We start from the raw sequence: 117425 nt of genomic DNA, 5'->3' as shown, positions 1-117425 counted from the left end.
ATTAAAACCATGCACTAACGCGTATCGAACCTGTTACTCATGCAATATACTGAGGGATCATTAACCACTGCGCCGCTGAATTTTTTGTTATGTTTTGCATTGTGAAATGTTTTAATATGAGAACGAGAAATTTTAATATTAGCTTAAATTTAATTGATCCCAGACTTTCCAATATGCAACTCAGCCCATGTTTTGATGGAGAACTAGCGTTTTTGAAACATGAGGTCCCTCAATTTTTGCATCATTTCATTTTTTATCATAACTTCCAAATTTGCATTTTATCCCATGTGATATGCAATACACAAACAAATGCTATGTATACACTTAAATTAATTTTAAAATGATCTAAATGAACTCAAACAAGATACTCAAATGAACTGGTGTACATATATAAATGCACTCAAATCAGATATCATATTTGTGCAATATACAAACGAATCGGTGTACATGTAAATTTTTGTAAAATAGTTGTACACGTGGACAACGAAATATATGTGTACACAATAATGAAGAATATTTTGATTCTTTTTTGGTTTCAGCTTTTTAGAAATTAAAAAAAAAACAGACAAAAAGGAAAACTAGAAGGAAAACTCGTTTACATATATAAATGCACTCAAATCAGATATTATACTTGTGCAATGTACAAACGAATCGATGTACATGTAAATTTTTGTAAAACAGTTGTACACGTGGACAACGAAATATATGTGTACACAATGATAAAGAATGTTTTGACTCTTTTTTGTCAGCTTTTTTCGAAATTAAAAACAAAAACAGACAAAAAGAAAAACTAGAAGTTTGTTAGGTTAACATGAAAATGTGATTTTATGATACATTGTTTTAATAATTTAGAGTGTACACATGTGAATATGTACACATGTACACATATAGTTTTTGTACACAAATAAACTTGTACACATGTTTATCTTGATTATAATGACTCTCTAATAATTTTTTAGAGTGACATAATTTATTTCAATATTTAAATTGTAACATTTATGATTTTTACTCGAACCGGTAGCTTCATTGCCAAAAAGTCTTTTTAATTCAATTTTTTTAAAACAAAAATCTCAAATTCCTAAGCCATCTCATACTAATTATAAAATGTGATATCTTGCATCCATTTTTAGCTATGAATTAGTAGAAATTTGTGATTAATCTGAGAACACTCAGAAATTAGTTTTGAATTTTTATTAATATTTGTATGAATTGTTTCGTATATTAATAGTCCACGCTTAAGACACTAAGTAGTTAACCGTGGCCCAGTGGTTATAGCAGGGACTAGCAACCCATCTTCGAATCCCCAGACGCTCGGTTTTGTCATTTTTTGTGTATTTTTCATCAATGGCAAAATAGTAATTAACTCATCTTCTACCCTTCGTTTTAGGTTTCTGTAAGTATTAAACGGCCGTCAACCATGGTTTCTTCCTAAATCACCTAATTTTTGTGTGTTTTCATGTTGTTTTGGTTGCAATTTCGTAAATATATTTGCAAATAATCGATTTCAAACTAAAAAGTGATATTTTGATGAATCCATTTTTTCCAAATATGTCAAAATGACCACTGCGGCTCGCCGTAAACCTTCCGCCGATGCATTATCACCTTCAACTCAACTGTAGTGGTTCCGCTCGTGTCGAGACCGAAGCTCCTCTTGTGTCCAGCAACGGTTGAGTCTTTTTCATTTTTACTGTCGCGTCTCTCGTTGTTTCAAAACTGATTTTATGTTTGTGGGACCATTTAGTTAGAAAAGTAAACTTAGTTTTGGTTTTTAGTCACAAAAACTACCTCAGTAGCAAGAAGTGACTTAGAATATAATAAAAAGATGAAAAGTGTCCTAAAGTGAAAATAACTCTAATTTAAAATACATCACTACTGAGCTGAGATGGTGTGAACGTGGAAATATGGTGTGTGCACTTAGTCTTTTTTTAACGCTCGCCATTTTTCTTCTTCATTCTTTTACGAGGACAATAATTGAGAACAAAAGTGGAACTAAAATTCCATAACGGATATTATTACAAAACTTCATTTTATTTTGCTGAGGTTGATTTTTTTAATTAAAAAATAGCTTTCTGAGGGGGGGGGGGGGGGGGAGGGGGGTATTCGAATCAAAGATGGCATCCCTTAGGATCTTCACATGGCCGACTTTATATAGACCCTATATATGTTCGATATTTCCATGCTCTCTGAGACCATGATCTTGCCATTGGGCCTTCCTAATTTTTTTTTTGATAAACTCTATCGGCTGATCCGTAGATCCCGGAAAGAACGCACTTAGTGCTACAAACATTGCCATTAGGCCTTCCCGGAGGGGAGGGGGGGGGAGGGGGGTACTCGAATCAAAGATGGCATCCCTTAGGATCTTCACATGGCCGACTTTATATAGACCCTATATATGTTCTATATTTCCATGCTCTCTGAGACCATGATCTTGCCATTGGGCCTTCCTTAATTTTTTTTTTGATAAACTCTATCGGCTGATTCGTAGATCCCGGAAAGAACGCACTTAGTGCTACAAACATTGCCATTGGGCCTACCTAACGTTCACCACCTACTTTACTATGTAAGTTATGCATGTGGAAAGTTATATCTACATATCCACTCATAGTCATCGTAAGTGGAAATTTACTGTAGTATACATGATAGTAAGGTTATTTAATCCGCTATCATGCATTATCTGAGAGTGGATCAAAATAATGACACAACGAGAACATGCTCTGTTCGTTTGTTTGGAATATGCGATCTGCTACAGCGACCAAATACCAGTTGTTTTAATGTCAAGTATAATGTATTTTGCAGTCAGTTACGGTGATCATTCATAGATTGCAGCCACTGAAACTTTAATTGCTTTTTACCAAAAAAAAAAAAAAACTTTAATTGTTGTTTTTTAGTAACATGATCTAAAAATTCAATTTTTTTTATTGTAACTCAACTGCGTGATACCAAAACAAATAACTGGGCTGCAATTTGTGGTTTCAGATCTAAAACTGTAGATCACATCCAAGACTGGTTCTGAGCTTTTAGAGGATGTAAGGCGATTTAGTAAATATTAATTTAAAATTTTCTTACAAATTTAGAAACATATGTCGATGTAATTTTTTTCTATGGTAGAGAACATATTGAAAGAAACGAGACCAGAGAAGAAGTTGATGTCGATAATATCAGAGCGCATAATGTAAAGTTTCATTCCATAAATATTTCGTAGAGTTACTACTCCCTCCGTTTCAATTTAATTGTCGTTGTAAATTTAAATTTTCGTTTCAAAATAATTATCGTTTTATAATTTCAATGTAAAACTTATTGACTTTATATTTCAATCTATTTTTTATTGGCTAAAATGTGGTTAGGTGTATTTGGTAATGATGTTTTTATTTTGGAAATATGTAAAATTAAATATTTTTTTTAGTTCGTGTGTCCAACTCTAAAACGACAATTAAAATGAAACGGATAAAGTAGCATTTTGCGATTAAATTTTAAAATAAAGTATTAAATTCTGATATTTTTAAAAGATTTAAGATTCTTAATGAAAAAAGGATAAAGATATTTGTATTCGTAAATTATATACATGTACTTTATTTTATTTTATACGAGTGCATTTAGAGTCAATAAAACACGCTTATTTAAGATATGATAGGTAAATATATTATATCCTTTAACCTTTTCTTTTCTTTTTGGTAGATAAAGGATTCATGATTGTAAATGGAAATACATCATTTGAGCAAATGTTAATAAGCTATCAATCTGAAAGCACTACATTTTAGCGTTTCGAAATTTTTCTTTCTAAATTAATTATCTTAACGCAGACTTCTCAGCTTTTATAATGGAACACTATTAAATATTTGATACAATACAGTACTAAAATTAATATGTAATACTCTTTACTAGTATTCAGTTAATATTTTATGCCCACAATGAAACCGTGTTTATAAGTTTCTGACGTGTAAGTGAGTCATTTTAAACAATTCATAGGTGAGTGGATTTCTTTTCGGAGAAAGAAAATGAAAAAGTGTTGGTTCGTTGATTTACAACATCCTCAGATCTAAAATTTTACTTTTTGAGGGAAAGGCAAAATAAAATATTGAGGAACAAAATAGTTTTGATTTTGACAAATGTGACCGGCCCGAACTGATGACCCCATGACGCAACGAAAAGGTACGCCGTATGAGTCAACGTCATATAAACCAATTCTTCCAATCACAAAAGAGACCAGTTGGGCTTGGTTTTAGATTTTCGTTATTGCGTGCCAAATTTATAAATACCAATTACCAAACACTATGATTTTTTTTTTCATATAAATATTCTTTCACTTACAGAGTATATAAAGTACTATCCTTTTTGCCTTTAGAAAAACATCTAATCTATTAAACACATGACTACTGATAAAATTTAACCCTGAGTGACCAACGTTGAATTGGCCTAGTGGTAAAGGGGTTGCGGCTGTAACTTCCGCCACTTGGGTTCAACTCACGGTAGGAGAGACTATTTACAATGTTTGGGTTCCCGGCAAAGAGGTGAAAACACCTTATTTTACACCCAAAAACAAAAAAATTTAACCCTGAGTTTTCTTCAATAATTACAATCTCATATCACTGACTTAAACCATTATTAATGTCATTACCAAAACCAGAATTCATTTAAACTATTAACAATTTATTACATCTTCAAACCAATTCTAACTCTATTATAATTCTGGAAATAATTAAAAAATACAAAAGTAAGAAAAAGACGTACGGAAAACATATAATCATAAATTCATGTCAATGAAAATTTAACAAAATCATATCATTAATTATTTACTCATTGGATTAGATACTAATATAAAAACTAACAAATAACTATTTATCATGTGAATACTTTTTGTTCATGTATATCACAAAATAAAATGACAGATTATCATGTCATATTACATAAAGAAACATAGTTTATATAACCACAATTATTAATATACAATCCCCATAATGACAGGTTTCATAACAGAATACATTCAAAAAAATCAATTCCTCTTTTTAGGTATAAAATTAATCAAAAAATATCAATCTTACTAACACTATATCAAAACTCCTTTCAATTTTTCAAATGCAATCTATTCAAAACTTCATATTAACTTAACTGCTCTCCTAAGTAAACAAAAAAATAATATTTTTTATATTTAAAAACTGTGTACGTGAAGTTTGAATCAACTAACGAATATTCCTAACAACATCCTAATTTCTTGAGCTAGTTTGTAGTAACATATTTAAATCTTTTATCTTAAGAACCAATTATAATTATCTATATAGACGAAAGGAATAGAAAATTTATTGTTCAATATTCTATATTTACAACGTTTAAATAATTTTTTTTATCTGTTATATTAACTAACAAATATTTATTAACTAGAGAAATTGAAGAAATAGCTGTTAAATTTGCAAGATGCATATATTCTCTTTGAAAATGTGTAAAACAATTTTGATATTTTTATGGTAAATTTTGAAGATACGTATATTCTCATATTGTAAACTATGTATGTATGGACCAAAATTTTAATCATAACCAAATGGCCCAACTCAATAACTTAAATTATTAAATGATTAAAATTTTCAAAAAATCTATTCTTAGTTTTGAATGTTTCTACCTAAACATATATTTGTTTTTTAAAAAATCTCAATATCAAACTTGAACTTTATATACAACTTTAAATCAAAAAAAATATAATATAATTTAATAAAATTTACAAGTATACTTAAAACTCTAATATTTTATATTTTAATATTTACGTTATCAAAACAAGTCGGCAATACACAAAAAAAAATACATAATCTCATAATTTAGAAGTGGAGGCTAAACATATTAAATGAGACACGAATGTCAAAACTGAATAAAGTATCAAATCAAAAATTAAGTTTATGGCATTGTCAAAGGTTAGAAACAATTCTTAACAAAAAATAAACACCTGCACGGACGTGCGGGTCAAAATCTAGTAAATATTAAAACAAAAACGTAAATATTTACCTAATCATGGATAAAAAAAAATTTCATCAAAGCGTTCATGATAACTGTTCAACCGAAAGGTTCGCATACAGTTAAATAGTATTTCCTCCATTTTTAATTAGATGACATTTTAAAGAATTATTTTGTTTTTAAATGTGTATAAAAGGTCATGCCTTAACAAAATTCAATAAATCATGTGCTTCAGGGTCAAAGAATATATATTTCATGGGGTCAAATATAATCGGAAATATTAGATAGCTTTACTGGTAACTTTATTATTACTGTGTATAAGTAGTATTTTTACAATATTTTTTTTAAAAAATAACCAAAATATTTTTTTCGCGTATGGGCTAATGTTTTTCAGTCCGGTCTCTGTGTATAGATTTTGAATTTACAGCTAACAATTTTAACTAAATAACAATATTTTTATATCTTGTTCCGATATTATTGATATAAAATTGTTTATAATTTTATACTTAATTTACTTTATCATCTGTAACTAATAATATATTTGTATAACATTTTTCTATGCTAAAATCATCATTTGATATATTAAATTACTTTTATCAATAATTAGAATGGACTTATATTCATTAAATATGCTATAATTTACATATTTTGCTAATATATTGGTGAAAGTAAATAGGACAAGATTTTGAAAATCATTTGTGAAAGTTAATATAATTGTTTGTATTTAAAATATTTTATTTTGACTATTTGAATATATATTTTATCACCAGTTTTTGAGTAAATTTTATGTTAATATTATTTTAATATTATTCGATTTAGGAAATTATGTAAATCCAGTTTTAAAATTGTTGACTTAGTTTTGCCTATATTTTAATATTATCCGAGTTTGGAAATTATGTAAATCCAGTTTTAAAATTGTTAACACTTGACTTAGTTTTGCCTTTATTTTAATTCTTGGCTAGTTTCTGAAGATATGCTCTTATTTTTAAAAGAGTCATTTTATCATTTTTTGTTATTTAAAAAATATGTCACTCTATATTTCCAATGCAGTTTTTTCATATAAAATATCCTTTTATCCTATCAAATAAATAATAGATTTTTATTTAAATTATTTTTATTTAAATAATTATACATTAAATGCTGGTACATTAATATTTTTATCTTTTTTCTAATTCGCGTGAAATGTGTTAAAATGACACATTTTAACGAAATCAATAGAGTATATGATCGCCGGATTTAAAAGTTGGTTAATTTTGAAGAATTCTATTTATTTTGGTATTATTTGTAACACATTATGTATTTCATTTAATATTATGGGAGTAGCCTATCTGTAAAATTTTGGTATTATTTGTAACGCATTACTGTAGCCTATCTGTAAAATCTTGTCTTGGGAGTACAAGACTCCAAATTTGATTTGTCATGTACTAAAATTAAAAATATGTAATGATCTTTTTGCAGAACCACGTGATCCAACCAATTATATTTATATACGTCTATGAATATTCGCAATGTTGAATGTTTTGATATCTAATATTATATTTTACAAATAATTTTCATACTACTCTTCCAATGCCAGTAAACACTTCTCACACATATTAAGTAAATAGTAAAAATATATTATTCGATTAATTACATATATTTAACATATAATATTTTTAATAAATAAATTTATTTATTAAATCAATGCATTTTACAGTTAATATTCAGCTAGACATGTATTGAAATTCTAAAACGATGATTTTTGTGAAACAATAAAAAATATAAGATAACCCTTTTTCAAAACAAAGGGAAAATGTTTTGTTGTTGTTATAAAAGTTTTCTGTGTAAAATCCTTAAATTATTTTTGAATCAAAAGATAATTTATAAAATTATTTTTTTAATGTTATAAACAATTATCTTGTAAATCATTAACATATGTCATTCTTCGTCTATTTTGGATATAAACATTTAAAAATTTACAGTTGAAAGAATTTCTCATTATAAACTTGTAAAATAATTTATAAGAGTTAATTTGTAATATCAAACAAGGGTTTATACAATCACTAAATAGATAAAAGTTTATAAGTAATTAATAATCACTTTCTACATTGTTTTAAAATTCTTATAACCAATTTATAGCCTTTAAAATTAATTTATAATCCTTGTACATTATTATAAATTTTATAATTCATTTATAAGGTCATATATATATATATATATATTAGTAAATTTTTACAAATGATTAATAAGACTTTAGCAATGATTTTGTAAAGCTTCACAACTTCTACTAAAACATTATAACTCTTGCTGAATATTTTAGAAGCTTGTATACATGTTTAAAAGTTTTTATAAATAACATTGTAAACTTTTGAAAATTTTTATTCTTTATTTTAACTCTTACAACTGATTCTAATATATTTTATAAATGATTACTGAGGCTTTATAAATGATTTTATATGCATTTATAATCTTTTATATAATATTTATGAAATTTTATAACCAATTTTATCGCTTTTATAAATAATTTTATATATTTTATCTACTGTAGCGATTAATAAAATATTATCAAATTTTATAATATATAAATCTTTTCAAAAATGTCTAATTTTAATTTCTTGATTTTTTTTCAATATATGTGAGTAATTTTTAGTAAGATAATAAATACAAAACAATTGCTTTTTGCAATTTCATTTATTTAAGGTCTGTTCGTTTACTAAACGCGCTGAGTCAACACTAGCGGCTGAAATTTGTTCGTAATTTTCTTTTTCACTGATCGCTGGTGAAAAAAAAAGAACGCGCGTTAGAATGATCGATGGAATTCGGTGATGTTTGTGCCGCTGAAATAACTAACGTCACTGTTTATCTTTTCTTTCTGATCCCCCCGATTGAAAAAACATGGATGCACTTCCATTCTTTTTTTTCTCTCTTCGTTAAGTTCTCTCATTTTCCCTTTAAATTCAGTCGCTAGTGTTGACGCAGCGCGTTTAGTAAACGAACAGGCCTTTAGTTAGTTTTGGAAATCTACGACTGTGGAACCCATATGTACTTTTGAAATTTAATGTGTTACTATGTGCGTCATACTGAGATGAAATGAATCTAAAATAATTGCCCGACATGTACGATGTTGTTATATAGATGCGACTTTGAATTTTAAAACGTGGTTATATTAAGGAATCTATCCATTGTATTTCTTGTACAACAGATTACATACAGCTAGCTATTTTCTTTTCTTTCTTAAAACATATAGCTAGTATGTATTTAGGCCACTCTAAATTTTATAGTAATCGATATATCAAGATTATTTTTGTCAGAAATAGGTTTCAAAAATATTGGTTTCTTATTCAATAAAAATATCTATATATTATATTTTTAGCATGTATTTTGTGATTTACTTATTAGCGAGCTGGTAATTCCATCACTGGAAGCCAAGATCGCCGAACATGGTCCTTCAATAAATCGTTTGGAGACCTTTTTTTATTACTCTTTGTTTTGTTGTGGCTGATAAATTAAATACAACTTCTTGTCTCTTTTGTGATTTTATTTATTTTATATCTCTAATTATCTTACCGTCGTATTCTCGTTTCGATCAGTCGTATTCTCGTTTCGATCAGTCAATTTGCCACTCACGTCATATTTTGAAACCCTAGATACACTAACTATTATCCTCGGATAATATATAAGAATCCAACTTAACTGAAAACATGCAACGCCGGTAATCTAAGTGTTTTTCTTTATCTCTCTCATCTACTAGCATGCTTTTAAAAAATTCATGAAGCCGTATATAAAATATAAAAATATGGTGACAGCATGTCTTAAACATTTGAAGTATTGTAATTTGATAATCTTGATTAATAAAGCACAATCCAGATTCGGTCGACAGTGCGACAAAATAAGACAGATAATTCATACTCTAAGTCTATAACTTTGGTTGGCACCAATTTAATTAATATCTGTTGTTAACAGCATTGTATTGTTTCTTTAGGCAGCTATAGAATGGCTACAGTTCATGTGTTCTATTGTTACACATTTGAAAACTATACGATTTTTTTTTATAAATTTGCCTCTAGGTGTAGAGTTGGATATATTCTAGTTTTTCATTTATTTTGTTTATATCATCATTCTTTGAAAATTCTTATCATAGATAAATGACAAGTTAAAATTGCTCAATGTGGAAACCGAATTAAGATTGTATCGAGATGCATTAGCCCCTTGATCAACACATACAAATGTAGCGACTACAATCAGATGTAAGTGTTAATAAATGAAGTTTCACATCGGTAGTTGCAGAAATAATTAATTTATATATAAAAAGATATGGTCAATCTAATTATCGTTAATTGGTTTTAAGTTAGAATTCTAGTATATGTCCAAATTTAATATGATATCAAAACATTGCTTGTTAACTTAAATAGGTGGCCCAAAAGGGTATTACCTGTCCTAAAGTGAGATTTATTTTGAGATGAATCGATAAGAGTTATCTTCTCGAGGAGGCGTGTTGAGATTCCACATCGGAAGTTTAAAAAGACATCCCACATCAGAAGTTTAAAAGGAGTAACACTAATATATAGAAAGTTAAAGTTAATCTATTTATCGCCAATTGATTTTAAGTTGGAACCTCATAATAAGCTTGAATTTAAATGGTATGAGAGTCATCTATATTAAACTACTCCATGGATGTTGTTCCCATAATTGTCCATATTTGAGTGTTAATAAATAAAATCTGACGTCAATAGTTAAACCAATTAGTTTTAGGTTAAAAATTTATAATAAACATAAATTTAACAGTAAGAACTTAACTTTCACTATCTATAAATTTTCACATCTACTTTTATTTTTGGATTCAATCGTATATTTCTTGCGATCGTAACTTTTTATTAGTTTAAAAACGTTTATTTATTTTTAAATTACTCCAACGAGAATTCTAAATTTTTTTAAGCAAATGACAGAAAGTAAACATATATTAGTAATATAAATAGTCAAATTAATTCTCTTAAACATTTTGCATATATCACCATATTACAAAATTGGAATGTTACAAAAAAAACTATAATTACATATTATAAATTGGATTTGAGAATTAGTATGTCATGCATCCATCATAAAATAACCAAGGGGGCAATGACAATAAATAGAATTTAACAAGAGTGTCTTGACTATTCCATATACAGATGGGGTATGTTTATATGACATTATGTGAATTTGTTAAAAGCAAAATGAGACGGGAAGAAGAAAAGTCAGAGATGAGGAAGGGAAGATGGGTAAAGTGTCCGGCGGAATAACTAAGACGAATCCACACAACAAGTTGGCTATTTCAGATTCAGACACAAAACTTCTCATAGACATTGATGGAGTGATGGAGAGTTGCTTTGTCTCCTTCGTTGTCCTTCCTATTTAAAGTCAACCAAGTCTCCCTTTGGTCCCATATTTTCATTTTGGCAAATAAAATAATAATTTCAGAAAAAGACAATCTCATTATATTTTTTAGTTATGACAATAAAAGCAAAAATCTATACCATACATGAATCAATGGAGAAAGCAAATATTTCAAGTGATAATGTCTGGAAATATTGGTAACTTGGTATTTAAAAGATCGTAGAAAATTAAGACAATATTGAATGCCTTCAGTCAAAAACAAATTAAGACAATATTAATAGAACTAGACCAACGTAGGTCCTTCAGTCGGCTATTACCTACCGTTTTCCTTTGTTTCTACTCATGTCAATAGCAAGTTGCCTCCAAGATAGTCATGTGTGACGGTGTTTCCTTTTTGTTTTCTTCTCATTAAACTTTTTTATCCTTACTGACCATTCCATTTTTATGTAATTGTATTTGATCAAATTTTGTATTTGATCTCCAACCTGTCATGAATACCTAACTTCTTGTTTAGTTTCCCTTATCTAATATAACCATCCAATTTAAATTATTTTGCATGTAAAAAAAAATAATGGTGAAGCGCTATTTTGATGGAAGAAGAAATTCATATAAAAAATCAGAAAGAGCTGAGACAAAAAAAAAACAAAAATTAAGTGCGGTTAGTTCGGTCTAAAAGTACACTCCCTTCGTTTCTAAAATATACGTATTCCTTGAAAAATATTTTGATTCAAAATGATATCTATTTTATATTTCTAATGTATTTTTTGTCAAATAATAATGAAAAATTGTGAACTTCAAAAATATTAATTACATTTCTTGAAGTTCTATTAGTTTAGAAATATAGGAAATGTAAAATTACTAAAAATATGCATCAATAACTAAGTTTTAATATATTTTATTAATACGTGTGAAAATTTTAAAACATATATTATTTTGAAACAAATGGAGTATATAATAGCTAGTTTAATTTGCTGTACGTTCTGACTAATCCGATCTAAAAATTTGGATTCAAAAAATTTATCTTAATTAAATCATAACGCAAACCATATATCAAAAATAATATTTGTTAGAAATGAAACAAAATTGTTACAAAAAGGTTAGAAATGAAAGAAACTAAAAAGGTAAAAAATATTAAATGTGAATAATCACTTTGCTTTGGATATATATATATATCGGATAATACATACACATGCGGAAAATTATCATATGCAAAAATCTAAGAATTTAATATAACATATTCTTAATAAAATTAATAAATATTTAAAGTTTAAGTAACTAGAGTTTTAAATGAATCTTATAATTTATTTTTTATGAATTGGAATTTTTACGTTAAGCCAAAGAAATACAGTTCAACTGGTACATTTTTTCAGAGTAAACAAACCAATAATATGAGCTAACCAATAGATGCTAGAACTTAGCCACTCCCCAATTTAGATTGCTATGGCCAATATATAAAAAAGTTACGATATTTGCAGTTTATTATTTTGGGACGTCTGTAAACCCTAAGCAAGAATAGTCTCACGTTCTTTGCCAATAAAATTAACTTACGTTATCATTGATGTTTTCTGTTTAAATTAAACAGATAATAATGTTAGAAAATCAATGGAATATTATTTTGTTGATATCAGCAAAAGACTAAAGATATGGGAATCTTAGACTAAGAGTTGAAGTAGAAGTAAAGAACAAGAGGAAAACAACAGAAAACACAACTCAAGTCCAAGAGATATGTCAAACTGTCAACATATAAGTGAAGACATCAAATTTAAGACGCGTATGAATACAAATTCAACTCCAATTATGTTGGCGATATTTTGATGACTAGATTTTAAAAATCAAATTAGGTTATTTTGGAACTAATTGTACGCTACAACTCCAATAAATTGTAAGCCACAAGTCTTTTCCTATAATTAACTTTACTATTTGTACCTTATTAAGGATTTGAATGGTAAATAATTCACTATAGTTGTGCGCAAACTAAGTCGTTCTATTCGTAAGAAGGATAATATTTTATATCAGATATTTATCATAAAATTTGTAATACAAACAATGTTTTTTTTTTGTAGAAGTATTATAAACAATGTTTATGTTGCTTCCTTTTATATTCATGTTATTACGGTTCAAGATTGTGAATATGGCGTGGCGTAATCAGAATCGGGATTGGACAGAACTCCAATGTTTTTTTGTGACTATTTTGGTAGGCTTTTGTAGCGTTCATTGAAAATAAGAAACTTTACAAAATTACTCTCAGATGTAGGTGCTGGTTTTGGTAAATTCCATTTATGTGTGGACAAATATTCTTACAATAATTTTGTTAACGCCTTTTTCTACTATGATTTAGGCTGGTTCATTCATTGATTCCAGGTGAAGTGGACGCAGTGAAAGATTTTTATTTTTTTCTTCAAAATATTAAAATTGTTGAGCATTAAAACATTTTATGTGAAGCTAGGCAAAACATAGATATTGATTAGACTTATTCAACGAGATCTTACGGCATTGCAGAGTGATGTACCCAATAGTTGTGCGACGATGACAATTTTGAAATATTGCGATCTATTTCTTGAGTTGTGTAGTCTAAAGTTTATAAATCATATAGTTTGTTATAGAGTTTTCTTAGCATCAATACTCTTTTTAGAGTGAGATTTGGAACTTTTAGTTCAGCAATAGTTGATAATACAGCAGCGATCGAAAATGGATGTAACCTAGTATTTTGAAGGAACCTATATGTATATGTGTGTATCATATTTTTTTTTTGAAACACATATGTGTGTATCATATACTCCAATGTTTTTAAACTTCAAGTCTGACTTTGAAAAACAATTCGACCAGCAAATTTTCCTGACGACTATTATTTTCCCTTACTGGGAATATTTTCGTTAGTTATGGCCCTCTTTTACAGTTATAATGATCTAAATTATTGATACTGGATCTCCCCGTGATTAATATGTTGACTCGTCGCATTGAATAATGTAATAAACAGTTGAGTTTCGAAGGAACTTAAGCAAAAGACACTCATTGCCTAGTCATATTCAACTACGAGTACGAGTGCATAATGATGGAGCGAACCACGATCATTTTAGTTGCTAACAAATTATAAGCTTCTTTTGGGGTCCCGATCCCCGACCCTATAATTTAGGGGGGGAACAAATGATTTGCATTTAAAAAAACTTTTGAGTTAAGTGGTTATTCAACATTTCCTTATAGTTTTTTCATGTCCATAAAACTCAAATGAATTGCATTGATCTAGTGTCCACCTTGTTTTTGCGGGAGACAATTACTAGATTTGATTTCATTTAGTGGATGCAATTTTGATTACTCATGAGTGACTCATGAATAATTAAAAATACTTTGTACCACCAATATAAGCCTATATATACATGTTTTGAACGTTGTTTTTAAGGTCGTATAACATAAGAACTGATGAAGTTTGCTAAATAATGTCGCAAGACTGACGACGTTATGCACTCAAAAATTGATGTATAACAAGTAAGATTAGCAACATATCTAACTTACATAAGAGTGGAGACTGGTACTTGGAACCTGTAAGGGTAGAAAAGACAGCGTAAGGAGTTTAACATACATGTGATCTAATTCTACAAACATAAGTGCCAAGTGCGTCTATTTGATACTAGTTCGCAGACAACTAGAATCCAAGAGTTCAACAAGTATATTCTTCGAGTATTTTTATTTGCTCTCTTCAAGTTGCCTGGCCTGTTGAAAAGTGGAAAAAAAATTATATGGATTTCTCCGTTCTAACTTCTAAGGAAAAGTCAATTATGGACTTCTCCGATCGTAATTGTGACTGCAATACAAAGTTTTAGGGCGAATTATGTGTTCAAATTTTTTTCATTCAACAGAACTTGAACTTCTCAACTTTTGATGTGAAATATTCATATGCTAAATTTTATAAATTGGGGTTACAAACAAGTTGAAGGTGAAAACTAATCAGTGACAGGCAGAGCGGATCCTAGAATATTTAAGACCAGAAGCAAAAAAAAAACAATGTGTCCGGAACTGTAACCACTGATGGTCCCCGTGACTTGAAGAAGGTGAGATGTGTGAGCGTTGCCAGTAGACTAAAGAGAATATACGAATTATGAGGCCAAAACTTATTGATAAAATAAACTGCCTCAAGCAATTGCTTCATTCACTTGATGCCTGGGCTGGCTCTGGTGACAGGATATTAAGACATGTTTACAAACCGGAAACTAAGCATTTGGTCTAATGTCTTGGGTGCCAAGGAGAACATCCCATCTTTGGGGGCTATTTTGAGTGTATCGGTTTTGGAAAGTGTTTGGCTGATTGAATCTTGTAGTGAGATTTGATCCCAAGTATGAAATTGTCTGGAATAAGAGTTGATTGATCTGAGATATGTTCGGCAATGCTTCATCTATGACTGTTATTGGAGCCAAATGTTAAGGCTTGATCCACGACACTTTGTACATTACATAAGACAAGCCTTGATGGTGGACGATCTGAATTTGAATATGTCTTGGTGATCCAAAAAGGGCCATAAGTGAAATTCGCCTTGAACAATATATGTTGCATCATGTGCCTTAAACTCCTGATTTTCAGGTCTAAAGTTGGATATATGAGGTCTACCTCGTTAAAGTAAATACTTCATCCGTTTCAAAATAATACATTGTTTTAAAATTTCATATTTTTTGATAAAACATATTAAAATTTAGTTATAAATGCTTAGCTTTTATAATTTTTTATTTTATTTTTAAACCAATAAACTTTGAAAAATGCAATTAATATTTTTGAACTTCACAATTTCTCACTATTAGCTGATAAAAATTACTTTGAAAATATAAAATATGTATCTTTTTGAAACAAATTCTATCTAGAATATGCATATTTTTGAAACGGAGGGAGTATATTTTTACGTATTTTCAATAGTTCAGTATTGTGGATATATAATAATAAGATTAATATGTTTTTTTTGGTCAAAACAGTCATTTATTTGTTTCCAAACAAAACCATATATTGTATTTTAAGATTCTTTAGTATCTTGGTTTGGTCAATGTTTATATTTATAAATAAACCATATATTGTATTTAAGATTTTTGGTTAAATATTAAACTGGTTTGTAATTCAGAATTAATTTAAATTTCGGCTTTGACCAAGAAAACTTCTTTAACTAAATATTTAGTCAAACAGTTGACTTCATTGTTAAGAAAAAACTTAACTACATTGTTCTATTTTCAGACAATTTAACACTACACTGTTCAAAATACTGCATATACAGCATGAACGCAACTTTAGTCAAATGAAATTATTGATACTGAATCATGTCCAAGTCACTTGTAGGTAAAAACAATGAACTCCCATCAAAAAGAAAAATTATCTAATAAGTGACCCCGTGGCTCCACCTTACCATACGCTCACCATAATTGTAATTTCCTACTCTTGTCTTATCCAAAAAATTATCATCTCCAAATTTAATTTAATTAAAAATAATAAGGGAATTTGTGGTGGATATATACAACATGAAAAGTATTTAGGAGAATGGAAATCGTCCTGTTTAATTAATTAATATGGCGAGAATACCCCTATCACTCTATATGCTTCCCAATATGTAGACATCTGACAGCATAAGATCTTACGTATCCAAACATTCCTCTCCCATTTTATTTTTGAGTATTTGCGCTGTACACATAAGCTTTATATGGTAATTAGGTGTATACACAATTTATGTTCCCAACGCATATGTCGGCCGATTCAATTACCCTTTTATCCTTGTTCCCTTTTGAAACTGAACAACCGGTTACCTGTTTGAGATGTTACAGACATATATTGATTTAATTTTTCCTTTTCGAAACTTTCTCATTAGCTTAAGAAATTGCGAATCTCAAAATTCTTTCGAATCCCCCGTCTCATATTCAGCTTTCATCCACATTTACGAGAACCAATTCCAAACTCAAATCTTTCAATTACATATATTCATCTCTTTATTCTCAAGGATCAGCCAATTCACTCTATATGTATCTCTGGTTCATCCATTTTTTCTCCAGAAGAATAAAAATCAATTTTTTTTTTAGCTTTTATGATTCCATACTCTTATCTCTCTCCCTCCATCTCCGCCGATTCCATCTCTTAACTTTCCCCTTTCCCTGTAAAAGAAAGAGCCTTTCTGCTCCTCCTTCAATTCCACCATAAAACCATGGAAGCAAGCTCCATCCTTTAACTTCGTAATGTCAAAATCTCATCTTTTTTTCCTCTGTTTCCTCCTCTCCTCACTAAACTTCGCAGCTTCTCCAACCAGCGTCGACGCGGAACTATGCAAGCCCTCAAATCGAGCCTAAACCTCAGTAAAGACGTAGACTGGTCCAAACCCAAACCTTGTAAATGGCCAACCGTTCAATGCGAGACAAGCAACAGAGTCACGAGAATCCAACTCAAAACCAAAGGAATCTGAGGAACCCTCCCTCCGAAACTCCAAACCCTCACGGAGCTAATTGTCCTGGAGCTTTTCCAGAACCGAATCTCCGGTCCGAACCCCGATCTCTCCGGTTTAACCCGGTTACAGACCCTGAACCTCCACGACAACCTCTTCGACTTTGTCCACAAGAAGCTTACCTCGAGAACAACCCTTTCTCTCCCTGGGAGATGACCATGGACAAGCAGAAGACCGGGTTAGCCATCCACATTTGCCACAAGTCTAGCTAATTTTCTATTTTTTTAACTTATGTACGTATATAGCAACATACACTTGGTAAATACCTTGCTACCATTCAATTTTATCTGTCATCTACAATGTCTAGACAGACAATGACTCTGCTTGTATTGCTAATCGTTTGTTTGTACTATCAGATAAGCTTGCATCTGAATCGTATGTCAACTGGACTTAGTCTGTCAAATAGATGTATAGCCTGCCTCTTCTTTTGTTTGCTTGCTAATTGTTTTATTATCCTCTATGTTTCTATTTTACAGTGTCGTAAATGTTGGTTCTCTTAGTCTTGTTTTATTATCCTCTGTTTGATGGCAGGTACTTTTCTACAAGTTATGATTTTCTATCTACTAGTTATGAACGTATAGAAACTTTGCTTCCTCAGTTGTGCTTCAGTTGTTCTGATATATGAAAATTCTTGTTATTTTGAGAGATAGAGAAAGATCTGAACCAAAGTGAGTTTCTGACAGATTATATAATTTGTGGTTTCTTGTGGTTCTTTTATGTGAATATAAGTCTTTATGTTGGTCAGTATCTCAAAGCTTCTACTATGTTCTTTTACAGGCCAGGCCTGAAGTAATGGGGGAAAAAGGCAAAAAGGCAACGTTCATTTCAGGAACAGAGGCTGCAAAGAAGTGTTTGATTGTTTTCAATTTTCAATAGTTTTAGGAGTTTTCTATTGTTTTTACCACCATCGTCACCACCATTGTCGTCCGACACCACGACCACAACAGTTCGACCTCTCTGCCTCTCTCTCAATCTGTTTTGAACTCATTTTGTCGTGAGCAGAGTTGGTGGTCGTGAGCAGAGGATCAGTTCCTTGCCTCTCCTTGGGGTTGATCAATTCTAGATATAACCAGATACTTATAACTCTGGTTGCTACTTTTTGTTTTCTTAACCTGTTGTTTTTTTTATCGATTTCTGCATCTATGTAAACGGATCACAACTTTATCAATATACATGCTAACTTTAATTTTAATAGCTACTTTATCAATATACATGCTAACTTTAGTTTTAACACGTAAAAGTAGCATTTAACCAGACAATTAACTTGCAGTTTCACCTTAATTTTGGTTGCTACGTCGTCATCTATCATGTTTCCTATATATTGGAGACAAAAATTATTCAACCAAACAATTAGCGTGCGGTTCGTTATAAGTATTCAAGTAACACCTTAATCCCTTCTTAATATGTAAGATTTAAGATTTGGCTAAATTCGTTCTTAATATGTCAGACTAGCATTGAAACAGAATTGTGAGTTTTATTATTTAACCTGTTTTTCGCTTTAAAACAAATCTTCTACGCTCTAAATTAATATGTTTAGCGTATATTACATCATAAAACATGCTAAAATCCTAAATCAAATTCCACAACTATCTTTAGCAACATAAATTTTGTTTTAACCCAACCCGTGATTTTGTTAACTAGCTAAATACAAACCACCAAACTATTTCTAAGGTCAATCTAAAATGTCGCTAAATTTCCTTGAATACCATTTTCGGGTATAAAGGGTTATAGTATAGAGTTTGAAAGCTTTATTTGAATAAGTTACAATGGTCTGGTGGTTTAGCTTGTTACTCTCAAGCTCGTTTCCCAGGTTCGAGTGGCACTATACACTGATTTTTTTTTTCTTTTAATGAGTGGCATAAATGTAAATAGTTTATCTTCTTCCCCAAATTTTTTTTTAGGGTTTTCGACAGCTTAAGCTGTTTTCATGGCCGCCAGTTTCTGTTTTCTCTTATATCATCAAATTTTTATGCGATTTCGTATTATTTATGTTCCAATTACATAAATCTATCACTAAACACACGATTTTGATCATTCAAAACTTAGAAAAAATAAAAACAAATTGTTGGCTCCGATTTTCTTGCCGATTATGGTGAAATAGCCACGACACACCACCGCCAAGCGTCTCGCCGGCGCATAATCGTCCTCTTTTTGTTTGGTTTAGCTGTTCCAGCGAGCGTGGAGAGTGGCTCGTACTCACGATACTCGGCTCGAGCGAGGGCATATGGGTCTTATGACCTCAAATCAATTTGACCTCATTGTCGAACATGTCATATTCCCTCGATTACATTTATATTTCTTTTAACTTCTAACCTATTATCACCGGTCGTAATGTCGATCTCTCTCTTATTGACAGAAGGACAATTTTGTCATTTCGGCTCTGCTAGATCATTTTGAAGGCCCACAATTTTTGTGTTATAGGTATTTTCTTAATTAGTTACTTCTTCTAGGATATTGACCCAATTCACTCTTTATTTTTTTCTTTTCTTAAATGTTTTTTAATTTCTCAAATTCTTTTCATTTGAAGATACAGTTATGTTTTCATCTTTCTATCTTTGTCTTAACACTAGTCTCGAAACAAGTATAAATTAGTATTTCCAGAACTATATCGATCCCGCCGATAAGAATGATTCTTAAGCTCTTCTCAGAAGATTCATCTTTGAAAATTGGCATAATCGGTGTTGCAATTACAAAGCAACTATATATGGTAACCAAGACCGTTTAGACTCAGATTTGTAATCAGACTTTGGGGATTTTGTTAGTTCATATTTAAATCTCAGATTGAGACCTTTCTTTGGTGATGATCGAGATTCTAGGTCAAAGTTGAAACTTTTTCAATCGATGGTTCTTTACAAAGTATATTGATCTCCTGTGAATGTTCTTCTTAACACGCCTTGATATAAATCATTTACAAAAAGATATTGCAAGCATTTACAATAACTGAATTAATTTTGTATTATCCGGTTAAGACTTTGCCTACATATTATTTTGTCTCTTATATTAACTCAACGTGAATCCAATATGCATTATCCGGTTATCTTAAACATTTAAATTACAGTTAGAAAAATCATTTTAAAGCAATTGCAGTCATATTACCGGTTATATATATTATCCGCCTGGTTATTCTATGCATTCATAAGTATTACTGCAAGTATAGTAACACCAAACTAAACACGAATTATCAAAAATAATGTTTATACAAGATATGCTCAGGCTCACTCAACATCAATTTAATAGAAAAAGGATTTCATTATTTATTCATACTCGGTCTTATAATACATATCTTCCTCAAACCACAAACCACAACTGGTACATTAAACTAAATTATCACACATCATAACTAGTTTTTATTTTTGCTGCCCAGTAACAGCTGCCACCTTTTTTTCTTACACCTTCATCAACCGACACATCCCTTTCATATGCTAATCTTTTTAGATAGCCATTTTACATGTTGCGCGATTGTGGCCACATCCTTTGCAGCGGCTGCACATTGTCCTCTTCCGTGGTGTCTTCATCTTTGAAGCAAAAAATTAAAAGAAAAGTTATTATATATTAAGAAATTATCAAGGTGTTTTGTAATGAATTATCACTTACCCTTATCTCACCCCTTGAGAAGTACCGATTCTTTCTTGGCCTACCTGGAGGACGTCTACTTGATGGTGGAACCATGTTCATGCTTGACATGTCTGCAACATGTTCGGATATATACTCTCCGGCTGTTACTGGTGCAATACTGTTCTCATAAGCAGCAACCATACTTGCTACACTGTACTCAACAGCCACCAAAGAATCAACCCGCACGTTGTTACGGACTGCAGCAGCGACTGCATGTGAGCAAGGAATTTTTAACATTTGAAATATGAAGCAACTACAAATTTTCTTGGCAAGATCAACATGGTAGGAGCCCCCTGATTTGTCACGTACATCGTACTCTGATGCATTGATCAGGTTCACAACATAACTTCCACTACTTTCAAAGTTCACAGATAGTATCTCCAAAACTCGTGGTGTCAAACTCTCCCGACCACTCGTTCCCTCAGCCCGCCTAGTTGCAAACCAGCTCATTAGTTTTGCCCTTATGTACTCCACAAGTTTCATAATTGGATATTCCCTCGCCTCTCGCAGCACTGAATTCAAGGTTTCTGCCACATTACTAGTCATAATATTGTAGCGATTTCCTTGAAAATGAGACCTTGTCCAATGTTCAAATCCAATTCCTATAAGATATTCTGCACATGATGCATTTATCCTTTTAATCTCATTGAACACTGAGTAGAACTCTGAAACTTTGAACGCCCTTGCTGCTTTACCCACCAAGTATCCTAGATGTTTATCCTTGAAATTTGTTCGTATATTCCTCTTCAAATGCAAGATGCAAGCACAATGTCTAGCATTTGGAAACACCTGCAACATTATTACATTATGAAAAGTGTGACATTAGTTAATAAAAAATATATCTAGATTTTTAAATAATTATCGGTGTTATATATTATGAAAACCGTGAGCTAACAAAAATATCTGGTTTCTCAATTTAATAGACGGATTTAGATACGTATAATGGTTTTGTTCTAAATTATCGGTTACTTGTACAATAAGAACTATATGGTACTTTTAAGTTAAAAAAAAAATTATTAGAATAAATGATACCTTGGCCAACCCATAGTAGATAGATGCATGTCGGTCCGACACAAAAACAGTTTCTTCGCTATTTGGTACAATTGCCTTCAGCTTTTTGAAAAACCATTCCCATGCCTTATCATTCTCTCCGTCCACAATGCCAATAGCCAGTGGGAACACCCGAAAATTCCCATCCTGTGCAGAGGCTGTCAACAAGCTACCAGCATATTTTCCTCTCAAATGTGTGCCGTCAATGACAACTACTTTCCGCATGTACTGATACCCCTTGATGGAAGCCCCCATTGCCAGGAACATGTATTTGAATTGGTTTCCCAATTTCTCATTGTGATCTGTATGAATTTCAGCAATAGTACCAGGGTTAGCGCTCACCAACTTGTTAAGATAGTCAGGTAAAAGATTGTAAGAAGCCCCTGCTCCTTTCGCGTAGTCAAGTGCCACTTCTCTTGCTCGCCAAGCTTTCCAATAAGAGATATGAACATCATGGTCTCCTCGCATAACCTGGATTATTTCATTCGGTCGCGGGCCTCCTCCGGGTCCAGCATATCTAGTTCTCATCATCTCACCAATAACTGCATGTGTTGCTTGTCTTTGGTAGCCAGAACGATCATCTACCGAACAAGTGTGCACAAGCTCTCCCGTTCGTATTTCAAATAAATCTGAGTTCTTAAGACGCGCAGCATACACTCTCCACCTGCATGTCGTACTAATGCAATTGAGAACCATCCCACCAGGTGCAGACTTGCTAGTTCGAAACCGGAACTTATTGTTGATTGCATGCAAGGCCATATGTTGCTTAAAAGCCACGCGGTCTTTAAAGATCATTCCCATGTACAAATCATTCGCTTTATTCGATATATCTCCTACATTTTTACCAATTTTAGATGATTAGAAAAAAGAGATTGTGTGAAATTAAACGCATAAGCCGTAATATGTTCGATAATATAAAAAGTGGGTAAACAATATTAGACATATTCAGAAACCGGTTGAAAAATATTGTCAACTACTAAAACATCTCCGGACTCTAAATAACATAAAAATATGTTAATGATCCTTATTTAATATTAGATATATAGAAAAATAACCAGTTAATGATTATATATCCACAAACATAATTGCTTACCCAGAATATCGGTTTCCTCAATAATGTCTATATTGTCATCTTCATTAGGAGGTCGCTCAACTTCATCAGTACCAACATCGTCCACAAAATTAATAGGAAAATCAGATCTGCAAATGGATTGATGCATAGCAACTCCTTGTGGATCTGATGTCACATACAAAGTGAGTTCGGGGTTCCTCACACTCATCATCTTTTCCACATCTGGTGTGGATATGATGTTGTGTGGTGGTGTTTTGTGACCGTCGATCTCCATCAGCCATTGTGGTAGTTGACTCATCTGCAAAGAAAATAAAAAGAATTTAGAATTAATAAAGCTATAATAACATAAACGTTTGTTCTATGTAAAGTGCAACGCAAGAATGAGTTATGATATCATTAATGGCGACTGATACACTTTCTTACCTGTCTTTATGTTTCAGAAATCCAAACCAACACTTTTTGTTCTTCGGTGTGAAAGTGATGATGAAAAGTATATGCAAGTTCTCTAAATTTATAGAACTTTTTCTCTGCAATAAACTTATCTCTGCAAAAAACCAGAGATGCTTACACATGTATCTGTATACCACAAAATCTACATGATATCTCAAACATTTAATGTTCGCTGGCATACCTAGCTATAGCTATAATCACTTCTGACACCTATACCCTATATATTTCTTTTTTTCTTTTTTTGTTTAATTAATTTTACAGATTTGAAGGTTACGTTTGTCATTTTTCACCATTGTCTACATCTATTTACCTAATTAATTGCCGATTTTTCTATTCTCCTAATTTCCATTCATATTTTATATATTAAGCTAATTAAGCCAAATAATAATCACTCCTCCCGTTTCACTATAAATACAGCACCATTCTCTCATATCTCTTACATCACAAGAAAGTACAATCTTCAGTATATTAAAAACAGAGAGAAAGGAAAAAAAAAAAGAAATACAACTTTTTAAAAACATTCTTGGTTTTTTAGAGAATGGGAGCTTTTGAAACAGAAAAAACCGCAAAAGATGCGGCGGTTGTAGAGACACAGCCACCTTCGGAAGACTTCGACCAGCCATCTCCCCTCCGCAAAATCATCTCCGTCGCTTCCATCGCCGCCGGTTTACAGTTCGGGTGGGCCCTACAGCTCTCTCTCCTGACTCCTTACGTTCAGCTTCTCGGTATCCCTCACAAATGGTCCTCTCTCATCTGGCTCTGCGGTCCCGTCTCCGGCATGATTGTTCAACCAATCGTCGGTTACCACAGTGACAGATGCACCTCAAGATTCGGTCGCCGTCGTCCCTTCATCGCCGCCGGAGCCGCCCTGGTCGCCGTCGCCGTGTTTTTGATCGGATACGCCGCGGATATCGGCCACAAAATGGGAGACAAACTCGAGCAGAAATCCCCGAGGGTCCGAGCCATCGGGATCTTCGCCTTCGGGTTTTGGATCCTCGACGTCGCTAACAACACCCTCCAAGGACCTTGCCGTGCTTTCCTCGCCGACCTATCCGCCGGAGACGCTAAAAGAACGCGAGTCGCAAACGGGTTTTTCTCCTTCTTTATGGCGGTTGGAAACGTTTTGGGATACGCCGCAGGTTTGTTTTTTAAATGAATATTAATTTTACTCATTTCAAAAAAAAATTTACAATGAATGAATGCATCTCGTATGAAAGTATAATTTGGAAATATAATACTAAAATTCTTACGTGGCAGGTTCTTACACTAACCTCCACAAGATGTTCCCGTTCGCAATGACCAAAGCTTGCGATATCTACTGCGCGAATCTCAAGTCGTGTTTCTTCTTGTCCATCACACTCCTCATTATCGTCACCGTCTCGTCTCTCTGGTACGTTAAAGACAAACAATGGTCTCCGGCGGTAAACTCCGGCGACGAGAAGACATCGAGTGTTCCGTTCTTTGGAGAAATCCTTGGAGCTTTTAAAGTCATGCAACGTCCCATGTGGATGCTACTTATTGTCACGGCCCTAAACTGGATCGCATGGTTCCCGTTTCTTTTGTTTGATACTGACTGGATGGGTCGTGAAGTGTACGGTGGAGATTCAGTAGGAGACGATAGAATGTTGAAACTATACAACAGAGGAGTACACGCTGGTGCATTGGGATTGATGCTTCAATCGATAGTTCTTTTGTTTATGTCACTTGGTGTTGAGTGGATTGGTCGGAAAGTGGGAGGAGCTAAACGGCTTTGGGGGATTGTCAACTTTATCCTTGCCATAGGCTTGGCCATGACGGTTCTAATTTCGAAACAGGCGGAGGGTCACCGGAAAACTGCCGGTGATTTTGCCGGACCGTCGTCTGGAGTGAGAGCTGGAGCGTTGAGTCTCTTTGCTGTTCTTGGTATTCCATTAGCTGTGAGTATTTTCATTCTTTGTCTTCATATGAGTTTTATTACATTTTTATATTTTTAGCTAAATGTATTAAACTAAATTATTTTTTTGGCAGATTACTTTCAGTATTCCATTTGCACTAGCCTCCATATTTTCAAATAGCTCCGGCGCCGGCCAAGGTAACTTTTGTTGTAATTTAATTTACTTATAAAATCTATTATCTTCTCCTGTTAATTTAGAAATCTTATCGTCTGACAATTTGGGACCAATCAAATTACCATGTAATAAATTCAAACGTTTGATTTGAATATATTAATGAGTGAGAGATATTTGTTTCCAGTTAAATTATCAATAAGAGTTAACTTTTTCTATTTTTGTCAAGAAAGAAAGGATTAAATCTTTCCTTTGTTACTTTTTCAAAAACTCATGTGGACAATATCGATAAGTTTATCCATAGCATTTGTTGGGTGAGATTTTTTTACTAATTCGTATGTTTCATTTCATCCAGTATTATCATAAATAAAAATAGTTTCCCATTATAACATAATTTTAAATTTGACTTTTAAAGTGTGTGTTTCTTTTTGTTTTGTTTACAGGACTTTCGATAGGAGTTTTAAATTTGGCAATTGTGATACCACAAATGATAGTATCACTTGGAGGAGGATATTTTGACACCCTCTTCGGTGGTGGAAACCTACCGGTATTTGTGGTCGGAGCAATCGCAGCGGCCATTAGTGGAGTATTAGCGTTAACCGTTTTACCTTCACCGCCACCAGATGCACCTGCCTTGAAGTCGGGAGCCATGGGCTTCCATTAGTGTACTCTATGTTTAATTTTCTTGTGAAACTCATCAAATACAGTACTGTTGTGCAAATATGCAAACCTTTATAACCAAAAAGAATGTTTAAAGTGATAAATCTAATAACCTTGGGTTATCTATCTCACCCTTTCTTTTAGTTTTTATTGTTTTTGTTACCGATTATCTATTTGAAATATATTTTTTTTTGCCGTCAAAAACTATTGTGCCTGTGACTTTGATAAAAGAAAGATTCAACTTCTGAAATAATTTCCAAATTAAAAGTGAATCTTTCTGACAATCGTATAATACATGAAAAAGAGTTGACTACTTGGACTATTTTGCATGATGTAGGTAATTGGTTATCAAAAATATTATTAGTACTCTTCTCATTGAAAAGACGTCAAATACACTGAAATATGCAATAGTATTAAATAATAAACCTTAAATATTCTTATGAACAAACTAGGCAACATGACATGTTTTGTCTATTTCATGTTCACCTAACATTGACAATACCACAACAGATACAAAAGAAAAATATTGCTGGCACTCAAGCGTATGCGTGTACATCATATTCTACACAAGTTAGTAGTTGTATATATTCTTCAAGTGCATTATATATAGCTCATAGATACAACCACATCTATACAGTTTACATACCCAAAAAAAAAAAGTAAAGCCAAATGTTGAAAATTAAATTTACATATACTTGTCATTTTCCCCTCGGACTATTATGTCTGGACCCAAACAAATTTATGGATATATCTGAATAGCAAGAGCGGGAGCCCAGGAAATGCATGTAATTCTGTTAACCTGAAATACCAAATACCGAGCCAGGCCTTTAAGACCTTGCTCAATATGTGTCTAACATTAGCTTTAAGTTTGGAAAATGATGTGCTGCTTAAACAATTTCAAAATTAGAGTACTAACTTTTTGAAAAGTTATAAGCTTTGTAATTCACGACATTTAATCGCTAACTCATCAAAAACGGCGAATTTTTTTCTGCTAAGAGCGTTTATGTAGCATTCAGACATTTTGCCAGAGTAAATCACATAAACTTGACATCAAACCAAATTACAGCAAATGAAGTTAATACCAAACCATACTCTTTTTTTTTTTAGTTTTGCTATTTGTGTGCGTGTGTTGTGGACTGCAATTTATCCGATGTAGACCGAACCTTTGTTACAAGCTTATACATAATGCTATATAAAGAAGAAAAAGCTTATATATTTAGGTATAGTATTAAAATAGAATAAATCAAAATTGTAAATATTTTGTTTCTAACTAAGAGAAAAAAGAATGGCGGCGCCGGAAATATGCTCTTATCTTTACGAGCCTCTTTGGTGGATCTGCATGACAACAAGCGAGCCCTTTACTCTTTTGTTTTCTGCTACTTCCAGTGTTACTTGGTGAGATTGTCAATTTCGCTGCTTATGCATTTGCACCGGCTATACTTGTTAGGCGCACTCAGTATCATTATCAGGCAAGATAATCTACTCATGTCTCACTCTTCACCTGTTTTGCTGTTTCTTATACATTTTTTTTTTGCGTTGGATCACAGTGCTGTCTTAGCTCATATATTAAGGGAGAAACTACACATCTTTGGAGTTGTTGTCTGTGCGTTATGTGTTGTGGGTTCCACCACAATCGTCCTACATGCCCCTCAAGAACAAGAAATTGATTCTGTGCTTGAAGTTTGGAATCTTGCAACAGAACCAGGTTCATTGTTTGAATGAGACTCTGATGCTCTATTGTATGGGTGATCGTAACATGAACCATCTCATGATTTTTAATTTTTTATAGCTCTAGTTTGTTGCAGCATTCATGTGTTATGCGAGCCTGATCAATGGTGCTGCTGTGTTTAATATCATCCGTTTTTCTCCCCAATATGGCCAGACATGTAATGGCTTATATCGGTATTTGTTCGCTTGAGGGATCATTATCTGTATGTAGTTTTGGATGTTTCAAGTCTGTAAATCCTTTTTTTCTTAAGAAAACAAAATCAAGATCAACATTTTCAAACATGCAGGCAGGTAATGAGTGTAAAAGCACTTGGAATAACACTAAAGCTGACATTTTCAGGAACGAATCAGTTATTTTATCCTCAAACTTAGGTATTCACATTGGTCATACTTACCGGTGTGACAAACCAGTTGAACTACTTAAACAAGTGTTACTTAAATGAGATAGTCGTTTTGTAGTAAGATGTTTTCTTGATAACTAAACCAATTGCGGTTTCTGCTTTGCGTTTGCAGGCTCTTGATACATTCAATACATCTATGGTGTCATATATATACTATGTAATGTTCACATCACTAACTATATTGGCCAGTGTTATCATGTTTAAGGTATCCGTCCGCCTCAAATTGTACATATCTCGTTGTATGTAGATTGTTGCTTTGGTACATGAATCAAATCACTGCCTTTTGTGGGTTTTAAACAGGACTGGGATCGGCAAAATGGTATTCAAATTGTCTCACGTGGTTTTTGTTAAAATACTTTCAGGCACTTTTCTTCTCCATATAACAAAGGACATGGTCGAGGGTGCGCTACTTTATTTCATTTACGGCTATTAGGAACGATGATATACATAATGAATATAGATGTAACACTACTAGCTAGAATTGTAGGAACATAACTATTCATGATCGCCATATCTTGTGTACATATAATCTTAATACCAAGTGTCTGTATCCATATGCGGTTTCTGAGAGTTTGCAACCGATTGTTATGGCTATGTTATTGTAGGTTCACCGGTAAATTACCATTAATTGCGTATAAGCAAGCATACCGATAAGGATGGATTTGAATCAGAAGACATTCCACTTAAGACGTCAAGAGTCTCTGCGGTCACCATAAAAGCGTTATTAACTTGTTTTCTAGCCTACTCTAACAACTGCAAGCCACAAAGCCTCAACTTTTTGCCCCTTGTCTCAATCTACCAACAACATGGACCAAGGTTCTTCTGTCCTAACAAATGCAGATTGGTTCAAGAATATCGAGAAAAGTAAAAAGGAGCAAAGAGGACGAGATCTCAGTCCAGATCATGTTCTTCTAGGTAAGTATGTTGTAAGCTCATCAAACGTAGGGCATCCCACGCATAAACCCTTTTGTGACCTCTTAAGATTGTATAAACAATTCTCGGTTTTGCCTAAACTGGTTTTCTTACAAGCATATACTGAAAGTTTTCAATTCAAGATTTGCATCTCTTATGTTTGATTTTATTTAGTCTTCTACAGTATTTTTTCCTTGGTTGGTGAATACCATTTGAAAAAAAGAAGATAGAGACTCTGATAGTTATAAAGCACATGTTTAGTCAATTGTTGAAGAAAGACTAACTTGGTGAGGTGGAGTTATAACGTTGTTGATAATAGATAGAGCCAACGTTTTATAGTCATCTATTCCTCAATCCTCAATCAATCACTCCGCTGGTTGATGAGATGTCAAATTGAAACTGCGTTAAGTCACTCTCGTAACTCTTTTTATACGTTTCATAACTTAGAGAGTTAATCATCACTTTAAGCTGTAACTGGTAAATTAGAAAAAGGAATAAATGGAATAGAGAAAAATTGACTAAGATGAATGGAACTTAGATTGTTATGAAATGTGAAAATGTGAACATAGTGCAATTAATTAGATCAGAAATACTGGATTTCGAGCCCTATAAAAATGGTGTCAAATTAATAAAGAAAAAAAATATATTAAACAGTTTAAAATGGTGAAAATAAAACCGTTAGATGTAAGACGTGGATTTTCATTAAACAGCTCAAAATGGTGATAATAAAATTGTTAGATGTGAATCTTCATAAGAAATCTAATTGTCAGTTGTAAAGGGGTTTATATAATATTTTTTTATAATTTGTAATTAGATGATAAATCAGTGTACAAAAAAACTTTCAAGTTTTCACATTTATGTATATGTAATCCGATTTGGAATGACTACTGGGAATTGATGACTATACATATACACTACCTAAACTGGAAAATACAGTTGCCTATGGAGAGTTAAAATCGTTTAAACTGGAAACTTACCGTTGACTTGTTGTAGCACTTGAACTACAAAAACAAAAACAAAAAAAAGACAAAAAAAAACAGAGCAACGAATCCAACATCACCAACAAACACACAAACTGTGTGTCTTCTTGTCTTGTTCCTCTCTTCTGCCCTTTTCTTGATCCTAGAGAATGGCTCTGAACAGTGAGTCTTCGGAAGAATTTAGTTTTCCATTGCTTGCTTCCCAAGATTCTTCCCAAACTTCCGGCTCCGATTCACCTCCATTGTGGAAACACTCGCCGGAGAAAACCCGCCGGAGATATGACGACGGGAGATTAATCATTGGAAGATACGATGATGACGGTCAGAGGAAGAGCTTCTCTTGTGTGGAAACGAGAAGTCTTTGGAACGTTAATGCAGAGGAGAAAATGGATATGTTGTGGGAAGAACTCAACGAAGAACCGCCGCCGCCGCCGCCGAGAAGCCAGAGTCTTAGGATCGATCTCGGCGGAGATAAGAGATCGTCTTTGTTTCCCGACGAGAGTTCCGCCGTGGGGTGCGGTATGAAGTTAACGAAGAAGAGACCGTCAACAAAGATGAAGATGAGTACGAACGTGATGGTGTTGATGAGGGTATTGAAGAAAATTCTTGTTATTCGGAGTTCGTCTCAGAGATCACCGGCGAAAACTCATCCACGGTGATCTCACCGTGATAACTTTAGATTGAGGGGTTTTTATGTAGAATTCATAAATTACGGGGCTTTTGTTTAGAAAAAAAAAATAATAGCCTGAAAAAAAAATTACATTTGTAGTTTGATTGGTTCGCAACAAATAATTTTCGAGGCCTGAATTTTAAGAACATATATGGATTTGGGAGTTTTTTCAATGTTAGTCTTGTTTCTTCTGCTACTTGGGAGGGGGTTGATCTGAGTAAGTATGAATTTGTTTGGTGAAAAATGGAAGAAGGTTAGAATAGGAGAGTGAAATGGTTATTTATCATTTTACCCCCTTACCCTCTTACAGATCCAGAGGTTTAGATCTTGGACTAGTCAGGACCCTCTGAATCATAGAGAAGGTCTCAAGATCATTCGTCTACGTTAACCTGAAGAACCAAAAAAAAAAAAAAGCTGATTGATTTCTTTCTAAATCTGAATCCACAAAATCGAATCGTTGCAATGGATTAAGCCCGCGGTTAAACTTCCGATGTTGCATTCGGTGATGGCTCCGACACGGAACCTAATCAGAGACGAAGAGCTCGGAGCGATCTCAGACGACGACGATTCGCCATCTGGAAAACGATCTAAGCTCGATCGGTTCCCTCTCAGCCGATGGGAACTCGCGGTCTCTCTCGGCGTCTTCCTCGTCTTCTCCTCTGGTCTCTTCTGCATCTACATCACCATGCCTGCTGCTGAATTCGGCAAGCTCAAGCTCCCAAGAAGCATCTCTGATCTCCGCTCGCTCAAGTAAACTGATAAAGACTCAAACTTTGTTAATATGATAATCAATATTTTGATCAATTCTGAGCTTCTTGATAGTGTCAATGTCAAAACTTGAGAAGGGTATTGATAAAGTTTTAATCTTGTTTTGGTTTCAGAAGTGGTAAAGACTCAGACTTTGTTATAGGATAATCGATGTTTTGATTAATGTTGAGGTTCTTGATAGTGTCAATGTCAAGACTTGATTAAGGGTATCTTGAAAGTTGTAATCTTGTTTTGGTTTCAGAGACAATCTAGCAAACTACGCGAATGAGTACCCGGCGCAGTTCGTTTTAGGGTACTGTGCCACCTACATTTTCATGCAGACGTTCATGATTCCAGGGACTATCTTCATGTCGCTTCTAGCTGGAGCTCTCTTCGGGGTTATCAAAGGTGTTATCTTGGTTGTTTTCAACGCAACAGCTGGAGCTACTTGTTGTTTCTTTCTCTCTAAGTTGATCGGCAGGCCGTTGATCACTTGGCTATGGCCTGACAAATTAAGATTCTTTCAGGCTGAGGTAGAACTCTTCTTTTGCTTAATCAATAAAGAATTTTTCATTTGGTGGGTGGTTTTGATGATTGCTTGTGTGTTTGTCAGATTGGTAAGCGTAGAGATAAGCTTCTGAACTATATGTTGTTTCTGAGGATAACACCAACACTGCCAAATCTGTTCATCAATTTGGCGTCTCCGATAGTTGATGTACCTTTTCATGTCTTCTTTTTGGCGACATTGGTCGGTCTCATTCCCGCAGCTTATATAACCGTCAGGGTAAAGCTCTTTTGCTCCTTCTCCAACTCTCCTTAGCTCTCCTGTTGTTGTATCTAAGTAGAGCTTCAATATTTGGTGTTTGTATTGCAGGCTGGCCTTGCTATTGGAGATCTCAAATCGGTGAAGGATCTGTATGATTTCAAGACGTTGTCAGTGCTTTTCCTCATCGGTTTTATCTCCATACTTCCAACAATACTGAAAAGAAAGAAGATATATGAGTAAACCAAGGAGTAGTATATTTACAATACACAGGGTGGCTTAACTTTTGGATGCCATAAAAGCCTGACAGAGTCAAGAGTACATTTCTTAACTGAATACAGAACACAACAATGTTGATTCGCTTATAGTTATTTTTTGGTGAGTATAATTAAGAGAGTACAGAATCAATACATTTTTGTTGCCCATTTCACAAGATATCTTGCTGATACAGATTTGATTTTTGATTATTATCAGTTCTTGCTATATCTTTTATGAAACATGAACTAGATAGAAAATAAAACTTATCTTAGAACAATTATTGAATCAACTGGATGCTCAACAACTCACGACATTATTTTAGTTAGATACTAGTTCCCAAAGCCAGAGCAGTATAACAAGAAGCTACTACTCTCTGTAAAACACCGGATTAAGTTCAGCAGAAGTTGGATACACAAAGTCAAACTTAGGTCAACTTGAAACCACCACCAACAGGTTTGTGCAACTGGTAGGTCTGGTGGCTAGGCACAACTTGAATCACACACCTGGTTGTTCTCTGCAACACCCCCAAAATAATATCATATGAGATAAAATATAGCAAGAAAAATAAAACATCGGTAAGTATCTTGTGAGAGGCTAAAATTCTTCTTGTGCATTTATCAATTAAAAGCTTTCTAAGTTACAAGTATTGGACAAGTATGAAAAGAAAAGAAAACGTACTGGATATCTTGGCTATTTGGTCATGTGTGAGAGCTTTCTTTGCAGCTTCTTCGCTGTACTTAGCCATAAGAAACATTTATCATTTGATATATATATACACACAACCAGTGAAATGTAGTAGATGGAAATATACATTTCATTATAATCAACTAAAAGCCTTTTTGTCATTTTAGTTTCACATTTAAAAACAAAACAAAAACACCCGAAAATCGAACAAACTAAACCCCCTAGTCATTTGTTTATTTAACTTTTTTCCTCTCAGCTTATTTTAAAGTTTAATACGCCTTAAAGCCAAGTACGCTAACATTCTATAACCAACAAACATGAAAAACAAAACGGTAACGCTGGTCCACAGTTCAATATCTCCGACCACTTCCTCCTCCATAAATCGGCACCCATCAGTCCTAGCCGCTCCTTCCGTTCTCTTTAATTCGCATCCAAACATCCCCAATATCTCTTCACCATTTCCATACTGGACTGCGATCATTAGACGGTAACAATAAAACGTCGTGGAAACATATTTCATCCACACCATTCCAGATGGCACTTTGTTCACGTAGAAACCGCCGGTTAGAACAAACGCTAGCATGGTCACCGTCACGATCGTGGACGCTTTCTTAGCATCCATGATCGCTGCACCTAAGGCAAGTCCGAGTCCCTGGGAAGCTAAAACGTATAGCAATAATACAGAAAGTGTGAGGAGGAAAGGGACTAGCCCTGGGCGTAGACCGACCATCCAGTAAGTTAGTGTCAAGAACGCTGCCGGAAGAACCAGTTCCATGGAGAGTGATCCGATGACGTGAGCCATGAAGTAAGACGAGAGTGTGTACATACCAGACGCACGTTCTCGAGTGAAAATTGCTCGCTCTTGTGGAAACGTGAAAACCGCGTTAAATGACGGAAGTACCCCCCAGAAAATGGATATGAAGAAGAGTAGTCCTAGTCGGTCCTGTAATAACAACATTATCGTTAAGAAAAACGCCAAAACTAAACAACAATGTTTGTTTTCGTTGTTATATTGGGTTAATAATGTTTTATATACTTACATGTACGTCTCGAAAATCGGAATGCCACCACATGAGACCCGCCAGTAGTGAAGCCGCGACGACTTGGAAAACGCGAAGTGCGTCGAAGGATTCATGGCGTCGTTCTTTTATGAGCCTGTGGAGGAGAATGCAAAGCTGGCTAAACCATGTTGTGAAGCCAGACATTATTCCACGAACGTTTGTCTCCGTTTTCAGAAAACGCACGTTCTCTCGTGAAGGTGTCGCGTCTATGTAGGTTTTAACGTTTGGGGCTAGCAATGTATCGTAGGCAACTGCCAAGGTTTGTCTCACGTTTGGTTTTTCCCGTTCCGTTGCAGCGTCAATCTGACAAACACCTGCACATGCAAGTTATAAAATCCCAACCAGCTTTAGATAAATCGCGTATAATAATCAATATTTCTGAATAGTTTCCTGTCTAACCACTAATGCATAGCAAATATCTGATTCGCTATAGTCGGATATTTAATAAATTGGTAATTCAAAAGATTCAGGGTGGTTAATTAATTAATCAACCAATCAATGTCTAACTTTTATCTCTTAAACTATAAATTAATGAAATTGGACTGCTCAAGTTATTATCATTCAAATAGGGGAAAGTTAATTGGCCGATGGAATAATTAGTTAAATACCTAAACATGAAAAGGAGAAGACAATTCAATGTGGCATTGAACCGAATAGAGGTGAAGTGCGATTCAACCAATCGTCTTCTTTGACCGACCAAACAAATATATTTAAACAGGTTTTGAAACTATGTTGGACCCATTTGTTTATTAATCTAACTAAAGTAAATATCTTTATAAATTAATAAATTGACTCATTTATAAGTAATGGAGGTCGGATTTGCAGAAAAGCTGACCCAACCAAGGTGGAGAGGCCGAAGACTCCACCCAAGAAAAGCATAAGGTGGCCACTACGGTGATCTTACTTCTTAATGTTACCTACTTCATTGATTCCATTTTTAAGAAATGGAAAAACTTGAAAATCAAGTAAACATAGTACTTGAATTTAACTTTTAATACGATAAGCTTTTTTCAAAAAAAAAAACGACCGATAAGCTTATACTACAAAATAAGCCGAATAGGTTTTAGTTCCTAAGAGCATCTCCAATGTATTACCCCATTTTTTACTCCAAAATGGTGCAACACCAAAATGGAGTAAGGTTTTACTCCAATGTATTACTCCATTTTCTACTCCAAAAATAATATTTCTTAAATAATTTCATTTTTATTTTATTAATAATTGCAAATAAAATCTTATACTTATAAAAATTTACCTATTAACCCCAATTATTTTATGTTTACGATAATAATTAAAATATAAATTATTTGAATTAAATATTTATTATTAAAAAGTACAAGAAATCATTAAAAAAGACAACATATATATAGGTTCAACAATGAGCATTAAAATATTTTTCCCACAAATGATCAACTAATGCATTTCGTAATGAAAAATGAGCTTCTTTATTGTTGATATTCCTAAATCGAGCAAGAAAATTTTGAAATCGGACATTTTCATCTTCTGCAATTTCAATATCTGGAGGTGGAGCTTCTCTTTCAAGTTCAATTGGTGCATCAAGTTCACGCTCATTTTCATCTTCTGCAATTTCATGTTATTGTATCATTTTAAATATTATTTAAGTAAAAAATAGAAACATTAAAGATTCAAAGGATCATTTTATAAATAAAAAAAGTTCAACTCCAAAATGGAGTAATGGGTAAGATTACTCCATAAATGGAGTAACCCTAGCCATTACTCCATTTTTAACTCCAAAATGGAGTGGGGTTGGAGAAGATTTTACTCCATAATGATGTTTGGAGTTGAAAATAGAGTAGGGTTGGAGATGCCCTAACACGTGTTAAGCTTACTTTTTTTACTTATCAACAGGATTATCAGAAATATAAAATTGAATTTTGGGGAAGAAAAGTCAGGGAAAGTCAATAATAAATGAACAATGCATATTCAAGCTAGTTACTCAACAAGTGTAATCATCAAATGTCACAGCCAGCTTTTGAAAAAGAAATGATGTTGGAGCTGAAAATTTAATTTATGTTGTTATTTTCTTTCAAATTGATCAATAAGTTCGGGCAAGTGGAGTTTCTTGTTGTATTTTGACGTAGAAACCAATATCTAACATTTTCTGATGAAAATATAACAAATGCTTTTAGTAGCGAATAACTGGTCAAACGATATTTTTAGGACATCTCCAATTATACTCCATTTTCTTCTCCAAAATAGAGTAAAGTGAAAATAGAATAAAGATTTCTCCAACCCAACTCCAAATCTCATTCCATAATAAAATTTATTTCATAAATAAAATAATTTATTTTTTGTTAGTTCATCACTCCATTATATATGAAATGAAAAATGGAGTAGAGTTCAAGCATTTTTATTTCATTTTTATTTTTACTCAATTTTAAAGAAAAAAAATGAAATATTACATTGGAAATGCTTGACTATCAACTTTCCAACCATGAGTTCAAAAAAAAAAAACTTTCCAGCCATGCAAAATCACATACATGCAAAACACACACGCGCACACACACATATATATATATATATGCATATATAGATGAAATAGATCGAATGATCACGTGGACGGTTAGTCAAATAAATGGAACTTTTCACGAAGATACAATACAAAGAACGTTTGAATGTCGAGCATAAGGGTTAGTGGAGACAAAAGAAATTACTGCCCACCAAAATTAATTTCTTTTGTCTCCACTAACCTTATGCTCGAAATTACTGCACGATGGCATATTATTTAGTATTAGATCTAAATAATATGCCATCGTGCGCCACAAACTATTTCTATATGTGCCATTTTTATCCCTTATTATTATTGTGTTCTTACCCTACCTATGGCGTCACCAGAGTATTTAGACATATCATGTGCGTGCATATATATATATATAGACATACAGATGTACGTACATATGTTTCATGTTTGTCATCATTAATAACACCAGACAGAAATGAAAAGTCAATGCCGAAGACCAATACAGCCTTATGTGTTTTTGTTTGGTCTTGGGTTACACAGTTAGTTTGTTTGGCCTTGGGTTACACAGTTAGTCATTAACTCCAATGTAGCAATCATTCGTGTGTATGTGTGACGCATGTCCCTAGCTAGCTCGCTATATATATATGGACCATGTGTGAATAATTGTCACGAGTATCAATTGCTGAATTATTAAACGAACCTAGGTTCGGTCTACATTTTTGATATGCCTTGCAACGTCAAAACATTCGTACTATTTGTTGGTACTTCTTAACTTGTTTTGGATAAAGCAAAGACAAATTAGAATATACTCCTTTTGTTTCATGTTAATTATTGTTTTAAACTTCTATTAAAAAATTATTTAATTTTATATATTTATTAAATAAAAGTATCAATACTAATACAGTTTATAACCATATTGCAACCAATAAAAAATAGATTATAATATAAAATTAATAGATTTTGCATTAAAATTATAAAACAATACTATTTATTTTAAAACACAAATTTTACTTTATAACGATAAATTAACTGAAACGGACGGAGTAATAACGCGATACATGGATGTGGTTCCTTACATTAAAGACTTGTGATTTCTTTTCTTTTTTTTGATAAAAAAGACTTGTGATTTCATTTTCATTTTTCTATTTGAAAGAAAATGTAAACTACATAGTCATGACAAACTCTTGTAATCACGATAAGACTCAAAAAAATATTGTAAGAGTATGATTATCGGTGAGTGTCTTTCCAAAGGTATCTTAATTAATAAGTTGTATATAAATTAGATAAAAATTACTAAGTTTTAAACTAAAAATCAGTACAGACCAAAGTAACACCGGTAAGAAGAGTGTCCTAAGACCATCTCCAATGGGCTTACTCTATTTTTTACTCTAAAATAGAGTAACTCTATAATAGAGTTTGAGTTTGCTCCAATGATACTCTATTTTAGAGTAGAAAATAGAGTGATGAACAAAAAAAACACAAATTACTCTATATTTGGAGTAAACTTATTTTTTACTCTATTATAGAGTGAGAAATAGAGTACCATTGGAGTATTTTTTACTCTAAACTTTATTTTAGAGTAAAAAATAGAGTAGGGTTGGAGATGCTCTAAGCTTTTTTTTTTGTTGAAGTTTAGAACTAGCAACCGATGGTTTCTTTGTTTTCACTGTTTCCAACTTTTTTATTTTTTAATATCCGAAACCGGCCGGTGTAAAAAATCCCGTTGGGGTTGCCCTAAAAGGGAGTTAAGAATAAGAATTTCCAATTCCCAAGGAACTTGTATTTAATGCTTCGATGAGTACCGAGAGAGGGAAACTGAAAACCAGGGATAGATGCGAGAGTGTGATTGGGTCCTTTTAGGCGGTTAACCATTAAAGTAAAAGTTTCCTAAATCAAGGATGTATTGGAAACAAGGAACTGCAGACAATTCAAAACCATGCGCTTCAAAAACCACAGAAAATTAAAGAGAGTGAGAAGTCTACTTCGATTGAAACACTGAACATTGAACAATAAGGAAACTTTATTAGTTGTTTTAGAACATAATTAACCTCGGTTTATTAGTCAAAATTCTTAATTTATGATTTGATATATATATATATATATATATATATATATATATATATTTACATTTTTCAGTAAGAGACGATTCTTATATCTTTTATTTAAAAAACAGTTTTTAATTTTTCTTAGTTAAAATCTAAGAAAAACTAAAAGCTCATATTAAAAGACTGAAGTTAATGATGATCTTGAGAAGAAAAAGAGAATACAATACAAATTATTGGGAAAACAGAAAACGCGTATAAAATACTGTATGAATAGATGGTAAACCATAATTTAAAATAATTTTTAATATGTGCGAAAAAAACACAATAGCAAGGGTTTAAAACCATTACGTCATCTTATAAAACTCATAAGATGTTCAGATGATATAATATGCCAAAGGGTTTAAAACCATTACGTCATCTTATAAAACACAATCGTGGTGGTTCGTTTCTTAAATAAAGCATGTTCCCGAAAAAAAATAAAGAAAAAGCACCGTTTTAGTAGTGTAAATGTGTAATACGATAAGGTTTTTATATAAAAGTAAGGAATAACATTTATTCAGATGATATAATATGCCAAAGTTGAAACCCAAAAATCTGTGGCATACACGAAAAGAGAAAAAGAAAGACAACCACGTATCCCAATTTCCCATAACATCAAAAAGCCACCCTTCCATTATCGACTCTACTTTAACAATTAGTATAAACTTTAGAATAAACAATTATTAGAAAAATATGCTACATAAGTTCCCTTTACCATAAAAGAATAGGGTATGTAAATGTAAGTAATATTACTACTAATATCATTTATTACTAATGTAACGCTAGACTAATGTACTAGTAGACTAGCGTTTTGTTTAAGCTTCAAATAAATTACCAAGTATATTAGTATAAAGCCATCACGTAAGAGTCAACGAGAAAAAAAAACATCGTAGCTTAGACTTGTATAGTTCTCATCGTACGGCGGCGATGACGACAATATATATGGCATTTATTACTCTCTTGTTTTGGGGTCGAGCTGCTATTTTCACAGTAGTATTTTTCAATACAAATATGAAATATCTAAACCTCCTCACATGAGTATTTATGCATGGTTGCGGAATCAAGGAACCATATACGTATTACATACACGTATAGGACCACCCAAAACTCCAAAGGACGATTTCATATACAAAAGTTCTTTTTGTCCTATCATCAGTCAATTGATCTAATCATAATACTATTAAATCAAAGAATTAATCATGATAAATGTTAATAAGTGATTATGCGTGTTAGTGTTACACTATATACATGAAAGTCATGATGTTAACTAATTAAAAGCTGAATTAAAAAAAAAAAACGGGATCTGTTCGACCAAAAAAAAAAAAAAAAAACGGGATCTTAAATGGGAACGTACGTACCGTTAGCAAGATCGAGAAGGAAGTCAGCCGGATTCATCGGAAACGCCGGCGAGAATCCGACGGAGTCGAAGTAAGCCATGGCGTCACGTCCTTTACCGTAGAACAAACACCTCCCTTCACTCAAAAGCAGCACAGTATCAAACATCTGAAACGCACGGCTCGACGGCTGGTGAATAGACGTCACCACCGTCTTCCCTTTCCCATGAGCCATCCCGGCTAGCGTCTGAACCAACCGGAGAGCCGCCGTCGCGTCAAGCCCCGACGTGGGCTCGTCAAGAACCAAAAGGCTCGGGTTGATGAGTACCTCGTGAGCTATGCTCACACGTTTCCTCTCACCACCCGAGATCCCTCTAATGAAAGTGTTCCCCACGACTGTGTTCTCGCATTTCTCAAGCCCTAGCTCCGATATCACCGACTCTGCCGCTTTTATTTTATCTTCTCTGGTTAGACTCCGAGGGAGACGGAGCAAGGCGACGAAAATTAGGGTTTCGCGTACGGTTAAGTGAGGGTAGAGTAGATCGTCCTGGGCCACGAACCCGGTTCGTTTTAACGTCTGCTTCGTTGGTTTAGCGTCGTTGGCTAGTATACTTCCGGTGAGGCCTGGTCCATGGAGTCTCCCTGCGACGGCGTTAAGCAACGTAGATTTACCGCTTCCTGATGGTCCAAGAACGGCCATAAACTCGCCGGGTGACACCATTCCGGTGACTCCACTAAGTATCGTCCTCTCCGTCGTTCTAGTCTCATCGGACGGTTTGTGCTCTAGTCCCAATAACTTCTTGATCTTACTGGAGTCGCCATGGAGTTTCACTCGGTAACATACATCAACGAACTAAACAAAAGTAAGAGTTAAGACCAGAGTCAAAGCGCGTCAACGACATGAACTCAGTGAGTGTTTGTGTTACCTTGAGGGTGATTGGTAATAATGAGCGAGGCTCACGAGGATCTTGAGGGAGACAAGCTGTTATATCTGGAACGTTGATTAGATTTTCAACACCGCCAAAACCTGACATTATTTTTATTTACTACTTTCTGATGGCAAACTTAAACGGAATTAGAGAGAGAGGTGAGTTATGGAGAAGGCTGAAGCTCGGGGGAGAGGTGCTGAGAGCTCTATTTATGGAGAGGAGAATGGCAAGTTGGTGACACGTCAGCAAAGTGATGATTGTTGACAAACGACACGTGTCATATAGTATAATGCCAGCTGGCGACTGCTGAAAGGAATTAGGTCTTGGAAAAGAGTGGTTTTATTTTTCCTTAATTTGTCACTTCAAAATCTCTTTATTTTCATGCCTTTCTTTTTCGGGTTGTTATTGTGTTTATTTATTTCATTTCGAATATACCTCTCACTTTACAGAACAGATTTTAATTAAGTGTTTTCCACTCTAAATTGTCAAATTGAGAACCACCTGATGTTTCTTTTTGTTCTAAAAATTAAAGCAAAAGATACATTTGGACGACGATCGATTCATCATGTGTCAGGATGTTTTTTCAAGTTAATGCTTGTGTCGGCTGGCTTCTTATTTTCATTAGTAAATTGTAAAATAAAAATATATTATATTATGAAAATGCTATAATAATGAATAATATAAAATCAAATGATAAATTTAAGTGGTTACTATTAAATCTATATCTATATCTATATGATGAAATAAAATTGAAGGGAGATAAATGTATAGTACCGGTAATTAGAAAATCAGGATGGTCATTTATATAACACTGTTGGGGATGGGACTTACGTCCCCCTCGAATTGGCTCAGTCCAATTGCATAAAGACCTACTAAAGAGCGTTTTTGGCTCATCAAGAAAAAAGTCCATCAGCCGTATGAGCTAAGTCGAAAGCAGCAGACAACGCACGATGGGACAATAGGTAGAAAGAGGTCTCAGTGAATCCAGGCGCAGTGACAATAGTATCTATCGTTTAACAACTCTTCTGCAAACACGAGGTAAAAACAAATTTGAGATGTCGGAAACCATGGCCGACCATTGCTTGTTGATTAAGAATATGAAATTTAAGTTTAACTGAAAAACTGTATGTCAAGTCCACGATTAGTTTACATGTGTGGATCTTAAGTGTATAATGTATTATATGTTATAGATGTTTCAAAATGACTCTTTTTTTTGCTATTCCATTAACCTGTTAAAGAAAATAAGATTTTAATATCTGCACAGATTCAAAGGTACATAAGACTTATGTTTTGATTAAAAGGAATATTGCTGCATTAACTTTTGCGTGTAGTGTAGATGCTGTAAAATGATGTTATGAAATAAGTTTGCCTCTACAGCATGTATATGTTCCTAATGAAACTCATTTGCTATCTGTAATCCAAAGATTATTGATTGATTAAAAATATAGCACTTGACCATATATGTAAATAAACAAGTTTTGTAAAATGTGCTATAAGTGAAACAAAATTCGAATATGAACGCATCACGAAATTACACGTCAAACTTAAACAGACATCGGAAAAGTCAAAAAGTACAAAAAAAAGAAACTTATCGATGGCTTAGAGATAGCCGAATGTTCCTAAGAACCGGTAGATCGACTCAATAACGAAGACCACAACTCGATAAGAACAAAGATGTGCACCCAACATATATAGTATAGCTGCCTTAATATACTGCTGTGGCTAAATTTGATACTAATTACATTTTTTGTAATACAACTAAATCGTATGCGCTAATGGCCTAATGCGCATACTTGTAAGTTCTATCTATTCGTGTGACCATGATTTCTCTATGCATGTATCTCATGAAGAAGACGTGCGTTTACAGGGATGTATCAGAGCCATCACGACACCGTTTCCGAAGACCGTTCTCAATATTCTTTGCTATGGAAAATATCCCCGATTGAGTTTTTACAAGCGTTGACCTTGACAGTAATTGTACATAACAAAACTCTAAAGTCAAACGGCGCATAAGAAGAAAAAGGATAAGATTTCTCGGGATCGTAACAGTACTTGGGCACAGACAATCACATGATCAGTTTGTAAGAACTTCGAAGTTTCAACTTTAAACGGTGGGTCCCATTGGTAAAACTGATGACGGCGACGTGTGTTGCTCGCACGTGATGACGCACTCAATATTGTCTTCTCAACTCAGATCCATTTCTGTGTCATTCGCCACTGGTTGTGTGTGTCACTGCTATACTCCTTCCGTTTTTTAATATAAGTCGTTGTAGAAAAATGTTTTTGTTCCAAATTATATGTCGTTTTCAATTTTCTATGTAAAATTTATTAGTAATTAATGTTGTATGACCAATGGTAATATATTTTTTATTTTTCTATTGGTTGAATTGTGGTTAGGTAAATAATTAATGATGTTTTTGTTTAGAAAATATAAGAAATTGATGGTTTTTTTAATCTACGTGCATAGTTGTAAAACGACTTATATAAAAAAACGGAGGGAGTATTACTTTCCTTTCTTCGAAGATGGGTTTGTTCTTGCTCACCTTCCACGACGGCGCGTGAAACTCGCCGTGATAATGTAAATGAATGATTTATTATTTACTAGGGATTAACCCGGGCTACGCCCGGGATTTTTATTTTTTTCTAATTTAAGTTTTTAAATTATTTATATTTAAGTTATGATATATATTTTTTATAAATCTTAAGATGTATGTCATAATTAAAATTTATTTTAAATTTTAACACGTTCAATTAACATATTTTTACTATTTAAATATTTTTTTGTAATTTTGTTGGCTATCTAATTATCATATTTAGCAAAACTATCTGTTGAGTGTTGGAATAAATGTTTTAGATATTTAATTAAACTGCAGAGTATTTTTGGATCGATCACATGCTCAACAATCGATCGATCCGTAAAAAGATGGTCGATCTCCTTGGCCAGGTAAGTACAATTTTAGCAAAAATATCTTTGATTTTCAAATATTAAGTATATAAGTATTCTTTTGGATATTCTCTTTTTGAATTGTATTTTTTGATTAAATTATTGTATTATAATGTTTATGTAAATATTTTTTTGTGATGTTTGAATTTGTTTTGTTCGTATACTTAACCTAGATGATATTGATGTTTAACAATTTATTATTTTCTAGAAATAAAAAATAATGATATATCAAAACGTATCTAATACTTGTTAAATGATACTATAATGTAAATTACATCCATTATTTAAAAATAACCATTTGTTGTTTTTATTTTTTTTGAAATCAGAAATTATTTTTATTTAAAAACATTATTCATATATAATATAATAGTTTAAGTTTGGAAGATTAATATATATATATATATATATATATGAATTATGTGTATGTTTTAAAAAATAATTTAAGATGTTATATATTGAGTAACTGAATAAAATCTGAATTTCTTATCTTGAAAATCAAATAATTATATTTTTGTCTTCATGTTATACTCATCAATCCATCATTGATATTTATAACTCAGTATGCTTAAAAAAAACTTAGTTTGAAGTAATAAATGAATTTAATAAATTAAATTCATCACCTATAATGTTCTGTAAACTATATTTGAAAACTCTCTACAATTATATTTTAAGCATAATTACTATTATTTAATTTAAGTTATTTTAAGCATAATATATGCTAAATCAACTTAAATTATATTTACAATAGGACCATCCTAAACCGGTTAATAAACCAAAAACAATACTAAACCAACATGAACTAATACCTGATTCGGCGAGGAAAGAAGTGTTCCGTGATAAACGCTTGAATGGATATTAACTGTAATGGTTTGATCATGAAAGAGTTAGTATGAATATTAACAATAAAATTATGGATTAGATTAATTTAAATTTGTAAGAATACCTTTGAGTCTATGAAAAACAATTCAATTCCCATGAATAAGTTTGCCCTTTGGAAGTTGCGGGGTTCCCAACAATGAATCCACCTAATAAAAAGTTCGTTCTTATAAAAAATCTCCTTCAAGGTCGTTAAAAGTTTTTGGGACGGCAAGAGTTAATGGTGGAACCATTTTTTTGCTCGAGTGCTTTGAAGCTTTCCTTGATAGTGTGAGGTTGATGTTGATGGTATAATGAGTTTTATAGGGACTTTCTTGATGTAAAACTATATTTTTTTTTAATGTGGTATTTCCATTTTTATATAATTTATTACCATTTTAAGATAGATGTACATTTTAAGAGAGATGTTTAAATCTTAATATACTTTTTCCATTTTTTAAAATGTTTATTTCCATTTCTTTTTTTTTTTACGTAATATCTATATTTTATATTTTAAAATAGATATTTAAATCTTAATGTACTTTTTCCATTTTTTTAAATTGTGTATTTCCTTATATTATATATTTTACATTTTAAGATAAATGATTAATGCTTAATGAACTTTTTCCATTTTTTAAATTTTGTTGTGTATTTACTTATTATTATATATATAATTCATATATTATATATTTACATTATTTACTTATTATTTACTTATTATTTATTTTCCTGTATATGTATTTCTATTTCTTGTACTTTTTATTTACTTAATATCTTTATTTTACATTTTAATATAGATGTTTAAATCTTAATGTACGTTTTTCATTTTTTTTTCATTGTATATTTTCATTTGTTATACTTTCTATTTACGTAATATCTATATTTTAAATTTTAAGATATATTTTTAAAACTTAATGTAATTTTCCATTTTTTTAATTGGGTATTTACTTATATTATATATTTACTAATTTTTTTATATTGTGTATTTCTATTTCTTATACTTTCTATTTACTAATAATTTTATATTTTAAGATAGATTTACATTTTAAGATAGATGTTTAAATACTAATGTACTTTGTCCATTTTTTAAATTGTGTATTTCCTTTTATTATACTTTCTATTTGCGTAATATCTATATTTTACATTTTAAGATGGATGCTTAAATCTTAATATACTTTTTCCATTGTTTTTAAGTTGTGTATTTCTTTTTCTTATACTTTCTATTTACTTAATATCTATATTTTGCATTTTAAGATAGATGTTTAATATTTAATATACTCTTTCCATTTCTTATAAATTGTGCATTTACTTATTATTGTATATATAATTTGTATATTTATAATATTTACTTATTATTTATTTTTCTATATATTGAGTATTTCTCTTTCTTATACTTTATATTTAGTTAATTTATATATTTTATATTTTAAGATAGATGGTTAAATCTTAATGTATTTTTCCATTTTTAGTGTAAAGCGGCAATGTTCAATAGAAGAACTTGGACAAATAGTCAAATAGTTATATTTATGTTTTTTTTCTTTTTTTATATAATGGTAATGTTACATTATGGAGATAAGCCGTTTTTTTAGTGAAAATTGTAAGCTTACATATGTTTAATGTAGTTTTTCTATTTTTTTTTTATGTTGTGTGTTTACATATTATTGTTATTTTTAAATGTAAAATGGTAATCTTACATATGTTTAATGTAGTATTTCCATTTTTTATGTTGTATGTTTACATATTATTTATTATTTTCGAAATTATATATAATGTTTTTTTACAAAATAGTAATATTACATTATGGAGATAATCCGTTTTTTTAGTGAAAAATGGTAATCTTACATATGTTTAATTAATGTAGTTTTTCCATTTTTATGTTGTATGTTTACATATTATTATTTTTAAATAAAAATGTAAAATGGTAATCTTACATATGTTTAATGTAGTATTTCTATTTTTTTATGTTGTATGTTTACATATATTTATTATTTTTGAAATTATATATAATGTTTTTTGTTTTTTTTATAAAACGGTAATGTTATATTATGGAGATAATCCGTCTTTTTTTTTAAGTGAAAAATGGTAATCTTACATATGTTTAATGTAGTTTTTCTATTTTTTGTGTTGTATGTTTACATATTATTTATAATTTTCAAAAATTTGTAATATTTTATGCCACGTGTCATCTTTCGAGAGAATTTTTTTGCTGATGTGGACGCTCTATGGAGCCTCAAAAGGTCTCTTTTATTAGTAGAGATTTGAGAAGTGTACAGAGAATACGGACCACATGAACCACTTATGGCCGTGAGTCATGACGAAGGAACGAACAAGCATCCCCTTCTCACATTTTCTTTTTACACTTTATCGTATGACAATTACGTCACGGCAATATAAATTAATTTGGATTCTTCTTCTCTTTTATCATACAGTTAATTTCTTCTATGTTAGTCTTTTTAGTTAATTTCTTTCATAAATATCAATGTTCTAAAATCGGTCTAAGCTGCGCCTGCCTAAACAATAATTTTGCATAAGGCACCTAATCACCACCTAGCTATTTTTATAACATTGCTAAATATAAACCATATTTCTGAATTTAATATTCGTTGAAAAGAAGCCTCGACGTCTATCACCACCTCCATTTCTTAGTAAACTATATTTATGTGTTTTAAATTTTACAAGAAGATTTAAAATTTTAGTTATCAAATTTAATTTAACTAAGTCTTGTGATTAAACCTCGTGCACCCTCACCCATATCCTCATAGCGATAACTTGACCGATTTAAATCGTAATTAGGATTTGACAAATATAGATTTCGGTCCAGCTTACTTTACGATACGGGTGGACGTTCGGGTATCCGTTAGGATCGGGTATTTCGGATTTTTGGGTATTTCGATATAGAGGTGTAGAACCCGTTCAGGTATTTTTGTACTTAGGATCGGTTTCAGGTATTTTTAACTCGGATTCGATTATTTCGGATTGGATCCAGATATTTAGATTTTGAAAAAAAAAATTAAAAATTAAAAATTTATTTTTCAAATTTCTTGTATTTAAAATATAACTTTCACTTAACTGATTTTTTTTCTTAATAGATTAAATAATTAATAGATTTAGACATAACATTTTAAAACTAAAAAAGACACTAATTTGGTTATTATTTTTAAATTTCAGATGTAACTTTTGTCAATTCTTGAAACAAAAAACTTGACGTGCATTTTAATTAAGCAGTAAATCATTTTCTTTATAATTATATGTATATTATATGAACTTAAAGTATGCATAGTATCAATATAAATATTTTAAATAAATGAAAAATATAAACTAGAAATATAAAGTTATACATATTCAGTTATCTTCGGATATCCATTCGGGTTAGGTTTTTTGTCATAACTTTTTTGTTCAAATAATCTCAGCTACCAGCCTTTTCTTTGATGTGATCTTGTCCCAGAAGATCAAATTTAATAACCCCAGGTGTATTTCTTCCTATCCTATAATATACCGCTCAAAAGCTCAATGGTCCTTCACTTTGCTTCTAGATAATTGTAATCGACCTGAGCATTTCAGCAAAACACATTTCGGTGGTCACACTGGCTTTGCAAGAAATTTTAAACATGAAGAAGGTCTTAAAGTTACATTTGTGATGTTCAAAGTGTGGCTTCAGTCCCTTTTAGCCAGCTCTGATTATGGGCAATAAGATCTTCTTAGATGCCCATGAAACTTACATCGATCTCATTAAACCTTGGGCTGAGGATTGGTATCAACGATAGACCAGCATATTTCAATTCCTTCGACAATTATCATATTATACCAAAAGATGGAGATTATTTCTCAAACTTTTGAGACTATCTTTACTACGCACTCTGTCTCGCACTGAAGTAATGCTTATCTGAAATAGTAGTTATCTATATATAACCTCAAGAAGTGAAACAAAATTAATTGCCAGAAAACATAATGTTTCTCACCATCATTGACTCTAAACATCTGAGCAAAAGTTAGACAAAAAGCCTAGGGCAGAATTGACAAGAGTCAACATATCCTCTTCGTATATGGTGATTTATTGAGTTTGTTGGAGGACACAGATAATAATAGGCATGTTCCTTTATCCATGTCAATAGACCGTCCCGATGAAAATGAGAATTGATATTCATTCTATGTTGAAATGAGTATCATCCAAATGATCAATTCAAATGACTCATAAATCTAATTATGGTATACATATCCAAAATAACAAAAGACAAATTACCATTATCTAAATAAAATATTTAAACTCAAATTTTAGACAAACAAATAATCATTATGTGATTCACATTTTCCGCTAAAACCACATTTTTGCCAAAATAGTAAAATTATATTTTCCCAAAATTGCATAATTATATTTTCCTAAGTTGCAAAACTACATTTCCCTCCAATATATTAAAATCATAGTTTTCCATCAAAATCACACGTATTTTTCCTATTAAATCCGCAAACACACTTATTCCTACCAAAACTGCCAAATTACATTTTTCTCTTAAAACTAAAAAATCACATTTTTTTCTATCATGACCACAAAAATGCATTTTTCGACCAAATCCGTATAAACACATTTTTTCTATAAAAATCGTAAAATTGTATTTTTTGCCAAACGCAGAATTAGATTTTCTCTCCAAAACTACCAAATAATATTTTCTGCTAAAATTACAAAAACATTTTGTCTCGACAAACCTGCAAAACACATTTTTCAGTCAAAACTTCAAAATCACATTTTCCCGCCAAAGCCGTTAAATCACATTTTTCGTCAAAACCATAAAATTATATTTTTCGTTAAAACAATAACACCACATTAGGTTTTTTTGGTAAAACTGAAAATTCACATTTTTAAAATATATAAAATTATATTTTATGCCATAACACAAAATCAAATACTAATTTAAAAATTATTTAGTAATAACTATATTTTAGATAAATAATAAAAGTTAATATAGCAAAAGTCAAAAATAATATTAAATCAAAATAAGAAATATAAATTATTTGTTTATTAAACTCATCTATACTAAAATATAGATGAACAAACGAACAAAATATGATTTATCTAGATGAACTATCTGAAAATAAAAACGATTTTAAACAATATTTAGATACATCATTATTCATCTGAGATTTTAAATGGATCATTTGGATTAAACATCTAAATGGATCAGTCAAATGGAAATGACAGATGAACAAACGAAAATTACCAATATCTGTTATGGACTGATCAATACCATTTTGTAAGTTCGCAACTATCATTGTCTTATATTACTGTTTTCAGCAATGAATTACTAACATGTATTTGACCAATACGTTTTCTTCATATCAATGTAACAACTTTCTCTATTGAATACATACAGATTATTTAAAAAATGTTATATTTATGAAACTTCAAAGTTCATGTCCCTAATTAATGTCCAATGTCGTTTTCATCTATCACGCCAAAACCATCAATCCAATGGGGTCGCCACTCTCAATCCTATTTCATCGTTACTTGCAGTTTCACTACTTTAATTCTCCAAATAAAACTAGACCTTTCGCTGTTTCCACCAATTCAAGCATATCTACTAACATCATCTAGTTATATGTTTAAGTTCCAGTGCGTATTGTACTTCTCCACCTACTTTTTTTATTATTCCACAATTAATTTAAAGAAAAATTAATTTTACGAAAGAGTTATAGAACTAGTATAAACAAAACAAAAGTAATACTTAGATGTAATAATTATGTTTTGCTTTGTATTGTCATGTGAGAAAATAATTGCCAGCTACAAAAACAATACACCACAACATAATTATACATATGGAAAAAGCTAGGTGAATTATATAATCATATGACAATATTTTTGAACTAACATGTATTATGTTGTTAACCCCATAAATATAATTTTGATATTCCAAAAAAAAATATGTCGAATTTGGAATTTGATATTATCCAGTGAATTTTTCTTTTTAGAAACAAATTATAACACATATCTAAATAAAAAAAAACACATATAGATCAATTATTCAAAATGCAATAATGTACATCACAAATACGGGATAACAAATTAAACATATTAAAAGATATTAACATCATGAAAAAATTGTCGTGATACAAGTTCAATACACTTTTATGATTATCAAAATTATATTGATGGTGTTAGAAATATAACACATACTGCTTTAAAAAATGTTGTCATATGATTTATATAGTTCGTATAAGTTTTAATCATTATTTTATTTTATTTGGATGTGTGATCATGTAATGATCTATTGTTCGGTTAGATATCAATCATTTTTCCTTGCCATTATTGTAATCATATTTAGCTGACTTTTAAGAATACTTTTGACAATCCTGTCCTTTATTTTCCAACAGTTTAAATTGAGAAATCTCATCAGAGAATAAACTAACAAACAGAGTTTCTCTCTGTATCACATTGTCTATCTCTATTCTTCCTCCTAATGGATTCTTCAAGAACCCTAATAGTAACCAGACGATCTGATCCGGTGAAGAAAAACATTTCATCCCGGAGATCTTTATCTTCTTCCCCATCCTTCTCCTCTTGCTCCTCTAGCTCCCTTGTGTTTCCAGGCGACTCTCCTTTAAATTCTCCGATCACTCCTCTTCATCTCCTTGGTGTTCCATTCTCATGGGAACAGCTTCCTGGAAAACCCAAAGACTACTCTCATAGACTCAATAACCACCGCGGAAATAGAGAATCTTCACTTATACTACCTCTCCCTCCTCACCGGAGTACCACCTTTCCGGTCACCGGTAAAAACCATAAATCTAATAACTCAACTAAGAAGAATAGGTTCCCGGTGACGGAGAAAGATCCCTTTGCGGCGGCGTTGTTAGAATGTTCCAAAGGTGACGACTACGATGGAAACTCGAGTGGATCAAGAAAGGTGTTGGCAAAGGGCAGCTTCAGCAACAGGTTTGGGTTAGTGAATCTCTACGGTTCTTGTCGAAGATCTTGTTCAGTTACAGAGTCCATTGTTCAGCTACCGGGACCGGAAAAAGCTGCTTCATATGATCATCTGCTTCTTCCACGCCGTCGCCGTTGATTTGTCGTCTTTAGCCATTTACTATATAGTATACATATATTTTTCTCTTGGTCGTTGTAATACTTTCTGTATAATTTTCTCTGAATGAGACATATTATGGGTTTGTGTTTTTTTTTTTATACTTTTAGATCGCAACATTAAGTCTACATAAGCATCCTAAAATATTAATCTTATTAAGAAGATTGTTGTTATTAAGAAAGTATATAACTGTGTGCTACCTTCAAAAAACATTATTATTTTTATGAACCTTAAGCATATTGTAAGTTTCTGCAATCAATTCAGTGTACTTACATATGTGTGATAATTGTTTTTAAAAATATTATTAACTTTAAGAATATTGTATTTTTCTGCAATTATTTCAACTTGGTGGAACCAAGTTCGGAGCTTCTGTGATCTCTAGCTAATTTCCAATACCATCCCATATGAGGGCAAGCTACGCTATACGTGCAAGTAGATACAAAATATCATTCGTCATTAGTTTGTTATAGGCATGGTCGAGTTTGTACGTACTGACATTTTATTTTGTTGGTTTTTACCTTTTAAGTGGCTAGGGATGCAGCTGTATTATAACACTAAATATATTCTCTAAATACTTTATTTTTCTTCAAGTTTCTAAAGAATGGATCTTTCACTGTTTGTGTTCGCACAAGGCAATAAAAATAATAAAGTTGTTGAGCTACCATGCATGTCTTTGACCCAAGTATTTTAATACGATTTGAAATGATATAAGATTTTTTTGCTTCTTACATGGAGTCATCCTTTTTTATACGTTTTAAAACAAGTACAATAAAAAAATTTCTTAGAACAGATGTCAAATTAACTTTAAAAACCCAACTGCAAATATGAAATCAACTTCAAATATAAAATTGTACGTATTTCAAAAACAAGTACAAAACTTCACAATTTAAATTTTTTAATTTAAAGTTTCATATTTTAAAATCCTTTTGTGTATTTCAAATAATTTTATTAAGTTTTGGATAGTATTATTTTAGTTTTTGATAATCCATGATCATATGGCTCTGTAATGCAAGGTCAGTAGTTAACTAGAATAATTCCCGAACTTGCAATAATCGATTATTTTTCTTACGGTGAAAAATCTTTAGATATAATTCCATTTTTTCAACATTTGAAACAATTATACTTTCACAATTAGAAACTATATATCTTCTCTAAATCGTATATCACCACAATCGAGATTTGGTGCTATATATATCATTATATCATAAAGTGAAAATGAAAGAAATAGCGAAATATTTGTAAGGGCATTATGATATCAAAAATAATATTAAAGATCGGTGAGAATCAAGTATACGATACTATCAAATATATGAAAGTTTTCTCATAGTGAATATCCATGAATCAAAGGTTGAAAATATATCCATGAATCCAATATATATGAATGTATAAGTATATTTATTTGTATGTATAATATATGAAATATTTGAAGTGAAGTACTTATCTTGTGTCAAGTGAAAAGCAGTTTTCGTATACACCAACATAGTCTAAAAATAACTCTCATAAAATAAGAAAAGGAAGTAGTTTGATAAGTCAAGAAACCAAATTATCAATTAGTGAATTCGTTTTCCTGTTTTCGTCAAAACTAAGTTTGGTCTGGAGCACCGAAATGAATTAGTGGGGAGCCAAAGAACCTAAAAATACGTGGGATGTCAATGATGACCAACTTCTAATAATATTATTAGGCATAATTTTAATCTTTAATATGAACATTACTTTCATCATTGTCTGCTTTGCATTCGCGTGTGTGCTTTTACATTATTGACATGTCCATATATTATAACACTAGCTAGTTTAAACAACAACTACAAAATGTATCATGAGTTTAATACATTTGTGGGTTTCCTTAAAAACTTGATGAAAACTATCACATAAGTAATAACTTTTTATTTTTGTCGTTCCGAAGTAATAACTATATCGGTTTATTAAATTAAGTAGCTTAGAAGTATCGGGTTTTATATTTCTTATAAGCGGTGATTAGTTTTACTTATGCAGGCAAATATTCAGCACTTGCGTAAATGTGTTGGCGTGGGCATGTGCATAATTAAACATAATAAATGAATATTGGCAGGATGGACCGCTGTAAGTGATTGAGATGTAGCTTGAGACTAAAGACACTATTATCAGCATCCACCATCGTGTCCTCTTCGCACATGGAAAACAATATATTATATATGCAACGTAAATGAAGCATACGAACCGGAGTCCATTGATTTGTGAAGGCATCAAATCCAAAGAAAAACATAGTTTAAGCAAGAGTCGTCAGTGACAAATAAGCTGATGCTATTCAGTCACTTAAAAAAGTAGTTTCTACAAGATAAGTCAGTGATTATTTAATAATGTTACTATTTTTGTATTGCATAGAATAAGGGATCTCTCGATAGTGATGATAAAAGCTAGGTGGGCTAATTATACTTCTTCTATTAATTTTTTTTAACATTTTGTACACTATGTGCATCATAACATACAGGCCCTAATCCAGATGATAAAATGTATGGTGAATATCTAAATGCTGAAGATTATGGGCATAAGGCTCGAAATTCCACTGTTAACAGAAAAAAACTTAAATGTATGCTACATGCACTAGATAAACCACTACACTATACATGTCATATGTATCTTTTTAAGTTGTTTGTAATACTTAAATGTTCCGATCGTTGTAGCTTGGAGGAATTCAAATCCCCGTTAGTTTTATAGGCATGGACATGAATGTTAAACTGAACTGAACAATTAGAAAATATTTTTGAAAGTTGTGTTCTAACTGTGATTCGACGGAAAAATGTAATTTTTGGATTTGATGGAAAATATGATTTTTATAGTTTTGGTGGAAAAATGTGATTTTATAGTTTTGATGGAAAACATTATTTTGTAGTTTATGGAAAACATGATTTTACGATTTTGACAGAGAAATGTGATTTTTGGATTTGACGTAAAACATGATTTTGTGGTTTTGACACGAAAACACAATTTTACGATTTAGGTGAAAAACTCAAACTTTGCTATTTTTGACGAAAAACATGATTTTAGTTTTTTTAGGGAAATGTGATTTTTTAGTTTATGCGGGGAAAACATGTGATTTTGTGATTTTGACGGAAAACATAATTTTGTGATTTTAACGGAAAAACATGATTTTACGATTTTGATAGAAAAATGTGATTTTTGATTTGGCAAAAAAAGTGATTTTGTAGTTTTGGTAGAAAAACATGATTTTACGATTTTGGTAGAAAACCATATTTTTGTTTGAACAAAACATGATTTTAGATTTTTGCAGAAAACATAATTTTACAGTTTTAACCGAAAATGTGATTTTTTGAATTTGAAGTAAAATGTAATTTTATGATTTTAGCAAAAATAGGATTGTGAAGTTTTGTTAGAAAAAATAAAATTTGGAATAAATAAGTTAAACGATTTTACTCAAGTTAATTTAAAATCAGTCCAAAGCAATTACCATGTAGTCCAGTCTATCTAAATCCATATTTATCAGGAACAAAACTAGGTTTACCCATTTAAACGTACTTCAGATGAACATATCCATAACTGCTCTATTATAATTTGAAGTTACCCGTATACACATAGACAGCACAACCATTTAACATCCCTACTTGGAACTATCAAAGACTAACGAGCAGATACAATATCGATCGATTCGTATGAGACACCCAAAAATGTACATAGTGAAGAAAATGAGCATAAGAGCACCACTGTACCAGAGCCACCTGACAGAAGTTCACAGCAATGTGATCCAAATGATTACATCTCATCTGACCGAATAAACAAACTACGTACATAAGAGTCATTGTATTTGTAGCGCATGGTGGAACAAAATAAAACCAAAACGCATTCTTGGGAAGAACGAATAGGTTTACCCTTCTTGGCTTCTAGCAAGAAAGATTCCCAACCATCCCTCTGTTCATGGATCTCGAATTTAACGGTGAGTTAAGAAAAAGTGAGATTGTTTTATTTGTTTTCTAAATGGGCCATGAGGACTTAATATACTTTTGGCGGTTGAATGCTGCCATATCATTTGTGGGGTTTGTGTGTTTCCTTTATTTCATGTTAGCTTTTGGACTTGTGAATAAGTTGATCTTTCTTGGCTATTGGGAGATCTTTCTAGTATCCAAATGGATCACACTGGTACAACACATACATGGTGACACAAAAATGTATAAAGCAAACTTTTTTGCTCAAACTGAAAAAAATATTCAAACAATAACTTCCAATTCCAATCAAAGTTGGAAAAAAGAAATCATTATTCCAGCATCAAACAGCCAGCAAAAGAAGATGAATAATATACTTTTACCATAACGATAAGACTTGTGGCTAAGTTCCAAAAAGAAGCAAGAAACTCTCTCTTGCAGAGGCAGAGTTTGAAAATTCCCATACAAATTATTCAAGCTGAGAAGAAGAGAGACTCAACTCAACCAGATGCGGTCTTCCTCTGCTGGAAGACAACAGCAAAGATAGGAACTCCAACACCGATGCTGAAAGCAGTGAAGACACCGAGAGACATCTTGAGACCTTGGTACTTCATGCGGTCCAAATTGTACATGTGCTTAGCGTGGAGGTAGTATGGCTCGTCATGGCCATGCCCTCCTCCGCTCATCTTCTTAGCTCCAGTCGAGTGGAAGCTTCTGCTCACTGTTGATAATGACAAACAAAAGAAAGCTTCAGCAAGTTCTGATATCTACAGATAAGGCCAAAACAAGGTATACAACTGTAGCACTAGCTCAAGAACTGATAAAAATCATCTTAAAGAATTGATTTTCAAGAAACATATCGAAACAAGCTGATCATTGTAACCCTGACATTTGCTGCTAAGACACATATAGATACATAAATGTAAAGCACGAACCAGATCTGGACACTGATGACTCGGATGAAGCTATGATCTTTGAGATCGATCTGACTCCGCTGCTCAACGCCATTATCAGAAAATTGATCGAGTAACAGCTAATAGATTGTTACGGCGAATTCGTTTCGGAGGAAAGCTGAGACTGAAATAAGATCACACGTGCACGTGCCGGCTTCATTTTATTTTGAGCCTGGCCCATTTATTCACACATGAGGCTTTTCTTGATTAGTTTTAGTTTCTGGCCCTTTTGGAGATGCAACATAAAACTCTTTGCTAGTTTTGTGATACAAAGTGGAAACACAATTGGCATCCAATAATTGACATTCATATGTTTGATCATGCATGCATTAAGTATACTGTATACACAATTCTCATCCAACAATCAACATTCACAGAAGTTTGCCACATACAAGTTGTTATCATCTAAATTCAAAAGAATCATTAACCACTTCTGCAATTTATTTAATTTGAGTTCTAGATCATGTTTCTTCTATGTAAATAATGCAGATATCTGGATGCTGCTCCAAAGTCCAACTCTCAACGTGACATACTATGTCAACGTGGCTATTAAAACCACCTGAATTATTTTATCTTTTCTAATTAAAGAAAAAAACAAAATCTCCATAATGAATCTCAACCACACAAAAAACAAACGATGGAAGTAAGCTTATCTCATTTCTTTCATTTTTTTTGATAAAATTTAAAGAAACATGAACGTTTCATCTTTTTTTTTTTGAAAAATGCTAGAAAAATAAAGATGGCTCACTTGCCACAGAGTCTCTACTCCGCCGCTAGGCCAGAGTTTCCATATCCGGGAAAGTCCAGCCAGCCGAAGTGGAGTCGCTTCCCAGGGATCGTACGGTGCGCATCTACCGAGTCCCTAACGAGTTTGACTCAGAATGCGGCGGAGTTAGAGTTGAAGTATATGGTGAGTCAACACGGGTGGGGCGTGAGGAGGCTGAGGAGAGACGACGAAGAAGAGATTAGGAGAGTGTCTCTGGTCCAAGCCGAAGCTTTCCACATCCCTCTCGCTCTTTTCAATGATTTTTTCTTTTTGTTTTTCCAGGTTAGTCTACTCTTTTCTTGTGTTACCTTCTTGATGATCTAATGCAAAAGTCTCAGTCTGTTGGAAAAATTCAGTATATTTTTTCCATAATAAGGTTTGCATGTGTTCAATGCATATAAAAAGTTCAGTAATCTTAGAAGAATAGTTGTGTAGAGTAGATACATATATATTATGTTTAATTTGGATTCTTGGATCTAAAGTTTCTTTGCTTGTGTATACATAACAGTATTTTTATGTAAAATTTGGACCATCCTAGTGACATATGTAATGAATACACATTTTGCAGGCAGAAGTTTTGTCAGGGCTTCTCTACAAACTAAAGAATTCACCTCCTGACAGGTAAAAGCAAAGAACAAAAACATTGTTTCAAGAAGAAAATTAGTTGCTAAGTGCTTACTTATAACTATGCAACGTTAAATGCGGCAGATATGCATGTCTCGTGGCGGAGAAAGCAGGCGAAGCTGACACTAGTTCAAGCTCAAGTGTCGTTGGAGTAGTTGACATCACAGTTCAGACAGAAAAGTCAGTACTCCGCCACTTTCCCGGTGAGGAAGAATATCTTTACGTCTCGGGCTTAGCCGTCTCCAAAGCTCAAAGGTCTTCTCTCTCTTCTCTTTCTTCGTTACAAAAATTAGTGACTAATGTTGTTTATAACTAAAGGAATTTGGTTTTGTTATATCAATAGGAGGAAGAAGATGGCAAGTACATTGTTAAAGGCATGTGATGTTATATGTTACTTATGGGGATTCAAGCTTCTTGCTCTAAGAGCTTATGAAGACGACGCAGCCGCTAGAAACCTCTACTCAAACGCTGGTTATAGCGTGGTCGAGTCTGATCCACCTTGGACCTCTACTTGGATAGGAAGAAAACGTCGCGTTCTTATGACCAAACGCATTTCTTAGGCGTTTTCGGTTTTTCTATTTCTTGATGTATATTTGCTTTAGCGTTATAGGGGTTTGTTTAAATGACTTGGACCGACCAATATACAGACAGTAACTGAAAACTGAAACTCCAGACCATCAAAGTGATTTGCAAGCAACGAAAACACTTGATACAACTATCCAGACACCAGTCTTCTCTACACTAAGGGTTATATACCTAAACTATCTATACAGAGACAGTAACTGAAAACTGAAACTCAAACACCTTACCTCCATCTCGTTCATCCATTTCGCTTCATGAACTGCTCTCACAAACACCTCAGTGCAGAGTTTCATTAAGTTCCCAATCACACATTTAAAACCTATCACTCTTTCATATCTTCCAGGTTGCCATTCTGTCAATGAAGACACTCCTTCCATCAACCGAAGAGGTTTAATGATAGTCTACAAATCTGTAACTCTAAGAATCAAATGTAAAGAACCGTAATAGGTATGATAGCTTGAAGTATACGATGAGTTTACACTCTCATGGCGAGTATAAAAGCTTCAGCGATCTCATGGCGATCGAGAGATGACTCATGGCGTTAATCTACAACAGCATTCAAGCATAATCCTCGACATCATGTGAGAAAAATAAAATTATTAGTTGATTTACTATTTTTAAAAGTACAGAAAAGTAAATGAAATTATGTATATAATTTTAGAATATAAAAATTTAATATTTAAATAGTAATAAATTTTATCTAGGATTATCTAATTGATTTGATATTGTATAAAATTTTCATTTTAAAGATTCTACAGTGTAAATAACAATGATGTATGTTTTTGCCTAAAATAATTTTTTTTTTGCTTTAGCTTTAAAAATAAACTAGGAGTTCTCATGTGCAATGCGAAGAAATAATAATTTTAAATATAATATTATTTCATATAAATAAAAATATTTTACATTTTGATATTATAATTTTAATATTTTAACTTCATCAATTGGAAAAAATAAATATTTTTAATCCTGTTTCTTTTGATTGTTTGAATTTTGTACAATTAGAATTACATTTTAAAAATAAAATTTTATTTATGTTATATTATATTTAACTATAATTTTTAAAAATATGCCTCTCATCCTTAATTTTAACGATGTCTATATCTAAACATATAACATATAAATTTTAAGAAATTTTTCATTTTTGTTTTTAAGTTAAAAATACGTTACATTGGTTAAAAATAAGCTGTCAATTAACCTAATGAACCAATAATCCTAAAAAAATTTTAAAAATACAATCACCAACAGTTTTGTTTAAAAAAAATAAGTTAAACTGGTAAAAAATAATTTGTGAATTAATCTAATGAACCAATAAATGCTAATAAACATTTAAAATTTAATCATCAACAAAAAAAAAAATTCGATCAGTATTTTCTTTAGTTTTGTATTTGTTAATTTGTACTTACAAATAATTTTAATAAAATAAATATTTATGAAAATATGATATATAATTTAATGTAAAAATATAATGTAATTTTATTTAGTTTATTTTTAGTAATGTGATATATTTTATATATTTTGGGTTTAGTGTATGAGTTATTAGCTATTAATATATTTTAAAAATCTTGCCAAAAAGAAATCTGTCTACAAAAAGTTTACTTTTCATTGATGGTCTAATAGTTACTAATCATTACCCGTGTTCGAAAACGCGCCGCGTTAACCGAGTTCTTGGCCTGACAGGCGCTGCTCGCGTGGCCACCGTAGCGAAAAGGGTATGATCGGCGTGGCCAGGCGGTGACGCGACGTTTCTCCGAGTTCAACGTAGAACTGAAGAAATCAGCGCACAAATTCTCTATTCCAAACTGTTTGAATCTAATAATATTGACCCCAGATCTCCAAAATCGAAATTAATTGACTAATTTAGGCTGTAAACATCAAGAAAACTCAAAAAAAAATGAAGGACAATCTGTATTTGGAGAAGAAACACGGCTAGTCGGCTAGGGTTGCAGAAAGATTGGGGAAAGAGACAGTGGCAATAATGTAATTATCATTTAATAAAGCAAAGTCTAAAAAAAAAGACAAATGCGTTACATGTATTCGAACCGGCGACTTCACGGTCTTACAAAACGTTCTCAACCACCACACCACACGCTATATATTGGTAATCGATAACATTAAATGTATAATAGTATTAAAACTAGGCGCCGATTAATTTCCGTTTAATCCCCGTTTAATTGATTCGGCGCTAGGCCCAGGTCAACCGCACGCGTTGCACCTAGCGAAATTTCGAACATGGATCATTACTATATTTAAAAAGTCTTACCAAATAATATAATTTTTTGTAAGGAAATTTTATATGTCACAATTAGGTTGGTGACATGTCATCTTTTTTTCTTTTGTGACAATGATTGTGGTGACGACATGTATGTAAATCAATTGGGAAATAATGTTTAGGGGATGTAAATCATATGATTGGTAAAAGTTAGTAGAAATTTGATGTATGCTTTTTTTTTCAAAATTGATGTTAGCTTTAACTATAGGAAATAAATCTACATTATAATTGGTAAATTTTGATGATTTGAAAATAAACAAACCTACAAAACTGAGATAAATCTCAATCAATAACCCACATTATTAGTTAGTTAAAATATTGCATAGCAAAGAGATGGTCCAACTTAAAAATTCTGTTTTAATAAGAGAGATTAAAGTGTAAATATCTTTCTATTTGTTTTTCTATGACATTTTCTTTACAAAAAATCTAATTGATTACTAGTTGATCTACTTGTTTCTTTCTATTATTACAATTTGTGATATTAATATGCATTCAGTTTCTTATATATATATATATATATATATATATATATATATATATATATATGTGTGTGTGATATTTACAAGTACAATATAATTACATCCAATATAATTACATCCACATATCATACAAATGGCTAAAAACACCATCTTTGCTACCTTTATGATCGTTCTAGTTCTAGGTTTGTTTTACACTTTAAAATATATTAAATATTTTCATGTTTGTTTTTTTATTTGATGAGTTTTTTTATCATCACCTTTTTCATTTTTATAACGACAAGAACTAAGATGATATTTATAATTGTTTTAAAAATGTGTTATTAGGGATGGTGATGGAGGACACACAAGGAGAAGAATTGTGTCATGAACACTTTGTACAAGACCCCGTTTGTGTACCTCAAAAGTGTGCCAATCAATGTACTGCAAAGTGGGGAGCAAGACAAGGAAGAGGGGCATGTGGGGGAGGGCCAGGAATGGCCAAAGACTGTCTCTGCACTTTTAGCTGCCAAAACTGATTTTTTTTTTTTTTGTTATCTACCAACTGATCAGTCTATCATCAAATATACATTAATAAAATATTGTGTTGAAATAAATATTGCAATCTTTTTATGCCAGTTTGATTTTTCTTTTTGGGCACAAATACCAATTTGAATTTGATTTCAATTCCTAACAGGTACACCTTACATAGTGTTCTTAGGATGTGTATTTTGTCTGGTTTACTTCTGAGAAGCAGGACTGGCTCAACCTTATGTTGAATCCATGGACAAATTTATTGTATATGCAATATAATTGATTAAATATAATATTACGGATTTTTGTTGTTAAAAAAAAAATCTGAATCCTTTCTATCAATAATTTTATTTGTTTTTAAGATGGATCCCGGACGTGTATCCCTTTTGTCTATCCTTAGAGCTGGTACTGCTGAGAGGTGAACATATTCATTGTTGTATAGTAAAAATCGGGTATGATTTGGATGTTGGTGGGATTAATGTCCTTCTTACTATGTATGCACAATTCAAACACATCTCTCAAGCTGAATACCTCTTTAGGACAATGCCATGTGACTCATCACCCGAGCTCCACTCTAATACCATTTTCTTTATGTCTCAGAGATCCAAACAGCCTCTAAATCGTTCCAAGTCACTTAGGCTTATGCGGACTCTTTTCTCCTGCATAAGCCTAAGTGAGGAACACATAGTTCTGGAAGGTTATAAGCATACCTCAAAATAGAAACAAACCAGAAAACATATAATATATTGAAGTGGTCAGGTCCAACATCTGGCCACTTTATCAACTGGCTCAGAAGTCAGAAACCATCTCTCAACAAGGTCACGTAGCTCAGTGGTCTTATTAGCTATTCTTTGAAGAAAACGACTCAATGGGCTTGTGAGCCCATGATATAACCCATTATATAATCGAAAGCCCATATTTTCTAGGTTAGAAGTATATAAATAGAAACTGTTGCCACCTATCACTCGCTTCTATCGTTTGCGGCGTGTGATGAAACCCTAGTTATTGTGTAGACAACAACCAAAGAGAGATGTCGGAAGAAGCAGCTAACGTTGACGTCAATCCAACGAAGACCAAGGACATAAGGAACTATCTCTGCCAGTACTGCGGAATCAGCAGATCGAAGAAGTATCTAATCACTTCACACATCGAATCTCATCATAAGGTTTGGTTTGAATCTCTCTCTGAGGCTTACCTAAACCGATGATGGTGTGTATCGACTTAGCCTGTTTATACGTGTTTGGTTTAGATGGAAGTTGAAGAGGAAAGAAATGAGGAAGCTTGTGAGGATGAAGAAGAGATCTCTGGTAAACACACTTGTAATGAATGTGGTGCTGAGTTTAAGAAACCTGCTCACTTGAAGCAGCATATGCAAAGCCACTCTCTTGAGGTAGAGTGATGTGTTCTCTCACTCTGTTTGTGGTAGCTTCGTTATCTAATGGAGATTGAGACAAGACGCTTGTGGGTTTGCTTAGTTTTGAGTGTTGGTCTTATTACAAGCTAAAAGTTTACACCTTTGCAGGAAATGAATGGCCTTTATGGTTTAATAACAAAAAGGGTATTAACTTATTTCATTGCGTGAGGCATTGGATCCCAAAAGAGAGAACTCCAAAATGCGAGGCTACATGTTATGGACTAGTATCAGGTAGGGAGACCTCCTGAGAAGCTCCAGCAAGTACGCCTCCATCACGCTGAAGGTCTGAGATATGATGATTTACTAGCTTGCTTCTTTAGCGCTTTGGATTATGGTGTCTTTTATGGGGTATGTTACTGATGGTTAACTGTTTTCTCGTTGTGCAGAGACCTTTTACCTGCTATGTGGATGATTGTACTGCGAGTTACAGGAGAAAAGATCATCTCAATAGACATCTTCTTACCCATAAAGGGAAGCTGTTCAAGTGTCCAGTGGAGAATTGCAAGAGTGAATTCTCAATACATGGCAATATCAGTAAGCATGTTAAGAAGTTTCATACTGACGGCGATAGTAACAAGGATGATACTGGTAGTGGAGATTCTCAACCCTCGGAATGTTCTTCTGGTCAGAAGAAGCTTGTCTGCAAAGAAGTTGGTTGTGGAAAGGCCTTCAAGTATCCTTCACAGCTGCAGAAGCATGAGGATTCTCATGGTAAGTACACAATTCTACTGACACTACGTCACTATATGAATCTGCCAATTACAAAGTCTCTCAAATGTTACTTATGAATTTACATTGGCAGTGAAATTGGACTCTGTGGAGGCTTTTTGTTCAGAGATTGGGTGTATGAAGTACTTTACAAACGAGGAATGTCTAAAGGCACACATAAGATCTTCCCACCAGCACGTCAACTGTGAGATATGTGGTTCTAAGCATTTGAAGAAAAACATTAAAAGACATCTAAAGACTCATGACGAAGATTCATCATCACCAGGAGAGTTCAAGTGTGAAGTTGAGGGTTGCTCTTCCACATTCTCAAAGGTAAAGAAACATTCAGAGCTACTCAAAGTTAACTCAAAACATTTGAGCATCCCCTAATTATATATTATTGTGATTTTTGCAGCCTTCTAATCTTCAGAAACATTTGAAAGCAGTGCACGAGGATATCAGACCCTTTGTATGTGGCTTTCCAGGTTGTGGCATGAGATTTGCTTACAAACACGTCAGAAACAACCACGAGAACTCTGGGTCCCACGTATATACCTGCGTAAGTTCTGTCTGCATCTTGTTTTGGTTACAAACTCTGAAGAGGCTTGTGTCTGAAAGGAAGTTTGAATGGTGGTTTCAGGGTGATTTTGTTGAAGCCGATGAAGATTTCACCTCGAGACCAAGAGGTGGACTAAAGAGAAAGCAAGTTACAGCGGAAATGCTTGTAAGGAAGAGGGTCATGCCTCCTCAGTTTGATTCGGAAGAACACGAGACTTGCTAGTTTTTACGAGTATTGAAGTCACTAGGCATCAGATGGTTTCATTATGTGTAGAGTCTGTTTGTTTGTTTTTGTTACGGTAGAAGAAAATAGATAACAGCAGTAGTAATAGTAAAAATGTAATATTCTCTTAACCCAACCTTGAAGAGCTTATATTCTCTCATTACAATAGTTGGTACGATTTCTTCTTAACCACTTTGTTATCGATTGTCATCTCTATTGCTTAGAGATGAAACACACAACTGAGTTGAGTGTGATTGAAAATAGTAACAGGAGTAAGAGAGTGTTTGCTCTGTTGTATATACAACTTGGTAAACCACAAGTAGAAAGCTAAACCAATGAAGCTGAGAGAAGCCAGTAGAAATAATCTAGATGAGCTTTGTTCAGGTCGTTATTGAACCAGCTCGTTTGACCAGACTGGCTCGTGGCTCATCCATATGGGAACAAGCCTAAGCACTGCTTTTGTTTCTTCAATGTCAGCCAAGGCACACGAAATCGCCGCTCTGTCTAGGAAGCTGCATGGTAAAATTCAATTAAAATCTAAAGGATTGAACCCGATAAATTAAAATTCTAAAACTTCGTTTTAAAAAAATACCAATCTGTTGCTCATTATTGGAAGTAAATCTCCTTTTTTTGTTACTCTTTATGGAGAATTTTTGTCTCTAAGGATTCCTGTCTCAGATGGATCTGGTGATGTGGACTCTCGGGTGATTGGTTTTTGTTTATGGACAAGTAGCGTCAAAGTTTTCCTAACGTGTAGTGTAGGATTCTTGTCAAGAAATTATTCTGATAAGAATTTACTAATTACTTTCCTAATCAACATAATTAGACCGTCAATTTTTTTTTTCAATTTTACCACTTGATATTGTTTTTCGAATTTACGTTGAAAAATAATTATTTTCATAAATACCTAAATTTTGTAATAATAAAAATTAAATTAACTTTTTCTAAATTATTTATAAATATTTAAAAATAATATATACAATTTTTTTATAAAATCGAACCTAAATATTAAACCCTAAACAATAATCAATAAATCCTAAATTCAAACATTAACTTACTTGACTAAATATGTATTTTTAAAGTACTAGCAACTTATGAAATCTTAATTAATTTCTCAAAAAAAACAAACAAACAATGTCAACACAATTAGACAAAAAAAGTCAACAAGATTAGCTTAAGAACGAGATTAAAGATGCAACGAGACAAAACCTTTTAAATTTTTGAGAAAAAGGAGACAAAACTTGCCTTTGGTTATTTTCTCCTTTAATGAAATGGCCACAACCGTAGAAACACCTCTTCTAGAAGAACACGTGATGGACGCCGTTGACCACGACGGGCTTGTCGCCGACAGATCAAACACCGGTAGATGGACTGCCGCATGGTTCATAATCGGTGAGATCACAAGCTACTCTGTTTCTGATACTTTACCCGTGCTTCTGAATCTCTTAGTATCTTTGCAGGTGTGGAGGTTGCGGAGAGGTTCGCTTATTATGGGATCGCATCGAATCTTATCAGCTACTTGACTGGACCACTTGGTCAATCTACGGCGGTTGCCGCAGCTAATGTCAACGCGTGGTCTGGAATCTCCTCTCTTCTTCCTGTGCTGGGAGCTTTTGTCGCCGACGCTTTTCTTGGTCGGTACCGAACCATTATCATCGCGTCTCTTGTTTACGTACTGGTTGGTCTCCTTCTTGTCTCTTTGCTTTGAGTTTCGATCTTGGTTTGAGGTTAGGACATGTTATGAAGTTTAATGCTTTGTTTAACTAACTGTCTGTTATGAAAAGTTGAAAAGTAGACTATGACTTGAACTAGTGTGGATTTTATGCCAGGGGATGGTATGAAGTTTATACTTTGTTAAACTAACTGTCGTCATTCACCTTTTGCAAGGAGAGTTAATTTAATATTATTTGAGATGTACGGACCTTCAGGTTCAGCACCTTGTAATTATTCAAAGAAAAAAACTATATGTGGTAATATGTTATGAAAAGTTGAAAAGTAGAATTTGACTTGGAATAGTGTGGATTTGATGTCAGGGGATGGCACTTTTGACTTTGTCTGCTCTTTTGGTTCCTATCAGTGAGAATAAGGAAGTGGTCTCTGCTTCACCTTCTTCCTTGCTCAATGTACTCTTCTTCTTCTCTCTGTATCTGGTAGCCGTTGGACAAAGTGGGCACAAGCCTTGTGTTCAGGCCTTTGGGGCAGACCAGTTTGATGAGAAAGATACACAAGAGAAACGTGAGAGAAGCTCCTTCTTTAACTGGTGGTACCTTAGTCTGTCTGCAGGGATCTGCTTGGCCATTGTAGTTGTTGTCTACATTCAGGAAGCTGTCGGCTGGGCACTCGGGTTTGGTATACCTTGTGTGTTCATGGTGATCTCTCTTGTTCTGTTTGTGGTAGGGAGAAGGAGTTACAGGTACAGTAAAAGTAGACAAGAAAAAGAAACCAACCCTTTTACAAGGATAGGTAGAGTCTTCTTTCGAGCATTCAAGAATCGAAGATTGAGTCAAGTTCAGACTGAGCTGGAGGCAAACCCATCTCAAGGGTCTCCAGAGAAGCTGAGGTATAAGGTTTATTTAATTTTAACATAAAATTTTGTTGAATGATTTTGAGATTATTCACTATATCTTTGTGACAGGTGTCTAAGCAAAGCCTTGCTTGCCCCACATGCATCTACTGAAGAGGACAATGTGTGTAGTGTTAGTGATGTGGAAGATGCCACAGCTCTTGTCAGGCTTATCCCAGTATGGGTTACAACTCTCGGCTACGCTCTCCCCTACGCGCAATACATGACTTTCTTCACAAAGCAAGGTGCAACACTAGAAAAAAATCTTCCCTGGTGTGAAGATCCCCTCTGCTTCTCTTCAGGTCCTTATCGGCATAGCAATAGTCCTCTTTGTCCCCATCTATGACCGTGTTTTGGTCCCATTCGCCAGGTCTATAACCAAAGATCTTTGTGGCATCACAACGCTCAAAAGAATTGGATCCGGAATGGTACTAGCAACTCTCACTATGGTGATTGCAGCACTGGTTGAGTCAAAACGGATTCAGACAGCAAAAGAATACGGGCTTATAGACCAACCGGGAACAACGGTTCCAATGTCTATATGGTGGTTAGTCCCTCAGTACTTGATGCTGGGATTGGCTGACGTACTTACATTAGTGGGAATGCAAGAGTTTTTCTACAGCCAACAGAGCTGAGAAGCATCGGTCTAGCGCTTTACTTAAGTGCATTGGGTGTGGGAAGCTTATTGAGTAGCTTGCTTGTGTCTGTGATTGATTTGGTTACCGGAGGAGATGCTGGAAACAGCTGGTTTAATAGTAACCTGAACAGAGCACATCTCGATTATTTCTATTGGCTACTTGCTGTTATTAGCGCCGTGGGGTTCTCTGTGTTCTTGTTTGTTTCTAAGTCGTATGTCTATCGTCGGGTGGATGGAGTCTAGTCTTACATATTTTCTTGGCAGAAGATGACGATGTGATGTGAGATTGGTATTCTAGTGAAATATGTGGTTCACAATCTTGTGCCTTGTGTTGTTAATTTAGGTCTTTGTTGTGGCGGACTACATGTCTTACCAGAGGTGACCAGAAGCCTTTAGCTGGGACTAATAAAATATTGTCCGGTAGACTTATTTTTAAGTTGGTTACTCTCAAAACTTTTTATAATAAAATATAATTGAACCAACTATATAAATATATATATATATAAATATATATATATATATTAAATTCTCATTGGTATAATATTAAGTTATGAATTTTTTAATAAGATAATTATAATTTTACCACAAATATTAATTTCCAAATTTACTTTTAAAATATTTCTATTTCATAAATACCCTAAATTTGTGAGAAAAAGATTAAACTAGTCCTTCTAAATATTTTATAATTATTTAATAATCATTCATAAAACATTAACATAAGTTATTTTAAGCAGTTTTTCTTTTCTAGACAAATCTCTTAAAAAATTTTTTGACCAAAATATTACATAAGTAAGAAAATAATCAAAATATATTAAGCAATTCTCTCAAATAGCTTTTTTAAAAATTTTGTCACAAAATAACTCTCAAAAAAGAAAATAACCAAAATAATTTTTTTTTTTTTTGAATTTTTAATAATTTTTTATTTTTTTAAATTTGAAACCCTATCTCAAAACTCATTCCCTTAATTCTAAATTCTAAATATGGATTAGTTAACTATAGGATAAAAATATTTTTACCTTTTAATAAAATTTATTTTCGTCATTGAAGACTATTTTGTGACAAAATTTTTAAAAATGCTATACTAGAGAATTTCTCAAATATATTTCATTAAAAAGTAAAAAACACTAAAGCATCCTTAATAAATAATAGTATATTAAATATAAATAACTTTTTAAAAATTATTATTTGAAATTTGTGTTCTAATTATAAATTATAAATTCTAAATTCTAATTTCCAAATTATATATCTATTTTCTGCTAATCTAAATCATAAGTATAAATTAGTTAATCTTAGGATATATGTTCTTGTATTTTTTGATAAAAAAAATAAATATTTTTATGTGCTATTTTGTGATAATATTTTTTAAACTATTCAAGGCATTTTTCTTTTTTAATTACTCTTAACAGTCTTGATTGTTTCAAAGTTCAAACACACAAAGATATTATAACAAGTGCATAATTTCCACGTTCTCACACCTTCACCGGCGTGAAACCTGTAAGATTTTTTCCACAAAAAAAATATTTTCTGACTCATTAACTATTTTCTAACGACTCCCAAGAAATAACAATAAAGAAATGCTCACAAGGTACACGAGTTAATAGTCAACTGACAATTGATTCTCCAGTAGAAATGCTCACAAGGTACACGAGTTCATCAAACATGTTCTATCATGATCATGAATCATCAGTTACTTAATCCTCATCAGTACTGCAACAACAGTAGCAAAAGTATTACTTTCTGTATATTAGTTTCTAAACAAAAATGGCTATCAACGACGCAACCGTCAGATTCTCCTCCGGTGGATGGAAATCGGCGAGGCTCATTATTTGTAAGTAAAACCGATCGAGTTTCACCTTAACTACCTCACAAGCTTTTGCTAATTCAGCTTTGTTTTCCTGTTGATCTTCTTGTAGTTGTGGAGATGGCGGAGCGTTTCGCGTTTTTTGGTATATCGTCCAACTTGATAACGTACTTGACTGGACCCATGGGGGAGTCAACCGCTGTAGCTGCGGCCAATGTGAACGCTTGGATTGGAACCATATCGTTTCTGCCGCTTCTTTGGGCGTTTGTAGCTGACGCGTTTCTTGGTCGTTTCCGTACTATTATCATCTCATCTTCTCTCTATATCTTGGTATGTAACGTGTTCATCATTAATTGTATACACTTTTATCACTACAAGATTCGTTATTGATGGCTTGATTAAACAAAACAAGCAGGGACTTGGGTTACTGTCGTTTTCAGCCATGGTTTGGTCTCACTCTCCGAACCAACTCCATGCGACTCTCTTCTTCGTCTCTCTGTACCTTATAGCCATAGGACAAGGAGGTTACAAACCATGTATTAAGGTATTTGGAGCTGATCAATTCGATGAAAACGATGTAAATGAGAGCAAAGCCAAGAGTTCTTACTTCAACTGGTTGATGTTTGGAAACTGTGTTAGCATATCAACAACTCTTTTTATCTCTACCTACATCCAAGAGAAAGTAAGTTGGTCCTTAGGGTTTGGTATTCAATGTGTTTCCATGCTACTTGCTCTGTTTCTCTTCCTCCTTGGAACTAAGACTTACCGCTTTAGCACTACACGAGGAGGAAAGAACAACCCTTTTGCTAGAGTTGGCCGTGTTTTCATGGAGGCAGTAAAAAACAGAAGACAAGACCATTTAAGTTTAGGTAATGCAAGCGAGAGCCTCCCTCTACTCCCTCACCAGAGTTCCGAACAATTCAGGTAAGTAACATAAGTTAACCGAGTTGGAAAAAAAACTCAACCGAATTTATTTTTGTTCTTTAGAATTATTTAGGCGAATATTATTTTAAGAGCATTACGTTGCACTAGTGTGAGATTCAAACCAAGCATGTACACACTCCTAGAACCCCGTGTCTAAAATGTGGACCAGGCGCGTCTAAACGAGGTCCAATCACAATAGGGTGGCCACCGTTCTCATTTTTAGTATACCATCCGTATTTAAATAATCCGGGTCCTATCAGCCCAACCAATTAATTGCCAGTCTTGTTTGAGTAGTTTATGATTTTGGCTGTATATGCTGTTTGAGTGTTATTCAAAAATCTGATATTGTAGTGTCTAACTGTTAAATCAGATTTTAATAATTAATATTTAAAAAATTGAAATATTAGTACAGTTACATATTTAAATTATTATTATTATATTAATTATCATTTATTTTATGTATTTCAATATATTAATTTGATTTATTAGTAAAATAAATTTAAATTAATATGTTTATTTCATCTTTGCATTGTTAAACATGTCTTTTCTAATTTGAAACTATTATAACAATACGCAAAACTATATTTTTATACATAAAATTTAAAGAAATTAGACACCACATATCTAGAAAATCTATAATTAGGTAAATTTTCAAAACACTAATCATATTTTTAAAACTTACCATTGCCCTTTGTAGATCCGGTTTCGAATTTGTTTGTCGAAAATCTTCACCCTGCCGTCTCTTGTTTATTTCCTACCCTATTGTGTGAAACTTGTGTTCTTATACAATTTGGTTATTGTTAGAAATCCTCATTTATGTTTTTTTTTTTTGGAACACCACTTTCATTAAAAAACTTAAAGTCTACAAGAGTTCATAGAACTACAAACATAAAACCATACAACACAAACGATAGATTTAGAGAAACCTCTAAGATAAAGAGACAGCGAATTCATAGCAAAGCTTGAATGCGTCAAATTCACGGCAGTGCCGGAAGGTTGAAATTTAGTCACATTGAAAAGTGACGTTGATATCCAATCCGCACCTCGGAATATCGTCGAAACGAGATCCGCTGCATCTTCAGGTCCCGAACGGACCGCTCCACAAGATAGCAAGACGGTTATAGACTTGGAAATACACCTTCGCACATGGGCAGAAGGGGAAACACTTCTTCGAGAGAAGGCAGGTGATGATGAGTATGGTGATGAAGATGACAACGAGCCCAGTGAACCCACCGGTAAAAAGACAATTAGTGTTCTCAGGCCCAATCTACAAGCAAATAGGCCCATCTCACAGGCTTGAGCGATGCTGTTCCGTTGACGTTGACAGGAGCTCGGGTCGCCGGAAAGGGAGCAGCGACGGTTGAGCGGAACAGATGAGGGGGTGAGTGTTGGTGCTGATCTCCGGTCTTCTGAAATAAATCTAAGTCGCCGCGGAGAGGCTCGTCGGAGCAGATCTCCTCCTCGATGAGACAACAAACAAGCATACATCATAACTAGCGGGGACGGCGGTAGATCTGAACGGTGCTTCATAAATCTAGGGTTTTGAGACGTGACTACCTCGAAGGTTAAGGCTTTTTCGGCTGTTAAACCAGAGTTGCAGTTGCAGAGCATTGGTGAGTCACGGTGGTTGTGGCTGACAGTAACAGAAGAAAAGTGGGGAACCCCCCAGAAAATAACGACTCCGGTGGAAAGCGATCCGAAAGGCTTAACCACGTCGTCCCTGCTCACCTTGAGAGACGGTCTCAACGGAGAACCGTCGACGGCGTGAGAGACGATGAGAGCACGAACAGGAGCGATGACGATGAAACGGGAGCTGATTCTTACAGATCTGAGCCCAACAAGACACATAACGGTAAGCGTGAGGCGGTGAGCCGAAGAGGAAACCGAGAACATAGACCGGGAGCCCCCGGAAAACGAAACAGTCACAATGTTCTCCGACCAAGACAAGGAGACGGACGAAACCAGAGAGCTTGAACGGATAGAAGATAAGAGGAGAGAGAGACGTAGAGTTTTAGAGGGTCGACGCCGGCGAGCCATGACTCCACCGGCGTCGGAGAGGGGACGAGCAAATGGCGCCTCGATAACTGGGACTGGGAGAGTCTTTGCTAGGGCGTGCTTTTTAACCTCATTTATGTTTACAATGATCAAATCCATTATTGAAGAAACATGTATTACTTCATCTGATATGATCAGATACGAATTGTAGAGATAGAATTATGACCTTGTTGCAATTATCGTATATACTGTTACCATGCAGATTCCTCAATAGAGCAGCGATTTCGTGTGACTTAGCTGAAATTGAAGAAACAAAAGCAGTGCTTAGGCTTGTTCCCATATGGATGAGTTGCTTAGTCTATGCCATTGTAAATGCACAAGCTTCTACTTTCTTCATAAAGCAAGGAGCCACAATGGACAGGTCAATCTCACCAGGATTCTTAGTCCCTTCAGCTACATTCCAAAGTTTCATAAACATATCGATTGTCATCTTCATCCCAATCTATGACCGTGTACTTGTCCCAGCCGCAAGATCCTTCACGCAAATCCCATCAGGAATCACTATGCTTCAAAGGATTGGCACGGGCATTTTCCTCTCCATTATTGCTATGGTAGTAGCCGCCTTGGTCGAGACCAAAAGGCTACAAACTGCAAAGGATGACCTAACTATACCAATGAGCGTGTGGTGGCTGGTTCCGCAGTACGTTATATATGGAGTCGCGGACGTATTCACAATGGCGGGTTTGCAAGAGTTTTTCTACGACCAAGTCCCTAGTGAGCTTAGGAGCGTTGGTATGGCTCTTAACCTAAGCATATTCGGGGCCGGAAACTTCTTAAGCAGCTTCATGATATCTGTCATCGATAGAGTCACAAGCCAGTCTGGTCAAACGAGCTGGTTCGATAACAACCTGAACAAAGGTCATCTAGATTATTTCTACTGGCTACTGGCTTCTCTCAGCCTCATTGGTTTTGCTTTCTACTTGGGGTTCACCAAGTCGTATGTGTACAATAGACCAAATACCTTCTAACGCATTGTCTTCTGTGTTCTGCCTTCAAAATTGAGCTTTCTCCATTTACTAAAATGGAATTGAGAACCAACGAAATCAATATTTGTAAATTAGGATGATAATTTAATAATATGTAACATTTTTAATGTTTTTGGCATGCTATAATATTTTCTTTTTTTTTGTTTTTACAACTGAATGCGAATTTTATTTTGTTAGATATTTTCTAAATAAACAGATTTTATATATTTTGATTTTTTTTTTCTTTTAGTATAATATGATTTTCGTAGTATTTTATTAGATATCAATAACCATAGTAAACACTGTTAATATATGCTCCAATTTATTAAGTTTATATCTTATGGGACATTAAAACTTTTCATTTTCCAAATATCAATCTATTAAATATTACATGATATTCATACACACAATTGAGTGAAATAGAAGACGCTATATACTAAAAAAAGGAAGAAGAAAGCAATCTAAGGCACGCATAGGCCAACTCGTGAACGCACGCATACCCCACTTATTGTTTTTAAAATCTACAATTTTGGCTAAATCGAACATTCCAACAACACACCGATAAGAAAAATAATAGAATAAATAAATATCCAACACGAGTTAGGTACTTTTTAATCTTTTTTTTGCTTTGTCGACCTGACAGTGACAGCTGAGGCTAATTGACTGTTTTATATAGCAACAACAATACAAGATCTTTGTCTGTATTTCTAAATACTAAACATATCAAACACAATGGCTATCTCCACCGACGCTGCCGCGGCTGAGCTCGGAAACACAGCCGTCAGATCCTCCTCCGGTGGATGGAAGTCGGCGAGGCTCATCATTTGTAAGCAAATGCAATCAAGTTCCTCATTAATTGCCTTGAAACTTTGGCTAACTCGTTTTTGTTGTTGTTGTTGAGCTTTGTGTAGTTGTGGAAATGGCCGAGCGTTTTGCCTATTTCGGGGTATCGTCAAACCTGATAACGTACTTGACAGGACCATTGGGTCAGCCAACAGCTGCAGCTGCAGCGAATGTGAACGTTTGGATTGGCACAATGGCGTTTCTTCCACTTCTCTGGGCGTTTGTAGCTGACGGGTGTCTTGGTCGTTTCCGTACTATCATCATATCGTCTTCTCTCTACATCTTGGTATGTAACATTTTCATCATTTTATACATTATTTTATCACTACAAGATTCGTTATTGATGATTTGATGAAAAAAAAACAAACAGGGACTCGGGTCGCTGTCGTTTTCAGCCATGATTCCTTCTCACTCCGAAGATTCGGACCAGCTCAAAGTGACTCTGTTCTTCTGTTCTCTGTTTCTTATCGCAATAGGACAAAGCGGTTACAAACCGTGTGCTAAGGTTTTTGGAGCTGATCAGTTCGATAGTAATGATCTAAAAGAGAGAAAGGCCAAGAGTTCTTACTTCAACTGGTTGATGTTTGGAAGCTGTATCAGCATAACAACCACTCGCTTGGTCTCTACCTACATTCAAGAGAACGTAAGCTGGTCCTTAGGGTTTGGTATTCAATGTGTTTCCATGTTGCTTGCTCTGCTTCTCTTCCTCCTTGGAACTACCTCTTACCGCTTTACTGTTGAAAGAGAAGGAAAGAAAAACCCTTTTGCTAGAATTGGTCGTGTTTTTATGGAGGCAATTAAGAACAGAAGAGAACACAATTCAGATATAGCTAATTCAAACGAGACCCTCCTTCTCCTGGCAAAACAGAGCTCTGAGAAATTCAGGTAACAAAGGTTCTATTTTAAAATCATACCATCTTAGTTCTTGTTGATATGCCTTGAATCTATTGTGACCTGATAGAGCCCAGTGGCGGAGCTAGCATCACATTTTAGATGGGTCATTTACTAAACTAATTATGTAAAATTGTTAAGAAGATATTAAAGTGGGTCAAAAGAAAGAATTAGTTTGAGTTATGGGGGTCAAACTAAAGGTTTTTAACCACATATTCTGAAAACTACCTAAAATATATATGTGAAATTCATGTTTTATAAAAATCACAGGGGTCAGCTGACCCCCCTCCCACCCACATAGCTCTGCCACTGATAGAACCAACGAGTCATAAGGTCTATTGGGAGGGCGTCACCATGGTTGGGTGACGCCCCATTCTAAATAGTATAAAATCATTCCTATATGATCATAATATTCTATTTAGTTACTTTTATTATGTCTAAGCCCTGGAATCTATCATTAATAGAATTTTAGAATGGAAAACACTCTTATTTTTCTAACCTTAATTGTACACTGAAATCACCTCAAATAATAAGATTTTTGCATGTACATAACTGAATTAGTGAACCACATTAAATCTCTTTATTGTTTCGCGTTTTAATCATTTTCCGCATTTTTCGTCATAACAGTTCTTGTTACAAATTCTCATAACAATAGTTTTGTCAATTCCTCTATGATTTTTACAGATTCCTCGACAGAGCAGCCATTTCATGTGAATTGGCTGAAATTGAAGAAGCGAAATCAGTACTTAGACTTGTTCCCATATGGATTACTTGCCTAGTCTACGCCATTGTGTATGCACAGTCTCCTACTTTTTTCACGAAGCAAGGATCCAAAATGGACAGGTCAATCTCACCAGGACTCTTAGTCCCCGCAGCTGCACTCCAGTGTTTCATAAACATATCAGTTATAGTCTTCATCCCAGTCTACGACTGTCTATTTGTCCCAATCACAAGATCATTCACGCATATCCCATCAGGAATCACAATGCTTCAAAGGATTGGCACAGGAATTTTCCTCTCCGTTATTGCTATGGTTGTAGCCGCCTTGGTTGAGACCAAAAGGCTACAAACTGCTAGGGATGACCTCACCATAGCAATGAGTGTGTGGTGGTTGGTTCCGCAGTACGTTCTCTATGGAGTCGCGGACGGGTTCACAATGGCGGGTTTACAAGAGTTCTTCTATGATCAAGTCCCTACTGAGCTTAGGAGCGTTGGCATGGCTATGAACCTAAGCATATACGGGGCTGGAAACTTCCTAAGTAGCTTCATGATTTCTGTCATCGATAGAGCCACGAGCCAGTCTGGTCAAACGAGCTGGTTCGATAATGACCTGAACAAAGCTCATCTAGATTACTTCTACTGGCTACTGGCTTCTCTCAGCTTCATTGGTTTAGCTTTCTACATGTGGTTCGCCAAGTCGTATGTCTACAACAGATCAAACACCTAGTCAGCTGAGTTGAGCTTTTTACATTTCCGAAATGGACTTCAGAATCTACGAAATAGAGATTTACATTCTAGCAGTTTTGGATTGGAAAAATATTACGAATAGTAACTAAGACAAATTTTGAGTTTATTTCACATTATAACAAGTTAACAGTTATTCTTCGGAAATCGATTAAACATTTCAATTTAAAAAAAAAAAAATTTAACAAGAATTTTGGTCATTTACAAATTAGATGTTGGAAAAATATGAAAGAACTACAAAAATCTTAGCAATTTGCTCAATACCAGAGCATGACAAATTTAAATATGATCCACTTCAAACCGGCAAATGAGACAAAACATTTTATTAATATTTTATTATTATTAATTATATGGTAATGCTCTATGTTAGTCTGTTTTGCCTTATAAAAGCATATCAAAATGAAAAAAAAGTTAGCTACAAAATGACTGTATAACATGTTCACAAGATCAGCTCAAAACACGTACTACTAACTTCCTATATTTTGTGTTCAAAAAAAAAAACTTCGCCTATATTTAGATATCTATATATACATGTATATCACATGTGACATGTATGTGTCATGATAGTATTTCATAAATCTTTTGAAATCATAATGTCTAACAAATATATGTTTGCATATTCTTTTTTGTAATGTTTTCATATTTTACACACAAATAAGTTAATAATTAAATTTAAATTGTTGCTTGACTATTTTAATATTTTGTATCGGATACGAATACTAGTCAAAACATTAAGATCAAAACTATATGATTGAAGACATCTAATCCATCATTGCGATTGTGCATATGTTCTTGTGACACATAATCTTTATATATTTTACTAATGATATATTTCTAATGTGGAAATTCTATCCCATCTTTTAATTAATTAGTCAGAGAATCTTGAACCTGATCTCACTTGATCATTTATATAAAATATATCTATATATATATCAATTCAACACTCTGAAACCACGAGGATGCACATGAACTTACAAATGAATTCGAATAACACTGATTCCCAAGCAACTTTCAAGTATTTAAAATCAATAACAAATCACATAGTATCTAATAAGACTATCTGTGGGCCCTTTCCACATACACAAACAACAGAAGAATCATATAGTATCTTCAACTCGGAATCAGTAAAGTAAAAGCCAAATGCGATCACATGCGATGGTTCCATTAACTACCAAGACAAGCCAGCCATCACATTCTCCTCCGGATGGTGGATACAGGCGACGCTAATCATAAGTAAGCCCAACCAAGTTTCTCACTCTCATCCCAATGTCGACCTTCAAATTATAAAGATCATAAGCCGAAAAAGGTTGGGCCTGACAGGTAATGGGTTTTTAGAAAGTAAGAACTGAACAACAAATCTGTAGTGCTTTGATGATGATAGTCAATCCAGATTAGCTTAAACCAAGGCTGGTTATGTCAATTTTGAGCTGTCAAAATTGAAGAGGGTGGTTTATCTGGTTCAGCAAGGCGGTTAGCCCAAGGTTTACGGTGGTTTAAAATCGACTTAATGTGCCTAATAAACTCTATGATATATATAGAGCATATGTGGTGTTATCTCCTCTCTCTCTCTCTCTCTCTCTCTCTCTCTCTCTCTCTCTCTCTCTCTCTCTCTCTCTCTCTCTCTCTCTTGTGAGCTAAGTTCTACTGTGAGAAAAGAGGGATTATTCGATTTGATTCACTTGAGGAGAGCAAGATCATAGTGAATTGGCTAAGAAAGATCAACTTGACAAGTAGGGTTGTTACTCATATCGAGGGTCCAAACTCGTTAATTGTCTTGTGTCATTCTTTTGTGTTTACGTTTTTTGAAGTATTGCGTTGAGTGAGAGATTGAGAGTGATCGAGGTTTCGAGCTTGTGACCTAACAAAATGAATAAAGAAAGGACTTGATTTCATGGGATGAAAGTTTGTAATCAAGAATTTTAACTGTAGATTAAAATAAAGGCCGATAAATAAAAATATTAATGTTGGTGTGGCAAGACCAAGCGTGGTTTTACTTGGATTCAGGGCCGGTCTTACCAAATAACACACCTGACAAAATCATTGGAAAATTTAAGATCAACAATTTTCTACTTCAAGTAAGATATATTCCTAACATGTCTAATATCCATAGTCGAGAAGTGTTGAAAGACTAAATTACAATTATCTTGGTAATTGTGGGGAGAGAACTAATTAAACTATTATTTTGGTATTCTATATTATTATTTATTTTTTAAATATTAGTAATACACATTCACAAATAATGGAATGTACATAATTGGCTTATCTTTTGTGTTCTTCTGTGGTGGTCACATCAACTTTCTTTTTATGTCAAAATAGTTACATCTGCCTCTTCTTTTTCTCTTTTTCTTTCTCTTTCATAGTCACGTTCGTTGACTATTTCTACTTGGAACACCGGCTGCTCATATATAAAATAGAAACCATTTAACGCGGGCTTCTTATTAATTATTTTCGACTAATTGAACATGTTCTAATGATTGACGAAAGACAAGAACGTGTTCCAACGAGGCAACGACTTCGAACAAAAAGATAAAAGAAAGCACCATCCGCTGCACGAGAAAACTATTTAAATGTTATCTTATGCACCAATACAACCTGCCGACTACCTTCATTTAATACCATCTCACATGCATTACAAAACCATTACAAGAAGCAATTTCTATGTCTTTATAAATTTCCAAACATAAAAAAAACAACCAAACAAACAAACAAACACAATGTCTAACACCGGCGTCGCCACGGAGGAGCTGGGAAAGACAGCCGTAAGATCCTCCTCTGGTGGATGGAGATCTGCTAGGCTCATCATCTGTAAGTAAAAGTCTTAATGATAGTCTTGTTGATTCTCTTGCATGCAGTTCTGATTCGTGTTCATTAATGATTCTTGTAGGTGTAGAAATGGCTGAGCGATTCGCATACTATGGTATATCGACTAACCTGATAACGTACTTGACGGGACCATTAGGAGAGTCAACAGCTTCAGCTGCGGCTAATGTCAACGCTTGGAGTGGAACGGTCTCGTTTCTGCCGCTTATCTGGGCCTTTATAGCTGACGCGTTTCTCGGTCGTTTCCGTACTATCATCATCTCATCTTCTCTATATGTCATGGTATATAACAATTTAATCTCCTCTTAAAATGTTTTTATTACCAAAGTTCCTTAGATAACTGATGTGATGAAACAAAACAACACAGGGACTTGGGTTGCTGACGTTTTCAACCATGATTCATTCCCAAGAGCTCCAAGTGACTCTCTTCTTCTGCTCTCTCTACCTTGTAGCCATAGGACAAGGCGGTTACAAACCGTGTATTAAGGTATTTGGAGCTGATCAATTCGATGGTAACGATATAAAAGAGGCGAAAGCCAAGAGTTCTTTCTTCGACTGGTTAATGTTTGGAAACTGTATTACCATACTGACATCTCAGTTGGTCTCTAGTTACATCCAAGAGAACCTAAGCTGGTCACTAGGGTTTGGTATTCCAAGTGTTTCCATGCTACTTGCTCTGTTTTTGTTCCTCCTTGGGACTACCTCTTACCGTGTTATTACTGAAAGAGGAGGGAAGAAAAACCCTTTTGCTAGAATCAGTCGTGTTTTCGTGGAGGCATTGAAGAACAGAAAGCAAACTGATGTAGATAACCTGAAAGAGAACCTCCTTCTCCTACCTCACCAAGATTCCAAGGAATATAGGTAACATAGTTAACATAGATGTTTTTCTTGTTTAGAATCTTGGATGATCCAAGTTGGATCCCACGTTTCTATTTTTTTTATTTTACATTAAATAACATTTTATTAATCAAATTTGATTTAAAGTGACATAGAAAACTTAATCGGAATAGAATAACTAATAAAAAGTAATTATCAATTCAAAAATCTAGCACTCTTAGCCCCACGTTTGTGTTTACACTCTCTTGGTTCAGCCGGTATATATAAGAGGGATAATGATTAAATCAAACCCGCTTAAGATGAAAGTTCTTTTTGTTTGTGGTAAAAATGAAAGTTTGACAGTTTCTCTTGGAAACGATGCAGATTCCTTGACAGAGCAGCGGTTTCATGTGATTTAGACGAGATTGAAGAAGCAAAAGCGATGCTTAGGCTTGTTCCCATATGGATGACTTGCTTAGTCTTTGCCATTGTATATGCTCAATCCTACACTTTTTTCACAAAGCAAGGAGCCACAATGAACAGGTCAATCTCACCAGGACTCTTAGTCCCTGCAGCTTCACTCCATGGTGTCACAAGCCTAACAATTATCGTGTTCATCCCACTCTACGACCACCTACGCGTCCCCATGGGTAAATTATTCACTCATAACTCATCAGGAATCACAATGCTTCAAAGGATAGGCACAGGAATTTTTCTGTCCATTCTTGCTATGGTAGTAGCCGCCTTGGTCGAGATCAAAAGGCTCCAAGCCGCTAAAGATGATGTCACCGTACCAATTAGCGTGTGGTGGTTGATTCCACAGTACGTATTCATTGGACTCTCGGACGTGTTCACAAGGATTGGTTTACAAGAGCTTTTCTATGACCAAGTCCCTTGTGAGCTTAGGAGCCTTGGTATGGCCTTGAACCTAAGCATTTACGGTGTCGGCAACTTTCTAAGCAGCTTTATGATATCAGTCATTGATAAGGTCACAAGCCATTCTGGTCAAACGAGCTGGTTCGATAATGACTTGAACGAGGGTCATCTAGATTACTTTTACTGGCTTCTCGCTTGTCTCAGCTCCATTGCTTTAGCCTTTTACTTGTGGTTCGCCAAGTCGTATGTGTACAACAGACTAAACACCTTCTAAAGCATTGTCCTCTGATCTGCCTAATGTATCGAGCATTCTTCATTTACTGAAATGTACCTTAGAACCAACTAAATCATGATTACACACTAGAATGTTATGAATTAAATATTATGAGGAATTTTGTAAACGTACACTAAATTATTCTTGATTTTTTTTTTAAATACCATTTTATTATTTTAGAGACCTATTCTGTTTTTTGAAACACAGCTTACTTTCATTCAAACTCAGTTGTTTTGGTTACAATAACAAGAGGGAATGTACCATCCTCTTTGATTAAAAAGATAAACTACAATGCCAAAAGCAGATAAAATAGATAGTTCTTCATGAGAAGATGACAGCGAATTCAAGACCAAGCTTAAATGCGTCGATAAGGCTTTCACAACAAAGTTGGATAGCTGAGAGATAGTCACATGAAAAGGTGACGTTAACACCCAATCCGCACCTCGGAGTATCGTCGAAACGAAGTCCGCTGCATCTTCAGGTCCCGAACGGACCGCTCCACAAGATAGCAAGACGGTTATAGATATGGATGGACACTTCCATTTAATGTTTGGAAGGGAAACACTCTTTAACAAAGAGGTATTGGATAGCACGGTTCGCTTCTTCACGAGGACTGATGCTAGTGGTGGTGAAGGCGATCCCGGTGAGCCCACCGGTAAATGATTAGAGAGGAAACTCTTCGCACAAGAGAAATAGGGCGTTGTATGTAAATCTGCTTCGGTAAAAACTCCGTTGAACCCATCGGAAGTCTTCAGGCAATTAATCAACGAGATTAAAAACCCCCACAAGACTGTGGGCTGTGAAAGCAATGGACTGGACCATTTATAATTAAAAGCAATTGGGCTAACCAAGCCCAAATTCAATATCTGAAGGCCCAGCTTAAGAAAAGTAGAATCGTGACCTTGTTGGAAAAGTGAGGCGGAGGAAGCGCGGTGATTGGCGGTGACGGTGGTAAGGGAGATGAGGGACGGCAAGCCCATGACTCTAAACTGGAACAGTTTCGGATCTAGAAACCGCGTTTTATGTGGAATCCCACTAACACCGGTCAAGACATCAGAAGTTGTTGTCTGAGACCTATTCTGTTCACTTGATAAATTTAGTAAAATATCCTCAGTGAGACTTAATAACAACTAAAAATACGCAATATGTATCATTTTTAATGAGATGATTATTTTTGAAGAGATAACAAGAATTTTTATTTTATACAAAACTTACTTCTAATCAGCAATGATGAATAATATTTGTTTGTTAAGTTATTGATCCTAATTCTAACAATCTATTTTTTTTTTTTGTAACACGATTCTAACAATCTATTTATGGAACATTTTTCATACATGTGTCTTTTTATCTGAACCAACAAATTCCTGAATTAGCGGTTGGTAAAAGAATTTAAATAATGCTTTTATGGCAATAGCTTGTTCTATAAAAAATTATCTAAAAGTAATGATTTGAAAAAAGAAACGTATCAAATACGATAGCATGAGGACAAAAGAAAGAAATCGAAAATGATTGAATCCAACGAATTATTTATAAGTTACAGTCACATGATAGTGACAATGCTCACTCGTTCCAACAACTTCAATCAACCAGCCCAGATCTCAGTCACTGTGATTGATTCTAGAACAAAACTGTAAGAAAAAGCAATGTCTATCTCTGAGGCTGCTGACGAGGCCGGAACTACACTTTTAAACGGTATAGTTGATAGCTCTGTCGATTTCCGAGGCAAGCCATCCGTCAGATTCACCTCAGGTGGATGGAGATCCTCTGGCTACATCATAGGTAAGCACTTAACTTGTTGTCCACGCTTCCTAAATTTCCCACCATATTCTCATAAAAGGGAATATTCCGGCAGGTGCTGAAGTAGCTGAGAAGTTCGCCTACTTGGGGATAGCGTCGAACCTGATAACCTACTTCACAGGACCGTTAGAGATGTCAACTGCATCTGCAGCATCAAACGTGAACCTCTGGCTCGGAACGGCAGCGTTTTTGCCTCTAATATGGGGTTCTATCGCCGACTCGTTCCTTGGCCGTTACCGTACCATTCTCTTAACCTCTTCTCTATATATCTTGGTAAGTAACTAGTAACTCCTTCAAATTAGTATTTTTTCTTAAAATTTTAAAATGCTATTATACGTGGCATGATCCTCAAATTATAAATGTTTTTTAATTAAAATTAACCTAAAAATATTTATGACCGCATCCAACCCATAACACTATTTAAGTGTCAAAACCACACTATTTTAGTGTAATTTCAGCACTAAAAAAGTTATTCTCCAACCATAACACCAAACTTAACACTAAAAAGTAAAAACTATTTTATAATATTATATGTATTTATTTGTCATTTATTTAATTGTTTATTTTATTTATAGATTAAGTGAATAGTGTTTTAGTGGGATGAATAGTATTTTACTGAGTGAATAGTATTTTAGTGTAGTGAATAGTGTTACCCCAAATTTGATGTTAAATTATAGTGTTGCATTAAAATAGTGTGATTTTTAGTATTAGATTGAAGAAAGTTTTTGTGTCAAAATCACAATAAAATAGTATTTTGGAGTTAGGGGTTAGAGATGGCATTATATCTCAAAACAGATTTTTTGTAAGCTTTTCTATTGTGAACTAGTTTTAATATTTTTGATTTTATGCGGTCAGGGACTTGGGTTGCTTACGTTTTCAGCGACGATTCCTTCTCTCCGTAAAGATCAAGAAACACTCGTCTCGTGCGTTTCTAACCTCAAAGTAACGATCTTTTTCTCTGCTCTCTATCTAATAGCTATAGGCGAAGGAGGGTTCAAAGTATGTATTAGGGCTTTTGGAGCAGATCAGTTTGATGAACAAGATCCTAAAGAATCCAAAGCCAAGAGTGTTTACTTTAACTGGTCCTATTTCGCGAGATCAGCTGGCATATTGACAACTCGTTTGATCTCTAACTATGTTCAAGAGAATCTGAGTTGGGCTTTAGGGTTTGGGATTCCATGTCTTTCCATGATGCTTTCTCTGTTCTTGTTTTTACTTGGAACACACACTTACCGCTTCAGCACCGGAGAAGGCAGAAAGCATACTAACCCTTTCGTTAGAATTGGTCGTGTTTTCGTTGCTGCAGCTAAAAACCGACAACAAACTTCTTCAGAAACATACCTTCTAGTCCCTACAGAAAGTTCAAAGACATTCAGGTGATGCTGTGTGTTTACATGTGTTGTTAGCTTATGTCTATTTTTGTTTCAATATAATCACATTTTCTAGTTTTTGTCAATAGTTTTTATCCAAAAGTTGAAAGAAGATTTCAATAAGAAGTTTTGTTTTGGAAACTGTAGATTCCTGGACAGAGCGGCGATTTCTTGTGATTCACGTGAAGTTGAGGAAGCAAAAGCTGTGTTGAGTCTTGTTCCAATTTGGATGTGTTGCCTAGTGTTTGGCATTGTGTATGCTCAATCTCCTACTTTCTTCACAAAGCAAGGATCAACAATGGATAGATCAATCTCATCAACACTATTAGTCCCAGCAGCAACACTCCAATGTTTCATAAACCTATCAATCCTCGCCTTCATCCCAATATACGACCGTTTATTTGTCCCAATGGCAAGATCAATAACTCATAGACCAGCAGGAATCACAACGCTTCAGAGAATTTCCACCGGCATTTTCCTCTCGATTCCTTCATTGGTAATAGCTGCTTTGGTGGAGATGAAGAGGCTCAAGACGGCCCGAGATCACGGGCTAGTTGATTCGCCTGAAGCCACGGTTCCAATGAGTGTTTGTTGGTTGATTCCACAATATGTTCTCTATGGAGTCTCTGACGTTTTCACTATGGTTGGTTTACAAGAGTTCTTCTACGGACAAGTACCCGTCGAGCTTAGGAGCTTGGGACTATCTTTGTACCTTAGTGTAGTTGGCATAGGCAACTTCTTGAGTAGCTTTATGGTCGCTGTCATCGAGAAAGCCACAAGTCAGTCCGGTCAAGTGAGTTGGTTTGCTAACAACCTGAACCAAGCACATCTTGATTACTTCTATTGGCTACTTGCTTGTCTAAGCTCTGTGGCCTTCGTTTCCTTTGTCTATTTTGCCAAGTCGTATGTATACAAGAACCCAAAGTAAACTCTTTATCTATCTTGAGGAATAATATTGATTGATATGAAGAAAAAAGATCAATGAAAGTAGTTAGAGGTATAGCATCAGATTTTCATATGCTATTAGACATTATTAATCTTTGTAAGCCATTATTTTTTGCTTAAATATTTGGGCAATTCTCTCAAATAGCATTTTTTACTTTTTGTCACAAAAATAGAATTCAAGAAGAAAAATGATCAAAATAACCTCTTTTATTTTAAATTTTTTAATTTTTATTTTTTTATTTTTAAAATTTTGAAACCATATCTTCAAAACTCCACATTTAACTCTAAATCCTAAGTTTAGATTAGTTAACTTTAGGGTATAAATGTATTTTTACCATTTAATAAAATTTTCTTTTGATCATTTTTTTTCTTGAGAGTTATTTTGTGAAAATAAACTAAAAAAAAATATCTTAAGGAATTTCTCATAAATGTTTTAATGGTTAAATTCAGACACATAATATACTACATACCTTTACAGAAAAATTGTTTTCTCATTTAATTTATTTTATTTTGAATCTGTAACTAACATACTTCATTTGTTGTAAAATCAACTTCAACTCTTTACTATTTTTAGAGAGAAAAATAAAGGAAAGTTACTTTTTCATAAAGAAATACACTAGAATAGACATCATTTATCTTATTAATTTTTCTATTTTATAAAAATATAGAGAAATATATTAGAAATGGTTTAACTAATTAAATCGATTAAAAAATGACCAGAGTGTACTCTTACATGTCCCAGCGACCGTAGTAAATATATTTAAATACAACTTGTCACCTTGCCATATACAAAGGTCAAGACCAATACCAAAAACGATGATTATTTTAAATGAGCCAATGGCAAACGTCTGCGATGAGCTCGAAGACTCTCTTCATCCAGGCACCACCGAAGGTTCCATGAGATCCTCATCTGGAGGATGGAAATCGGCAAGGCTTATCATCGGTTAGTAAACCCCATATCGATCGATCTTAACGATATTAGCTTTGTTATCTCTTATTATAGATTCACAGAATCCGCTGTGTTTTCTTTGCTTGTAGGTGTAGAAATGGCCGAACATTTCGCCTTTTACGGGATTTCCTCGAACCTAATAACGTACCTGACGGGACCATTGGGAGAGTCAACGGCTGCAGCTGCTGCGAATGTCAACGCATGGAGTGGAACGGTGTCGTTTCTGCCTCTCCTCTGGGGCTTTATCGCTGACTCGTTTCTCGGTCGTTTCCGTACTATCCTAGTTGCATCTTCTCTGTATATCTTGGTATGCAACAAATTCTTCTTAAATATCTCTCTACTTTCACTTGAAAAAAATCTAGTAGATTATATTTAGTTTTTCCAATAAAAAGAAATATAATATAATATATATAATGGTGAAATACTTTGTAAAAATTATAGATTCCAGTTTTATATGCATATGTTTTTTTTTTCTTACAGAAATTTGAATTATTTGTACCATAGCTATGTTGGACTACTTTTCTTGCACATGTTAAAAGACTGTCATAATGTTGCGAATTTATTTCTAATAAGAAGAAGATCTGGTGAAACAAATAGGGACATGGGCAACTGTCGTTTTCAACCATGATTTCTTCTCACCACAAAGATCCAAGTCAACTCCAAGTGACCCTCTTCTTCTGTTCTTTGTATCTTATAGCCATAGGCCATGGCGGTTACAAACCATGTATTAGGGTATTTGGAGCTGATCAACTTGATGGGGATGCCTTAAGCTCTTACTTTAACTGGTTAATGTTTGGAAGTTGTATTAGCGTGTTGACCACTCGTTTGATCTCTATATTTATTCAAGAGAACCTAAGTTGGTCCTTGGGATTTGGTATTCCAAGTGTTTCCATGCTACTTTCTCTGCTTATATTCCTTCTTGGAACTAAGAACTATCGTTTCAGCACTGCAAGAGGAGAAAAGAAAAACCCTTTTGCTAGAATCAGTCATGTTTTTATGGAGGCTGTAAGGAACAGAGGACAACCAGGTTTAGATATATATAACCCCAACCAGACCCTCCTTATGGTACCTGTTCATGACTCAAAGCAGCTCAGGTAACATTATACAGAGATATGTTACTTTTCTTTAGAATGTTTTCAGGGCATAACTGTGCTTATACCAATTTGGTTCCTCTATGTATGTATTATGGAAGGTTCCTTGACAAGGCGGCGATCTCATGTGATTTGGCTGAAATTGAAGAAGCAAAAGCAGTGCTTAAGCTTGCTCCCATATGGATGAGTTGCTTGGTCTATGCCATTGTATGTGCTCAATCCCACACTTTCTTCACAAAGCAGGGAGCCACAATGGACAGGTCAATCTCACCAGGACTCTTAGTCCCTGCAGCTACACTTCAATGTTTCATAAACTTAACAATGATCATTTTCATCCCAATCTATGACCGTCTACTTGTCCCTATCGCAAGATCCTTCACTCAGTGCCCATCAGGAATCACAATGCTTCAGAGGATTGGATCAGGCATGGTTCTCTCCATTCTTGCTATGGTAGTAGCCGCCTTGGTCGAGACCAAAAGGCTCCAAACCGCACGGGATGATGCCACAACACTGATGTGCGTGTGGTGGTTGGTTCCACAGTACGTATTCATTGGAGTCGCGGACATGCTGACAATGGTGGGTTTGCAAGAACTCTTCTATGACCAAGTCCCTTGTGAGCTTAGGAGCATTGGTATGGCTTTGAATCTAAGCATTTATGGGGTCGGCAACTTTCTAAGCAGCTTCATGATATCCTTCATTGATAAGGTGACGAGGCAGTCTGGTCAAACGAGCTGGTTCGATAACGACCTGAACAAGGCTCATTTGGATTACTTCTACTGGCTTCTGGCTTGTCTCAGCTCCATTGGTTTAGCCTCCTACTTGTGGTTCGCCAAGTCGTATGTTTACAATAGACCAAACAAATTCTAAAAATAATCTTGTGACATTGTGGTTGTCTTTTTAACTTAATTTGATTTCTTGCATTTCTGATATGCGGCTTCATACCAAACAACTCGGCGTATATATACAAGAAATATTAGTACCTTTTTAATACGTAGTTAATTATATTTTTTGGTCATTGCTGCTAATTTCTCTTAAGATTATTTGCCTCCATCAAAAAGTATATAATAAATTTTAAATATGCGTACTGAATATTGTGATTAATCATATGTTAAAATATAAATAAAAAGCAAGTGGCTTAATTAGAAAAGAAGAGGGAGGAAAAACAGCTTCATATACAATGCAAAATGTACATGACTACCATGCCCCCTTCTCTTTCTCTTTCTCAAATGATTCCACTTTTTTCCTCACCTCAAACATTAGTAAAGCTTCATGTAGGGTAAATCTTGAAGACTAGGGGAGAAAAGCGAGGTAGAATATCTTCAAAAATCAAGGAGATCATCAAAATATGTTTCAGATTTTATTAAGGGCAAATCTCCAAAATAGCACATTTCTAAGTTTATATCACAAAAATAGCACTCAAAAACTAAAATGACCAAAATAGCATTTTATCTTTTGAAAAATTTAATTTTTTTTATTTTTCAAAATTTAAAATCTTATCCCCAAAACCTCACTTCTCAACTCTAAACCCTAAAACCTAAACTCTAAACCCTAAACCCTAAATTCTAAACCCTAACCCCACCCTTTGAGTACTATTTTTGTGATTTTTGGCATTGAGTGCTAGTTTGGGAACAAAAAGTTGATTTAATGCTATTTTGGTCTTTTTCTCTTTTATTAACATATACGATATTTTTAAAAAAGCATCGCTTATACGAGGAATATATATATTTATAAATACATTAAATAATATAATTTTTAATTAGGGAAAGAGTAGGAAAAACTAAAACTAAAAAAAAAAGTGATTTGGTTAATGATTTAAAAATAGGAAGTGTGCTAATAGCCTAATACTAATTCGTGAAGCAAAAGACGGCCGTTGGAGGAAAAAGAAACAGGACCCACTTAGAAAGCGTTCGAATGAGCTGTCGGAAAAACAGCCCCGACCAGTCTGTGTGTGTTCCCTTTTGCCTTCCGTTTTATAAAACCCCTCTCGTCCTCTCTCTTCTCTCATTCACTTTCCAAAATTCTCTCTTCCCTCCATTTCCTTTCTTGAATTTCAAAATGGCTCAAGAAGAGGCACACAAAACAGCTGATGTCGTTGTCACAGCAGCGGAGAAACCAATGACAGATAAGGAGGTGACTGTACCTCCCCCGGTGGCGGAGAAGGACGTGACTCCTACGGTTGCCTCGGGGGAGAAGGCCGAGTCCGAGAAGGAAGAAGAAGAGACAGTTGTAGCTGAGAAGGTGATTGTTCCATCCCCTGAGGAACTTGAGAAGAAGGCACTTGCGGAGTTTAAAGAGCTCGTGAGGGAGGCTTTGAACAAACGGGAATTCACTTCTCCGGCACCGGTGAAGGAAGAGAAACCAGAGGAGAAGAAGCCGGCCGAGGAAACCAAAGGAGAAGACAAAACAGAGGAAAAGAAGGAAGAAGAGAAACCGGAAGCCATTAAGTTGGAGGAGAAAACTGATGCGGTGGCTCCCGCAGAGACCAAATCAGAGGAGAAAGAAGCAGTGTCAGCCACCGAGAAAGACTCTAGTGTTGAAGAAGATGGAACCAAGACCGTGGAAGCAATCGAAGAGTCGATAGTCTCCGTCACTCCTCCAGAGAACACCGTAGTCTCCGAGGCAGAGCCTATGGAGCCGGAAGAAGTCTCCATCTACGGAGTTCCTCTCCTCCAAGACGAGAGATCCGATGTGATCCTCCTAAAGTTCCTCCGAGCAAGAGACTTCAAGGTCAAAGACGCATTGACGATGCTGAAAAACACCGTCCAATGGCGTAAGGAAAACAAAATCGACGAGCTCGTAGAAGAAGCGAGCGAGTTCGAGAAGATGGTTTTCGCTCACGGTGTCGACAAGGAAGGTCATGTAGTGATCTACAGCTCCTACGGTGAGTTCCAGAACAAGGAGCTTTTCTCCGACAAGGAGAAGCTTAACAAATTCCTCAACTGGAGGATTCAGCTACAGGAGAAGTGTGTGAGAGCTCTTGATTTCAGCAGCCCTGATGCTAAATCTTCGTTTGTGTTCGTCAGCGACTTCAGGAACGCTCCTGGACTCGGCAAGAGAGCGTTGTGGCAATTCATCAGGCGCGCCGTCAAGCAATTCGAGGACAATTATCCTGAATTCGCCTCTAGAGAGGTACGTAATAGTGTTACACATACACAACAATAACACTAGTACAAAGTACAAACCAGCTTCAGTCAATGAAGAACTTATTCTCCAAAACATAATTACAATTAAAGATATTATAAGAGAAAAATACCAAAATAGCACTAAATCAAGTTTTTGTTCCCAAACTAGCACTCAAGACCAAAAGTCACAAAAATAGCACTCAAGGGATGGGGTTTAAGGTTTAGAATTTAGGGTTTAGGGTTTAGAGTTTAGGTTTTAGGGTTTAGAGTTGAGAAGTGAGGTTTTGGGGATAAGATTTCAAATTTGAAAAATAAAAAAATTTAAATTTTTCAAAAGATAAAATGTTATTTTGGTCATTTTAGTTTTTGAGTGCTATTTTTGTGATATAAACTTAGAAATGTGCTATTTTGGAGATTTGCCCATATTATAATCCATATAGTTAACGAAAATAATATATATTTCCTTTTTTTTTGCAGCTGTTCATCAATGTTCCATGGTGGTACATTCCTTACTACAAAACATTCGGATCGATCATCACATCACCAAGGACTAGGAGCAAGATGGTTCTTGCTGGTCCATCTAAATCTACCGATGCAATTTTCAAGTATTTAACCAGTAATTAATTATGATTTTACTAATTCCTAATTCAAATATTTTTTTTTGTCACTAAGCTCTTATGTTTGTGGTTGGAAACAGATACATTTCTCCTGAACAAGTCCCGGTTAAATACGGTGGACTTAGCAAAGATATTCCTATAGCCACTGAAGATACTGTAACTGAAGCTATAGTTAAACCAGCTGCCAAATACACCATAGATTTGCCTGCCTCTGATGTATATACATTCAGAATCCGACTACTAAAATTTCATATTGTGAATTATTGCTAATTACAAAGATTAATGTGCATTGTGGTGCTTGTGGCAGGCTTGCATGCTTTCATGGGAACTAAGGGTATTGGGTGCAGATGTTAGCTATGGAGCTCAGTTTGAGCCGACCACAGAGGGAAATTATGCTGTGATTGTCTCTAAGAACCGGAGGATTGAGTCAACCGATGAACCCGTTATAACTGAATCTTTTAAGGTGGGTGAACCGGGAAAGATTGTGATCACAATCGATAACCAGACTTCCAAGAAGAAGAAAGTGCTCTACAGGTTCAAAACTCTACCAATATCTGATCTTTGAAATGAAACTTGAAACTATATGTCAGGTCACATCCAGATAAAAAAAAATTGAAACTACATGTCAATTACCACAACCCAGTTGGAAGGACGAAGAAGAAGGATTATTTTCTTATTTATTATGTGATTTGAAATGTAAAATGTTATTTTTGTACTTGTGTTTTGCTGGAATGGTTTGCTCTGTTTTGAGCATTGGGATGTTTTGTGTATGAATAATATGTGATTAAAATTCAAAAGCAAGAACAATACTTTGTTTCTTTATTTACCTTAATGTATTAATTATTTATATATGTCTTTCTCTGTCTTGTAAAGCATTGGGAAAATTCTCCTACCAAATCCCCCAATAGTTGAAAGTTAAATGCATAAATTTAGATTGTAATGTATTATCCATCAAGATAATTATAATGTTCAATGAATATATTAGATGTTTTGACCGCACGTGAGGGCATAATAATCTTAAAAATATTTATGAGTAGATATATTATCAATTCAAATACCATTAGAATAAGTTATTGTTCATGTCATACGTTTAAAATGTTTAATAATAAATTGAATAACAAATGATTTTTATATATAATTTTTTCATCATAATATAAATACTTTAATAATTAAACTAAACTTAAAAATACTCATGTGTTCGAAATATTTAGTAATAAATTAAATATCAAATTATTTAAATATGACAAAGTTATTTAGTATAATAAAATTATCGTTTATTGCATAATTTAAAAAAACTCATCTATACATACAATTATAAACAAAAAAAATTTTAAAAAATATACAAGGATCTATCTAGCTTCTAAAAATTTATGATGTATATAATTTTTAGATAACACAATATAAACTAGTGTTATATAACATAGTTATCAAATTAAGTAAATTCGTTTTTAATTTATGATTAATTATATATTAACAAATTTAATTATTAATTAAGATTAATAAAGATTTTATAACCCAATATAAATTATTTTTAGTCAATGATAATCATCAAATTAATGAATTTATTTTTAATTGATGATTAAATATATATTAAAAATCTAATTATTCATTAAAGGTATTAATGACGTTAACCGCTTTAACTTTTAACGTGATGGTTCAAAAGCGAAAATTTATTTCCAAATTAATAATACAAATATGAGGGTAAATCTCATATATAGCAATTTTTAGTTTTTTTTTTCTAAATAGACTTTAAAGATAAAGTGATCAAAATAAGTTTTATTGAACGAATAAATAATTTTCATACCTGCACTTATAATTTTACTTAATTATTTGCAAAATATATAAAATAAATAAATATTTTTTTTTAAAAAAAATATTTTTCTCAAAAAAAAGAATAATTATTTTGGGAATCCTTTTTTAAGTTTAGGAAGACATTCCATAATATATATGATATCTTTCTAAATTTGTAAAAAAAATTATAGAATTCAGTAATGCTTTCATAAATGTGTAATTAGACTTCTTGGATGTAACATATATGTATATTACAGAACTTCTTCCTTATATGTATGACATTTTTCTAAAATTAGCCTGCATATTTAAATATGTAGGATATCTTTAGAAAATTAGAGTGCAAACTCAAGAAAGGTTTTTAAAAACTTTAAGAATATATTATACATATTTAAGAATATTTTAGTAAATATATATACAAATTTAGTAAGTTATTCATAGATGTATATTGATGAAAGTCTTCCTAAATATACATTTAATAATATAAATATACTTTACAAAAGTTTTCTTAATGGATCCTATTATTGAATTATGGACTATAGTCCTTGGATAAGAGAGGAAATCAAGGGCACATCATTCATTGTATTTGACATGAAAAGAATTATATATTTAACATTAAACTTATATATTTTGGTTACAATATATTATAGTGGATTCTTTCTAAACTGCAATTTGCAAAGACAAAAGACAATATATTGGCCATGAGTGGGCAAAATATCCAGATCTAAAGAACCGAACTGAATTTGATCTAAAAGTTAATATCAAAATAAAACTGAAACTGATAAAATATCTCAATGAATTCAAAATTTTAATATCTAAAAAACTTGAATTAAATTCGATCCAAACCAAAATATTTTAGATATTTATAGATAACTTAATTACAATTATATATTTAATATATTAATTATTTTCATATTAATATCTATAAAATATTCAAAATACATGGAAGTATCTAAAGATTATCCAACATAGCCACAATATTTATCTAAAAATAGCAAAATACTAAAAATAACAGAAATATCCAGAATATCTACATGTTTTTAATCTAAATATCCAAATTAAACCAATTTTTATATTAATTTTAGATATTTAATTTTTCACTATTCAAATTTATATTTGTATATTTTTTTTTGGATTTTTAAAATTTAAAAGTATATTTTGATGTTTTGATTTTTTAACATAATTTAAACGGATATCCAAATTCGAATCGAATCCGCAACGAGATTTCCAGATATCCACACCAAATAGACATACCCGGACAGGTGTGAACTGAATCAAATGCAAACTAATAATGACTAGCTGGTATGGCCAACTCATAAATCAATTTAAGGCTAAAGTTAACATCAAGTCTAAAAAAAGAAAGAAAAAAAGTGTAATCCGCATGATTGTCAAACTAATAATTAAATACATAACTACGGCCCTCGCCATGATGATAAAAACTAATATTTTCATCTTAACTATAGTATAACAGTATGCATGTCATTGTCCTTTAGTTTTTTCTTCATCAACTTACGTCATTTATTTTGAAAACGACAGTATTATACTAATATTTGAATATGAACAGAAACCTAGAGTCTTGACTTGACTTATATTAAAATGATAGATCAAGAATATTGAAAGTTGAACGCATACAGTGTGACAACTTGACAGCAGCTAAATGCTGAGTTTATAATTAGTACAAGCCTGTATTGTAATGACTTTTACCAAAAAATGTATTGTAATGATTACAAATGAATAATGTGTAATAAATGTATGAGAGTGGTAGTGATCATAGCGTCGGGTCCGAAGACAGTTCGGAGTTTATATGAAAAATGGATAAATAACAAACAATAGAAAAGGGAGGGACATGCATGGACCGACACAAGAGTAACAGCCAGGAATGGAATTTGAACAGATTCACTACTAGCCAAAGTTGTCGCATGTGCTTCTTCATCGATTCCTCTTCATTTACTTCCTTTTTGCTTTCCCTTATTTTTAATTCACCAATGATGTAAAAGATCTCACTTTCACACAATTGAATAACACTAAATGCGCCCTAATAGATAATCGGTTCATCTCTTATCATTGGTTGGAAGATATTTAAAACTCAAGTCATACAGTGTGGTACACTTTCGAATTAGTCAACTTTATAACATTAAATGTGTTTTTCCCGAGACCGGCCGGGGATCAACCGAAAGGACATATATAAAAGAAAACAACGTGTGGTCGGTTGATCACTTTCATTTCTATAACATAAGTTTATAGGTTTACTCGTTTTACAGTTTTAGTATTTAACCATAGGCGACGATAAGGCGCTGAACAAAACGTCTTAAATTTGTTGTTGGTACTTGTTAAAATCTTTTGCTGAGAGTACTTCCTTCGTTTCAATTTATGTGTTGGTGTAGAGTAAAACTTTCCTTACAAAATAAATATTGATCTTAACTAAATTTGGAAAAACAATAAATACTATAGAATTTCAATAGTCATATAACTGTAAAATTGAACACCTAACTATTTTCTTAATTTGTGTACAAAAATTTAAACGACATTTGAAACGTAGGAAATATGAGTTTATCTCATTTTAAAAGATTTGTGGATATTATGTACATGTGTGGCAATTTTTCATTTTTCGTGAGTTAAATTCATTATAATATGGTATCAAAATCCTTGTTCTATTCAATTCCACAAACTTCACGATTCAGATGTCCAATTCTGAGGTGAGGAAAATATGATAGCTTGTCCCACGTCAAACTTGTATATATTTTGTGTTGGTTTGTCCCACATCAAAACGTTACACTCAACTTAGCTCTTACTCGGACTTGATTGGTATTGTCTAAAATATGTTTGTTCATTGTTATTTATTGACAATGATGATAATTTGTAAATATATTATTGAGTAATACCAGAATAATATCTTTATATATAATTAAGGTTTATGAAATGCTAGACATGGATAAACTACTTTTTGTTTATAGTTGAAATAACATTCATTTTTAAAGAAAACTTTTCCCAAACCATAATTGGCATTTGAATGACGTAACAGCCAACAAGTTTTGGGTAAACAAGGCACACATTGTGAAACTGAACCACTTCCACCCACTCCAGTCTCCAGACAACAATATGTCAGTGTCGAGAAGTTGTTACAACGTGTAAATCAACAGCCTTACGAATCTCTTTCATTTATTTCAACTCATGATTTATCGTTGATGTTGCACAACACCTAACTAGTCCGTATACAATTGATTTCAGTATCAACACAATCAATTAAGGGTAGAGAGATTTATTAAAGAATTTTTATTACAGAAAGTCATGTAAAACATATTCTCTCCAAATGATTACAAGAGCAAAAGATGCAGAAAGCTCCATCGTATAAACCACACAAAATGATAAATTATATGAAAAAGTAGACTCGCATATACAAAGACATAAGCATACCAGAAACCACACTGTTTGTATTTTTTTTTTTTTAAGTTTAAAAGAGTTTCATTTTTTTTGGAAATATCAGAGAGGTTTGACATTAAACCTGTAAACAAGCTTCTTCTTCTTAGAGGTTGGGTTGTCCACTGTGAGCAAAACCTTGCCAAGCTCATTCACTTTGAAGCTTTGAGTTAACACCGGTTCATCGGCCGGTTTCATCTTCCTCGGTTTCTGAACAACCACTGTATACGCATCTTTCTCTTCTGGCACAAACTCTGCCTTGTAGCTCACTTCCCATCCAATAACCCTTATCTCCCACACAATCTCACATTTCTGCATAGAGATTTAATAACTATCTAATGTTTTGAATATTGCATACTAAAATGATGAGGACTTGAAAGGTGTAGAATGCACTAACCTCATAGATTATGATCTCAACAGTCTGCTTTGTTCCGGGCTTAACAGTGACCTCAGAGGCTGGATCATCCAATGAGAAGTCTGGATTGCAGTCGCAAGGATCTACACTTAATCCTCCGTATTGTACAGGGACTTGTTCAGGTGATATGTATCTATAGTCACACATTTTTTCAAATATGTGTCAGATGAGTCTTAAGAGTTTTAAACAAACAAAACCACAAAAAAAAAACTTTTGAAATATTACTTGAAAAGGGTTTCGGCTGATCTTGAAGGACCAGCAAACACCAACTTGCTCTTTGACCTTGGTGTCATAAACGGACCAATCACAGTGTAAAACACAAGGTACCACCATGGAACATTGATGAAGGCCTGAAAATTTTATCAACAAAACATAACCAATCATGTCTGAATCTGGACAATGAAGAAGAATCTGATGTTACCTGTTTGAACACAAACTCAGGGTAGTTGTCCTGAAGCAACTGCACGGCTTGCTTGGTCGCCGATCTAAGCTCTTTCTTCCCCAGCCCCGGAGAGTTCTTCATGTCGTTAATCTGAAAAATGTGGAAACACCACCGGAGCTGAAATCCAGCTTCCTTATACTCCTCTCCAAGAACTGAATCCTCGTCCTCAAGAAATGCTTCCTCTTCTCCTCATCGGAGAACGTCTTGTTGTAAAGCTCCTTGTTCTGGAACTCGCCGTAGACATTGTAACACACCGGGTGGCCTTCACGGTCGTGTCCGTGCATGAACACGACCTTGTCAAGATCATCCACTAAGTCTTCATCGACCAGCTCGTCGATCTTGAAGTCCCTTCTCCACTTGATCGTGTTCTTGAGCATGGTCAACGAATCTTTCACCTTGAAGTCCCTAGCTCGTAGGAACTTCAGCAGAACGACGTCGCTTCTGTCGTCTTCGAGGAGCGGGACTCCCCAGATCGTGACTTCTTCCGGTGCGTTGGCGGCGTCTTCTTCCGGTTTGGGGACTGAACCGAACTGGTGGTTGTCGAGAGCGTCGCGCACGAGATGCTTTAGCTCGTTGAGAGATTTGTTCTCTGAATCTGATAGATCGGAGAGGTTGCTGCTCTCTTCCTTGAACGAGCCGAGATTCTGCGGGATCCTTGTCGTCTCATCTTCAGCAGCTTCTTCCTTCTGCGAAGTCTCCGTCGACGCCGTTTCCGTTTCCGTCACCTTCGGCTGCTGATGCTCTTCCGGCGTTACCTCAAGCTGAGCCGCGGCGGTTTCCGTTTCCGGCGTGGAGGTGGTTACCGCCGTTTCAGTAACCTTCGGCGGCGGATGCTCTTCCGGCGTCACCTCAGGATTCGCCGCCGTGGTTTGCGTTTCCGGCGTGGAGGTGGTTACCGCCGTTTCAGTCTCTCTCGCCGAGACTTCAAGAGTAGGCTTTGATTCTTCCGGCGAGGGGAGAGTGGTGGTGATTGATTCGTCCGCCATTTCTTTTTGATATGTGGTATTATTGTTTCTGTGATGTTTCTAAATCGGGAAATCGATTTTTGGTATAACAGCGAGTGAGGCGACCAGACAGAATGAGTTGAAGTGTGGAAGTACGAAGGGGGGTATATTGGTCAGACCGATCGAACTGGTTTTTTCTTTTGTCGTCACCTTCCGACATAATTTAAGATAAGCTCCGAAGACTTCAATAAAGATGGTTGTGGTTCTTTCTAAGTAAGGCCCAAATATGAGCCAACTGGGCCTGATATATTGTCAACTTTATTAGGCCCAATAGTGAGCCCACTAATGTCGTTTCTATCGAGCAACGCCGAGAAAGGAAAGCACGAAACTCGAAAGGGACCAAATCGGAAAGAGGAAAATGGGAGAGGGGAAGGAGAGTGTGCCACAGGAGCACGATGTGAATGCGAAGTGGGACGCATGTATCGATCTCACGACCCGCCGTTTCGTCTACTCCTCACTCGGCGGCGCCTTCGCCGGTCTTCTCTTCTTCAGTTCGGTGTTTTAATCACCCCCTTCACTTCTGATAACTTACTTGTATTTGTTTGTTTGTGGATACATACGTAGTGTGATTACGGATCTCGTTTCTAGGAATGAATTGGCATTTCGCTTCTCCAATTTTTTTTTTTTTTGGTTGGATAATCATTGTTTAAAGTTTTGATTTTTTTAAAAAAAGTTTGAATTTTTGATTTTTGTGTGTAGGGAGTCCTGTAACAAGATGGGCATCGATTGCTTTTGGTGCTGGACTTGGTATTGGTTCTGCATACACTGACTGCTCTCGTGCTTTTGATGCTCCGCCTTCATTCACAGAGACTTCTTCTGTATCTCAGACTGTATCTCAGGTTAGTTTTGTAATTTCATTTTGTCAAATGTATTCTTTGGTAGAAAAAATTGATAATGGGGGAGCAAATGTTAGAGAGATTGTTGAGTTGAGCTGAAACATACATAAGAAGCAACCAATCTTTGCCTGCCTATTGTTATAGTAGAATTAAGCAAACGGGTCCTCTGAATTTTGTAATTTACTTATTCAACGCTCTGAGGATTGAGTTAGTGTTGTGGTTTTGCTACTCATACGACACATTGAGTTTATTTATGTATCATTTCATATAGTGATGACTTGGATACTTACTGGGTTGAAAGCACTTCTCTCTTGCAAGTTCTACTATCAATGCCCAACATATCTGTAATGTGGGATTAAGTAGCAGAAGATATTTTTAATTGCAAATGAAAATGATGGCTAACTTGACATCCTTATTTACCAATCTCGCGTTTTACCTCTGAACAATTGATCTTCTTAAATTCATTACACAAATTATAACATGATATTGAATCTTTCTTTCTTTTTGTTTCCTTGTTGTTGCAGTCTGCAGACGAATAGACAAACGATGAAAGTAAGTGAATCCATGCGGAAACAGAGCCATCACAACAATGATTTGTTGAATTGTTTCCCAAAACCTGTAAGGACAAGTCTTTTGAGATTAACGCTGAATGTAAAATCTTGTTTTTCTTCTGTTAAATCCTTTTGAACAGCTGACTTCAGTCACGCATTCTAGTTCCAAAAATAAACAACCTCAGAAGAAGGTATACTTGAAGATTGTTCCTCTTTCTTTAGTCAAAATACCAAACGATGTCATGCTTATGACGGATGTGCTTGCCTCTGATTTTACTTTTGTCTTTGGTCGCTTCCCTTTACAAAAATACACGATCATTGTTTGACTAAGGAAACTGAAATGGGTGATATGATGATAGGGGACCATAGAACAAAAAGCCTTGAACCACAAAATCAATCATCTCTCAACGCACATCCTCATTCCTTAAACCTACAGAAAAGTATTTTTGACCATTCCACTCATGAACTTGTTGATGGGATCTTAGAATAAGAACAGGAACTTGATTTCAGTCTCCCTCGAATCAATTATCTTCCACAGCCGTCAGTTTTCGTAACTAAAGTGAAACCATTGAGATCGAGTGGTCCTCTTCTAGACACCTTGTTGGGTATACTACCTCAGTGGCTGCTGAAAAGTCTTAACAAGTTTCTACAACCATCAGTTTTCATAATTAGTTTCTGATAGAAACCCATAATCATTATTGGCTATAAAATCTGATTATTATTTTATTGAGGAAGTTCTACCTTTATGGCATGTGATCATCCATGGGCAGCTCGTGATCGAGCTCCCAAGAAATCAACATCTATTCCAAACGGAAATCGAACTAGGGATCTTAATAACCCCCAGTTTCAAGAGGGTTTAAATAAGCGCTTCTAATCCAAGATTCACTTGGTAAAACCAGGTTACTGAAAATGTACTTGTGGTTATTTTGCCTAAAACATAAAACTGGAATTTACCATTAGTCGCCAATTGTTGAACAGTTTTATCCAGTCATAGAGACAACACATCGTGTTACGGTAGATGAGTGGACCACAAGATAGAGCTACAATTTTTTTTGTCTTAACATGTCACACGTGCATAGACACAGGTCGAGGATTCTGTTCACATGTAACACAAAAAAAAACACATACGCGTGATAGACTCATCTTTGTCATGTGCATGTCCCGAAAGGGACGTTGTTACACTGAACTCACCGCTTAAAATCCATCTTCAAAACGTGTCTCCCTTCTTCTGGCCTCGATATTAAATTAACTGCACTCCTAACCAAATCATCAATATTTTTTCCCATGATTCAATTTTACTGCTACGGCAAGCCCATATTCGGAATTGCGCTGACTCCTTTAGTGCGTCTAAATTCATTTTTACTCATAGATAGAGGCCAAAAAAGGAAATTTTCCATTGTTTTTTTTTCTATACCTCATTTTTTGTGTGCGTTATAACGAGTATAACGAGTATTACATAAATAAATTTATACACATAGTAATATCAACAGTTTCCCATGAAGTTGCATAATCTTGTGTCTAGTAAATAAATGTATAGTAGTGAAGTTGTATTATCAGAGGTCTAAAGATAGATATGATCTTCTTATCAGCTTCTCCTCTGATCAATATTGTAATCATTGTTGGCCGGTCCTACTCTGCGAATTATAGACATTATACACACCATATTTACATTATTGTAAATTATTATCTAACCTCGGCCCTACTATCACTATTTGGCTAGCTATTTTCTTCTCACTGAAACCCCATCTATTCAGTGTCCTATATTTCATAGAATATCGGCAAACTTACTGAAAATTTTCCTTCCAATAATGTCTTTACTTGATGGAACATGTTTATGTATGTAAGATATTGAAAAAGAAATATAATGAAGTCAATAAGGATCACTCGACTCTTTTCTTCTTCTATATTGGAAAAATGACTAGGAGATGAAGTTGCATGAACTTTTATAAAGTATCGATCGACTTTAGTAAACTCAGACGAATATCTAATACACAAAACATAAGGTTTCTTTGGATATATTCCACTAAAGAAATGAACCAATGTGGAAATTAAGGGAAGGGGATACAGCTGGGAAAGACATCTAAGATCTTTCTTTCATTCTCATTTCTCACATAGTTTAAGCCGTTTATCTTCCCATTTAACCGAAATTAACCAGACGTCACAAGAAAAAATAATAAGTATAAAAAGTTATTATAGAATCAACAGAAAGAAAAAAAGAAAATACACTATATAAAAATATAGAGGCTAAAATGTTGCGTGATTCTTACTCTTTTTTTTGTATAAGGACAAGATAAAAGGTATATATTTTTTTCAAGTATCAAGCTGGTAACTATTTATAGTGCAATGAAGTTATTTGTAGGATATGTTAGTTGTGATTTCTGACTAGTGAACAAGAAACGAAAATGAATAATGCATTTCTTGTTATTTTTATTTTATTTTACCATTTAATATTCTTTTCATTTCATTACTGTTCATTATTTTTATTCTAGAGGAATATAAAACAAATGTGTTCCTCCCAACATTGATGAGGAATAATTTTTTTTATTCCTCTACATTTTTCCTTACTCATTTCTAATGTTCCTCTAATGGTGATCACCAGTTAGACCCTAAATTTTTTTTTTAAACATTGGAGATATTTTAAATCCATAGAGAAGCTCATACTAATCCCCAAATAGTGTTAAAGCCCACAAATAAATTCATATTCCAGATTTTTAAATAAATCTTAAAATATGATATCATATCCGTGTGGCCACATATGTTTAGTGTCGTGGGATTGTTGTGATTAAATGTTATATGATATATAATTATTCCACAATGCCAATAGGAGCCATACTCTTTAATTTTTGATTCCACAATGTCTTATTTGGCCGGCATGGAGCCGGTCCGGAGCATAGGTAAAGGAACCGATCGTTTAGGATATTATAATTTTAGCGTTCATTTTAGTTGTATATGGACACTATAAAAAATTTATATGAATAACAAGAACCCAAAATTTTAATTTAGCATATGGCATAAAAAAATTGAAAATGTTGGACAGCCACTACACTACGGCTTTGACAAGTAGCACTGTAGCAGCAGAAAGAGAATGGCCAGTTATTAGAGCCTCAACATTGATTATGTAACTTGTATCAATGTTTTAAGAGAAATACTGTATAATAGTACAAAAAATTATCATAAGAAAGCACATAAAATAATTAAAATAACATTTACTAAAAGGTTTAAAATACATTCATTTTTTGGTTAGTTAGTTAGTCTTAGTTTTTTGGGTGGGGGATTAGGGTTTTGAGGATTAGAGTTTATAGTCTAGAATTTCAAATTTAGAGTATAAAATTTAAACTAATATTATTATTCATTAAATGTATTTTAGTATTATACTTTTTAATAAATCTGTTTTGGTCATTTTCTTTATTATTTGATATACTTGTGATGAATTTTTATGTGTGTTTTAGAAGAATTGTTCGTCTTTCAGTTATAAAATAATGATAAAGATGAGATGAATTAAATTTTAAAATAAAGAAAATTGAACAATTGACAATTTGACATCTGGTTTTAGAATCTATTGTTAAAGTTAGGTCTGAGCATTTTAACATGGACCCGAAAAACCGATTCGGAACCGACTCAAAATACCCGACCCGAAACCGAAGTATTTTTTGGGTCTAAATTTATTTTACTCGAAAAACCCGGAACCGAAAAGAACCGACCCAAAAAAACTGACCCGATAAGAACTGATTTGTACCCGACTTAAAAACATGCATATCCAAAACTATGATTTTTTGTGTTCTATTTTATATATATTTTATGATTTAGTTGAAATATTTTTTGTTAACAATATTTATTATTATTTTGTAACATTTTTTAAGTAATATGAGGCTTTAAAATGTAAAATTTAGAGTTTAAAAATGTTTTATTTTAATTATTAATAGTTTCATTTAAGTTATTTTGTAAAATTTTAGATATATATGACAATATCGACTAAATTTGATGGAGTTGGGTGTTTTTTTTAGATCCTAAATATCTGAATCTGATCCGGACCCGAAAAATTACGGGTATTTTTTTGGGTATTTTAATTATAAATCCGAACCGACCCGGATCCGAAAAAACTGACCCGAACTGAAATTTTCTAAATACCTATTGAATCCAAATGTTTAGGATCCGAAAAAATCCGACCGAACGTCCATGCCTAGGCCCAGTTAAAGTCTCTCACACCAAAAAAAAAACTTATCTTGTTCTTTCTTTGACCATTTCTTGTTTTTTAAAAAATCTTCCTTTTTAATGGATACAACAAACTTAATGAGAGATTCAAGATAGATCTCCAGTAATACTACTCTTAGTTTTAATAATAAACTAGATTTTCACCCGCACAACCGTGCGGGTATATATTTTCACATTTATATATATAGATATTTGTTTTACATAATTATTATATATTTTTAATGTTACTCACATATTTAAGTGTTTGTATAATTATGCTAAATGTAATAATTTTATAGTTTTCATGCTGTAAATTAAAATCATCACATATATATGTTGCTTATTATATATTTGTCTTATTAAATTTGCTTTTTATTACTAAATTAAAATTTTTAATGCATGAAACAACATATATGAAAACAGTTTTGTATTTAATTTATTATAATCATGATCCGTAATTCAAATCGCTAGATTTTTTTAGTAATTTTTAATGTTTATTAATTTTATATAATAAATTCCTGTATATTTAAAAGTTTAAGATAAGTTAAATTTCTATACATGTATTATACAGTTTACTAATATTAACCCGTTCTACCAACATATTATATTTTTAGCATAAATATTTTATATTTATGAAAATAAAATATGTTAACTTATCAATTTAAAATAATTTTATCATATTTTGTTCAATATAACATTTTTATTTTAAAATGATAGATATTATTATAAAATTGATATAATAGGATATAATTTTATTATTTTAGTAAAATTTCATTACTAATTACAAAATTAGTTGAAAATATGTATATTCAATTTATGACAATTAAGATCTTATTATAATCTTTTTCAAGAGATTTGTTAGAATTTTAATTTTTTTTAAAAAAAATAAAAGATATAAAAGATATTATGATTAAAGTAGTTAAAAATATTATGTATATTAGCATTAGTGATATACATTTAATATAAAATTTAAATGATGGTCCAAATAAAAATATCACTCATCAAAAAATCATGATTTTTATTTTATTAGAAAACAAATTTGAAAAAAAAAATGAAAATAAATATTTATTTCTAACAAAATATTTGAAAATTATTAGTAAATTTATTTGTGAAATTAATTAATTCCATTTTATTTAAATTTTCGTTTATAAACCAAAACTATATTCAATTTTAATTTCTAATTATATTTTATGATAATTTAAATTAAAACTAACTAATTTTTGAAAGTAAATTTAAAAAGATTCTAAGAAGATTTTAAAAAGATTTTGTTAAAACATTTTAAATATATTCATTTGTATTTCAAATAAAAAGATAAAAAATATTAAAAAATATAATAATGAACTTATGTAAAATATGATATTTTTTAGGAATGGTCCAAACTAAAAAAATCACACATGAAAAGAAGTCATGACTTCTGTTTTAATATATAAGATGGGTGATACAAAATGGGAGGTAAATCATTATTAGATTCGAATCAAAGAGGGGTAACGCTAGAGAGATGGATATAGAAAGAAAAGGACTTTGAGGAGGTTAGACGATTCTTATGAAACTTCACTTAAAAGGGTAATCGACGCAACAACATTTTAATGTTCTTTACTTCTTTTAATTTATTTTTCAGACTATAAAGCACACTGTTCCTTTTATCTGCCTTAACTACTTGGGATCTAGTCGATTTGTTGTTCATTTTAATGTAACTCAAATAACTCTCGCTGGTTTCTCCAAATTTTCAACTACAGCGATTTGTTACGCATTAGTAACAATAAATAATGTGTTGCTACGTTTTAATTGAAACGCTATGTTGTTTTAGATAAATAGTATATTATATAAATTTTATTAGAGTTTAATGAAATCATCCCAAGATTAATGTCTACAGCGATGAAAAACTTTTACGAATGTCAATGTCTGTTGTTTGATATTTGTTTATATTAAAAACTATATCAGCACCGTTGGATTTTGTAATTATCTGAAAGCGACGTTAACTGTAAAATCGAAAGATCATCAAATACAATCCATCTTGCATACAATATGTCAAAACCAATGATCTTTATTACTTTTGTTTATTTTACAGTTTATTACTTTCAGAAAGATTGGAATATATGGTGAGAGAGTCGATTTAAGATAGAATTGAGACTAACCTTTTTGGCTCCATTTCTCAGCGACAAACTTCTCTCGTATCTCTCTTCTCTCCATCTTAAAAATCTCTCTCTCGTATTTCTTGAAGACATCCTTCTCTGTATTTGTTTTCGTCACAATTTTGTTTGTAAAAGAAACCCTAACAAAATTAATAATTTATAACTTCTTGTTCCACTTATATGAGAATCAGCTGATCTGGTGTATTAGAAGAACCCCCTCGAAATCAGAACTTCTTTTTGCTTTTTGTTGCTTCCCCCATAGATTTTCCTAGGAAGTAGCCAAAGAAAATCACCTTCTTTTATAATTCTTCCAGTTAACGACAAATTGAAAATCCTCTTAATAGCCTCTCCCCTGTTTTTGATTATGTTTTAACTAACATCTTTCAAGTTTAACTTCAACAGACTGAAGAAGGATTATTCTCCAACCTGAGATTCTGGTTTGTTTTGATATATTTCAGGTACCATTCTTCAATATTGTTTGTTCATTCTTAACATTTTAACCCCAAAAATATTGTTTGCTCTTCTTAGTTGTCGTTTTGAATCTTCAAGACTCTCACTCATTTTCTTCGCTCAATGGCCCTGAATCTATGCTCTGTGGTTATTTTATATATTTGTAAGAAATTGAAAGATATAAAAAGCTGGAAATCTTGTAACTACAAAGTTTATAACGTGTAAGTTACTAGCTGTAGTAATTTACAAATATTTGCTATATATCCACTAATTATGATAAGTGATCTCTTGATTTTTTTTAAGTTTTGACAATTAATCCTTAAAACATACTCAATCCTCAATCGTGGATTCTTTCTTCTCTTCTTCTTTTTCAGAAAAAGTTCAATGCGTTTTTTCTATAGTATTTTCACATATTAAGAAGAGAGTGAGAGATAAACCATTTGCTTACTTTGAAAACAAATGATTAACCTAATCATCTAGCAGATGAAAATAAACTGTATGCACTGTAATGAGTACCTTTAAAGCTCACTTATTGAGTTTGTGTATGTTTATGACACAAGCAAGCTTTATATGTCCATTTATAAAAAAAAAAACATTTGTTCATTAACTTCATTTCTTTAGTCTAGTACCCAACTAAAGAAATTCACTACAGATTTTATTTTATCAGTTACATAAAACTAGGTAAGAATCCCATGAACCCAATATTTTTAATAATCATATAATACATGTATGTATGCATGGAATATAATAACACTAATCACAATCGGAAAACCATATATATAATAACATGACCATCCACGATTCCACAGACATTAATATATTTTCCTATTTTTTTTCTCTAAATGTTCTGATATGTTTTTGGTATTCATATATGATATATGTTTGTTTGTTGATTTTTTTTATTTGTTTCTTAGGTGAATTCCAGTGCATCGACCATGATGACTACCTAACCTACGGAATTGTCAGTTTTGCCCTTAGATATCACCCTAAATGTCGAGAAGACCAGACAACCGACGTGTCATACTCGCCACCGTGGCCGTAACAATTCTCCTCTCAATTTTCCCGCCAATCACAGAATCGACAGTTGAGAAGCAAGCTCTGTTTCGCTTCAAAAACCGCCTTAACGACCCTCACAACGTTCTACAATCTTGGAAACCCTCCGGTTCACCCTGCACGTTTCATGGCGTCACGTGCGACCCACTCTCCGGTGAAGTCACTGGTATCTCTCTAGAGAACTCGAATCTCTCTGGCTCCATTTCTCCGGCTATCTCATCTCTCACAAAACTCACTACCTTGTCCCTCCCCTGCAATCTCATCTCGGGCCCAATCCCGCCGGAGATACTCAACTGCACAAACCTCAAAGTCCTCAACCTCACATCCAATCACCTCTCTGGTACCATCCCTGACTTCTTCCCTCTGAAAAACCTAGAGACTCTCGACGTCTCCGCGAACTTTTTAACCGGAGAGTTTCAGAGCTGGGTGGGGAACCTGAAGCTGTTGGTCTCACTCGGTCTCGGAAACAACAACTACGTAGAAGGCGTGATTCCCAAGAGTATCGGCGGTTTGAAGAAACTCACTTGGCTCTACTTAGCTAAATCCAACTTGACCGGACACATTCCAGACTCCATCTTTGATCTGAACGCTCTCGACACTTTCGACATCGCCAGGAACAGAATCTCGGGAGATTTTCCAGCCTCGATCACAAGGCTGGAAAATCTCTCCAAGATCGAGTTATACGACAACAAGTTAACCGGTGAAATCCCTCCGGAGATCGGAAAACTGACTCATTTACGAGAGCTTGATGTCTCTTCAAACCAGCTGAGTGGCGCATTACCTCGAGAACTCGGAAACTTGAAAGAGCTCAGAGTCTTCCACTGCCATCAAAACAACTTTACCAGCAAGTTCCCTTCTGGTTTCGGAGAATTACATTTCCTAACTTCCTTATCAATCTACCGGAACAACTTCTCCAGTGAATTCCCGCCTAACATCGGCCGGTTTTCGCCGTTGGACACGGTTGATATATCCGAAAACCGGTTTACAGGTCCATTCCCTCGTTTCTTATGCCGAAACAAGAAACTACAGTTCTTACTCGCTGTACAGAATCAATTCTCCGGAGAGATTTCGGCATCCTACGCTGGCTGCAAATCTCTCTTGAGACTCAGGATTAACCAGAATCTTCTTACTGGTCATGTTCCCGAAGGCTTCTGGGCTCTCCCTCTTGCTAAGATGATCGATCTCAGCGATAACCGTCTCACCGGAGAGATCTCTTCTCAGATAGGACTCTCAGCTGAACTTAGCCAGCTGATCTTGCAGAACAACAGATTCTCCGGCAAGATCCCTCCTGAACTCGGGAAACTGACGAATATAGAGAGGATTTATCTGAGCAACAACAGTTTTTCAGGCGAAATTCCGACAGAGCTTGGATCCTTGAAACAGTTGTCTTCTCTGCATCTTGAAAACAATTCGTTGACAGGTTACATCCCTGACGGATTGACAAAATGCGTCAGGCTTGTTGATCTGAATCTTGCCAAGAACTCTTTGACTAGAGAGATTCCAAAGAGTTTATATCAGATCGCTTCTTTAAACTCTTTGGACCTCTCAGGCAACTTGTTAACAGGAGAGATCCCTGCGACTCTAGTGAAGCTGAAGCTGAGTTTCATAGACTTGTCTGAGAATCAACTCTCGGGGAGAATACCACCGGATCTTTTGGCTGTGGGAGGTTCCACCGCGTTCTCACGCAACGAGAAGCTCTGCGTCGACAACCAAAACGCCAAAACAAGTGAAGAATCTTCTCTGAGCTTATGCAGTGGGGACCAGCACGTGCACAAGAAGCGTTCAGTCGATGGAACGCTCTTGTTCTTGGCTCTTGCTATTGCCATGGTGGTGTTGGTGGCTGGTCTGTTCGCGTTGCGTTACAGAGTTGTGAAGATACGCGAGTTCGACAGAGAAAATGGGGATATCAACAAGGCGGCGGATGCGAAGTGGAGGATCGCGTCTTTCCATCAAATGGAGCTAGACGCTGAGGAGATATGCAGGTTGGATGAAGGTCACGTGATTGGAGCTGGAAGCGCGGGAAAAGTGTACCGTGTTGATTTGAAAAAAGGCGGTGGTGGCACAGTGGCGGTTAAGTGGTTGAGGAGAGGAGGGGAAGAAGATGGTAACGGAACAGACGTCTCTGTTGCTGAAATGGAGATTCTTGGGAAGATCAGACACAGAAACGTGCTGAAGCTCTACGCTTGTCTTGTCGGAAGAGGTTCTAGATATTTAGTGTTTGAGTTCATGGAGAATGGGAACTTGTATCAAGCTCTTCACCAGACTATTAAAGGTGAATTGGATTGGCACAAGAGGTACTGTTTGTTCTCTACTCTCTAGTCTAAGTATGGATTCAAGAACTTATTATTATGTGAAAAACAGGTATAAAATCGCGGTGGGGGCAGCTAAAGGAATTGCATATCTGCATCATGATTGTTGTCCTCCAATCATTCATAGAGATATAAAGTCGAGTAACATTTTGCTTGACGGGGATTATGAGTCGAAAATCGCGGATTTTGGAGTTGCAAAAGTTGTAGACAAGGGATATGAATGGAGCTGTGTTGCAGGGACTCATGGCTATATGGCTCCGGGTGAGTGTTCATTGCAGTTTCAACTGGTTTTTACTTTTAAACTGATTTGTTTTGTGGTGTGGTGAGTGCAGAGCTGGCTTATTCCTTGAAAGCGACAGAGAAGAGTGATGTCTACAGCTTCGGTGTTGTTCTTCTAGAGCTAGCGACTGGTCTTCGGCCAGTGGAAGAGGGGTTCGGAGAGGGCAAAGACATTGTTGACTATGTCTTGTTTAAAATTCAACAAGATGGGAGGAACCTTAGAAACGTCTTGGATAAGCATGTTCTGTCGTCTTACGTAGAAGAAAGTATGATTAAGGTTCTGAAAATGGGACTTCTCTGCACTACAAAGCTCCCTAGTCTCAGACCAAACATGAGAGAGGTCGTGAGAAAGCTAGAAGACGCTGATCCATGCGTCTCCAACACTCTAGACAGAACCGGAAAGATTACAGTATAAGTTTATCGAGTCAATAGACTAGTCACAAAAGCTTCTCTGTATTCTAAACTCGAGTAAAATAAATACAGCTTATGATCTAAACATGGTTCTTGTCAAAGCTATCTCATCAGTTAACCAGTTCGATTCCGGTGAGAGGAAGTCCTTCATGCAACTGTAAGGCAACATCTCCGACCACCTGTTGTATTATAACAGTTAGTAACAAAATGAAGAAAAATGTAATAAAGTATCTTCTTTAGATAGTTTACCTTGGCCATGGACCTATATGAAAACTCAGTAACTCCAGCGACATGAGGGGTCATGATTACGTTTTTAAACTTCAAGATCGGATCGTTTGGATCAAACGGCTCAGACCACGCCACGTCAGTCCCTAGGCCTCCAAGATAACCGGACTCCAGACTCTGGTAAGCTGATTCATAGTTGATCAGACCGCCTCTAGCAATATTTACAAGAAGAGCACCCTGAAAACAACCAGAGATATCAATCACAATCCGATCAAAACTCTGTACAAATGGGAAGAGTCTACCTTTTTCATTGAAGATATGAACTTGTTGTTCACGATCTCAGCCTGAGAACACCAATGTATAAACATATCAGTTACACACACCAATGCATACATTAATGAAGAAGTTGATTTTACCGTTTCTTTGCTCAGCCTCAAGCACACAACTACTATATCTGCTTTACTCGCGAATGTGTAAATGTCTTCGTGGCTACCTTTCTCATCAACTAGACTGGCTGAAGATCATAAGTTAACAAGTTACTAGACCAACCCTCATGTCAAGGCAAACAGAGGAATAAACAGAGAGAGACCATACAGTCTGAGTTCATAACAGAAGCAGGCCAACTTCTTTTTGTAGCTATGACTCTCGACCCAAACGGCTTCAACCGTTTAGCCAGCTCTATTCCAATGTTACCATATCCCAAGATAAACACCTTAACAAAAACTTTCATAAGAGATACAAACTGAAGATAATAGAAAGCAGATGTATAATCACACCGAGACTCACAGTTTTACCGAGAAGAGTTCCACCGGTTGGCTGTCCGAGTAGTCTGCTTTGCACAGACATCTGCATTTCATTCTGCAATAAAAATTTAAAATAGATTTACTTTGGAGAGTGAGAGCTATATACTAATAGAGCCACAGAGAAGAACAGATGAAGCAAAACCTGTTTCTTAAGGAGGCCAAGCATGAGATAAATAGCCATTTCAGAACAAGAGGCTGCGTTGCCGTTACCCTCACTGGGGATTCTAGCGACCTTGATCCCATGTTTAGTAGCAGCATCAATGTCAACACCTTTTACAATCAAACCACACTAAAAACGTAAGTAAACAGCAGCTTTGGATGCTCTTTGGATGCATAGAAAAAACTAAGCAAGATACCGTCGAGACCAACACCGAACTGCATAATAAGCTTCATGTTGGTGGCACGTGAGATAACAAACGAATCCATTTGCATCAACAAAGTCACACATATATGATAATTCTTTATAACCTCAGGAACATCACGGAAATGGGCAACATCTGCCTGTATGAACAAAAACAGTAACATCTCAAACACAGCAGGAACTAATCTAGGATGAGTAAAGTTGACAACTTTAGCAACTGGTAGAAGAATCAAATAGTTTTTTTTTTGTTTTTTTTAATTAACCTGAATAAAAGGGTAAGGCTGCAAGTAATCTCTAGTGAAGTTGTAGGAATCAGGTAAGTGAGGGCCGCAGAACAGAACACGAGTTACTTTCTTGTCTTCTTCTTTCTCAGCCATTCTCTCGGGCTTAACTAGTTTACTGCTTTGCCTGATACAGATCTAGCAATTACGCGACGAGACTGAGAAGTTCAGAGATAAGAAACAGAGGATGAGTTTTGGTTTCACCTGGAGATTGAGCGAGACTGGTGAGAGCAGAGGAGCGAAGCTACAGTGGAGTTTTTGTTTCGAAACGCAGCCTTGGCGATATTATACATCGTTGTCGTCGCACGAATCACATTTGCAACCGTTGATGCGTTTTACTTGAATCGAACTTTACACCATTTCATATGTTTCTCGCAGAAATTGTTATTACCGTTTAGCCCTACCATTTCATTTTCATTTTTTTGTTATCAGCATAAAGTAAACCAATTCGATTAATACTCTGCAAAACATTTCATATTTATCCTATTAAACCTTCTATTGCAGATTTTCAAAACTAAAATGTTTTATATTTTTGTCCAAAAGGATTTGTATTCTTATTTATATTCTTTTGGTAACCAAAATAGATCTTTTAAGTTGAAATACAAACTTATACTTAGGACAACTCTAACATACTACTATATTTTGACGCTAATTCGAGATTACTCTTCTTCTTTTTTGCAACCCTGAAGTGGAAATTTCTATTTTTTTCTTTTTTATTTGTTCGAAAATATCATTTATGTTTTTAGAGTCATTAACCCAAGGTTTGTAGATTCAAGGCAAGTCCAGAAATTTTAGAGTATAGATAATTTAATAAAATTTTGTTTTAGACAATTTAGAATTTTATGTATATTAATTCTTACATTTTTAGGAGCCAAGACCAAGTTATGTTTGTAGTGTAGCGATAGTGGTGTAATCTTTATCATAACACATTGAAGAAAACCACTATACCACATACTTAACTGTGTTTTATCGCACATACTAATTGACCTACATGATCACTTTTTGGCTTATAGACCTACATGAGAAGTTCCATTCCAGCCAAACAAAAAACTAGACCACATACTAATTGTGTTTTGTATTCCAATTTCTGACGATTGTTTACTTTTAAAATATTAGACCCCCAGAAAGAAAACAAAGAACAGATTGATCAAAAAAAAAAGAACAGATAGAGACTTCGTTCCATAACATTAAAACTGAAAATGCAGAATGAGAGAATAAAAATAAAATATTTACAAGTTAAAACTTTCTCAAATAACCAATTACACAACTTGGTCTACACAGGGCTAGCATCGCCGGAGCGAAGGTGATCCGACGAACGTTCACCGATGTTGTTGCTTGATGAACGTTCACCAATATTCTTATTCTTTCCAGTAAACAACCGATCAAACGGTGATTTCATCGCTAGAAGCAAACCACCCTTGGGTGTAGCAGCACGCACCTGATCACCACTGCCACATGGAGACGTATTGATCGAACATGTCCGGTACGGAGGTGTTATGGAGAATGGTCTACGGTCTAACCGGCCATCTTGGTCATCAAACCGTTCATAGTAGAAATAGTTTCGATCAGTCTCTAGTCCACCGGTTCTGTACCCTCTAGCTGAACTCATCACCTGAGGTAACTCTACGTGGCTTTTCGAAAGGCTTGGGTTCACGAGCTTATTGTGAATGTTTTCCGGTAACCTAAGCGTGAACCGGTCAAGATTCTCTGCATGTTGACCGGGCGAGTCAGAATTGGTAAAAATACCGGCTAAATTCCATCCGGTAGACAGAGACCTACGTGGCCTACTCTGGTTACCGGTCAACGCCACCGAGTCAATTAGCCTCACATCCGGAGAACTCAAGACCATAGTGCGGTTACCGGTTAAATCAGAACCGGGAGCATTATCGGCTAAACCGGGTATCTGGACAGAAACAACAGATTCACCCGGTACAGGGACGAGATCGGCGCGGCAGAGAGGACATGTGGCGTGAGACCGGAGCCAAGCGTCTACACAACCAGGATGGAACACGTGGCAACATTTAGGAAGCAAACGCAGCGTTTCATCGTCTTCGAACTCGTTTAAGCAAACAGGACACTCAAGGGCTTCTTTGCCAATCTTGAGCGTCTTCACCGTTGAGTATCGGAACGTCGGAAATGTCTCCACGACCGACGCGTCGAGTCCACGAGCCTGTGGACGGCTCAGGGAAAGCCAGTTGCCGCCGACGTCGAGGGGGTGGTTGTTGCTGCCCATGCATCGTTCAAGACACCTACGGATATAGATGGAGAAAAACCCGAGAGCGAAGAAGACGCTGACCAGGACGATCATGAGTATTGCCATGGTTGGGTCGAATCGAGAGCTTTCTCCATACATATCCGAACCGTTGTGAGTTTCAGCTGAAACTTGGCCTGAGAAGAGCACGAGAAAGAGAAGTAGCCGTAGACTCGAACCATGGTGACCAATGATTGAACGGCTGAGGATGATTCTTCTTCGGGTGTTCATGAGGACCAAGCTTTACCCGGTTTGGCTCTCTGGTCCATGCAACGCTCTTATGTTTTTTTGGGGAAGGACAGAAATATTTATTGATGTGATGATCAAAGGAAATGGTATGATAAGATATCATAATTAAAAAGGAGAGGAACAATAAGAGAAACTGCGATTTGGGGTTGCTCAATGGCTACAAAGGGCCTTTGTGGTTGGTAGGTTGACTCTGAAGGTTTAACAATGGCTCTATTTAGAAGATGTTTGCATCATAACTAATTAATATGTTAGATGTAACATTTTCGTATAAAGTATATGTTATGATTGTGATTTTTCCATCAATAAGTTGGGATGTAATTATCAATGGAGCAACCGGTTAGTGCAAATATGACCAAGATTTGTTAACGTTCCGGTTGTCCAAATGTGTCCGGTTTGTAATTGTGTAATTTTTATTTTCCACAGTATTTCAGGCTTATTCCACTTTCAAGCAAATGTTTTTGTTTCGGATTTTATAATTTAACACGAACAATATGAGTGAAATAAACTTGTTTTAATGTCGGTAATCCATCCACATCAAATTTCAAATCATAACTTTATTTCTTACAAATATTTTGATGTATCATAGAATCTCAATGGTAACCTCTAGAAAAAACCAGTGGCCGTGTGAGATGGTGGTTCTTTGGTCAAATATGATTTTAAAACTTCAGCATATGCATTTTGCACTATGGGTTTATAACGCAATCACTCACGAAAGTTTCACGTTACTAACAAAATAAAATATGTCATCTCTAATTTGGCTTTGCATCGTGCTTCATCCCATGTGGTCATCACGTCGTTATCCAATTATAGGTTATGTATGCAATAACTCTATTGGATCCGTGCTCTTGTTGATTGTCTTAAGAAAATAGAAAGGTTGTAGAGCCTCAATCTAATCATATCGATGGATAATGATTGGATCAGAGAGGTGGTGACTTTGAATATGGGTGACATAATATTATAAGGATAAGATGAGTATAGTTTTGAGGAAAATGTGAATATATACTATTAAAATGCTCTATTTGGATTAGTTAATTAAACTACATATAATACCGTCCAAGGTCGTTTTCAGTTTTTTTTTCTATAACAAAATTGTATTACTAATTTTTAATATTATCTTCTTGACTAAATTGTTATGTATAAATCATGTGATTTCATGTGATTTTGTATTTTCTTGTTTAAGTTGTAATATAGTATATTATATATATATATATATATATATACATGTCTGCTAATCTTCTTTTGACTTAGAACTCGATTTGTTTAAAGCAGAAAGAATGGATGTGAGTGCGGCTATTAATTTTGTGAAAGATGATAGTTATTAATTTATTATAAGTGTCACCAAAAGGTTTATATGCTTCCTATACATGTGAAAGCCAAAAATGTTTCATAAAAATATTTTTGACTGGTTCATAAAAAATGATTACTAATTTCATTATCTAATTAATACATGTATTGAACATATTATAAAAACCTGTATACTAATTCCACCACCGCAAACACTATTTAGCAAGATGTTAGAGCATAAAACATTATAAAAACATGTATAAATAATTTCTGATTGATTTCATACAAATATCATCGCGAACTTGGTGGCTTTTGTTCTGATCAAACGAGAGA

The 117425-nt window shown here is 34.0% G+C and overlaps 19 protein-coding genes, 1 long non-coding RNA gene and 3 pseudogenes across 23 annotated transcripts; 16 read left to right on the top strand and 7 right to left on the bottom strand.

Annotated features, from left to right (window-relative positions):
- The first annotated feature begins 16964 nt into the window (after nt 1-16964).
- LOC106394630 lies at nt 16965-18938 on the top strand. The gene is made up of 2 exons (XM_013835201.3): nt 16965-17924; nt 18524-18938. The coding sequence occupies exons 1-2, from the start codon at nt 17638-17640 to the stop codon at nt 18537-18539; spliced, it is 303 nt and encodes a 100-aa protein (XP_013690655.1). The 5' UTR covers nt 16965-17637; the 3' UTR covers nt 18540-18938.
- A 1960-nt stretch (nt 18939-20898) lies between these two features.
- Nucleotides 20899-24115, bottom strand: LOC125576257. Its single transcript, XM_048735836.1, has 5 exons — nt 23907-24115; nt 23505-23781; nt 22394-23244; nt 21341-22150; nt 20899-21261 (listed from the first exon to the last, which is right to left on the bottom strand). The coding sequence occupies exons 2-5, from the start codon at nt 23779-23781 to the stop codon at nt 21178-21180; spliced, it is 2022 nt and encodes a 673-aa protein (XP_048591793.1). The 5' UTR covers nt 23907-24115; the 3' UTR covers nt 20899-21177.
- Nucleotides 24116-24471: 356 nt separating this feature from the next.
- On the top strand, nt 24472-26642 carry LOC106353754 (sucrose transport protein SUC1-like). The gene is given in 4 exon segments (NM_001315891.1): nt 24472-25072; nt 25191-25849; nt 25941-26004; nt 26422-26642. Coding segments are annotated over 4 exon segments (1545 nt in total).
- A 1237-nt stretch (nt 26643-27879) lies between these two features.
- LOC106357044 lies at nt 27880-31480 on the top strand. The gene is made up of 2 exons (XM_048735835.1): nt 27880-28972; nt 29068-31480. Exon 2 carries the CDS (start codon nt 30809-30811, stop codon nt 31316-31318), a length of 510 nt encoding a protein of 169 aa, XP_048591792.1. The 5' UTR covers nt 27880-28972; nt 29068-30808; the 3' UTR covers nt 31319-31480.
- A 292-nt stretch (nt 31481-31772) lies between these two features.
- Nucleotides 31773-33324, top strand: LOC106353755 (uncharacterized membrane protein At4g09580). The gene is made up of 4 exons (XM_013793547.3): nt 31773-32079; nt 32339-32609; nt 32690-32860; nt 32951-33324. The coding sequence occupies exons 1-4, from the start codon at nt 31820-31822 to the stop codon at nt 33080-33082; spliced, it is 834 nt and encodes a 277-aa protein (XP_013649001.2). The 5' UTR covers nt 31773-31819; the 3' UTR covers nt 33083-33324.
- Nucleotides 33325-33893: 569 nt separating this feature from the next.
- Nucleotides 33894-41994, bottom strand: LOC106353756 (ABC transporter G family member 25). The gene is made up of 4 exons (XM_013793548.3): nt 41666-41994; nt 40764-41592; nt 34822-35156; nt 33894-34724 (listed from the first exon to the last, which is right to left on the bottom strand). Exons 1-4 carry the CDS (start codon nt 41771-41773, stop codon nt 34044-34046), a joined length of 1953 nt encoding a protein of 650 aa, XP_013649002.2. The 5' UTR covers nt 41774-41994; the 3' UTR covers nt 33894-34043.
- Nucleotides 41995-51556: 9562 nt separating this feature from the next.
- On the top strand, nt 51557-52631 carry LOC111199496. The gene has a single exon (XM_022689579.2). The coding sequence runs from the start codon at nt 51917-51919 to the stop codon at nt 52520-52522; it is 606 nt and encodes a 201-aa protein (XP_022545300.2). The 5' UTR covers nt 51557-51916; the 3' UTR covers nt 52523-52631.
- Nucleotides 52632-56699: 4068 nt separating this feature from the next.
- On the bottom strand, nt 56700-57546 carry LOC106357046. Its single transcript, XM_013796734.3, has 2 exons — nt 57390-57546; nt 56700-57175 (listed from the first exon to the last, which is right to left on the bottom strand). Exons 1-2 carry the CDS (start codon nt 57460-57462, stop codon nt 56955-56957), a joined length of 294 nt encoding a protein of 97 aa, XP_013652188.2. The 5' UTR covers nt 57463-57546; the 3' UTR covers nt 56700-56954.
- A 513-nt stretch (nt 57547-58059) lies between these two features.
- Nucleotides 58060-59515, top strand: LOC106353757. The gene is made up of 4 exons (XM_013793549.3): nt 58060-58455; nt 58742-58794; nt 58882-59052; nt 59141-59515. Exons 1-4 carry the CDS (start codon nt 58147-58149, stop codon nt 59355-59357), a joined length of 750 nt encoding a protein of 249 aa, XP_013649003.2. The 5' UTR covers nt 58060-58146; the 3' UTR covers nt 59358-59515.
- LOC125576256 lies at nt 59440-61975 on the bottom strand. Its single transcript, XR_007314687.1, has 2 exons — nt 61011-61975; nt 59440-59925 (listed from the first exon to the last, which is right to left on the bottom strand). It is a non-coding gene; the product is annotated as an uncharacterized LOC125576256 (long non-coding RNA).
- Nucleotides 61976-63576: 1601 nt separating this feature from the next.
- Nucleotides 63577-65729, top strand: LOC106353758 (transcription factor IIIA). 2 transcript variants are annotated; one of them, XM_013793550.3, is made up of 6 exons: nt 63577-63802; nt 63887-64027; nt 64438-64762; nt 64854-65092; nt 65175-65318; nt 65400-65729. In XM_013793550.3, the coding sequence occupies exons 1-6, from the start codon at nt 63668-63670 to the stop codon at nt 65538-65540; spliced, it is 1125 nt and encodes a 374-aa protein (XP_013649004.2). In that variant the 5' UTR covers nt 63577-63667; the 3' UTR covers nt 65541-65729. The 2 variants fall into 2 exon arrangements, with proteins under 2 accessions (XP_013649004.2, XP_013649005.2); XM_013793551.3 differs by having other exon boundaries at nt 63594-63802; nt 64887-65092.
- A 206-nt stretch (nt 65730-65935) lies between these two features.
- LOC111198310 lies at nt 65936-69223 on the top strand (annotated as a pseudogene).
- A 901-nt stretch (nt 69224-70124) lies between these two features.
- On the top strand, nt 70125-74653 carry LOC106355837 (protein NRT1/ PTR FAMILY 5.11). The gene is made up of 4 exons (XM_022689020.2): nt 70125-70568; nt 70654-70871; nt 70957-71465; nt 73723-74653. The coding sequence occupies exons 1-4, from the start codon at nt 70502-70504 to the stop codon at nt 74486-74488; spliced, it is 1560 nt and encodes a 519-aa protein (XP_022544741.1). The 5' UTR covers nt 70125-70501; the 3' UTR covers nt 74489-74653.
- A 212-nt stretch (nt 74654-74865) lies between these two features.
- On the top strand, nt 74866-77830 carry LOC106353759 (protein NRT1/ PTR FAMILY 5.11). The gene is made up of 4 exons (XM_013793552.3): nt 74866-75311; nt 75397-75614; nt 75699-76213; nt 76904-77830. Exons 1-4 carry the CDS (start codon nt 75218-75220, stop codon nt 77664-77666), a joined length of 1590 nt encoding a protein of 529 aa, XP_013649006.2. The 5' UTR covers nt 74866-75217; the 3' UTR covers nt 77667-77830.
- A 1291-nt stretch (nt 77831-79121) lies between these two features.
- On the top strand, nt 79122-82515 carry LOC106353760 (protein NRT1/ PTR FAMILY 5.11-like). The gene is made up of 4 exons (XM_013793553.3): nt 79122-80488; nt 80568-80785; nt 80871-81364; nt 81704-82515. The coding sequence occupies exons 1-4, from the start codon at nt 80398-80400 to the stop codon at nt 82467-82469; spliced, it is 1569 nt and encodes a 522-aa protein (XP_013649007.2). The 5' UTR covers nt 79122-80397; the 3' UTR covers nt 82470-82515.
- A 1532-nt stretch (nt 82516-84047) lies between these two features.
- On the top strand, nt 84048-86794 carry LOC106353761 (protein NRT1/ PTR FAMILY 5.12-like). Its single transcript, XM_048735834.1, has 4 exons — nt 84048-84248; nt 84322-84539; nt 85122-85642; nt 85784-86794. The coding sequence occupies exons 1-4, from the start codon at nt 84113-84115 to the stop codon at nt 86562-86564; spliced, it is 1656 nt and encodes a 551-aa protein (XP_048591791.1). The 5' UTR covers nt 84048-84112; the 3' UTR covers nt 86565-86794.
- A 328-nt stretch (nt 86795-87122) lies between these two features.
- On the top strand, nt 87123-89548 carry LOC106353762 (protein NRT1/ PTR FAMILY 5.11-like). The gene is made up of 4 exons (XM_013793555.3): nt 87123-87524; nt 87620-87837; nt 88128-88624; nt 88723-89548. Exons 1-4 carry the CDS (start codon nt 87398-87400, stop codon nt 89486-89488), a joined length of 1608 nt encoding a protein of 535 aa, XP_013649009.2. The 5' UTR covers nt 87123-87397; the 3' UTR covers nt 89489-89548.
- Nucleotides 89549-90433: 885 nt separating this feature from the next.
- Nucleotides 90434-93211, top strand: LOC106357047 (patellin-1-like). The gene is made up of 4 exons (XM_048735833.1): nt 90434-91750; nt 92221-92348; nt 92441-92576; nt 92668-93211. The coding sequence occupies exons 1-4, from the start codon at nt 90533-90535 to the stop codon at nt 92923-92925; spliced, it is 1740 nt and encodes a 579-aa protein (XP_048591790.1). The 5' UTR covers nt 90434-90532; the 3' UTR covers nt 92926-93211.
- Nucleotides 93212-97391: 4180 nt separating this feature from the next.
- LOC106353763 lies at nt 97392-99525 on the bottom strand (annotated as a pseudogene).
- Nucleotides 99526-99703: 178 nt separating this feature from the next.
- LOC106353764 (MICOS complex subunit Mic10) lies at nt 99704-101015 on the top strand. The gene is made up of 3 exons (XM_013793558.3): nt 99704-99917; nt 100126-100265; nt 100787-101015. The coding sequence occupies exons 1-3, from the start codon at nt 99785-99787 to the stop codon at nt 100799-100801; spliced, it is 288 nt and encodes a 95-aa protein (XP_013649012.2). The 5' UTR covers nt 99704-99784; the 3' UTR covers nt 100802-101015.
- A 6032-nt stretch (nt 101016-107047) lies between these two features.
- LOC106353765 (receptor protein-tyrosine kinase CEPR2) lies at nt 107048-111723 on the top strand. The gene is made up of 5 exons (XM_013793560.3): nt 107048-107175; nt 107539-107594; nt 108501-110933; nt 111001-111209; nt 111281-111723. Exons 3-5 carry the CDS (start codon nt 108577-108579, stop codon nt 111640-111642), a joined length of 2928 nt encoding a protein of 975 aa, XP_013649014.2. The 5' UTR covers nt 107048-107175; nt 107539-107594; nt 108501-108576; the 3' UTR covers nt 111643-111723.
- Nucleotides 111598-113775, bottom strand: LOC106353766 (hydroxypyruvate reductase). Of its 3 annotated transcripts, XM_013793561.3 has the most exons (10): nt 113513-113736; nt 113291-113435; nt 113023-113167; nt 112809-112936; nt 112650-112721; nt 112458-112575; nt 112280-112377; nt 112166-112207; nt 111888-112100; nt 111598-111817 (listed from the first exon to the last, which is right to left on the bottom strand). In XM_013793561.3, exons 1-10 carry the CDS (start codon nt 113599-113601, stop codon nt 111749-111751), a joined length of 1119 nt encoding a protein of 372 aa, XP_013649015.2. In that variant the 5' UTR covers nt 113602-113736; the 3' UTR covers nt 111598-111748. The 3 variants fall into 3 exon arrangements, with proteins under 3 accessions (XP_013649015.2, XP_048591788.1, XP_048591787.1); XM_048735831.1 differs by having other exon boundaries at nt 112166-112377; nt 113291-113426; nt 113513-113775; XM_048735830.1 differs by having other exon boundaries at nt 112166-112377; nt 113513-113756.
- Nucleotides 113776-114379: 604 nt separating this feature from the next.
- LOC106357048 lies at nt 114380-116195 on the bottom strand (annotated as a pseudogene).
- Nucleotides 116196-117425: the final 1230 nt, after the last annotated feature.

Source organism: Brassica napus, chromosome A7 (genome assembly GCF_020379485.1).
Source record: "Brassica napus cultivar Da-Ae chromosome A7, Da-Ae, whole genome shotgun sequence".
Classification (NCBI taxonomy): Eukaryota; Viridiplantae; Streptophyta; class Magnoliopsida; order Brassicales; family Brassicaceae; genus Brassica; species Brassica napus.
The sequence above is the reverse complement of the archived record's forward strand: the minus strand, read 5'-3'. Positions and strand labels throughout refer to the sequence as shown.

What these genes read in the sequence shown, in the direction of transcription:
- LOC106353765 (XM_013793560.3), top strand. Translation starts at nt 108,577, where the DNA reads ATGTCGAGAAGACCAGACAACCGACGTGTCATACTCGCCACCGTGGCC. An exon ending in GAATTGGATTGGCACAAGAG is followed by an intron (nt 110,934 to 111,000) that starts GTACTGTTTGTT and finishes TGTGAAAAACAG; the next exon opens with GTATAAAATCGCGGTGGGGG. An exon ending in TCATGGCTATATGGCTCCGG is followed by an intron (nt 111,210 to 111,280) that starts GTGAGTGTTCAT and finishes TGGTGAGTGCAG; the next exon opens with AGCTGGCTTATTCCTTGAAA.
- LOC106353762 (XM_013793555.3), top strand. Translation starts at nt 87,398, where the DNA reads ATGATTATTTTAAATGAGCCAATGGCAAACGTCTGCGATGAGCTCGAA. An exon ending in ATCGGCAAGGCTTATCATCG is followed by an intron (nt 87,525 to 87,619) that starts GTTAGTAAACCC and finishes CTTTGCTTGTAG; the next exon opens with GTGTAGAAATGGCCGAACAT. An exon ending in CATCTTCTCTGTATATCTTG is followed by an intron (nt 87,838 to 88,127) that starts GTATGCAACAAA and finishes TGAAACAAATAG; the next exon opens with GGACATGGGCAACTGTCGTT.
- LOC106353760 (XM_013793553.3), top strand. Translation starts at nt 80,398, where the DNA reads ATGTCTAACACCGGCGTCGCCACGGAGGAGCTGGGAAAGACAGCCGTA. An exon ending in CATCTTCTCTATATGTCATG is followed by an intron (nt 80,786 to 80,870) that starts GTATATAACAAT and finishes AAAACAACACAG; the next exon opens with GGACTTGGGTTGCTGACGTT. An exon ending in CAAGATTCCAAGGAATATAG is followed by an intron (nt 81,365 to 81,703) that starts GTAACATAGTTA and finishes GAAACGATGCAG; the next exon opens with ATTCCTTGACAGAGCAGCGG.
- LOC106353755 (XM_013793547.3), top strand. Translation starts at nt 31,820, where the DNA reads ATGTTGCATTCGGTGATGGCTCCGACACGGAACCTAATCAGAGACGAA. An exon ending in TCTGATCTCCGCTCGCTCAA is followed by an intron (nt 32,080 to 32,338) that starts GTAAACTGATAA and finishes TTTTGGTTTCAG; the next exon opens with AGACAATCTAGCAAACTACG. An exon ending in TAAGATTCTTTCAGGCTGAG is followed by an intron (nt 32,610 to 32,689) that starts GTAGAACTCTTC and finishes TGTGTTTGTCAG; the next exon opens with ATTGGTAAGCGTAGAGATAA.
- LOC111199496 (XM_022689579.2), top strand. Translation starts at nt 51,917, where the DNA reads ATGGATTCTTCAAGAACCCTAATAGTAACCAGACGATCTGATCCGGTG.
- LOC106353766 (XM_048735830.1), bottom strand. Translation starts at nt 113,601, where the DNA reads ATGTATAATATCGCCAAGGCTGCGTTTCGAAACAAAAACTCCACTGTA. An exon ending in GTTCGGTGTTGGTCTCGACG is followed by an intron (nt 112,937 to 113,022) that starts GTATCTTGCTTA and finishes TGATTGTAAAAG; the next exon opens with GTGTTGACATTGATGCTGCT. An exon ending in TTCTGTTATGAACTCAGACT is followed by an intron (nt 112,378 to 112,457) that starts GTATGGTCTCTC and finishes TATGATCTTCAG; the next exon opens with CCAGTCTAGTTGATGAGAAA.
- LOC106355837 (XM_022689020.2), top strand. Translation starts at nt 70,502, where the DNA reads ATGGCTATCAACGACGCAACCGTCAGATTCTCCTCCGGTGGATGGAAA. An exon ending in ATCGGCGAGGCTCATTATTT is followed by an intron (nt 70,569 to 70,653) that starts GTAAGTAAAACC and finishes ATCTTCTTGTAG; the next exon opens with TTGTGGAGATGGCGGAGCGT. An exon ending in CATCTTCTCTCTATATCTTG is followed by an intron (nt 70,872 to 70,956) that starts GTATGTAACGTG and finishes CAAAACAAGCAG; the next exon opens with GGACTTGGGTTACTGTCGTT.
- LOC106353764 (XM_013793558.3), top strand. Translation starts at nt 99,785, where the DNA reads ATGGGAGAGGGGAAGGAGAGTGTGCCACAGGAGCACGATGTGAATGCG. An exon ending in CGCCGGTCTTCTCTTCTTCA is followed by an intron (nt 99,918 to 100,125) that starts GTTCGGTGTTTT and finishes TTTTGTGTGTAG; the next exon opens with GGAGTCCTGTAACAAGATGG.
- LOC106353756 (XM_013793548.3), bottom strand. Translation starts at nt 41,773, where the DNA reads ATGTCAGGTTTTGGCGGTGTTGAAAATCTAATCAACGTTCCAGATATA. An exon ending in CCTTCTCGATCTTGCTAACG is followed by an intron (nt 35,157 to 40,763) that starts GTACGTACGTTC and finishes TTGCATGTGCAG; the next exon opens with GTGTTTGTCAGATTGACGCT. An exon ending in CCGATTTTCGAGACGTACAT is followed by an intron (nt 34,725 to 34,821) that starts GTAAGTATATAA and finishes TTGTTATTACAG; the next exon opens with GACCGACTAGGACTACTCTT.
- LOC106357047 (XM_048735833.1), top strand. Translation starts at nt 90,533, where the DNA reads ATGAGCTGTCGGAAAAACAGCCCCGACCAGTCTGTGTGTGTTCCCTTT. An exon ending in CTGAATTCGCCTCTAGAGAG is followed by an intron (nt 91,751 to 92,220) that starts GTACGTAATAGT and finishes TTTTTTTTGCAG; the next exon opens with CTGTTCATCAATGTTCCATG. An exon ending in TAGATTTGCCTGCCTCTGAT is followed by an intron (nt 92,577 to 92,667) that starts GTATATACATTC and finishes TGCTTGTGGCAG; the next exon opens with GCTTGCATGCTTTCATGGGA.
- LOC106357046 (XM_013796734.3), bottom strand. Translation starts at nt 57,462, where the DNA reads ATGGCGTTGAGCAGCGGAGTCAGATCGATCTCAAAGATCATAGCTTCA. An exon ending in GTCATCAGTGTCCAGATCTG is followed by an intron (nt 57,176 to 57,389) that starts GTTCGTGCTTTA and finishes CATTATCAACAG; the next exon opens with TGAGCAGAAGCTTCCACTCG.
- LOC106353761 (XM_048735834.1), top strand. Translation starts at nt 84,113, where the DNA reads ATGTCTATCTCTGAGGCTGCTGACGAGGCCGGAACTACACTTTTAAAC. An exon ending in CCTCTTCTCTATATATCTTG is followed by an intron (nt 84,540 to 85,121) that starts GTAAGTAACTAG and finishes TTATGCGGTCAG; the next exon opens with GGACTTGGGTTGCTTACGTT. An exon ending in GAAAGTTCAAAGACATTCAG is followed by an intron (nt 85,643 to 85,783) that starts GTGATGCTGTGT and finishes TGGAAACTGTAG; the next exon opens with ATTCCTGGACAGAGCGGCGA.
- LOC106353757 (XM_013793549.3), top strand. Translation starts at nt 58,147, where the DNA reads ATGGCTCACTTGCCACAGAGTCTCTACTCCGCCGCTAGGCCAGAGTTT. An exon ending in TTTTCTTTTTGTTTTTCCAG is followed by an intron (nt 58,456 to 58,741) that starts GTTAGTCTACTC and finishes CACATTTTGCAG; the next exon opens with GCAGAAGTTTTGTCAGGGCT. An exon ending in GCCGTCTCCAAAGCTCAAAG is followed by an intron (nt 59,053 to 59,140) that starts GTCTTCTCTCTC and finishes TTATATCAATAG; the next exon opens with GAGGAAGAAGATGGCAAGTA.
- LOC106357044 (XM_048735835.1), top strand. Translation starts at nt 30,809, where the DNA reads ATGGCTCTGAACAGTGAGTCTTCGGAAGAATTTAGTTTTCCATTGCTT.
- LOC106353758 (XM_013793550.3), top strand. Translation starts at nt 63,668, where the DNA reads ATGTCGGAAGAAGCAGCTAACGTTGACGTCAATCCAACGAAGACCAAG. An exon ending in ACATCGAATCTCATCATAAG is followed by an intron (nt 63,803 to 63,886) that starts GTTTGGTTTGAA and finishes TGTTTGGTTTAG; the next exon opens with ATGGAAGTTGAAGAGGAAAG. An exon ending in GCTCTTCCACATTCTCAAAG is followed by an intron (nt 65,093 to 65,174) that starts GTAAAGAAACAT and finishes TGATTTTTGCAG; the next exon opens with CCTTCTAATCTTCAGAAACA.
- LOC125576257 (XM_048735836.1), bottom strand. Translation starts at nt 23,781, where the DNA reads ATGAGTCAACTACCACAATGGCTGATGGAGATCGACGGTCACAAAACA. An exon ending in TGAGGAAACCGATATTCTGG is followed by an intron (nt 23,245 to 23,504) that starts GTAAGCAATTAT and finishes GTAAAAATGTAG; the next exon opens with GAGATATATCGAATAAAGCG. An exon ending in TCTCAAGGGGTGAGATAAGG is followed by an intron (nt 21,262 to 21,340) that starts GTAAGTGATAAT and finishes TTTGCTTCAAAG; the next exon opens with ATGAAGACACCACGGAAGAG.
- LOC106353759 (XM_013793552.3), top strand. Translation starts at nt 75,218, where the DNA reads ATGGCTATCTCCACCGACGCTGCCGCGGCTGAGCTCGGAAACACAGCC. An exon ending in GTCGGCGAGGCTCATCATTT is followed by an intron (nt 75,312 to 75,396) that starts GTAAGCAAATGC and finishes AGCTTTGTGTAG; the next exon opens with TTGTGGAAATGGCCGAGCGT. An exon ending in CGTCTTCTCTCTACATCTTG is followed by an intron (nt 75,615 to 75,698) that starts GTATGTAACATT and finishes AAAAACAAACAG; the next exon opens with GGACTCGGGTCGCTGTCGTT.
- LOC106394630 (XM_013835201.3), top strand. Translation starts at nt 17,638, where the DNA reads ATGGCCAACCGTTCAATGCGAGACAAGCAACAGAGTCACGAGAATCCA.